The 144,179-nt window shown below is 38.4% G+C and overlaps 1 protein-coding gene across 4 annotated transcripts; it reads left to right on the forward strand.

Moving 5' to 3' along the window:
* Positions 1–6,186: 6,186 nt before the first annotated feature.
* Positions 6,187–75,956, forward strand: LOC149221276 (uncharacterized). 4 transcript variants are annotated; one of them, XR_016249361.1, is made up of 7 exons: positions 6,187–6,466; positions 6,579–7,062; positions 7,671–7,806; positions 7,913–8,749; positions 34,999–35,180; positions 35,419–35,582; positions 35,758–35,905. XR_016249361.1 is itself a non-coding variant. In XM_089385060.1 (6 exons), the coding sequence occupies exons 2-6, from the start codon at positions 6,986–6,988 to the stop codon at positions 75,502–75,504; spliced, it is 1,281 nt and encodes a 426-aa protein (XP_089241186.1). In that variant the 5' UTR covers positions 6,191–6,466; positions 6,579–6,985; the 3' UTR covers positions 75,505–75,956. The 4 variants fall into 4 exon arrangements, 1 of the variants encoding a protein (XP_089241186.1); XR_016249360.1 differs by lacking the exons at positions 34,999–35,180; positions 35,419–35,582 and adding exons at positions 37,029–37,188; positions 75,479–75,956 and having other exon boundaries at positions 6,188–6,466; positions 35,758–35,962; XR_016249362.1 differs by lacking the exon at positions 35,419–35,582 and having other exon boundaries at positions 34,999–35,096.
* Positions 75,957–144,179: the final 68,223 nt, after the last annotated feature.

The following is a 144,179-nucleotide window of genomic DNA, read 5'->3' on the forward strand; positions in this document are numbered from 1 at the left end:
ATGTCACTCAAGCAAGCTAAGAAGGATAATGAATTATTACCAAAGTATTATGGTCCATACAAGGTGTTGCAAAAGATTGGTACTATGGCATACAAATTGGAGCTTCCTGCAGCTTCTCGATTGCACCCAGTTTTCCATGTTTCATGTTTAAAGAAGGTTATAGGCGACAAGCTCCCAATTCAAACAATATTTCCAGAACTTGACGAGGAAGGAAAAATTATATTGGAACCGGAAGCAGTGACGGAAACAAGAACTCGACAGCTACGAAATCGATCAATTTCAGAGTATCTTATCAAGTGGAAGAACTTATCTGCTGAAGATTCCACATGGGAGAATGAGAATTTTATACAAAAGCATCCGGAACTACTCAAGCATTGAGGACAACACTTTTTTGAAGGAGATGGGCATGTTGGGTCCCTATAATACTAGTGATTACCCCATTACTATTGTAGTTGCATCCCTTATTAATATTGTTGTGCCCCTATTATCCCCATATTGTTATTACTGTGCCCCATAGAATCCCTCTATTGTTATTTTTGTGGCTTTATATTATTATTGTTAGGTTGGCTGGGTTATATTGTGACTCCTTAGACTCTTATATATAGAAAGGAGGTTTTGTCATTTGAATCATCCAAGAATTGTTCATTTATGTAATGTAAAGGAGGTTGCCCCCTCGAAGAGGCTGAATTTTAAGGCATTGATCTATCTTTTCTATCTTTTCTTGAGCTGGTTTCATAACAATTGATGACTACACCAGAATGTGTTGGGTTTATTTATTGAAGAACAAATCTAATGCTTTTCAAACATTCAAGAATTTTCATAAATGGATTGAAAATGATGCACAATCTCATATTGGGTCTATTCGCACTGATAATGGAAAAGAATACACATCAAATGAATTTGAAAACTATCTTCGCCAACATGGGATCAAACATCAAACAACTGTGCCTTATAATCCACAACAGAATGGTGTAGCTGAAAAAATGAATAGGACAATCTTAAATATGGTACGACCCATGCTCTTCTTCAAAAATGTAAAGATAATGTTTTGGGCTGATGCTGTTTTATGTGCTGCATATATAAAGAATAGGTGTCCATCTAATGCTATAAGAAACAAGACTCCATATGAAATGTGGTATGGACATGTTCCTTTGGTAAAGCATCTCAGGGTCTTTGGTTCCACCTGTTATGCCTTGATACCAAAGGTACATAGAAACAAACTTGGTGCTAGAAGTCATAAGTGTATCTTTCTGGGGTATTCAAACACCTCCAAAGCATACCGTCTCTATGATGAAGTAAATAAAAAGTTTGTTGTATCTAGAGATGTTATTTTTCTTGAATCATCCAATACTGTCAATATTATTGAGCAGCAACTTGATCGCTTGGATAGATTCACAAAAGCAAAATCATTTCAAGAATTTGATAATCAGATTGCACATCTTGAAGGGGGAATCCCTATACTAGATCAACATGTGGAATCTTCTTCTGAAGAACACTCTCCCCTACATGAAACTCCAACAACAGATGATGCTTTAAGTGATGTGATTGATAGAATTGGGAGACTCAATCTTGATTCAGTCCCAACTCAATCAACGGAGCAGCCTGGACCATCTGAGAAAGGTCCCCCAAAGTGGCTGACAAAGACACTTGAAAGTGTTCATCCCGATGAAGTTGGAAAGATAAGAACTAGAAATTCAAACCGACAAAATGGAGGTGATGTAGATGACTCTAATTCACCTGTTGATATGGATATTTCTTATGATTGTGAATTGAACTTGTCTACAGATTTTGAACTAACTTCCTGCAAAGAAGTTGCTTCCCATGATGAATGGAAAGAAGCGATGCAAAATGAGTATGATGCCCTCATAAAGAACGACACTTGGAAGTTGGTTGATCCTCCATTAGGAACCAAACCAATTAGCTATAAGTGGGTCTACAAGAACAAGTATAAAGCTGATGGCTCACTTGACAAGCACAAAGCTAGGCTTGTGGCAAAAGGTTTTGCACAGAAGGAAGGGGTCAATCATGAGGAGACTGTTGCCGCCACAGCAAAATGGGCTACCATCCGGACACTCTTTGCCCTAGCAACTCATAATGGTTGGAAAGTCCATCAAATGGATGTAAAAACTGCTTTCTTGAATGGAGATCTAAAAGAGAATGTTTTTATGTCCCAGCCTGAAGGATTAGCTATGAAAGGACATGAACATAAAGTATGCAAACTGGTGAAGTCCTTGTATGGCCTCAAACAAGCACTGCGAGCCTGGTATGAAAAACTAACTAAGCATCTTCTGAAACTCAATTCCAAACATTATGATCTTGATGATGCAACTTTATTTGTCAAGAAAGTTGGCAAAACAGTTGTATATCTTGTGGTATATGTAGATGATCTTTTGATGACAGGGAACAATGAAAGCTACATTTCATCCATAAAGAAGGAATTGGGGAAAAGTTTTGAAATGACTGATTTGGGCTATGTTCATTACTATCTTGGCATTGAAGTAACCCAACATCCGAAGTCCATATTTCTTTCTCAAAAGAAATACATTGGAGATCTGTTGAATAGGTTTGGCATGACAGAATGCAATCCTCTTACTACTCCAATGGAACAAAACTTAAAGCTCACATCTATTGAAGGAAAAGAATTTGAGAATGCAACAAAGTATAGACAGCTTGTAGAGAGTCTCAACTACCTAACTACTACCAGACCAGACATTTCGTTTGCTGTTGGAATCCTCTCCAGGTTTATGCAAAAGCCTTGTGAGGGACATTGGTCTGTTGCGAAAAGAGTTCTAAGGTACTTGAAGGGAACTCAAGACTTTGGAATCAAGTATACACAGGTGGACGAATTCAGCTTGATTGGATACTCTGATTCAGACTTCGATGGAGACAAAGAAACTAGGGTATCTACTTCAGGATATGCTATGAGTCTTGGATCAGAAGCTGTCTCCTGGAGATCACACAAACAATCAGTTCCAACAGATTCCACAACAGAAGCATAATACGTGGCAGCAACTGAAGCAACAAAAGAAATTGTGTGGCTTAGGAAAATTCTTGAAGAATTGCAGGTTAAACAAGTACAATCAACTCCACTCATGATTGACAATGCCTCTGCAATAAAATTGGCCAAGAACCCAAAGTTCCATGATCGAACGAAGCACATCAATACTAAATATCATCTGATTCAACATCATGTTGAGGCCAAAACAATCCATCTCCATCATTGTTCCACAAATGAGCAAATTGCAGACATCTTCACCAAAGCGCTTGGAAGAGAAAAGCTTGAACGATTTAGAATGATGCTTGGACTCACCAACATCCCTTCAGATTAAGGGGGGGGGGAATGTTGACACCTAATCCTTATGATTGGGTGAATATAATGTAAATAGATAAATAAGTAATATGAACAATCATCAGGAGATGAACTGAACAATCTCTCCCTCATGTATTTAATGAAGACCTACCTAAAGAAATAAACATGAATCAATTTTTGATTGAGAAATTATTGCTTGATCTGACATATCCAACCTTTAATAAAACAATAACTTTATAAAAAATATTTAAAATTAATAACATATAAATTATAAAACAATAATAGTAAGCTGAAGTTTAAAAATAAGAATATAATTATACAATTATGATTTCCTCATATATATATATATATAATGTGTCATTATTATAATAAACTAACCAAACTAGAGAATTAGACACTCATTGTGTGATGGTTTAGAATTTACAACTAACTCCAACATTATTATAATAAATTACCCAAACTAGAAAATTAGACAATCATTGTTTGATGGTTTACAATTTACAACTAACTCCAACCAACTCTCTAGCGAATATTGGTTAATGAGAGTCAAATTCAAAAACATAAATGAGGAACGCACGAGAACGAAATCATAAACTTACAGATTTTTTAAAAATATCATATAGATAAAATAAAATTTAACTTATAATTAAATTAAATAATTTTAAAGGTAAATGTTATACGGTGGGGATTATTATTCGTTGAGCTTTTGGGCATTATCATGTTATAGGATGGGATTATAATTATTATTTCTTGAGATTTTTGTAAAAGAGTGGGGATGGAAATTAATATTAGCAAAATTAAAGTAGCAGATTTTTTCTAAAAAAGAAAACTTAACCAACACAAGTTTTATTTTGAAGGTAATATTATAGAAAAAGTTGAGGATTATAAATATCTTAAAATTGACTTCAACAAAAATCTACAGTGGGATGGTTATAGAAAGAAAAGAATTTTGGGGGTTGGAAAACATTTTATGCTTTTCAAAATAGGTGTAGAGAAGCAAAGTTATGGGACTCAAAAATCACTCAAACTCTTTTTGGGCTTTTAGTGATTCTCTATAGTTGTGAACTATGGGCCAACAATACATTCGACATGCAGTGGAAACAAATTGAGAAAATTCAGAAGTGTTTGATTACAAACAAATTCAAAATTAAAAGTGCAATTCCTTATGCTATCTTGTAAGTGAAATGGGGGTTGCTCCTATTGAAGCAATTGCTATAGTGTGAGTCATAAGGTATTTAGAAAAAATTGAGCGAATGGAAGAGGGCAGATGACCTAAGGTTGTCTTTAATGACATATTGTGCAAAAGAAAGAAGACTTGGATGCAACAAAATAACAAATGGTTTAATAAATTTGGTAGTTGCTTGAACACATTTCCCATAAACAACATCGAGATAAGAGCTTTTGTTATGGATAAGTTCCACAAACGTATTTGGGATAAGGAGTTAGGGAGAAAGAAAAAATACTATATTGAAATGTTTAATCCCACTCATAATCATCCTAATCATCAACAAAAAAACGTACATAGAGGCCAATATTTCTTGGAGAGAACATTCTTACTGCTAAGTTAAGAACTAATTCTCATCAACTCCGTTGCGAAGGCGCTGGAAAAGGCCAAAAAAAGTGTGGGAGGAAAGAGTATGTATTTATTTATTTTTTGTTGCGGAAAAGTGGAAACTGAAAAACATTTAATTTTAGAATGTGAGGCCTTCAAAGACAACACGGAAAGTTATGGAGACATTGGGATAATCTATTTAGCGAGGGGTTTGTCGAGAAGTTGGAAGTTGGGAACATTTACTGTGAGGCTTCATAGGAAAAAGATCGAATACATCAACCGATGAATAAGCAATTTGTCCCATAAACTATCTTTAACTTCGTAGAGGTTAAACTAATTTTCTTTCGTTCTTTCCTACTATATAATTAACTATTAATTATAATAAAATAATTATTATTAAAAATAAAAAATTTTAATATATTTATTTTTTAAATATTATAATATAAATAATAATAAAAAATTATAATTTAATAAAATATAAAATCAATTTTGTTTAATTAATTATTATTATTATGTTTATGTAATATGATTATAGTATGATATCATTATATAGAAACATTACATTATAAACTCACTAAAGTATTTTATTTCTCAATTGAAATGATACATTAATTAAACTTATGAATTTATATATTATTTAGTTGGTTTGTATAAATAATTGGAATATATACCAGTGGGTTTGTATAAATAATGGGAAAAGAAGTAGCGCAGATTCCCCACTCATCTATTTAAAATTTTTGATAAAACTTTATCTACTCGTAATACCCAACTCATGGTTTCTAATAATATTAAATTAAAAAACAAATTAAATGATCTCTCACCAACCGTACAAGTATTACCTACTCACGCTAGAGGTACCTTGTTCATATCGAGAGTCGCATCTTTTATATTCTTTTTGAGGGATGTAGTACACGAGCCAGGGGGTCCACGTTGCAAACCTAACTTGGCATAGGTAACCAAAGACGCCACGTATGCCTCATGAGGTCGTCTGTCCTAATCATGTCCAAATTGAAAATGAAAACTAATTATTAGTTATTATTATTAAAAAGGATCATAAAACATTTATCAGCAATTTAATATTAAAAATAGTTTAAATCATTATATCAACATAATTGAAAAAATAGCTTAAACTATATGTGAGGGTAACATCGCACCCGATATTACTTCCCGCACCAAACCATGGTTAGACTCGTCGATGTTATATCCCCACCCTCTGTAGTAAATAGTGCGCAGTTACGGTCGAATCCAACGAACGAGATCACACTCACCATGGAAATATGGACTGGTTTTAGACGCCCATTAATCCGTGGATCTACCCACGCTTTATTCCCGGTTCTTTTTCGTATTGTGTCTCGGGTACCTGTCCTTTCTTTTTTCGGCCTCCGCCATTTCTGCTCCGAAACCCTCGCACGTCATTAATAGCGAGGAGCAGGAGGAGAATGCGCAGCAGCAGCGGAACCTCTCTCCAGAGTTTGCATAAGAAAATCGTGGAGCTCGCTCTACGATTCTCGCCGCATTCAGCATGAGCTTATGAACGCGCAATCTGGCGAAAATTAACGTTTTTCGTGCCAAATGCGAAGTGGCACGGCCTCAATTTCGCTCTGGTAAGTGTGTCGAAAGATGCCCTAGTAATTTAAGCGTTTTATTTATATTGTCTTGAGTTTCATAGATTTTCTCGTAACTATCCTTTTTTTATTTGTTTTTGCGGGGATATAGGATTTCATACAGAAAGATGATCCCCAGTTTCTGAGGCCGTGCTTTAAACTTTTTTCACCGTGTTTCAATATGAGCACAACGGGCTATTTGATGCTGAACTTCTTGACTTCTTATGATACTGGTTCGATGTTATTCAGTTCTTAGTTTTCTGTTTTTACGGAATGGAAGACTCGGGGAAAATTACAGTTTTGGCAAATTTTCCGGCAAAGAAAGTTTCCTGTCGGTTTCGAGAATGATTTATCTCAAGATACTGAGCAGAAGCAATTGAGTTCTTTTCTGGAAATTGTCAATTCGTGGGTCTATATTATACTCTGCTGATTGTGATATTGCACGGAAATTTCATAGTATTGCCCATTGCAATTTTTTTGGAGTGCCTCTTTGGAGCTTGTTTATATCTGGAAATTGGGATGGCTTCCGATTTATGTCGATGGGAGGTTGATCCCTTCTTTGCAGCCGCGGAAGATGTGCAGGACTCAGCTGACAGGTTGGTTACTCTCAAAAGCCTGCGTTAATTATGGTTTATACTTTTCACTTTTCCCCCAGCCAACCGATCAGTCAGAGTTTGGTTGGTTGTTAGCAAGTGGAACTTGCTGGACGGTCGATCAGTACTAGCTCAATCCATCAATCACGCGGGGTAGTCTCATGGATGCACAATGCAGGTCCCGTGCTTTTTGAATAGTTCAACTTGCAAATCGATAATTCACGATGGATTACTGAGACCGCCCAAGACTCACGAGTTTTGCTTATTCCATCCTGAAACGAGTATTCGGTGAAAATTCAGCTTGAAACTCGTTTATAAACTGAAACTCGTCTAAAACTCTGCAAAATTCTTATTGTCTCTGGGACAAAACTTCCTTTATTTTGAGTGTTTTCTATGACCAAGTTTTACCGAGTCACCCAGTTTTCCTGAGTCCCAAGCTGGTTTTGCGGATTCTGAGTCCCACAACCTTGGATTAAATTATTGCCAAAGCTTGGCCTACCATAATTCCCAATTATTTGGATTATCTCTTCTTGTCAATAATTTCCAGGATATCCGAGTTTACATATGTTAGTTCGAGGATTCAAAATTGAGTTACTCTTTATGTATTGCAGAATGGAATCTGCTTATAGAACGTGGCTGCACGATCAAAGTCTTCGCGAATCTAATCCTACTGACGCGGAATTGGTCAGTTTGATTGAGATACGAAAGAGAGAGCTCATCACTGCTCTTGGTACGGCAAAATGGCAGGTAACTTCCAAGAGAACCAACCAACCTATCATATGAAGTAGATTTTTGCTTTAGATGGTAATTGCACTGTTAACTGCTACTTGGTCGTAATTCTTCTTCTAAACAGCTAGAGGACTTTGAAAGGGCCATCAGAGTAACTGCTTCAACTAACAAGGCATATTCAAAAGAAGATGCCCCTACAAGGCATATGCAATTTATTGGAGCGATTCGGAATCAAATTGCCAGCATCGAGAAGGAATTGCAAGATTCGATCAAAAAGGATGGCAATCGAAGTCTGCAGTGGGTGGATTTGGATGATAGAGAGAGAGATGATCTAGCTATGTTTCTTTCAGGAGGTGGATCTCTTAAAAATACTATAGAACAGGGTACGTGCAGAAATATTACTGAACAACAATCAAAAAGAAGTATTGCCACTTCTGCCAATTTGCTGGGTACCAAAGATGTGGTTGAGTTGAGGCTTGATGATACACAACTCTTGCATCCAGCAACTGGGCAGTCTAAGTTGCAGTGTATACGGCACTCTCGCACCAATGCTGCTTGTGCATTGGATACACATCATAATGGCTTTACAGACTCTGAAGCGAGCAACAAGGATTCTGAATTTGTTGTGGACATGGCTCGCAAGCTGTCGGGAACAAGAGATGATCGTCACAGTGGAGATTCTCTAGAAAGAGCAACTGGGCATAAAAGAAGTGCAAGTGCAGGTGCTGAGTTTGGAGCTTGGAAAATTGTGATTGCTGACAATGACATTGGTAAAAGATCTTACAATAGCAGGTGTGAAAATTTTGATAATGGATTGAACTTTTGGGGCTTTATAAGCAACCTGAAGTTCATGCCCAGGCTCAATTTTTCCAAGAGTGGCATGAAGAGATGGAAAGATGGTGAGGGGAGTTCCACTAATCACTGCAACCATGAGCAGATGGTCGTACCTTCTTCTAATGGGGTATGTCAAATGTACTTGCTTAGTTAATCAATTCCAATTTCCTTGTATTCTCTGTACTTGTGTTTTGGTCTAATTTTAGTTCTTGGTTTAGATATTGAGAGTAATATTCTATTTTGCCTAAGACTATTTTACCCAAAAAAGTTACATATTAAGGTATTTCATTAGCAAGAAGGGAAGCCCTTGTACGACCATGATACAAACACAGTCTTGCTTTAACTATGCTTATGTGCATTTCCAGGGGATGGCAAAGTTTTGAGGCCTGATCTTCATGATACACCACAAACCTGAAATTTTTGGTTGTTTAAGAAAGCAAACATGAATAATATATATAAATGAAGTATCTAAATACTCGAGCAACTCTGCTAAATACATCAGATGGGAGACACTATGAAATAAAGGTTCATCCCATAGTAACTGAAAGCTAGGTACAAAGTGCTGTAGGAAACTGTGGCAATTAATTGCCTTGATAATTTTGCATGAAACAATGCACACATTACTTGGAATGGTTGAGTTATATATTCCAAAAAGGAGCCTAAATAATTCTGCAAGGTGAATTTATCTACAATATTCATCATAATCTATTTAGAACTTTGTTAATATCATTCTAGATATTGTAATTATATTTTTATGTTACTTAACTTTTCTATTATTGCCCTTTGCTGTTGAATTATTATTATATTATGATATTTTTGTTACCGTAACACTACTTAAAGTCTGAATATTTCATCTCTTTCTAAGATGTTTATTTCTGTTGTGGTTCAAATGACAAAGTGAGCCATAAGGCCATGTTAGAAGGCAGCTGCCACTGAAAATAGAAATGAATGCCAAGAGGTGAATGGTGAATTGGTACAAAGCTTAAGGTTGAGTATTTTTATTGAATTCACACCCTTTGGTGAAGAGTTGTGATTAATGGTTATAACTCTTAACAAATACTTACTATTAATCAATTAATAATCGAAAATATGGTAATGACAATTTCTAAATTGTTTATTTGCCAATTGGATCATGGATGTTGTTGTTTAATTGTGTAGATGTGCAATTAATTATGCATTAAAAAGTCTATAATTTTTATATTTAGAATTTTATGTTTTTATATATTGGATATTTGGGTTCCCTATGTTAGGGACCCCAATGCCCCTTGTGATGTCTCTTGAAATTTTGGCTGGTCTCTCAACATTTCCCCACATCAATACCCCATCAAAACTTAGTTGAGCATTGTTTTGGAGGTGATGTTGAAGTAGGTACATGGTTGAGCAGGATCAAGCTATCTTTTTGAGTTTGGGGCATACATAACCAGCATGATATGCTAAATACTGACCTTCAACACCTGGAAGGGACAACTCATACATGCGGGGAGAGATGGATCACCAAAGACCTTGGAGGGGATTCCAATGAGTTGGTGTATGCAATAATCTAAACAGCTGATCGAAATTGGATGAACCTTAAAATGCCCAATTTATGCACCTATTCTAGAAGGAGATCTTAGTGAAAGAATACTTAAAGTTTTCAGGTTTAAGGGCCATGTTTACCACCCATAAAATCTTTATAGGGTTGAAGATCTATTACACTAACCGAATCTAATCACGAGGTGATAATCCTTTGGCACAATCTGATAATGAATCTAAGCTACAAGACAAGCAACCACACCCTCACCCCCCCAAACCATTAGAAATAAGAGAATCTTGTCTAATTCTTATAGAGAGAGCTAATTTTTTCTTATTTCTACTGGTGGAGGGTTCAATTGATTGTTACGCTTATTTAATATTTTCTTGTAAATGGAGGGTTCCCTAGATCATCATTTAGGTAGAGTTCAGTTCCCATCCCTTGTAGTTGCGCCTTGAGACTATTTTCAGATTAGTCTCCTTCTTCCATGGGATTTAGAACTGCCATAGTCCAGGGAAGTTTTCCATGGGAAAGGGCCAAGGTGGGGGGATGGGTGCGTCATTCCTTCCTAACTCTTTGTTTGATGGAGTAAGTTGATCCATAGGCAACTCCATTGAATTAGGTGGTGCTAGTTCATGGCAATGTTACAGGGTTCATGGAACTTGAATTTTGAGGTTCGAAGTTTGACAAACCTCATCAAAATGTGTAGATTTGGCTTAGGCTTAGTTCAAGTTCACTTTCCTTTGTTTAGTTTGAAAGGGTTGCTAATGTTAACCTACCTACCCATGCCTTAGGGTTGTTCTTAGGCACTACCAATGAGAAATTCATCAATGCAATGTCTGATCCAACCACCTTTCTCCATTGATTTGAGGAGAATGCCTATTGTTTTGACTCGACCATAGGCTGAGGTTGGTCTACATTAATTAGAGAATAGGGTCATGGTCGTTTTGCATCAACTAGAGAATGGCAATGTAAGGAAGCTCTCATGTGTTGGAATCCATACTATTGCCATTTGCGCCTAGTCGTTCCGCGAGAAGAAATAGGTAGTATAACTCAACCTTGACCTATCAATAGAGCTCGACTGTGGGTGCTCGAGCCTCGACCTATCGGGTTTTGCTCTCGACCACAAGGAGCAGTATACACAATGACTCAACTTGTATGATAGGCTTGTCCATCCCAACATGGGTTTCTTTGTGTAGTGTCCCTATTGGAGAGATTACCCTTAGGGTGCAATTTTGAGTTAGGGTTTCAAATAAACATAAGACAAAATTGTGTCTCATAACAATGTTCTAGCACTCATTAGTCTATTAAACAATGATGATCTTTATTGAATGCACAATAGTATAATAAAATACTCAAATGATAGTTGTTTCCTCAAGCATCCACTGTAAATTAGGGCCAAACTGACCAAACACTAGCAATCTTACTATACAACACAAGATCCACAGTTCCCCAATAGGGATAACAACACAAACTTAGTTATAGTTTTAAAGACTGAATCTGTCCACTGTTATTCAACATATTTGCACACTAATTGTTCTGACCTTAGCCACATAGATCTGTTGATTTGCTAGATTATAGTCCTTCCACGTTTTGCTTGGACCTCGCTCCACTTGTAATCTCCTTTGCTGTCTTAGCTTCCAGCCAACCGCACCCCTTTTTAAACCCAACTGGTGGCCCTTTGCTGTCCTGAACTCGGCTTGCAATTTGAATCCAGCCTTTCGTTGCCTTAGATAATCAAATCTCACCCTTTGTTGACTTAGGGAGATATTTACAACCTTGTGTTTCCCCAGTGAGGTGGATTTAGCCCTTCGATACCTCAGGAAGGTGGACTCCTGCCCTTCGCTGCCTTAGAAAATGGTTTTCTACCCTTCGATACCTCAAAAAGGTTGATACTAGCCATTCGTTGCCTAAAAGAGATAGTCTCTAGCCCTACGCTGTCACATAAAGATATTCTCCAGTCCTATGTTGCCACAAAAAGTTTCCATCCAAAATTTGGTCCTATAGTAAAGAAAGATAGGAGGATTAGCTAGGGTGGAATCTTCACCATAAAACCAATAAGAGAAAAGGGACCAAATTGGCTAGTCCTTCCACATGCTGCTTAGACCTGACTCCACCTATATTCTCCTGTGCTGTCTTAGCTTCCAGCCAACAACACCCCCTTTAAACCCAAATGGTGGCTCTTTGCTGTCTTGAACTCAGCTTGATATTAGAATCCAATCTTTCGCTGCCTTAGATAATTAGATTTCACCCTTTGCTGCCCTAGGAAGATATTTACAGCCTTGCTTGCGTTACCACAACGAGGCGGATTTAGCCCTTCGTTGTTCTAGAAGGTGGACTCTTGCCCTTCGCTGCCTCAAAAAATGGTCTTCTGCCCTTCTATAACTCAAAAAGGTTGATACTAGCCCTTCATTGCCTCAAAAGAGATAACCTCCAACACTACAATGCCACATAAAGATAGTCTCTTTTAGGTGTCACTACGACCACTTTGAGTTTTTGGGCTGACCAACGCACCTGCTACTTTCCAGTCTTGCATGAACCATGTGTTCTGCAAGTAGTGGTGCCAGTTCATGTTGGTGTTCTTTGACGACATATTGATTTACAACAGGACATGGGAGGAGCACCTACAACATATAGAGGAGGTGCTTTGTATTTTGGAGGGGCAGTAGTTTTATGCAAAGTTGTCCAAGTGTGAGTTTGGGTTGACTGAGATGCTCTACTTGGGGCATATTATTGGAGAGGATGGAGTGCGGGTGCATGAGGAGAAGATTAGAGCCATCCAGGACTGGCCAGTTCCCTGGAATGTGACTGAGCTGAGGGGATTTGTGGGCATTTGCACATATTACAGGAAGTTCATAAAGGGCTTCTCACAGCTAGTGGCACCCCTCACAGATTTGACTAAGAAGGGGGCATTTGCATGGACGGACAGGGCACAAGCAACATTTGAGCACCTCAAGAAGGTGATGAGCAGTTGTTCGGTGTTGGCTTTGCCTGATTTTACATAGCCATTCACCTTGGAGTGTGATGCATCAGGTGAGGGCATTGGTGCAATATTGTCACAGGGAGGCCACTCGATAACTTTTGAGAGTCAGAAACTCCTTAGTCATGAGAGGTTGTACTCTATCTATGACAAGGAGATGTTGGCCATTATGCATGCATTGGCCAAATTCTGACAGTACTTAGTGGGCAATAGGTTCAGAGTGAAGATTGATCATAATAATCTTTGCCACTTTTTGTAGCAAAAAGGCCTCAATGAGAGGCAACGAAAGTGGGTCAGCAGGATTCATGCCTACGATTTTGACATAGAGTATATCAAGGGCAAGCAAAACATAGTGGCAGATGCCTTATCCAGGAGACCTGTGACACTTTCACTCATGAGCATTTGCGATGATTGGAAGGCGTAGCTTTTGGTGGAGTACTCCAGGGATCGACTTGCATGTGAGATCTTGGATGGTAGTAGTACCATGGAAAATTTTAAGGATAGAAATTTATCTTAAAGTTTAGAAACCTTGGCGAATCTCACTAGTTGATGATATGCAATTTGTAAAATATTTGGTGATATTTTTGTAAAATTATTCAAATTTCTAATAGTTTTATATAATATGTATGTAATATTTTGACGATTTTTAAGGTAAATTAATTCTATACTATAATGTTTGGGCGAAATATTTTTAGAAAAAATGGAAATTAACGAATCTTTTTTTGGACAAAGCATGGAAAATTAGGCCAACAACGAATATTAGCCCCTAAAATTTTCCTTGGATGGTACTCATGGGGATGAGTGCTACGATGATATCATTTACTACAAGGGGCGCATATATCTGGTACCTGGTTCATAGTTGAGGGGGAAGATTCTCCATGCAACACATGATTCACCACTATCAGGACATCAGGGGTTCTTGAAGACTTACAGGATAGTTAGGGAGCGCTTCACTTGGAGGGGCCTCTGGAGGGATGTGTTGAGGCATGTGCAAGAATGTGAGGTCTGCCAGAGGAACAGGGGGAATTGACTTATCTTGTTGGGTTACTGCAGCCGCTTCCCATTCTTGAGGGGAAGTGGGAGAGCATTTTGATGGACTTCATCACAGGACTTCCTATGGTGCAGGGTCGTGATTATATATATGTAGTGGTGGACTAGTTGACGAAGTATGCCCACTTCTTTGTTATCCCCACCAGGTACATTGCTTCGCAAGTTGCAGAGCTATTCTTCAGAGAGATTTTCAGGTTGCATGGTCTCCCCAAGACCATAGTCAGTGACAGGGACAGTCGCTTCATGGGGGCATTTTGGCAAGAGCTCTTCAGGTTGGTGGGCACAGAGCTCACTCCTAGTACCAGCTACCACCCTCAGACAGATGGGCAGACCGAGATAGTTAATAAGTGGCTGGAGGGATACTTGCGGAACTATGTGACAGGGCAACAACGAGCCTGGATGAGATGGTTGCACCTGGAGGAGTATTGCTACAATACTACCTACCATATGTCTATTGGTATGTCACCTTTCTGTGCTTTATATGGATATGGTGCTTTATCTTTTGCTGACCTTGTTTTTGGAGAGCGTAGGGCCCCAAGGGCTAAAGATTGGATACAAGAGAGCCAAGTTATTCTTAAGGCTTTAAAAGACAATTTGTAGATCACCCAAAATCAACAAAAAATGATTGCAGACATAGGGTTGAGAGACATTTTGAGGTGGGAGACTTGGTTTTCTTCTGTCTCTAACCATACAAACAGTCCACGCTGAAGCAGAAGGGGCCGAGAAGTTACAATCACGTTTTTATGGGCCCTACAGGGTGATCCTGAGGATTGGTGAGGTGGAATATGAGTTGGAGCTTCCAACTAGAAGCAAGGTACACAATGTCTTTCATGTCTCATGCCTCAAGAAGGTATTGGGACAACATGTGACAACAACTATTGAGCTACCCCCGTTGGGTGATGAGGGGTATTTGGTCTTGGAGTGTGAGGCTATTTTGGATACCAGGGAGAGGGGATTGAGGAGCAGAGTTATCAAGAAGTTTTTGATCAGGTGGAAAACCCTGATGAAGATGCCACTTGGGAAGGTGAATAGATACTTCAACACCCATCCCTATAGTTGCTTGAGGGCAAGCAACATTTTAGCAGGGAGCACTGTGATATTCTCACTTAGCAAATATTGCTAAGTGAAAATATCATTTTTGCTCAATTTTGACATTTTTGGCTCTACACTTAGGAAAAGTGGGTTAGGAGGACCCCACTTTGATTTTTGGAGGAAATGGCTTCCCAACATTAGGAAAGGGGAAAATTTAGAGAGAAGTGGAAGGTGGGGACCACTCCCAAAAGGGGGAATTCGTACCCCCTTGAGCAATTTGACTTGGTGAAGAGGGAGAAGAGGGAATTCGACTTGGGGGACCCACTTGGATGAGAGATGGGGCAACAAGTTAAATTGGGAGGAGATTCATTTTGGGTCTTTTTTCTAATTTGAGAATCGAACCCCCATGTACGCTTGAACTGTCGAGCAAGTCTACATTGTGCTGTTGAACACACGAGATTTCCAAGCGGGAATCTCAACTCCATCTTTAGTGGACTTCGAGTGCCACTCTAGAGGAGACACCTTCACCTTTTAGATCTATTCTGGGACCAACTTGCAGGTACAACAGTCACTACTTGGAGCAGACCGGGTGCAAAACAAGAGCGCGTATTTCTTGGGAGAGCCATCTTGTTGCCGGGCTGATTTCAGGATTTTGAGGGCTAGTTTCTTGGTGTATTTGTTGGAGATTTTAGGTGGATTGCACAACTAATTTGGTGGCTATTTACTGAGTCGAGTTTCCAACTGCAACTGTAGAGGAAGTGCTTGCAACTGGAGGACTTGGGGCTGGGCTTGGTACTAGTGGATCTGCATTTAACTGAACATTATGTTCAACTAATGTCTCCATCTGTAAATCCAAATCAAGATCAATTTCCTCATCAGAATCAAACTCTGCTAGATGACTCTCCACTACCCAATCTGATGTTGGATCAATATCTTCCAACACAATGGGATCTGTATTAGGTCTTTTGTTCAGCAATTGGTTGCGTCTTAGCTGGAGGTTGTATTGGACATAGACTAGATCATTTAACCGTTTTTGTTCCAAACTGTGTCTCTTCTTCGTGTGAATCCTCTCAAAGACAGACTAATTGCGCTCACCTAGAAGCACTACAAGTTTGACTCAAAATAGTTTTGGGAGAGGTTAGATGGACTTGCAAAAAACCTAAAACCAAAAAAAACTTAATTTGGAGTCCACTTTCCCTCCCTTTTCCACTGTGGATCGGGTTTGACTGGCTTGGCTGAGTTATGTCAAACTGTTTCCAAACCGGATGGGTCTGTGACCGACTCAACCGGCTCAGTAACAGACTGTCCTTTGTCCCGGTTTTTGTACTAAGTCGGCCTAGGCAGGGGTTTGGCTCGATCGGCTACGGTATATCCAAGGGGTCTTGTAGCTACGATATATCTCCACTGGTGAACAGGTAGTTGACATCTTAACAAAATCTCTTCCTAATAAGAAGCTTGTGTATTTGAGATACAAGCTTGGACTGGTTGACATATCCTCCCTGGTTGAGAGGGAGAGATAGACACATCATTCTTGTCTTCACTCTGTGAAGAAAGAATGGAGGATTGGGTAAGAATATGGCATTCGATACTCTTTGAGGATGAGGTAGGGCATCCAAGATAAGAGTAGTCGTAGAGGAAATTCATTGAAGATGTGGTATTCCAAGATAGGAATTGTCTTGGAAGGACATACCCTGCCTGTGAACACTCAGTTGGAGTATGTGCCTTAAGAGAAAATAATGATGGTATCTATCAGTCATTAGTCTCGCCAGCATTGTGCTCTGATCTTGTGGAGAGATAGAGCTGTTAGTCAAGGCCTTGCTATGTGACAATGCTGGTTGGAATGATCCAAAGAGATGGCTTACCAATCCGACTCTTCTTATGAGATCTCTTTAGTTTGAGAATGTACATGTACTATTTATGAATACTTCCCTAGTTAAGAGGGAGGGTTGAAAAATGTGTAACTAGGTTTGGTCTTCATAAATATGAATTGTACTTTTGATTCTTGTATATTGTAAAATAAAAGAAGAATTATTGTTGTTATTTTTGAAGCATGTGTTTCATGCTCAAGGTATTTTCTTTTAGAGGTGAAGCACCCATTGAGTGCTTCTAGGGTTGGTCCTAAGGTCTTGACCTCCTATGGACATCATTCATCCTCTCATCATCCAAGCGAAGAAGAAGAAGAAAAAGGTAAGTGAAGAAGGAAGAAGGACAAAGGACAAGTGTTTGGGTCACTTCTCTCTCTCTTTTCACACATGTGAACGAAGGAGGCTAGGGTTTTGCTGCTACAAGGTCGAACTTAGAGAAATTGTACAAAGAAGGTTGAAGGAAGGTTTATTAGGTCATCCTCAAGCCCTAGAAGAAGAAGAAACTCAAGCAAAGGTCAAAGGAAACCTTGGAAGCCCTAAATTTGCTCACACGTGTGGAGGCAACAATAGTTGCAGGGGCCGGAAATTTTAGGCCTGCAGTAGAGGCCGAAATTCTATAACTGGGGGTTGAAGTTGTGCAGCTAGAAGAGATTTGATTGGGTTTGACTTGGGCGAAGGAAGCACATCAGGAAGGCCGGACCTGGTCCTGGTCTAGAGGTCTTGGAATTCGTCATTTGAAGAATCTATGAGAAGAGAAAAGATTTGTGGGTTTTCCTCTCAAGTGGAGAGGTTTTGATCTTCTTGTTTTGGCAGCTATTAGATGATAATAATAACATAATAATAAGAGAAGAAGCTAATAAGTAAGAAAAAGTAAAAAGACATCACAAGCAGTTATCAAGTATAAGAGAAATCATCCTAACTATAGCCCTATAGTTTTCTCAACAAAATGTAGGCACTTAGCCAGGGCAAAACCCTTATGAAGGGGAAAAGCTAGTCAAACTCTTCCTCTAGTAGATTCAAATCAAGATGAGACAATCCAAGACCCTTTTGACCTAGACAAGGACCTCCTCCAGTCACCAAGCCAACCCTTCCTTCAAGTAGACAAACTCTGCCAAATCCTCCAAGTGTTAGCTCCTCAAATACTGCTTCAAACCAGAATTTTGGCCCCCCAACAACAAAAGTTTGGACTTGCAGTTACTACAGAAATTTTGGCCCCTGCAACTTGCCCAAAAACCCTAGAAAACTCGCACGTGTGAGAGAGAGAGAGATGCTCCAAACTTTGATTTTGCTTCTTCCTTGAATTAGGTCTTCTTTCCTGCAATTTGCTCTTCTTTTTCGTCCTCTTTCTCTTGTAGATCGAACTTGTTGAGTGTGTGCTCCAAATGAGTTGAACTATCTCTATTTATACTGCTTCCACAAGGTTGAATTCCTTCTAATTGGGCGGACTTCTCCAAGATAGGGTTGACTTGGTGAGGAGGGGTAAAATGATTGTTTGATTCAAAATTAAATTTCTTTACTTGATACAAAAGCCTAAAAAGGGTCTAATAAATGTGACAAAGACTCTTTTGACATAAGACAAAACCTAGAAGCCTTCAATGGAGGCTATGAACTAGAAAATAAATAAAAGAACATGAAACCCATGCTTCAAAAATATTTTTCTTTTACAATATTTTTTCTTTTTTCTTTTGACAATTACATTATGACTCAAATACAATTATGAAGATCGACACTAGTTACATTCTTCAACATACCCCATCATGTTTGAGCACCAGGTGAGTGGTTCAACGTCCCCTGTGGGGTTTTCGCTATATGAACAGAGTGAGTGGTTCACCTTCCCCTGTGGAGACCCCAACATACATCCTACCCTTGCAGTCTGGGACTCTTGGGAAGTACCTCCCATTTGGCCAATGAGTTGGGAAAAGTGTTTAGGGTTAATTAGTTGTTAATTTTACATAACAATGGTATGTTCTATGCTTTTAACACAATTTGCTTCAATGTTCCTTTAGCAACCCAATGACAATTTCCAATTATTTGCAGTAGCAATCACATTAACTTAATCACATTGACAGTAAATGCAGATAGAACATAACAACATATGCAGAAGACAAGCCAATTCAAGAGGACACCAGATTGGCAAATGCCAGGGAAAAAACTGTAATGTGGGGAAAACCCTTTGATCAAATCTTCTTATTATTATTCAATAGTTCAGCAGAGAGAGAGTACAAAGATCAAATTCACTTGCCCAATACACAGTCAAATCAACCCTGTAAAATTCTGCAGTCAAACTTGCCCTAACTAGAAAGTCATTGCTGGTCAAAATAATAGCAAAACTTCACCAATGCAGCTCGGTCTTCCTTGGTCAAACTCAACTTGATGAGGAGGTCAAACATGGCTCAAAACGATTTGGTCAAACCTAGTCAAAGGAGAGAGAAAATTTGTTGTGATTTTATGTGGTCAAAACAAAAGTCAACTTGAAGTCAACGTTGGTCAAACAATCCCAAACACCTCGATTTTTGTGCCAATAAATGTGGCCTCAAGAGCAAAATTCTGCCCTAGAAAATGCAATCAAATTTGGTCAAAACAACAGTGGTCACCGGTCTTGAAATTTTCGTCCTCTTTCAGCCCAGAAAACTGTCTTCCTAGCCGCATGTGAGAGAGAGAGAGAAGATTCCCAAGCTGTACTAACCAATCTGTTTTGGAGAGAGAAGAATGATGAAGTGTGTGATGTCCAAATAAGGAGAGAGGCCACTCCTATTTATACAATTCGTTGAGGGTGAAAGGATACATCTATTGTGCTTCTTGAGCCTAAATTAAGTTGAGGCCGACCTTAACAATTTGTCCATGAGAGAGAATAAATTCAAAATTCCACTTCTTCTTGTCTGAATGAGATGATCTTTATATCAAACTTGGACCTCTCGAAAAGAGGAACCCAATGCAATAATCATCTCCATCATATGAGTTGTCCCAAGGTGGAATTTGGCCCTAGTTGCCATTTTAACACTCCCTCCCAACTAGGGAGAACTCAACTTGTCAATCTGTCTGTCATCATCATGTACCGTCTCTGTCATCACTGCTTTGCGGAACCATGAAGTAATAATGAAGAAGTGATCGAGAGTTAATCACAAGACCTTACAACTCTCCACTGACAAAAGTCAGTCCTTGATCCCAGATCAAGTTGTTGAACACCATGCGTCCTAGTCATCCTAGTCAGAGGGAGTACAACAGTACATGATGCGTCCATCGGTAGTGCTATGGTCCTTGACCACTTTTCCCAACTCATTGGCAAGATGAGAGGTACTTCCCATGGGTCCTAGACTCCATGGGTAGGATGTGTGTTGGGGCATCGACAGGAGAAGGTGAACCACTCATCCTGCTCATATGCCATAGGAGAAGGTGAACCACTCATCCTATGCATATGTCAATCGTAGGGGAAGGTGAACCACTCACCCTACATACATGTGTCTGTAATCGCAGGGGAATGTGAACCACTCACCCTACACACATGTCAACCATCATAAGGTATCACAGGGGAAGGTGAACCACTCACCTTGTACATAGCTCACCACTGGGGGATGGTGAACCACTCACCCTATGGTCGCTCATAGCTCCAAGAAGTACCCCAAGCCCCTAGGAGCTCCTAGAGCTCAATGTCCAACTCATGCGAGACCCTCATAGGAGGGTCTTTCCATGACTCCAAGTCTCTCTTGAAAGGTTAAGAATTTGAACTTCCTTAAAGGCTTCGTGAGAATGTTTGCGACCTACTTATCCGTCCTGATGTGCTAGAGCCTTATTGCTTCTTGTTGTACCATATCTTGGATAAAGTGTTACCTGATATCAATGTGCTTGGAGCGGTCGTGGAACATAGGATTCTTTGAAAGGCGAATCCCACTCTGGTTGTCGCAGAAGATCACGGTGGTATCTACCACGTGCTCAAATAGCTCACTGTAGAGCAAGGAAAATTTTAAGGATGGAAAATTTTCTTGAAGTTTAAAACATTGGCGAATCTCACTAATCCCTAATATGAAAATTATAAATGTTTATTGATATATTTGTAAAATTAATCAAATTTATAGTTATTTTATATATAGTCTCTCTATAATGTTGGCGATTTTTAAGGTAAAATAATTTTATATTCTAAAATTTGGGCGAATCGTCTTTTATAAAATTGGAAATTGGCGAATCTTTTTTGTGGAAAAATCATGGAAAATTAGCCCACTGGGCGAACATTAGCCCCTAAAATTTTCCATGCTGTAGAGCTTCCTTAACTAAACAACTTCACAACAGGCCATACTCGCGATAATGTATTCGGCCTTGGCGGTGCGTAAAGCAACTGATTTCTGCTTCCTGCTCATCCAAGATATAGAAGCAGACCCCAAAGAGAAGCAACACCCAGACGTGCTTTTACGATCCACCACATTGCTAGCCCAGTCAGCATCTGTATATCCATGTAGCCTCAAATTCTTGGCAGTGTATCTTAGTCCATAGTGGATTGTGCCTCGGAGATATCTCAAGAGATTCTTAGCAGAAATCCAATGAATGTGATGAGGCTCGACCATAAATTGACTCAACGTGTTCACAACAAAGCATATGTTAGGATGGGAGTTTACCAAGAACATCAGGGCCCCCACAAGTTGACAATACTCGGAAGGGTTCGCTAATCTGGGCCCAACAACACTTCCACATAGCTTCTTGAAGTTGAGTTCCATCGGAGTAGATACAAACTTGCAATCCACCATCCCACATCTCTCAAGTAGCTTCACAATGTATTTTCCTTTAGAAAGGAAAATCTCACCTGGCTTTTGCCAGACCTCCAGTCCTAGGAAGTAGTGCATCAGTCCTAGGTCCTTCATCTCGAATTCGGAAGCAAACTCCCTCTTACATTGATGAATGAGAGGGTCATCACTTGTTAGAAAGAGATCATCCACATAAAGGACTAGAATGAGAGGCCTGTCTTTTTCAACCTTGAAGTATAGGTTCGGGTCGACTTCACTCCTTGTAAAACCCAGCGTCATAAGATAGCTATCAATCCTCTCATACCAAGCCCTAGGGGCTTGCTTCACCCATAGAGGGCTTTCTTCAATCCGCACACATGTGTCTTACAATCTTGAACATCGAACCCCTCCAGTTGTTCTACATAGACATTCTCTTTAAGTGAGCCATGCAAGAAAGCAGTTCGACATCCATTTGGTGTATGCTCCATCCTTGCGAGGCAGCAATTGCTATGATCTAACGAATGGTGGTATATCGGGCAATTGGTGCAAATATCTCATCACAGTCTACGCCTTCCTTTTAAGAGAAGCCTCGAGCAACGAACATGTCCTTGAACTTTTCAACACTCCCATAAGCTCCATGTTTGATTTTGTAAAGCCATTTTGAAGTGACTACTGACTTGTCCTTGGGTTTGGGAACCACATCCTAGACATCATTCTTCATGATCGATTCATATTCCTCGTTCATCGCATCCTTCCATACTTGGTGTTTCATGACTTCTTCGAATGTACATGGCTCAGATTGTATAATGGTACTCATGGCAGCTAAGTACCCTTGGTACCTGTTCGGGTTCTTGCTTTCACAAAATGTCCCCCTTGGTGCAATATGTCTCTCAGAATCTTTAAGAGTATCTTTGAGCCACAAAGGTCTTTTTCTTGAAGTAGAGGGCTCTCTAGGAGTTGGATCAATGGGATCCATCAGACCTTCAACATCGGGCATCAAATCATTAGTCGGAGGTTCATCTTGCTTTCCTGCATCATCATCATTGTCCTTCCTAGGGATAGGAAGATCTCGAACTTTCCCAAGGGCAAAATCTTCATAGAAAGTGATACCATGACTTATTTCCACTTCTCTTTGACCAAGCACATAGATTGTATATGCCTTCGAAGTTTCCCTATAGCCCACAAATGTTCCTTTCTTCCCAGATGCATCTAGTTTGTTTCTTTTCTCTTTCGGCACATGAAAATATACGGGACAACCAAAAATTCTAAAAATGAGAAACATCAGGTTTCTTATCGGTGAAAACTTCTTCGGGTGCCATGAGGTCCAATGCTTGATGCAAGCATCTATTTTGAACATACACAACGGTGTTGGCAACTTCTCCCCATAAGAACTTTGGTAGGCCTTGGTCATGAAGCCATAGCATGGGTGGCTTTTATGATTGTTCGATTCTTCCTTTCGGCAACTCCATTTTGCTCAAGAGTATATATAGTAGTGGTCTCCCTCTTAATGCCAACTTTTCTACAATAGTCATTGAATTCATTTGATTCATATTTGGTTCCATTATCGGTTCTCAATATTTTGATCTTCTTCCCTGTTTGATTCTCGACCAAGGCTTTGAAAGATCGGAACCATTAGAACACTTTGTCTTTCTTCTTCAAGAATTAGATCCATGTTTTGCCAGAGAAGTTGTCCACAAAAATTGCAAAGTACAATATATCCACCAAAAGATGTTATGGGCAACATACCCGATAGATCAGAATGGACCAATTGAAGAATATCGGTAGTTTGACTTTGACTTGAGGGGAATGTTCCCCTTTTATGTTTTCCAGCTGCACAACTCTGGCACATACCTTCATGATCTAAGTTGAATTCGGGCATACCTTTGACCATCTTCCTTACATCAGGGAAGGCTTTATAATGAAGGTGAGCAAATCGTCGGTGCCATAATTCGGATTGAAGAGAAGTATACAAGTCATAGCTCCCAACGGATTTACTCCAACCTAATAGAGACCATCAACCCTAAATCTAAGTGTAAATGCATCTTTCGGGTTCCTTTGCCAAACACGAACCTTCCCATCAACGAATGTCACCTTGAAACCTTTATATTCCATTGCAGAAATAGAGACCAAGTTATTTTTCAGATTAGGTACATACAACACTTCTTGTGAATGAAGGGTTTGACCTTGATTTAAGTGAAGAATAATAGTCCTAATTCCTTTTACGGGATAAGTGGTATTATCCCTAAGTATAACCTCCATATTAGTCTTCTTTTCAATCAAGTTTGAGAGGGCCTCCTTGTACCTATGGAAGTGCCTTGAGGCATCACTATCAATCAACCAATGGTCCAATGTATCCAGAGGAGAGGCGGTGGTGAGGGAAGAAATAAGATAAAGTCTTTTTGCTTTTATACAACATTACCTTCTTCATACCTGGAGTTTCTCGACTTCTTGGGAGGACGACCATTTCCATATCGAGAAACAAGAGCATTCCTCTTTCCTTTGTTGTTGAACCTGTTGTTCCTTTGATTTCCATTGCCTTTGTAGTTGTTGTTATTGTTGTCATCATCTCTAGGAGTATCCTTCTTGTGACGACACTCTCTAGCAAAGTGGCCAAACTTGTTGCAATTGAAGTATCTTCCTTTTCTTCCTTCTTTGAATCCTGACTTGAACCCTTGACCTTGTCTTCTTCGACCAACATTGTTCTTCCTTTTTGTATGAGTGGAGAAGGATTGTTTCCATTTGAGGGCTTGTCTCTTTCCATCATCCTAATTTCTTCTTGAGCACATCTAGCCAATAATTCATCAAATCCCGAAATCTTATCATTGTTGAGGATGGTAGTATTGAACACATCCCATTCTCATGTAAGGCCTCCAAGTGCAATAAGAGTGGGCTCCCTGTCACTAATAACTTCTCCAATAGAAAGGAGATCATTCTTGATATCGGTAATCCTCATGAAGTAGGATTGAATGGATTCTCCTCAATCCATCTTGATGTCTTTCAACTTGTTCTTGAGAAAGAGAACTTGATTTGCATTATTTACTTTGAACATCCCAATCAGCTTGTCATACATGTCCTTATATGTTTCCATATAAAAGATAAAGGCAACCAAAGGCTTGTGAATAGAATCAACAATAATTCTCTTAGCTTTAACCTCACCTTTCTTGTACTTTGTTTTTGCAGCAGCGGGTGCACTTGAAGGAGGCTCCTCCACTCTTCCTTTGACACAGTCCTTAACATCATTTTCTTCCAAAGTCAAATCTAGAGACATCTTCCATGCATGATAGTTGGATTTGTCCTTAATCTTGTCCTCGGATTTGAAGTAAGATGTAGTCGTCATTGAGAATAGTTCCAAGTTTTGTCCAACAACTTCCCTTAGTGATTGCTTTTCCTCACTTTTGCTTGGGCTTTGTTTTCACTTGAGCTCCCAAACCATGTTAATTTTAGATAACAATGGTATGTTCTATGCTTAGCACAATTTACTTCAATGTTCTTTTAGCAACCCAATGACAATCTCCAATTATTTTTAGTAGCAATCACATTAACTTGATCACATTGACAGTAAATGTAGATAGAACATAACAACACAAAAGACAAGCCAAGACAAGAGGACACCAGATTGGCGGGATGCGAGGGCAAAAACCCCAATGCGGGGAAAACCCTTTGATCGAATCTTCTTATTATTATTCAATAGTTCAATAGAGAGAGAGAATACAAAGATCAAATTCTCTTGCCCAATACACAGTCAAATCAGCCTTGTAAAATTCTGCAGTCAACTGCAGTCAAACTTGTCCTAACCAAAAAGTCAATGCTGGTCAAGACAACAACGAAACTTCACCAATGCAGCTCGGACTTCCTTGGTTAAACTCGGCTTGAAGAGGAGGTCAAACGCTGCCCAAAACAGTTTGGTCAAACCTAGTCAAAGGAGAGAGAAAATCTGCTGTGATTTTTTGTGGTCAAAACATAAGTCAACTTGAAGTCAACGCTGGTCAAACAATCCCAAACACCTTGATTTATGTGCCAATAAATGCGGCCTCAAGAGAGCGAAATTTTGCCCCAGAAAGCGCAGTCAAATTTGGTCAAAACAATAGTGGTTAACGCTGGCCAATGGTCCTACAATTTTTGTCTTGTTTCAGCCCAAAAAACTATCCTCCTAGCCACACGTGAGAGAGAGAGAGAGAGAAGATTCCCACGTTGTATGAACCAATCTGTTTTGGAGAGAGAAGAATGATGAAGTGTGTGATGTCCAAATGAGGAGAGAGGTCACTCCTATTTATACAATTTGTTGAGGGTGAAAGGACACATCTATTGGGCTTCTTGAGCCTACATTAAGTTGACGCCGACCTTAACAATTTGTGCATGAGAGATAATAAATTCAAAATTCCACTTCTGCTTGTTCGAATGAGATGATCTTTATATCAAACTTGGGCTTGTCGAAAAGAGGAATCCAATGCAATAATCATCTCCATCATATGAGCTGTCCCAAGGTGGAATTTGGCCCTAGTTGCCAATTTTAACATTAGTACTACTGATGGACGCGTTAAGTACTATTGTATTCCCTATGACTAGGATGCATGATGTTCAACAACTTGATCACTAAGGATCAAGCCTGGTAGGGGTTCTACCCCCTGGACATGAGGACTTGCCTTTGTCATTTTGGCGAGGGTGGCAGGGTCTTGTGACCCACCCTCTTTCGATCCTTTCTTATTGGTCTATGATATCAATCTTCAACAAAGATGAGACAAGTTGCAAAGATGGTACATGATGGACATGATGGCATAATAGTGGATGGATGTTGATAGGTGGAATTCCTCCCTAGTTGAGAGGGAGTGTTAAAGAGTGCAACTAGGGGCTAATTACCCCTCTTGGAATCCCTCCTTTGATGGCTCATTACTCCCATACATCACTCGTGATGGCATCTTCCTTCACCTTAAAAATCAGAATTTTTGCACACTTACAAATGGCACTTTTTCAAGTCGGCCTCATCTTCAAGTCGGTCCCATCTTCAAGTCGGCTCCCTTGGTCAAGAGACATGACCCTTGACCGCCACGTTGATCGATATATATATATAAGATAAGATCACCTCATTTTGGCATCTCATCATCACATAAAAAACATCTCTTTTGATTGGTTCGTACAACATCTGAGGTAGCTTCTTCTCCACACGTGCGAAGGGTTTTTCCGCGCTGTTTTATCTTTTGTGTTGACTTTATGTTTCAGCTAACTTTGACCAACATTGACTGAGGACTTTCTGGGACTGTTTGACTGCGTTTTGACTTGGAAAGATTCTATTTGGGCAAACCGCATTCATTGGCACACATATCGAGATTTTCTGAGCATGTTGACCAACATTGACCGCAGGCAGGATTGTTGACTTTGGCCGCAAAACGTTGACTGAGTTTGACTGGTTTTTCTTCATTGTTTTGGGTTGTCTTTGACTAGCTCTTGAGGCCAAGTTTCTGACTGCTTTGATCAAGCTCTTTGGAGGCAATTTGAGTAGACTTTGACCAAGGTTGACTTGATTGGTTAGGGCACGTTGACTGCTGTTGACAGGTTCAGAATTGCAGACTTTGACAAGGTCAGATTGGGCTTCTTGTTTAGGCATTGGATATTGGTTGGTCATCTTTCTTTGAATAGTCAAAGTCTTGACTTTGATTTTATCATCATTGTACTAAATTGGATCTTCTTTCTCTGCTCAACATTTGATATTGATCTAAGAAGGATTGGTTGGGTTTCCCCCTTGTGGGGTTTTATCTTGCCATTAGCCTAAATCTCTGTGTTCATTTTCTTGGTTTGTCTTTTTGTGCATTCTTGAAGATGTTCTATCTAGTAAATGCTAAGTGATTGCTATTGCATTTTATTTTGATTGTTATTGGAATCTGAAGTGGAATTGTTATTGGGCTAATAAGACATTGAATTAGTTGTTGCACGCATAGAACATACCATAAAATTAACACTGCCTATGCACATATGAGGAAATGTGGGCAGGTTTTCTCATCCTGCGCGAACATGTGTGAGTTTGTATGCGTTTGTAAAACCTCCTGCTTATGCATGTGTGGTCTATATTGCATCTTTCCTGCAAGTGCAGACCTGCCCGTACTATTTCCTGCACCTGATCATGCTGTATGCTTTCCTAGGATCGATATACAAATACCACTTGGTCTTCTCTTGTCGCAAAATCTTCTTGTTAAGGTTTTTCTCTCTTGTTGCCCCTTGGTTTCTTCCGCTAGCTGCTAAACACTTGGATGAATGTCCTTCTTCACCCAATCACTGAGATCTCACTGTCTCACTGTGTCTTGTGCCTACAAAAAATGTGTCTTCTCCCTTCACCTAGCATTCCTTTTACAAGTTTGAGTGATGACTAAATCCACAACTCTAATTTCCAAAGTGATTGATGGTTGAGATTAAATCTCAACTTCACTTGAGATCAATGGTTAGGATTTATTTAATTCACTAATGCAAACAACCTTTGCATCTCATTAGATTAAACTCACTTTCCTCAGAAAAAGAAATTACTTTAATATTGAAGTAATTGCAAAGGTTAATATTCAATTAGACAACTTCCACATGTTTATACACTTTCGATCCATGTGGAAGCACTTGTCTCAGTTACAAACATCAATAAATCTCATTTGAACCTTATCAAAAAATTCAATTCAAATTGAACCTAATCATTGCTGAATTCTAACTCGAACTTGAACGTGAACCATGTGACATAGGTTCTTGGAGAGCGTTCTATTTCTTCAATGTGTTGGCATCTTTATTGATTGACTCTCTCCTTCCGAATGCTCCTTGGATGCCCTTGATCACTTTTTGCACTCCCAGCGAGAACTAAACAAGAGGGTTAGATATGATATTTATATAAATACATTCGGGTCACTTGGATTGCCTCATAATGGCCTGGTTCTAAGATGACTTTCTACTTTGAGTATTTCATGTAGCTGAGGGATGGTCTTATCATCAAGCTTGAGTATACTTAAAGACATTGGGTGCATAGCCTTGAGATTCCTCTAGGCTAATCAGGGCTTGTTTTCACTAGCTTTGATTTCAGATAGATCATCACATTGTGGTTGAAGAGTTCTTGGCTGTGTCATCTATAGGAAGTTGGTGGGAAGGGCACCTCATCTTTTGATGCCCCAATTATTATGAGCTCAGAGGGAGGTTCCATTGCCTCTATTAGGGCTTGGGAGATTCCTGACTATCTTCTTTCATAATCTTGACCAGAGATTCCCATCTTGTTTTATATAGGAAGCATTGGGATACAAGAGATAGATCTTATGGGGACCTCCTTGGTCAAGCTTTATTGGGTTGATCACTTCCTTTTGCCCCTCTCTGTAAAGTTTAGATCGTTGATAGTGTTAACACCATATTACCTATATGAATCTCAGGGTCAGGTCCCAACACATGTTCATGGATGTTATGGATGTTATTTGAGGTGAGCTTGACATTATGAAGTTCACTGTTCAACATTTGATGGTTTGTGAACATTATACAAGATGGACGCAACATTATAAAGTTCACCATTTGGCATTCGATGTTTTGTGAACATTATACAAGGTGGACTAATATTGTAGAGTTCACCCTTCTAGATTGACTATTCGTGAGGTACCCTAGCCATATGGGTACTGGATTGTAGAGCATTCTTATAGAGCAACCTTGTTTCAAAGATGCAGTGTATGAGTTTTGGGGATCATTTGTAGACTAAGTCACTGTGTTCGGCAAACAAAATTGATTAAATTTGAAGTTCACCGAATTTCATTACTAGGTGAATTTATTTGATGAGGCTTGCAAATCTCAAGCAGAACACGAACAAGCCAAACACGAACATGAATAATTTCATGAAATTCTATTGAAATTCATTCAGGTACGTTATGAATCCACATGAAATTCAAAGAGGTTTGCAAAAAAAAAAGGCTAGAACCTACTCGCTTAATTTTTTTTTCCAGGTTGCTTGCACTAATAGGTTGTTGTCTTTGAATGTCAAACTTGACAACAAGGGAGAGACCAATGAAAGTTAAGTTAGCTTTGGGATGATGTTGAGAGTCATGTTATAAATTTACATAGAACACGACTTTTTTTTAATAATATTTCTCATTTCTATTTGTTTATCTTTATTTTCATAATTTTGATATGTTAATTTTTTATTTATATCATACACACTTAAATTATATAAATTTATATTTATAAACAATTATAATAAAAGTGTAATATTTCAATAAAATATAAAAGTTAAATATATAAAAGAAACATATGTATATTAAAAAAAGTTTAATCTGTAAATTTTGTTGTCATTTATCATTTTCAAATGTGTACGTGTGTTAATTTTTTTATTTATACCACACTTAAATTATATAAATTGATATATTTATAAACAGCTATAATAGAAGTGTAATATTTCAATAAAATATAAAAGTTAAATATATAAAAGAAACATATATAAATTAAAAAATATTTTAATCTTTAAATTTTGTTGTCACCTAATACATTTTTAATATATGTGTCTATTTTTTATTTATATCATACACATTAAATTATATGGATTTATATATTTATAAACAGTTATAGTTATAACTTATAATAGAAATGTAATATTTCAATAAAATATAAAAGTTAGATGTATAAAGAATATATATATATATATATATATATATATTAATTAAAAAATATTTCAATGTATAATTTTTGTTGTCATTTATTATATATATGTGTGTGTCTATTAATTTTTTATTTATAGCATACACATTTAAATTATATAAATGTATATATTTCTAAACAACTACAATAGAAGTATTATTTTTCAATAATATATAAAAGAAACATATGTATATTAAAAAATATTTTAATCTTTAAATTTTGTTGTTGTTATATATATATATATATATAAGAACACATTTATATTTTCATGTTATACATAAAAAATAAATACAACAATTCTTAGCATTATATATAAAAAAGTTACAACAATTTTTACATATATATATGAAAATTTTCAATATTTTTAGTATGTCGAACTTAATATTGAATTTTATTTTCAAATTTTTAATTGAGTTATTGTCGAACTCAAACACTGACACGAACCAGGTGACTTCGTTTGTAGATTGATATTCTAGGGGGAAAAGATGCGTTGTGTGCCATTTCAAGCAGGTTTCCAATTCACGGTTCTGAGGATCTATTTGTTGGGAGGGAGGTGAATCAGCATTTCACTTCAATCAGTTAATTTTAACTTCATAGAGCATTGATTATCATTAGCATTAGATTAAAACATAAGTTAGCATCGCATCAGATGAATAGATAACAACACCATTCAACAATGCACAATATCAAGAACAGTACACCTGACATTTTAGGTGGAAACCCTTCTGGGAGAAAAACCGCCGAACGCTTCTTAATATAGGTCTTCAAAAAACTACATCAGTGGGAAGCTCCAACTTCCAATATTTTCAGCTCTTATTGGGAGGTTCCAATCCCCTGGTTTACAAGCTCCAACCTAAAAGACTCTCCAACGCCTGATTTACCAGCTCCAACTGGAAGGATGCTCCAACGCCTGATTTACCAGCTCCAACTGGAAGGATGCCCCAACGCCTTTGTTTTATCAGCTTCGACTGAAAGGATACTCAAATACCCTGCACAGGCTCCAACTTGCCCTAGCACCACCCTGCCACTGGAAATGTTCTCAAGCTCCAACCTGAAGGAGACTCCACTCTCCTGTCTTGCACCACCCAACCATCTTGAAAATATAAAGATGAAGAATGAATTGTGGGCTCCTGTACCAGGGACAATGACCCACTTACAAAGATATTCATGAAGCTTCTTTGTCACTGATATATGTTCAGATGTGCAATGATAATCCAACTTCAAAAATACTCAAACATAACAATCCAATCCCAAACTGCTGATGTATTCCACTGATGTACAATCTACAGAACTGTCAAGATAATCAATTCAAACCTCAAGAGTGCTGAAGCAATAATTATCACTGTTGTACCTGAACATGCCCTTTGAACAATTTCAATTTTGCTGATGTCAAATATACTACTGATTGCTGGATGCCCTTGTACTGACTGAAGAAGCTCTCAGTGTTGCAGATGTCAATGCCCTTAAGTAGACTGCCCAGATTATGAATTTTAGACTTCTAATGTGAAGTTCAAGGTTTCTTCTGTTCAATGTTACACTTGGGTCACAAAGGAGACCTCAATTCATCCAGCATAAGCATTAGTCCTTGCCTCATACAATAACTGACCTTTGAAAATTTTACAGACTTCTGAATTAGGGCTTGATCAAAAGGAAATCATCGTACCTTAGTCACTACTCAATTATTTGATCCAATGATTTGGTATTTGTATTAAGCCCTGGAGCAGACCTCAAAGGACTAGCATTAGACACAGTAAACACTATTGTAGGTCAGAGCATAGAACTCTTAATTACTTCCAAAATGAATGTTATAATCCACTGTTACAGACTTCACAACATACACAGAGATCCAAGCTGAGATGACCAATGAAACAATTTCAAAGGCTACCGAACTGATAAAGTATGTTTATAGTGCTGATCTGAATTAGGCTTAACAACGAACACCAAAACCCCCAAAAGAATCCTTCAGAATAATCCCAATTGCTTACAGCCTTCTTTCAGGCCTCATACAGTGCCGAGTTAGGGCACTTACCAGAATTTTAAGACTGGATTTACCCCTAAAAATGAATTCGGATGGCTACAGATTAGGGTCAGAATTGTCACATTGAAGAGCATTAGTATGCCTCATCTTTTAGGCCTCAAAACAACCTCTACTAACCATAGATTAGTCTTTAATTAGTTTTCACGGATGCCATAGGTGTAAGGTCAAAGTTCTGGCACAAAAGAGACTTTCAAATTAATTACAGAGATAGCAACTAGGGCCTGATCAGAAGGCTGAAAAACATATCAGATTGCTTAGAAGGATGACTGATTAGGTCAAAATTTGTCCTCCTTAGAACCTCAGGAACAAATTGTCTCACAACAAGGTCTCAGAGATGAGCTTCATCAACATATGTGTACCCACGTCTTAGATATGAACCTTACTGATTTACTTCAGCAATATGTCAGCAAGAAAACCCTCAAACTGATGCGAATTTCTCCTTGGATTAGTCTTCAAGTAGTGAAAATAAAGTAGGCCGGTTAGACCTCAATGCTCAGCCATAGTGGGTTTAAAACTTCCGCAACAGAGGATCAATTAACCCACAAGAAATTCTTCAATCCCTCGTCACAAATGCTTCAGGAGACATCTCGGATTAGGGCACAGATTTGTTTCTGATCTGTTCCACAGGGCCAAAAATAGAGCTACAGGACTGATGCAAGGACTTGCACAAAGATGCCACTAATTAGTCCTCAGATAAGTGCGATTAGTGCCTCAGATTGGTTCAGGAGAGTGGCTGAGTAGTCCTCCAACAGGGCCTAAGATTTCTCTGCAATATTCTTCTGCTTCAATCTGCCCACAAAAATCACCTCTGATTTGCCTCAGAGGAGGCTGAATAATCCCAAAACTGTCCCAACGAATAACTGAAACTAAAATGGAAAGATAAGAGCCTAAACCCAAAACAGAACTTCGACCTCCTTCTTAGATTTTCAAAACTACTTCAGGCCGAAACTCAGAGAGAAATTTCAGAGAATATGCAAGTTTATTCGTTGCCTTTGTGGAGAGTCGATCCTCAATTTATAAATGTGGAGGAGGGGTTCTTTCAAGGGGGGAAAATTAAATTTAATTTTGAATTTTCAAACTTTTAATTTGGAGCCAAAAACCCCAAACGATTTTAGGACCAACTTTAATATATATTTTTTAAATACTTTTGTCCTTAATAAATTTTTCTTTTGACTTCAATAATTAATTAAATCCTTCAATAAAAAGTCCGTCTTGGCCACATGATCTGAGCAGTTTTCTGGCCAATGATGAGCTGCTACATCATCTCATTTTGGGGACTTTGACCACGAGAAAGGGGGCTTCAATCTTTGATTGAGCATATCTCCTAAACCAAGATGAATCACGAGGCATGCCATATACCGTTGGAATTGGAATGATGAGGAGAAACAAATGATGATGGTTTTGCGATCAATATCACTGTCCTCTTCATCTATTTTCCTCAACAAGTATGGGGCTTCTAGAGCTTCCCAGGGCTTCTTGTCATTTAGAGTTTCCAATAAATGCAAACTAGACGAATATTAAGAGCGTTCAAGGACCGATGTTGGCATCAATGACAACACCATTCAACACTATTTTAGCAGTTTTCCCTCATACATTTGATTGACAATAGATTTTGAGAGATGCACTGGGGACAAGGACAGTCCGATATCTAGGGAAAGCATGTTTCTTTATCAACTTAATCATTAGATTATAGCGTCCAGGGTGGTGGTAACTTAAAATAAAAGAAGCCCAAGTTTGAAGTAAGATGTTGTGGAATTAAATTGAACTCGAAGGTAACAGTATATTAGGGGAGTTCGCTTCAGCAGGTTTTAAAGTGTTCATATCATGCTTTCCAGTAGACAACAATCAACAATTAGTTATAGAACTTTTATTCAAAAGGCAAGCTTGCTTTGTAATCTTGGCTTTGAAAGTATCATGGAGCTGTAGCTGCGAAATCTAATAGTCTATTTGTTGCAAGTATTCTCTGCCAGGTGTCTGCCATGTGACATCCTTTCACCTGGATTGCTCGTGTATTCACATGTGTCTTTCAGATTGGCTAATACCTCCTATGACTGATTTGCATGGCTGGTGCCACACTATGTTACCATAAATGGCACAGTGGGCTACAATTTTTCCATGAAATGGTCAACAAACAGAAACGATCTGGAAAGTTGTTTCTTGAGCTTTTCTCACTTAATAGCTGTATTTGAAAACATTAGCAATAATTTATTAATTTGTTGAAACAAAAGAAAACACAATGTTTTGGTGTGAATGTAATTTGATTAAAACATTGATAAATTAAAAATAGTGGATCATTTTTGAGTTTTGAATGGATTTGGATTCACTAAATTACGTCTTATCTGCATGATATGTCTAGTGCAGGGGAGAATGTTTCTTATCCTGAATTCTTCTAACCCCCATTTCCTGTTTCATTGCCGTTTCTTGTTTTGTTTTCCGTTTCTTGTTTTTGGTAACTTAAAGACAGGCATATTGAAGGATTACCTTAGCCAACTTTCTATGTACTCGACCCATTTTATTCCTTCTACAGATTTTATTCACTATTTTTTCCTCTCCTGTAGCTTTCAATGCTGAAAATGACAATGCTTAAAGAGTCCTGAGCAGAAGGGCAAAGTATTACAATCTTCTGAGGAATGAGCAGGATTCATGAGCTGACAGGGTAATAGGGGCAGGGTTTTCTCAGTTATCCCTCTTTTGATTTTAACATCTAGGAAAAAACTGATGCTGCTTAAACTTCAGCATGGTAAAAATATTTTCTTTTCGTCTGTGTAATATTTAGGGTTGCTATCTAACTTGGGTTTAAACTCCTGATATTGTTGAAATGCGATTAAATTGCATTCTTCTGATTCTTCGAATTAATTAATTTCCACTGTATTTAGGTGACTGATGGAGCCTTTGTTTTGTTATTCCTCTCTAATGCCTACTACTTGTTTGCAATCTGCTTTTGACTCCAAAAATATAAACAATATCATTTTAAGCAGCTCATGGAGTGGATTATGTACCTGGTTCCAGATGCATATCCAATGGTCCCTAGCTTTCTCAAGCTGCTGGAGGGAATGCATTATGTTAGATGAGCATTTAATGCAGGCTGGATAATTTCTTCTGTAGTTTGTTGACATAATTTACGGATATGGCAGTCCTGCTAGTATGTCTTGTATGCATTTTGTTTTCACTGTTATTCAACATCATGTCATGTATTTTTTTTTAACCTTTTCAGACTTTTAGATTTTTCTTGAACAGGTATTGTTTTTCTGTGAGACTGCTCATGGAATACATTTGAAAATGGAAATCTGATAACATGATACTAACAAATGAAACAGGTTTCAAATACTTGGTCGGGAGGTGATAATACAATTTCTAATGGCTACCATTTACACACTGATGGCATTTCTGATGCTAAACAACTTCATGGCTGGACTGGGGGAGTCCAGAGGAGGTCTCAACGGTCCCAGTGCTTAATTGAATATAGCCGTCTATATCCTGCACGAATAACATCAGCAGTTCTTGTCATGCTGGGGTTATTAGGTATGTCTAGGTTTCATAAAATGCTTTCTGATAATCTGCAAATGTCATTTCCCTGATTTTTTAATGCTTTAAAAGTGTGTTTTTCAATTTTCAGCATAATCATCTCTAGTTTGCTGTTTCTAGCCACTGCAATTTCCAGTTTTCTACAAACTTTAAGCTGCTGGACAATGAGGTGTCCTTGATGGTAATTTGTAGGTTTACAGATTGACAGACATTTATAGGGAAAGGAAACTGTCATACTAGGTGACTTGTATCTTTTAAACTCCCAAAAATTAGATGAATAGAATACAGCACATTATATTATTTTTGACAAGTGACATCCTTATGGATTTACATCGTGCTTTAAGTGGTTTTGAACATAACATCGTAAATAACTGTATGTCTGGGATGCATGCAAACATGCACTTATCTACTGAATTATGGAGAAAAGAACCATCACAGGGAAATATTCAGAGACAGGTTGGGCAATATTGTTCATTATATTCCAGAAGGGTCTTCATGGCTATTATCCTAAGACACCATCAACTGCAACTCCTATATATCTCTAATGAAAGTCAGGTGGCTGCCAACAAGATAACTACTGACTATTGACTTGCAGCCCACCCTTGCATTATTTCTATATTTGTATTAAACAGGTCACACCATCCAGGCCATACCCCCCTCATCTATTATCTTATATGCTTTCTACTGTACTCCATCAATTGTTAAAATGAACTTTGTTTTCCTGCCTCTTATGCAGTTAAAACGAATTACTGAACCTTGATTGTAATGATTGCCCATCCTGCATTCCAATTGGGTCCTACAGTTTGATTGCTCGGCAATCTGTATACATTACAGACCATATTGTGTAGACATGGCTATAACTTAGCTTCGGTTTTTAACTTCTGTTTTCCTCCCCCTTGCTGCAAAATGCTGTCTTATTTGGAGTAAAACTTTGAAAGCAAAAAGAGCTGGGTCTTTTACAAAGAGCTCGCTAAACAAGTTCCATACAGTACATTTACCATATGTGCAGAAAATTCACTGAGTATAATCATGCACATCTTTGATTTAACATCTTTGGCTGAAGGAACAAGCGTGGTGCTGGAAGTTAACCAAATGCCTAATGGAGCGAGAGTGAAACTTTTTCATGTTGGTCTGGCCTTATGCTTGTTCATTCTTGGAAGTTGGCTTTGAGAAGAGATGCCTTGTTTGTCTGACTTCTTCTTTTAGCATCGAAGATAAGCAACGTAAGTGATTCTTGTAACATGATGCCTATTATGTACTTCTAAGTTTTTTTTTTTTTTTTTTCATATGTGGTTCACGGTCCCTGGGGTTCGGTGACTGCTACGTCCATGGAATATTTGTACTAGGCAGATCTACCTGAAAGGATCACTTCCTGCCGGCTCAATCATGGAGCCTAACCCTGAGAGTGTTGAGAGAATTGAACACATGACCTCTCTGTAGCAGAAGTGCTTTAACGACGGGGACTTGACCAACTGAGCTAACACAATTTATTTATTTTTATTTTTAAATTATTATATTAATTTTTTTATTTGTGGTTCATGGACCCCGGAGATCGGTGGCGATTACATCCATGGAATATTTGTACTAGGCAGATCCACCAAAAGGGTTCACTTCTTGCCGGCCCAACCACAAAGCCTAACCCCAAGAGTGTCGAGAGAATTGAACTCGTGACCTCTCAATAGCAAAGGTGCTTCAATGACGGGGACTCAATCAATTGAGCTAACCCTCGGGGCTATGTACTTCTAAGTTTTGCAGATTGCTTTCTGATAATTTCACAATTTTCTTCATCTTCAAAAGTTTTTTTTCATTCAATCTTGACTCTAGACATTGTTTGTTTGCTTCTAGCCATTGCGAACACCGATTTCTTCTAAACTTAGATTTGGACAATGAGGTGTCCTTGTTGGTTATTATAGGTTTACAAAGTTTGCAAAAGCTTACAGGGCAGAAAAGTCTAATATGAGGTGACTTGTATCTTTTCAACTCTTCGACGTTAGATGCACAGAATGCAGCATGTTTTGTTATGCATAGAAACTGACATCTTTATGGATATAATCAATGCTTTAAGGGGTCATGTGCAAAATGTGTAATAACGCGCTATCGACATGGGTCACACATAGACATTCTCTTTATCTACTTATTCTAGAGAAAAATCATCATAGGAAGGATATAGGGATGGGTAGGCAAATATTTTTTCATTTCACACCATCACTCATGTTGAAAGTTCTATTGGCTTTGCTCCAAGTACCATTATGTGTTCCTCCTATTCATCTTTCATGAGACTGGCACCTGCCAAATTTCAACCAAATAACTATTGGGAGTATGGGTAAGCTTCACTTAAGCCCACGTGTTGATGAACTAGTTGGTGTAATGAGTGCTTTAATTAGCCTACATGTGGGTAAGTTAACCATTCTATCATTTACAAGGATTACTTGGCAGTGGGATTTTCTGGATCATCCATTTAGTTTAAGGTTCTAAACCTTCCTTATATTTCTTTCTTAGGTCCATGTAGGGGATTTCTTAACCCTAATGACCTTGAAATGGTTCTTTGGCCCAATCAATGGGGGTTTTTTTCTATAAGCAAATTATGTCATATGGAGAACCTTATCTCCAAGTCTGGCATTGGTTATCTTTAAAGATTGACGGACTTGCAAGATAACAGTTTATGACATAAATCTTCTAGATGATGTTGCTAACACAATTTTCAGTCTCAGGTCTGCAGGATCTATCCCACTTTACTCCTTGGATGACTCTATCGAGGATTTTCAGCGTGTTTTGTGGGTCTTATTTTTCTTCACTATGATATTTACCCTTGTGGGACATTTGCTAAGCAACATACTTTAGTGGTTCCTGTTTTTGAATCTCTGCAAGAGACCCCCTTTGTCTGTACTATGATGTTTGTAAGGTTCTATCTTCAAATAGCAAGGGGAAAGGTCCGATATATTGCTTTTTCTTCCTAGGCTCTTGCCCATCTTTAGGGAGTGTTAGAACAAAATCGAGCACCTTGGATGATGTATAGTCCCAAGCATCAAGGGGCTAGTTTGAGCAACTTAGGAAGGCTACCCACTGTCACGGTGTCACCTCAGTAGCTCTTCCTATATCTTTAGGTTGGCTCTCCAATTCATGGGGTGCTTCTCTAAAAGGTAGTATTTCTATGCTATAGAATGGGGCCACAAGGTGATTTAATGAAGAGTTAGCCTAAGCAAAATGGGTGGTAGTTGTTGTATGTGAAATAGGATGACAATGTAAACAGGATAAGGACAAAGTAGGAAAATAAAGGATTAGTCATGGGTTAATGGTGTCATAAGGCATTGGATAAATGAGAGAACAAGTGTGTCACAAACAACTACTTTGAAGCAGGTCATATGGTAGAAGAGGCTTGTTTACCATCTTCCACCAATTAGTAGATGAAAAAGCTATTTATTGCATTCATATTTAAGGTGTGCACTTAAAGTAGCAAGGGCCTAAATTGATACATTTGAACCTTAATTGTTTACAGGAAATGTTGTAGAAAACTAATTTTTGAGGGCTAATTTTGTCGCTCATCAATCAAATGGTTAAAATGTGCTTCCAAATCTGCAACTTAATTGATAGAAGAAAGGAGAACAAGTGCAGAAATAAAACAACAAATAAAGTAAAAGGGAGAACTTCCTCAAATTGCTTTACTCCTAGATGAATAAATTCATTACTAAGCCTTTATAAAAGAATGACAACAAGAAGAATCTACAACAACATGAACAACAAATTGAAGAGCATAAATAAACCATACATCAAAGTGGATCAATACCTCAATATTTTTGTTAATTTTCAATAGTGTAGTACAGAGGAGATCATCAAGTTTCAATTCCTAAGCTTGATATTTTATCACTTCTCTAACTCCTATATCTCCAATTGACAATACAAATGAAATGCAGAGAAACTCCTCTTTATACAGAGTGAGTTAAGTCTTTCTTACAAATAAAATATATTGTCTTTCTAACTAACTCCATGACAAGTCAACAAATAGACAAATATTGTAGTTAGATCCATGGGTGACGATATCAAGGCATGTGGATGCTAGTCTCTTAAAGAAAGCCTAATTGAGATCCAACTATTAAACAAAATGCACCATACAGGCTGTCCCATTGGTCATGTTGGTCTGTTCACTTCCATGACATCCTGTCCATCTTACATGCTTTCAAGTAGACTGTGTCAAATTTTAATGAACTACTTCATCCTTATATTGTGAAAACCAATCACTTGTCCTTGTTTGTAATGATTGTATTCCTCAGATGTTACTGAGCCCCACAATATGATTGGTTTATCTTGAATCTATATGTAGTATAAACACAAGTTAAACACTTGGGTTCTTAAAACTAAGAGCAAATATTCTGTGATTGCAAATAATTTTGTAAGTTTTCCCTTTGTAAGTACACATGCTCCAATTGTGATGTGTTTTGACGAAATAAACCAGTTACCACCTTTCTGCCACACATTTCAATTCAATCGCTACTCATGAGCTATACTTGGGATATGGATGTTGAAATCAGAAAGTTAGAAACCCCAAGTACCAATACCAAAAGCAAATAGAGAAAGAAGAAGCATATACATCAACCTACCAACTTCTTATTTTGACTAAAAGTGAGGTTGAATCCTCCACGGACTGTGTCTTAATATGAAGATCTTAATAGACTAAATGGCGCAAAAACCAATTTTCAGGCAATCCATAAGCACAGTGTACCATCAATGTGCCAAGCAAGTCCCTGATAGATATTACTCAGGAGATGATGCCTCAAGAAAAATCTCGTGATATAATAGCTCTTGAGCAGGCAAATTCTAATAAAGGTATCATTTATTGTCCACAATAACTAAGGAGATAAAATAGGCAATTATTTTACAAAATTCGAAGACTGATTTTTTTTAATTGCATATTCATCTATCCTATCCATGAAAGAATCTTCCATCTAGAGAATCCAACTGAGAAATGTAAGCCTTGTGGGTGTCCTCCATATTGAATGTAATCAAAGTCACAGGAATTGTAGTATAACTTGCTTGCTCGCAAGTTTGAATCAGATTGGCACCTTGAAGCTTTTTCCTGAATCAGGCCAGTCAAATTTGTGGTTGAACAAGTTTGATTCAGTCAATATGAGTTTGATGCATGGTTCTTGAGTTTGACACGGACATGTCCAAGAAACTTATAAAGGCCCTTTAAACAATATTTTTTTTCTCATTTTTCTTATCTTTTTAAATGAATTTCCTCTCAGCTGGTTGATAAGTGACAAGCAGAGCTAAAGGAGAGCAAATTAACCTATCTAGGGCACGCACCAACACTTCTTGGGCATGCACCGAATCCCGATGCTGATGGGCATAAAAAAACAGTGTGTTTTATTAAGATTTTAGTTGGCAAGCAGTTTTTACAGGTCTCTAACAACTTCTTCTTCACCCTTGGTGGTACCTCTCGAGTCTACATGCTGTTTGTTTCATTTAGTTGTCATTTGTTATTTAGGGTTTATAGCAACTTCTTTTAGGATAGGATTCAAGTATGTAGATTTTCATCGTTTGTCATAGTTCAAGAAAAGATTCTGAATTTTAAATGTGTAAAAGTTTAGAAACGTTCCCAACATTTTGAGTGGACACTCCACTCACTATTAGGCTATGTTACCAGGATACGGAAACAGATTCGGATATGGATCTGCCAAAATTTTGAAAAGTCAGGATCCGGATACGGCAAGGATATGTCAAGTACAAAAATATATAATAATATTTTTAAAATTTAAAAAAAGTTAAAAACATATTCGAAGTTCAAAATCAAAAACCATTCATGAATAACAACATTAGCACTGAAATGAAATCATTAGATAATTTATAAATCTAAACACATGATTGTGACCAATAAAATAAAATGATAAAAGTAATATAGAACAACATTCTTGAAGACTAAACATAAAAAATAATATAGAAAAACAAACAATGACTTAAAATAATTTAATTTAGGTATAATGGTTAAAAATAGTTTATATTATAACTTAAATTAGTTTATAATTTATACTTTTGAAACTACACAATTTAAACTATTTTATAATTTAGTTTATAGTTTAATTTAGTATTATTATTATTTATGGTTAAAACTTAATAGTTTATAATATAATCATCTTTAAATGTCTTATATCATATTTAATTGTATATTAAATATTATAGAGATTGGCCACTTCTTATTAAAATTATAGAGATTTTATATGTATTTTTAGGGTTATGGCAATAAAAATTTACTAATAAATTTTTAACCAAAGAGAAGAAGCGGCCACTTGAGTGGTGATGTAAATTGTAAAATAAATGTAAAGGGTGGGAAGTATTTTTAATTACCATGGGCAGGTTGCGACGACACGTTGGGGCATAGCCGCATCACACCCGACCAATAATCATTATAATTTTTATTGTTTTTTTTTTTTCATTTATATTATAATTAAATAATTAAACTTTATAATCCTTTCTTAAATTTTAATTGCTATGTCAAAATTTATAAAATTAATATTATTTTTATAATACTATGAGGATGGCGGTTATGTTAAAATCTATATTATTATTATTCGCCTACATTTATATTATAATTAAATAACATATTAAATATTATAGTTTATGGTTTAAATTATTTTATTTTAAATTTAATGGGCGATGAGGATTATAATTATTTTACAGTCACCATGCCGCGAGTGTTACTATAATGGGCGATGAGGAAATGAGGATTTCGTTTTAGAAGATGGCAAAACGGAGCTGTAAAATTTTCTAAAACAAATGCCAAAATGCAAAGAATGGAACAGTGAATTAGCGATGCACGTTACAGAGTTTGTTGTTGCCAAATATGCTTCCGAAACCACGGGATCTGCGACCGAGATGGATGAAACGGCTCCTGTATGCAGGATTAGTTTCCCAGAATATTTAGAATTGTTTCTTGGCGGATCTCACATGTATCCAGACGGATCCGTATCCGAATCCGTTTCAGATCCGGGATCTGCATTTTCAGAACCTGCCCCCCGCGGATCCGGTAACATAGCTATTAGGGGCAGTGTTTTAAAATTCGGCCGAATCGAATCCGAAACGGCCGAGTTGATCCGAGTCGTTGAAAATTTTTGTGACCCGGCAGAAAAAACGGAACGGGAGGCCGAGTCATGACTGACTCGGCCGAGTTATTGCATGACTCGACCGAGTCAGTCATGACTTGGTCAACCCGGCTGGCTCCTCAATAACTCGGCCGAGTCAATGAATGCGGCTTGTAACCCCAAAAAAATGCATTTTTTCATATTTAATTTTTTTTTTTTTTAACTGTTAGCTGGTTGGTGGGGACTCCAAGGTGCTTTATAAATTAGTTAAATGCTATTTGGGGTCCATTCCCATCTCCTAGTATTGATATGCTATTCAAATTTCATGGTAATGTTAAATTTTTAAAGTAAAAGTGACATTCTCCTTAATCTTCATTTTCATCCTTTTACTTCAATTTTTAACATTACCATGAAATGACTCAGGATGTTTGAGAGTGGTTCCGGCCTCATTGGATTTCATATGGAGAAAGTAGAATTTTAGATTTCATTCAAAATCCAGTAGACTTATCAATTTTTCAGGATTTCAGGATTGGAGGATTGCAATGTTTCCATTGAATTTTGTCATGTATTAGGGTATGGAACTCGTATTTTAATCAAGAGCACCAATCCCTCTATTTACCTTGATGTTAGTGACATTGGTTGTTGAACTCCTCCGGGATTCGCTCCCAAACCAGGAGCTTCTGAAAATGTCGCTTCCGCTCCTGTTTTCGCTCTCGCTCCCCACTTACGCTCCCGCTCCCAAGTAACACTAAGCCAGATGATGTTGGCAACTCTAGCAGTAGCCAGTAGTACTAGTCATAGACTTTTGTTGTAGAGGCCATTTATAGCCTCCTTGGTTATGTGTTTTTGTTTTGATCTCTATATCATCATCGTGTATGTATTGGACAGTGCACTAGGTGCCATTTTGATATAATGGATATATTCATGAGCCAACTTTGATCATATGTTATCTTCTATCTATATTCTAATGCTGTGTGTTTGGAAACATGAATGAAAATCTTTAAAATTATGTGTTTTTATAAAAAATAAATATTTAATGTATTTTTTACAATGACCGAGTCATTGAAATCAAGTTGGCCGAGTCGATACCGAGTCGGAGTCGACCCTTGGCCGAGTCGGAGTCGGAGTTTTAAAACATTGATTAGGGGATCTAATTGAAGCTTTTGAGAGATAGAGAAGAGTGAGACACCAGATTGAATAAATAAGTTTGAAAGGAGGTAGTTGCCAGAAAAGAGATTCTAATAACAATAATAATGCAAAAATATTACTATATAGGAAACATTGTCAAGTGAATATATATATATATATATATAGATAGATAGCGAGAGAGAGCGAGAGAGAGAGCATCTTCAGAATATTTGATGCAGACATGGCTTGATTTTAAATTATCTATATATGGGAAGTATATTTAGATATGTTAGAATTGACCCATGTCGTCATCAAAGACTCTGAAGATGACATGGCTATAAAACAATGTATACTCAGGACTGTTCATAAGACACTTCATGGCGGTGGAATTCCATGTGAAAAATCAGATCCCCTTAAGACCAGAATTTTCACGAGGTGGACAATTAGAGACAAAGTGATAAAAGAGGGAGTACCTCAAAGAAGGAATGGATCGGGGCCAAGCAGATGTATCCTGTGCAAAAGGGAAGAAGAAAATATAGGTCACTTCATAATTTCTCCCCAATTCAGTGGAAATCTGAAGATTCTGAACTGACATGGGCTCTGATAGGGATGAAGGACAGCTGGTAAGGAGACTCAGTGGTAGGATGGCTTAGGAAGTGGCAGCAAAAACCAGAACTCAAAGAGTTCAAAAGCCTTCATTAAAAGTCTCATGGGGGCATATTGCTAGGCAAGAATGCTGGAGTCTTCAAGGATAGGTACAATCCTTTTTTCCAATGTGCATTCCAAGCAAAACTAATTTTTTCAAGTTTTAAATCCATCCCAACATCCATTACTTAGATACAGCTGACACATGCTCCTGTTGACAAATCTGGAGCACGGGGTTATTTGGATGGAGCTAATCAAGGTACCCCCAAAAAAGTGGAGCAGGATAAGTTATATTTTAAATGGTTTTCGCTGCATCAAATTTAAAGCTTGATTAGGGGAGGGATCAAACGATTTTCCAGAGCTTGTCACCCTAAAACTTTTAAAACTGGTAGCTCAAAATGATGGCTCAAAAATTCAATTTTTTGGATTCAATGATTGTGATCAACCAATGAATGACAAGCAGAATGACAAATCTGATACCTAGTCCATTGTCTGATGAAACCAAATCATCTTTAACTGTTTTAATGTGGTGCACTTTATCCTTGTATACAGAGAATTTAATGGAGAAGTTGATGCCCTGTCAAAGGAAGGTTTACAGCTAGCTGATGGTTCAGAGGTATGGAGGGAAATCAAGGAAGACATACTCCTGTGGGATCACCCATTCTCTATCGTTGAATGAGGATTCTCTTGACAGTCTGACTTTCGAAGTCGACCAGTACAATTCCAGTGATGAACTCTGACCTTTCAGAGAAGATTCAGGACCTCATAATCCAGATATTTAGTTTTTGCTTTAACGATGAATGTATATGCGGTTTTATTTTTTTAAATATGTGAATGGTTGTATGAGTATATATTTCTTGAAGACTGATTTAAAGAGTTTAATGGAGAAGCAGATGCCCTGTCAAAGGAAGGTTTACAGCTAGCTGATTGTTCAGGGATATTGAGGGAAATCAAGGATGTTATATTTCTATAAGAAGTTAGAACACCCATTCTCCATCATCGAATGAGGATTTTCTTGACAGATTGACTTCTGAAGACGACCAGTGATTCCAGTGATAAACTGTGAGCTTTTAGAGAAGATTCAGGACGCCATAATCCAGAATATTTCCTTTTTTTTTGCTTTTATGATGAGTCTGTATTTTATTTTCTTTTTAAAAATATCCGGATGGTTATATGAGTACATATCCTTTGAAAACCTATTTTTGTAAAAACAAAATGCTGATGACATTCTGTGCATAGTTTTAAAACTAGGCTGGTCTGACTCAGAATCGGCCTGGTTGACGAAGCCATACCCCTGCCCGGACTGATTAGGTCAATTATCCAGTTCAGCGGCCGGTCCGTTACCGAACCGACCGAGTTGGTCAATGATTCGGCCGGTTCGGTAATGGACCAGCTAGACTGACCGAGCCCGACTTAAACCCGTTGGTCTCGATGGAGGGAAAAAAGGTGAGCTGGGCGGACTTGAAATCAATTTCTTTTTGTTTAAACTATTTCCTAGCCCTTATACCCTTCTCCCACGCCTATAAAGGGGACCCAACCCCCTCATATTTCCTCACAACTATCTCATTGCATTAATGTGAGCATTTGTGAGGAGTTTCCGAGTTTGTGAGCAGTTAGAGTTGGTTTTCAGAGCCTCAATGCCATTTTGATATAATAGATATATTCATGAGCATACTTTGATTAAGTGTTGTCTTCTCTCTATTATTCTAATGCTTTGAGTTTGGAAACATGAATGCAAATATTTAAAAATATGATTTTTCGTTAAAATTAAATATTTAATGTACTTTTTACAAAGACCGAGTCATTGGAATCAACTAGGCCGAGTCGATACCGAGTCGGAGTTGACCCTCGGCCGGTTCCGAGTTTTAAAACTATGATTCTATGACAGTATACAGGCTTAGGCTTGATCTCATTTTTAAATAATTTCGATGATCTCTCTTCCACAACACTTCAAGCATCTACGGAATGTATTTTTCCTTCAACTCAAATGAAATATACGATTTTGTTTCCTGGGAAAAAGTAATAGATCAAAATAAAGCTAAAAATATTACTGTAAAGGAGACTCGATCAAAATATTAAATAATATATTATAATAAAGCTAAAAATAGGATAGATTAATAAACTAATAGATGGGTGAAAACTATGAATTAAAGTGATAAGAAATGATTAATATTAAATTGAATTAAGGAGTTAGCAAGAGTTATGAGATATAATATAATGAACGGGATGAATAATTAATAAACTAACTAAGAAGTTAATAAAATGTATGAAATGTAATGTGATGAATAAAGTGAAATATTAAAAAAGAGTTAAGGGGGGTAAGGGATTGGAAGGGAAATTATTTTTATATAAAATTAAGGCAATAACATAAGAGAAGATAGGAAATAGGTTTAATGAAAAAGATGGTAGGAAACGGGCTTCTATCAGTGGCTGAATTTATAAATATCTTTCCGACTGAAGTTTTTAGGTGGGTTTTCAATTTCTATGACTTTTCTAATGATGTGAGATGAGTAATGGGGCATGAATGCTAAGACTTTGGTGAGATCAAAACAAATAAGGTGCTTGACGTTATGAAAATGTTTGCAATAGCAGATTTTGTAAAGCGATTATGAAAGGTTTCGGCAATATGTTCTTTGAGACTAGCTTGGATAGAACTAGTTTGGTTGATGTAGGATTTACCACAAGTACAGGAAAATTGAGGGATTTTTTGAAATATTTATTTTTTATTTATTTTGCTGCTGTTTTTTAGGTGTTTAAAGGCTCCCTGTTACTGATAGCCTTCACTGGAGAAAATGACAGCCTTGGTCCTTGACATGTAGGTTGTTACCTTGCTGTCCATTGCCTTATTTCATAACAGCAATTAACTGGTGAATATAACAGTGATCAGCATTACAGTAAACCCTAAACAGCAGCAAAATATTAAATTAAAACAATGCTTGGGCTTACTGAAAATTTTCTAGGATCAGCTAGAAGATTTTATGAAAATTTTGCTGAACTCCTTGTAGTGTTTGGCATTTTTAAATTCAAATACCACGTTGCGCATATGCCTGGCCATGACATTGGTCCTTTGTTTAAATGTTGACCAAGATGTTAAACATCAAGCCAACTTGGCCACTGATACTCTCAATGAGATTAAAGCCATGAAAGCAAGAAGAAACACAGAAATGGCCAATCTTGGAGGTGGCCAATCTTATTCTAATACCCCCTTGGTGCTTCCTTCTATTGAATCCTCAATGATGGGCAGAAGTTTTCCATGCTTGTCTTAGAGTCAAAGTCAAAATGAAAGCCAAATGCTGCTGCTTTCTCCTCCTATTCCTACAAGTTTGAGCAATGGAGGTGTAAATTTACACATTATTTTGCTCTCTGCACCCAATCCAATTACCAACCTACCTTGGATGGCATGGGTGGGAAAAAGAATGTCCATAGTCAAGCAATGAAGGCCATTACTAATTTTTGGCACTATTCCAACATTCCATTCACTTGTGCCACATGCCCACACTGACAATCAATGATTGATTGAGTGAGTGTTGCAGATATGAGGTTCAAAGCCCCTACATCTAAGAACCTTAGGATCAGTGTTTTGAAACTAAGATTCGGCCTTGGAATTGATTGAAGGTGAACTCAGACTTGGAATCAGTCAAGGGTTGGCATGGACTTAGCCATGACTTGGACTGGTTTGAATTTAATGACTCTGTTTACTAAAATATACATAAAATATTTAAAATTTAATGACAATATATTTTAAAGAATTCAAACCATGATTGCAAACCATCAAAGACAAAACATGCAAAGTTTTCTCATATATATATATACATGTAAGTGTGAGTATATTGAAATGACACCTAGTGCAATACATATCAATAATAAAGACACAAAAAATGAAGCTCTAAATGACCTCTAATGTCCAAAAACCATGCCACAAGCTACTAGGTTACTACAAATCGCTGATCAACATGATCAATCATCAAACTAATCACCATTGCTAGAATGGATTCTTAGCAAGAACTACACGATCATCCTTTGGCTCAAAGTCTTCAGGCTCCTGAGAGGCATTTTCCTATAGTAGTATTAATAGTAGAAGCATGAGTTGCACGGTTTGTGTTTGCACACCTACTCCTACTAGTGAATTCAACTCCAAACCAATCCATCCCAAGTCATCAATATCATAATCAAAGATCAAACTCTATTGGGCGAGACTACCAATTTTGAGGTTGGATTACTATCATTCAACACAATGGGAACTTTATTAGTTCTTTTGTTCAGCAACTAGTTGTGCCTTAACCAGAGGTTGTATTGCGCAAAAACAAGATCATTTAATTGTTTTTGTTCAAAACAATTTCTCTTCCTCATGTGAATCCATTCAAAGATAGACCAATTGCAATTTGCATTTACACCCAGAAGCATTGCAAGTTTGACTCAAGATGTGAATTACAAACTTCTGGAATTGAGGACATTGGCTGCCAAATGACTCCCACCAATGTGTAGTGAAGTGCCTTCAAAATCAACTCTAGGATTTGCTAGGGATCAAAAAGCCCTCATTGTGGCAAGATGCTTCTTTTTCCCTATTTCAACATTTATCTCTTTTTGCCTAGCCTTGTCTTCTTGAAAATTGTCAATCTGATTTTGCAATTCAAATCTAGTATGCCCCCATCACCCTTGTGTGTTTCTTGCAATATTTGCAATACATCTCCTCGTCAACAAGATTAGCATGGATCCATGTAGGGTTTTTGACTCTTGGGGTCATGTTAAAATATAAATGGAAACAAATCTGTAAATTCAAATATGCATACACTATCTTATTATGCAAAGTTCAAAGTTCAAACTAGTACAAGGCTGAAACAACAAAAATTAAAAGACAGATTTCAGATCTGCAATTTCATGAGAGAAAAAACAAGGGCAGATTTACTTGTTAACATGCTTTGGAACTCCTCCAAGCTTGAAGATGGGTTGTGGCCTCCTCGCTTTATGCCAAATCAACCACAAACAGCCCAAGATGATTGCCAAACAAGATCCAATCTCTAAATCACAACTCTTCAATGCTGCTCCAAAATTCCAAATGCTCAATAACGGAGGCGTGAGGAAAATAGAGGTGGGGGTTTCCTCTATATAGTTTGTTTTTATGGTTTAGGTAGAACTTAAAAAAAAATAACTTTTCCTTTAAAAATGCATCATGGTGAGGTTGAGAACTAATTCAACTAACTAGTGTTTGGTATCAAACTAGCCCTTGAACCAAGCAAAAGGGTCAGGTTGACTTGATTTGTGGTCAAGCCACTCAGCTCGATTGAGTTTAAAAACTTGGTATTGGATAGATTTGCTATTAGAAACCATTGATGATATCAACCTTATACTTGTTGAGCATTATTCATCATGGGTAGAATCGGGGTGCACAATCATGAGTGATGGATGCACAGACATGAGGAACAAAATCTTAATAAATTTCCTTGTATCTCTTGTAGTTTGTTGCCCAAAAGGAGCAATGCTTCTCAAATCAGTGGGTACCTAAGACAAAGTTAAGAGTTCCCAATTGATTTGTGAAATGATGATATGTTCAAGAGGTGGGCGAACAAAATGTTGTACCAAATTGTTATAAAAAACACAACTAATTATATGGCTTTTAGTAGACTTTTTGAGCTTAGACAATCCTCCATATTTGGATCTCTCATGCTACACACAATGCATACATTTAATGTTTGAGGACATTGGTAAAATTGTTTGGAAATGAAAATTTGTGGATATAGTAAAATCCATAACCAAATACATTTACATTCACACAAATGCCGTTAGCACCATGATAATATACATTGAAGGTGAGGAACTTGTTCATCTTGCAGTGATTTGCAACAAACTTGATTTGCTTGTACGCTGTGCTTGACCAAAAGAACAACGTCAAGAGGATGCCATCTATGGATGGAAAAATCCTTAAAGGCATTAAAATCACTGCTCTTGTGTTTCATGATGGTTTTTGGAAAGACATTGAAGAGTTTATTGTTGTGACGAAGTCACTTGGTAAAGTGCTCAGATACTTGAATTTTTTCAAGTGTTCATTTCATTTTAAAAAATCATTTATTTAAGATTTGGAATGTTTGAGTCTTGACAATTGACTTTGAACTTTCAAAATGGTTTGATAGTGACAAACCTATCGTGGCTTACGTTTACGAGGTAATGGATCTCACCAAGGTGGCCATCAAAAGACACTAAGCATGAGGAGGCCAAAAATATGCCTCTTTGGGATATTATTGATGTGTTGGGATAAGTAGTGGCATCCCCCCTTGATGTGGCGGGGTATTTTTTAAACCCAACATATTTTAATTTTTCTATGATAGAGGGCTTATGGTGTGCATTAAAGAATACTTCTCTAAACAATAAAAAACAAAGCCATGCCATTGTCAAATTATAGGGTTATAGGGCTCTCAGAAATATTTGCACATGCCAATGTGTGCGAAAAGAAGAGTGTGTTGCGAGGAACCCTCGAAAGCTTGATCAGTTTATTAAATTTACTCTTGTGTTTGTTTTATTCAATTGTATTTTCTTTTTATCATCTTTGGTCATGACCCTTGAAGCCTTGCTCCTAGGTCTTTGGTAGAAAACTTTGGCAGTGATTCACTAGATCTTAAGAATTGCCATTCAATATTAAATCAAATGTGTAGTGTTTTAGGTTATGAGTGCAATTAGATCATGTTTAGGAGAGTATATTCCAAAAAGTGCTTAAATGATCTTGTATTCGACCTTATAATCTTCGACTTTGAAATAGGCAAATACAATGTGAGAAACATGAGACTTGGCTTAAATTAGTAAGGTTTAACCATTTGAATTTGAAGGTTTCATTTAAATTTAATGTTTAAATAGTAGATTTACTTTTAATATTTCATGATGATGACAAGTTTGGATTATTTAATAATTCATCTGGAAGAGCTAGATCATGCATTAGATTGGCTTTTATCAGAGGATAGGGCCTTGATTGAAGCAGTGGAGACAAATCATGCGATTATGAGAATTGTGAGGATGTGGAAATCATGGAGGTGGGTGGTAAAGTTATTTGGAGGCAAGATAATCAAATGGCTTAGATCTTTTGATGCCTTTATTGCAACAACTTCCTATGTCTTTCTACTTGGCATATGGTTTGAACTTCATGGGTCTTTATGCGTTTATCTAGTTTAGCTTCTTTGTCTTCATGGTTGGGTTAAGGCTCAAGGAGGAGAAGAAATTCCTTGGTATTATTGGCTTTGATAGTTTGCACATTTAGGTATCTCATTTGCCCATTCATCCATCTCAACAATTTCGCTTTATTTTATTTTTATTTTTACTTCTAAGTTCTGTCTAGTATTTGTTTCCCTTGAAAGGAAAGGAGATGGGTTGAGTTTCTTGTTCCAATTACATGTTATATGAAGGATGGTCCATGTAATGTCCCCAAGAGATTAATTGCCCCGAGAGACAAAATAACCTATCAATCCCCGTAGGCTATTGTCTTGGATAAAGGGGAAAACCCCAAAATTCCCAATGTTTGGGCAATAAGGGGGAAGTTTTGGGACGACTGGAACAAAAAGCCCAAAGTTGGGGGTTATCATGAACCCCACTTAATTAATTGAGGAGAAAAATCCCCCTCAAGGAAATATATAAATACAAGAGGGTTAGAATCATTTGAGGTATAATTGAATTTGATTGATTTGTCTCTATTTTTCTTTGACCCTGAGGATTTGAAGACCCCTTTCTTCTTCGAGTAGTTTAGGTGGAGGTGATCCCACCCTACCTAGTCACCCTTCTTGTTCTAGCACATGTCATTGGAGAAAACTGGTTTGGTTTAAGAATTAAAAATTCTATTCTGTTCGGGAACAACGTATCCTCTTGGGTGCTATTCGGTCCAGTCTGAAAATCAAGCAAATCATTTCTCTGTGGTTACTTTCTTATTCGGTCTTTGGAGCAGCGAAGGTTTTCAATAGATGTCTGGCCCCTGAATTTCAGTCTAAGTAGCAACAAGCTACTCTAAGTATAGGGCACCAAAACCCTTGGACTGTTTTACCAATGTCTCTTTTGTGGAATGACAATGGCCAGTGCATATGACTCATGCTGTAATGTCCCCAATCGCTTAGGAGATCCGAGACACAAGATGGGGTTCGGCTAACCTAATAAAGTTCTGTAGGCTAAGGCGAGCAAAATTTTAATAAGGGAATATGATTTAGCTAGGAAAAACATTATAACTGCTTAAGGGGTGAAAAGGGGAACATATCCTAGGCTAATGAAAAACCATTTTCATTTTATAAAATAAAAAGTTCCTAAAGTTCCTAAAGTGACTTTATAAAATTAAAAAGGTAAAACGGCAACTAAAGTGACCACTAAATTATAAAGGGGGAAAAGTGAGGAGTCTCTCCTCATTCTATCATTTGCCATTTGAGAAAAATGGATTTTTGGGGAGTTTTTGGAGAAGACCTTAGGGTTCGAGAAATCTTAGTCGCCATTGCTAGCTTTAGTGTTGAAACTATACATCTTAGTTGGTTTATAGAGCGGAATCACTCGGATTTCGCCATTGTGCTACGAGGAAGAAGAAGATTTGCAGAAGATAATAAAGGTAAAATGTGTTATTAGTTGATTTTATTTTCTAATATTGAGTTTCATATATCTTTGAAAAGCTGAGACTACCCATGAAGATTCCAAGGTACCAAGCCCAAATCTGAGCCATAAGAAGGAAAAGTGCACTGTTAAAGAGGTTGTGGATCATTGTTGAGGTGGCTAAGTTTATCTCTGCTACGAGGTCGAGTTCCTTTCTATCGGGAGTGGTCGAATCAGTTTCCCAAAGGACCAACTTCCCTTCAGACTTATTGCTAGCCTAGTTTCTCTTTTTCTGGGTCGAAGTTTCTAGAGAAAAAGGGTCGAGTTCCTTTTAATGAAGCTGCTGGTCGAGTGTCTCTTTGTGGGTTGAGCTCTACTAATTTCTGGAGGCCGAGTTTCCTTCCTTCTTGGCTGGATGTGTGCTCATCAAGTGACAAAATCTGTTGTTGGAGGGATATCGGTGTGTGGACCTGAGTTATTGGCAAAAAAAGGAGGACGCGAACTCCATTGCATCTAGCTAGGAGAGTGGTATCAAAGGCAATGTATAGACTTCACACTGGGACGAGTTTCTCTTACTAGACAAGACCACGAGTTTCCCTTAATGCTGTGTGAGTGGACTGTGTAACGTTTGTGGTATCTCCTTGCTGGTGTTTATGTAATTTGGAGGCTGAATAGTCATAGCTTAGTTGGAAATATTGAGAGGGGGGTGAATCAGTGTTTCTAATCAATTAGTATTTTTAATTTTTCAGAGCATTAATTATCTTTAACATTTCATCAACATAAACAATAAACAACACCATTCAACAATGCACAATGATAAAGGCAGTAGACAAAGATTTTTAGGTGGAAAACCTTCTCTGGGTCAAAAACCACCAAATGCTTCTTAATATTTGTCTTTCAAAAATAATTACATCAAGTTTTGAGCTCCAACTGAAGGAGGCTCCAACCCCTAGATTTACAGGCTCCAACCTGTAGGACGTTCCTACACCCTATTTACCAATGGCAAATTGAAGGACACTCCAACACCCTGGAGTCAGGCTCCAACCCGACGAATTCTCCAACACGTTGTTTACCAACTGCTACTGGACGAACGCTCCAATGCCCTGTATAGGCTCCAACTTGCGTTAGCACCACCTTGCCGCCTTGAAGTGTTCTCAGGCTTCAACATGAAGGTGAATCCAATCGCTTGCCTTGCACCACCCTGCCACCCTAATCAGTCGACAAATCACGTTTCACAATTTTCAGACTGGATCCACTTGTGCTCTTAATCGATACAAAGAAACTGTTATGAAAGTTTTGCTGCTCTAATCGATATGTATGTCAATGTCAAACCTTGGTAGGCTCACTCTCAACATTGCTTAATTTGCTCATCAAACCCTAGATGTCAATACTGTACTTCGACTTCTGTTGCTAAAGCCCTAGCTTCACAATTGTGACTAACACTACTCGTTGTACATATATATTTGTTAGCAACTCAAGTAGTAGTACGTCCAATCCATTGACCAAATGAATTGCACTTTCTTTGCTCTGTGATCACAATACTCTAATGCTGCAACTGCTATCACTACTGACTTTTTCCCACAAGCATAACCCTAAATGCCACCAATCTGACCTATTCCCAATTGCAAGTTGTCTCAACTTCTGTCTTGATGAGTTTAGGATCATAAGATGCCAGAGCCATATGCTGCAGCAAAACCATAACTGCTCATGCAAATGCTTGTGATCTCGATGCTTTTCCTAGTTCTTAATTTAGATCAATAGTGCTCCATAAATCATGCTAAATCACATAGTAAACTATTAATTCTAAAAATGGCTCTTAGGAAGGTTTGTCTATGCCTTGATCACAATGCTTCCTTCTGTTTCCAATCCCAATTTAGTATTTGAAATCATATAACTACTAATAGACTAACTTTTATACAAAATGCCCCTTCTCGGGCGCATTCGACAAACTGGGAAATTTCGACACTAGTTAATAGTACAATAGAATGCAAATAATATCAAATATAACCAAACTTAGACTTACATCAAATTGGTGAGAGATTAATGTTAATAAGGCATGGGACCCACCGGACTTGAACCAATTAGCAACAACCCTTCATACCAAAGCGGTGCCAAAGCATTGAGGAGCCAGGAGCCACAAATGACATATATTTGACTTGTTGCATATCTATGTCGAACCAACGACAACTATGAATTCTGCGCTATTTTATATTACTCAAATATGTTATATGCGTCTTGTAACAATGGAGTCCAATGAGTCTTTAGGTGTATATAATTATATTGTATGCGTCCACAGTCCTCAAGATACTTTCCAAAGGTTGACACAAAAGTGTAAGCGGCTCTGCAATACAAGAATATGGAAATACTGCTTCAACGTAACAATAATTATCAAGTGTTGGTGGTTTGTTACAGAGGATAGGTAATATTGCAGAATATAGGTGAATCACTGCTTCAGAGACTTGCCTATAAATGCTTTAGAAATGCCAACAAGCTAAGCAAAAGATTCCTTTTAAAGTCTAGTAGACCAGGCTTCAAAAATTTTAATACTTGTACAAAAAATCTCAGTTAATATCATGGAATAGCTAAGAAAATCATCACAGAATTCTAACGAATCACAAATATGGCCGTAGCAAGGCTAGGTCCGAGTTAAAACAAGGTTGTATTAGGGCCAAAAACCATTTGCTTCTTTCTCCTTAGGTCATATTGAACCTTGGTCTTGTAGCTTATGGAGAATTACAAGTGTGAAACCCAACCAAACTCCTTCAAGGTTTATCTCCTTGCAAAATGTAGGACTGTACTAGGCCATGAATCAATCATAAAGGTATCCTAGATTTGTTGTTAAAACAAAATTCCTTGAGGTGACTCAACCAACTTGCAAGCCCCAACAGTGTAGGCCTCAAACATGGGATAGAATGGTGTCGCTTTGTGATGAGTATGCTCTGACCTGTGCCAAACTAGAGAATCCAAACAAGAGAAATGTACCAAAAATCTTGTAACTTCGGCCCACCCAAAAGATGAAACGTCAAGTCTTCAAACTTCAATAGTTCGACCTTTTCTCTGGATCTGTGATATTACCTTTGGTTGAAACTTTTAGAGAATGTGTGAATTCATTCATATATCATTTAGAGAGGTTAATCTTCTATTTATAGATATGAGGGATGAGCTATTTCATGGAGCCAACTAAGTCAAAGGAGAATATTTTGAATTTTAATGTAGGACTAATGGTCAACGAATTTTTGATTTTGCCACATGATTTTGAACCAAGAAAAAAACTCTTTGGACTAAGGGTTAATGAAATTTAATCTGCCCTCCATGATTTGGACCAAGGAAACAAGTTTAATTTGCCTTTCAAGATTGGACTTTTGGGTTATAAAAATCAAATTTTACTCCTTTCATAATTTGACCAATAGAATGCTGCCACATCACAACACCCTTTGGGGTTTTTACCCACAGGCTATGGGTCTTCAACTTCAAACATGAATATTTCTTAAACCGTGAGGCCTCTCATGGCGTGCTATATACCATCGGAAACAACGTGACAAGGAGAATCCAATGATGAGGATCTCCAAGGCAAACTCAATGATCTGCTGCTTCAAAAGCCCTCAACAAGTGCGGGGTATGTCCTTAGTCCAGGGAACCTAAACCCTAGAGCTAGGGTTTCTAGCCATCTTTCAGTGGATTTTCCAACTTGATGTAATTGAGACAAAATTTAAGAGAATTAATTAACTGACATTGACATCAATCACAACACCATTCAACAAGTTCATGTTGAAGGTCATTTCACCTTGCTTGTGACTTTCTGGTACTATACATTTATCTACAACCATTCTATCCCTTATTATGCTTTGGTATTTCGAACCTCAGATCTCACACTATTGTTGGACTGTATATTTTTAGTGGTGTGTATGCTTTTTAAATTTAATGCAAGGTGTATATCAATGGCTCTCAAATGTCTCTTTCATGTATGCTTAGTATTGTGCCTGTTATTTTTAATTACAATTTGAAAAGAGAACACCTATAGCATACTGTCTACCAACTGTTTGACGTAATGCCACAGTGAACCAAACAAATAAACTTTGATTTTCTTGTGGAAAATTTCTAAGATATTATAAGTGGGTATCTTACACATGCAATGCTAATACAACGAGGTCTTTCTTGAAATGGAAATGTGGGTCATGGAAATATTCTAAGGCATTCAATTGGTCTATTTGCAGAGAAATCGAGAAAGGGGTTCTTCAACGAATTACTCTGCAACAACACAACAAAGGTTAACAATGAGAGCACACACTTATAGACTATGATAACAATTGAGTTATTCGGCAAGCGGATCCGTAAGAAACCAAATCGCTCACGGTGACTCATTAGCGCGTGGATTTTAAGGCAATTGGTCGACAATACCTCTATTGTGGTTGCGACAGTCAACGATGGTAGCAACGAAGTTCTGGGATGTTGCAACCTACCGACGAAGGTTGAGTGAGGTGATTGTCTACGACGGAGACAATAAAAGACAAATTTAGAAGTGGCGTTGAGAAAACGAGTTCAAGGGATGCACTCTAGCTTCGTGCCAAGCTTGGGTTCAGTGGAATATGTAGCATAAGTCATTAATGTCTCCGTTAGCCCGGTTAGGGCGTCATTGGGTTAACGTAATTTATAGTGATCCATAATTAAATTGACTCACAGATCTGTAAGTTATTCAATTGGGTTCAAATTCTTGAGTAGGATATTAACTCTGTGGTAATCATTCATATGGTGCTACTGTTTGCGTTGAAACATTGTCACTATTAAAAATCAGAATTGCTGGGGTAATAACTGGGAGTAGTCGTTAAATTGAAGTTGTTGACTGATTATTGAATTCACTGTTTAATACATTGATTGGGTATTCTATATTATATCTATTTGAAGTTGAAAAGGGTATCGTGAAGAACAACATAATTTATCCTATGATTTTAAAACCTTGAGGCCCAAAAATTACCTAGGGCTATTACAGTGGGGTCAAAGCGAAAGCATCTTTCCAACTTGTGAGTGCATGAGCCTTGCATGCTTCTAGAAGATACATGCAACATCATTGTAAGAAGAAATGAGATAGACCATTAGCCAACTATGGGAGATAGAACAAGGCAAGGGGAATAGGATCCTGGTGCCTTATTAAATGCAATACTCCAACAATAGCAACAAATGATCAACGTGCTAATGGAAGGACAACAATAGATGGCTCAAGCTATTGTCCAAGTGATAAATAGTTTTGGTAACAGTGGATTGAATGTAGGTAATGGGGCGGGTTTTGAAGGAAGCGACAATGATAACCCTGGCACCTCCAATGCTGTTACTCAAACACACAACAGGACAACTAGTGGAAGGTGTCATAGACCCTTCATCAATTTGTAAACAATTAGACAACAACGACCCAAGGAGCAACAGAGCCAAATGGAATTTTTGATGATTACTTTCGTGAGTATGCAACACTAGAAGAGAATGCTCGACAACCCTAACTTTTCGAGAATATAGCAACATTAAATACCATAATAGACCCAAGGAAAAATGAAATCCAGATTTTATGCGCAAGGTGGGAACACTGTCCATCCCCTCTTTTGATGGGTCACCAAAATGCTCAACGAGGGCTTGGGTATAAAAGTTGGACACTTATTTCCGACTTAATCCCATGCGGGAAACAAATGCTATTCAATTTGCCACTTTGCATTTGGAAAGCGAAGCGCATGATTGGTGGTACCATGGTCTAGTCACCTTGGGACACTCTAGCATAACATCTTATATGGACTTTAGCTAACAATTGATAGAGCGTTTTGATCGAAGGGATCCTGATATACATTTTAGAGGGTTTGCACAAATCAAACAGATAGGGATACCAAATGAGTACATTGCAGAATTCAAGTGGACAACTGTCATGGTAACAAGCCTCTCGGAGCAAAGACGGGTCATGCTTTTTGTAGAAGGTCTAGCTAAACCACTACACTTGTGGGTCAAAGCATTCAATCCTACCACATTACAAGAGGTCATCATCAAGACTCAGGATATGGGAGGTGCAACACCGAAGGTGAAGACTCCACCCATGCCACGAGTCCCTCCAAAAGACAAGGGCAAGAAATCTATGGACAACGAAACTAAGACGGATCGGTTGGATGAAGAGATTCGAAACAAGCTTGGAAGAAAGAAGTTTTTTTTTAACTTTCAAAGAGCCATGGGAACCTTGTCATTGATGTTTGGGAGAGGGAAAGATTCACTACATTAATGTACTGCCTGGTAGTGACAATGAGGGTGATACAACATAGCCACCAAGCAAGGAGCTTAGCCCTTCTAAAAAAGCACCACCCCTAAAAGCAGCAAGGAGGCCACGCCCGAGAATTAAATGAGGTACTATCGCCACTCTCTTAGGAGTCCCTAAATGTCACACATTCAAAATCAAGGGGGCTATACAAGGACAAAGAATCATAGCATTGATGGATGGTGGAGCAACATACAATTTTATTGATGCAACAGTGGTGGTAAGGAGAGGCATCTCTACCCAAGAATTTTAGGGCTTCGAAGTAAGAGCCGCTGATGGATATCATATGACATGCACAAAGGTCGTTACACGTTTGAGTACCACATTAGGTAAGTATACACTCGCTGATGATTTTTTTTGAATAGAATTGGCAGATACTAATGTGGTGTTGGGAGTACAATGGTTGTACTCGTTGGGAAGATTCGTAATGAACTACCAAGCGATGGAAATGGAATTTCGAGATCCAAATGGAGGTAAGGTAGTGCTAAGAAGCATGACCAATGGGGGTCCCCGAATTGGCACAACCCAACAAATGGAGGTCATACCCAAACAAGGCAAAGTCACTTGTATGTCAGGTTGTAGAATGACAAGTAACATCTTACAATCTAATGAGGTCGGTTATTGTTAAATTTGGCAACTAGGGCCAACTTCCATCTTAGGATAGCCCATATGATGGAGATGATTATTACATTGGATTCCTCTTTCAGAGAGGTACACTTTTGATATAAAGATCATCTCATTCGGTCAAGCAAAAATAGAAATATGAATTTATTTGTCGTATGGACAAATTGTCAAGGTCGGCCATAGTCAAATGTAGGCTCATGAAGTCCAATAGATGGGTTTCCTCACCCTCAATGAATTGTATAAATAGAGGTGACCTTTTCCTCATTTGGACATCATCTCATTCCATCATCTTCTCTCTCTTGATTGGTTCGTACAACTTGGAGGTCTCTCTCTCTTCTTCGCACATGTGGCAGGAGGCCAAGTTTTTTTGGGTAAAATAAGTCAAAGTTTTTAGGGTGTTGACCAATGTTGACTTAGGGTGATTTGACCAGTGTTGACCTCGGTTTTTGGGCCATAAGTTTGATTTCTCTAGGCCACATTTATTGGCACAGAAATCGAGAAGTTTGGGATAGGTTGACCAACATTGACTTAAAATTTGATTGCTGAAAATTACAGCAGTGTTTCTCTCTCCTTTGACTGGGTTTGACTGACTTGTTTTGGGCTGATTTTGACTCTCTTGGAAGGCCGAATTGGATTGCTGTTGACCGAGCTGATTGGAGGACATTTTGGGGCAACTTTGACCACCATTGACTTTCTAGTTAGGGCTGCATTGACTGCTGGTTTGTCTGCTGATTTGGCAGATCTGTTTTGGCCTTACTTTTATGATATTTGTACTCTCTCTGCTAAATTATTGAAGAATAATAAGAAGATTTGATCAAAGGGTTTCCCCACATTGGGGTTTGTCCTTGGCATCCGCCACATCTTGTGTCCTCTTGTCTTGGCATGTTTTTTGCATATGATTTAATGTTCTATCTGCATTTATTGTCAATGTTTACAAGTTAATGTGATTACTACTGGACATAATTGGATTTGTTTTTTGGCCGCTAAAGGAACATTGAAGTAAATTGTCTTAAGCATAGAACATACCATCGTTATCTAAAATTAACATGGTACCAGAACTGGGGCGAAGACAAAGCCCAAGCAAGAGTGAATCAAAGCAATCACTAAAGGAAGCTGTTGGACAAGGACTTGGAAGTTGGAACTAGTCCCAATGATGACTACATCTTTCTTCAAATCTGAGGACAAGCTTAAGGACAAGTCCGACTATCATGCATGGAAGATGACTTTGGATTTGACTTTGGAAGAGAATGATGCCATGGACTATGTCAAAGGAAGAATAACAAAGCTCATTCAAATGAATCCGCTACTGCTCAAACCAAGTACAAGAAAGGAGAGGTAAAAGCTAAGAAGATTAATGTTGATTCTTTCTATTCATAAGCTTATGGTTGCATATCTTTTTGATTTGGAAACATCTAAGGAGATGTATGAAACGCTGGTTGGGATGTTCAAAGTGAACAATGCAAATCAAATTCTCTTTCTCAAGAACAAGTTGAAAGACATCAAGATGGATAGAGGAAAATCCATCCAATCCTACTTCATGAGGATCACCGAGATCAAGAATGATCTCCTATCTATTGGAGAAGTCATTGGTGATAGGGAGCTCACTCTTATTGCACTTGGAGGCCTTACAAGAGAATGGGATGTGTTCAACACTACCATCCTCAATAATGACAAGATTCCGGGATTTGAGGAACTATTGGCCAGATGCACTCAAGAAGAAATAAGGATGATGGAAAGAGACAAGCCCTCAAATGGAAACAATCCTATTTCCTTCTCCGCTCATTCTAAAAGAAGGAACAATGTTGGTCCAAGGAATCAAGGACAAGGGTTCAAGCCGAGATTCAAAGAAGGAAGAAAAGGAAGGTGCTTCAATTGTAACAGGTTTGGCCACTTCGCTAGAGAGTGTCCTCACAAGAAGGATACTCCAAGAGATGATGACAACAATAACAACAACAACTTCAAGGGCAATGACAATTGAAGGAACAACAGGTTCAATAACAAAGGAAAGAGGAATGCTCCTGCTGCTCGAAATGGAGGTGGTCGTTCTCCCAAGAAATCGAGAAACTCTAGGTATGATGAAGTTAATGTTGTAAACAAAAATAATTTTATCTTATTTCTACCCTCTCTACCGCCTCTCCTCCGGATACAATGGACCATTGGTTGATTTATAGTGGTGCCTCAAAGCACTTCACTAGGTACAAAGAAGCTCTCTCAAACTTGGTTGAAAAGAAGACAAATATGGAAATTATACGTGGGGATAATGCCACTTATCCCGTGAAAGGAATTGGGACCATTACTCTTCACTTAAATCAAGTTCAAACCCTCCACCTACAAGAAGTGCTATATGTACCTGACTTGAAAAAGAACTTGGTTTCTATTTCTGTGATGGAAGACAAAGGTTTTAAGGTGTCATTCATTGATGGGAAGGTTCGTCTTTGGCAAAGGAATCCAAGAGATGCATTCACTCTAGGATTCAGGGTTGAAGGTCTCTATCAGGTTGGAGGAAGTCCGTTGGGAGCAATGATTTGTGACACCTCTCTTCAATCCGAATTATGGCATCGAAGATTTGCTCACCTTCATTTCAAAGCCTTACTCATTATAAGGAAGATGGTCACAGGGATGCCTGAATTCAACTTAAATCATGAAGGTGTTTGTCAGGGATGTGAAGCTGGAAAACATACAAGGGGACCATTCCCCTCAAGTGAGACTCAAACCATTGATATTCTTCAATTGGTCCATTATGATCTATCAGGTATGTTGCCTGTGACATCTTTGGGTGGATATTTGTATTATGCTATATTTGTGGATGACTTCTGTTGCAAGACATGGATCTACTTCTTATAGAAGAAGAACAAAGTATTCAAATGGTTCCTCTCCTTCAAAGCCTTGGTCAAGAATCAAACAAGGAAGAAGATCAAAATTCTGAGGACCGATAATGGGACCGAATACGAGTCTAATGAATTCAAAGACTATTGTAGAGAAGCTGACATTAAGAGGGAGACTACCACCACATATACTCCTAAACAAAATGGTGTTGTCGAAAGGAAGAATCGTACTATCATTGAAGCCACTTGGGCTATGCTTCATGATCAAGGTCTTCCAAAGTTCTTATGGGGAGAAGCTGCCAACATCGCTATGTATGTCCAAAACCGATGCCCACATCAAGACACCAGAAGAAGTATTCATCGGTAAGAACCCTGATGTTTCTCATTTTAGAATTTTTGGTTGTCCATATACTTTCATGTGCCGAAACAAAAAGGAAACAAATTAGATGCATCTAGGAAGAAAGGAACATTTGTGGGCTACAGTGAAACTTTGAAGGCATATATAATCTATGTGCCTGGTCAAAGGGAAGTGGAATTAAGTCATGATGTCACTTTCGATGAAGATTCTGCAGTTCGAAAGATTCAAGATCTTCCTATTCCTAGGAAGGCCAATGATGACGCTGATGCAGAAAATCAAGATGAATCTCCGTCCGATGAACCGATGCTCGATGTTGAAGTTTCAATGGATCCCATTGATCCACCTCCTAGTGAGCCCTCTACTACAAGAAAGAGGCCTTTGTGGCTTAAAGATACTCTTGAAGATGCCGAGAAACACATTGTACCGAGGGGGACATTTCATGAAAGCAAGAAGCTGAATAGATACCAAGGGTACTTAGCTGCCATCAGTGCCATTGTACAATCTGACCCTTGTACATTCAAAGAAGTCGTGAAGCAACATGTTTGGAAGGATGCGATGAACGAAGAGTATGAATCGATCATGAAGAATGATGTTTGATATGTGGTTCCTAGACCTAAGGATAAGTCTGTGGTCACTTCGAAATGGCTCTACAAGATCAAACATGGAGTTGATGGGAGTGTTGAGAAATTCAAGGCCAGATTTGTAGCTCGAGGCTTCTCTCAAAAGGAAGGAGTAAACTATGATGAGATATTTGCACCAATTGCCTGATATACCACCATCTGTTCGATCATAGCCCTTGTTGCCTCGCAAGGATGGAATCTTCATTAGATGGATGTCAAAACTGCCTTCTTGCATGGTTCGCTTAAGGAGGAAGTATACGTGGAACAACCCGAGGGGTTTGAGGTTCAAGATCGTGAGACACCTGTATGCAGGTTGAAGAAAGCCCTCTATGGGTTGAAGCAAGACCCTAGGGCTTGGTATGAGAGGATCGATAACTATCTTATGGAGCTGGGATTTACGAGAAGTGATGCTGACTCGAACCTTTACTTTAAGGTTGAAAAGGACAAACCTCTCATTCTGGTCCTTTATGTGGATGATCTCTTTCTGACAGGTGATGATCCTCTCATTCATCAATGTAAGAGGGAGTTGGCTTCCGAGTTCGAGATGAAGGACCTAGGACTGATGCATTATTTCCTAGGGTTGGAGGTCTAGCAAAAGCTAGGTGAGATTTTCCTTTCTCAGGGAAAATATATTGTGAAGCTACTTGAGAGATGTGGGATGGTGGATTGCAAGTCCGTGACTACTCTGATGGAACTTAACTTCAAGAAGCTATGTGGAAGTGTTGCTGGGCCCAGATTGGCTAACCCTACCGAGTATCGTTAACTTGTGTGGGCATTGATGTTCTTGGTCAACTCCCGTCCTGACATATGCTTCGCTATGAACACGTTGAGTCAATATATGGTTGAGCCTCATCACATTTATTGGATTGCTGCCAAGAATCTCTTGAGATATCTTCGGGGCACAATCCACTATGGACTGAGATACACTGCTGGGGATTTGAGACTACATGGATATACAGATGCTGACTGGGCTGGCGGTGTGGTGGATTGTAAGAGCATGTTTGGATGTTGCTTCTCTTTGGGGTCTGCTTCTATATCTTGGATGAGCAGAAAGCAGAAATCAATTGTACTACGCACCGCTGAGGCCGAATACATTGCTGCTAGTATGGCCTGCTGTGAAGCAGTTTAGTTGAGGAAGCTCTACAGTGAGCTATTTGAGAACGTGCTAGATACCACCGTGATCTTCTGCAACAACCAGAGTGGGATTCATCTATTAGAGAATCCCATGTTCTACGACCTCTCCAAGCAAATTGATATTAGGTACCACTTTATCTGGGATATGGTACAATGGGGAGCAGTTAGGCTCCAACACATTAGGACAGATGAGCAGGATGTAGACATTCTCACGAAGCCTCTCGGGAAACCTTCTGAGAGAGACTTGGAGTCGTGGAACGACCCTCTTATGAGGGTCTCGTATGAGTTGGACACAAAGCTCTGGGAGCTCCTGGGGGCATGGAGTATTTCTTGGAGCTAGCTGTGAGCGGCCATAGGGTGAGTGGTTCACCTTCCCCTAGTGGTACATTGAATATAGGGTGAGTGGTTCACCTTCCCTTAGTGGTACACTGGATACAGGGTGAGTGGTTCACCTTCCCCTGTGATACCCCATTATGGTTGACATGTGTGTAGGGTGAGTGGTTCATCTTCCCCTACACAGACACATGCACGTAAGGTGAGTGGTTCACCCTCCCCTACGATTGACATATGCATAGGATGAGTGGTTCACCTTCTCCTATGGCATATGAGCAGGATGAGCCGTTCACCTTCTCTTATGGCATATGAACAGGATGAGTGGTTCACCTTCTCCTGTTGATGCCCCGACACACATCCTACCCATAGAGTCTGGGACTTATGGGAAGTACCTCTCATTAGGCCAATGAGTTGGTAAAAGCTGGTTAGGGACCATAGCACTACCGATGGACGCATTGTGTATCGCTGTACTCCCTATGACTAGGATGCATGGTGTTCAACAACTTGATCTGGGATGAAGGATTGACTTTAGTCAGTGGAGAGTGGTATGATACACTCTCGATCACTTCTTCATTATTACTTCATGGTTTAGCAGAGTAGGGCAGTGATGGCAGGGATGGTTCAGGATGACAGGTTGGCATGATGATGGATTGGTAGGTGGAATTCTCCCTAGCTGAGAGGGAGTGTTAAAATTGGAAACTAGGGCCAACTTCCACCTCAGGACAACCCATATGATTATTGCATTGGATTCCTCTTTCGAAGAGGTACAATTTTGATATAAAGATCATCTCATTCTGTCAAGCAAAAATAGAATTATGAATTTATTTCTCTTATGGACAAATTGTTAAGGTCGGCCATAGTCAAATATAGGCTCATGAAGCCCAATGGATGGGTTTCCTCACCCTCAACGAATTGTATAAATAGAGGTGACCTTTTCCTCATTTGGACATCATCTCATCACATCATCTTCTCTCTTGATTGGTTTGTACAACTTGGAGGTCTCTCTCTCTTCTTCGCACGTGTGGCAGCAGGCCGAGTTTTTCTGGGTAAAATAGGTTGAAGTTTTTAGGGCGTTGACCAACGTTGACTTAGGGCGATTTGACTAGCATTGACCTCAGTTTTTGGGTCAAAAGTTCGATTTCTCTAGGCCGCATTTATTGGCACAGAAATTGAGAAGTTTGGGACAAGTTGACCAGCGTTGACTTCAAATTTGATTGCTGAAAATTACAGAAGTGTTTCTCTCTCCTTTGACTGGGTTTGACTGACTTGTTTTGGGCTGATTTTGACTCTCTTGGAAGTCCGAATTGGACTGTTGTTGACCGAGCTGATTGGAGGACATTTTGGGGAAAGTTTGACCACCATTGACTTTCTGGTTAGGGCTGGTTTGTATGCTGATTTGGCAGATCTGTTTTGGGCTTACTTTTATGATATTTGTAGTCTCTCTCTTTGTTGAACTATTGAAGAATAATAAGAAGATTTGATCAAAGGGTTTCCCCACATTGGGGTTTGTCCTTGGCATTCACCACATCTTGTGTCCTCTTGTCTTGGCTTGTGTTCTGCATATGATTTTATGTTCTATGTACATTTACTATCAATGTTTATAAGTTAATGTGATTGCTACTGGATATAATTGGATTTGTCTTTGGGATGCTAAAGGAATATTGAAGTAAATTGTCTTAAGCATAGAACATACCATTGCTATCTAAAATTAACATGACATATTCTTGAGACTGTGGAACATGACATATTCTCGAGAGATTGGAGAGACCATCTCTTAGTGGAGTACTCCAAGAATAAATTTTCTTGCAAAGTATTGGACGAACTCATTCATGATGGCAAGTGCAAGGTGGAAATCAAAATCTTCTATAAAGGCAAGATATATTTTGTCCCCAAATCTTTAGTCAAGGAGAAGCTCGTTAGAGCTACACATAAAAAACCGACTGATGTCACAATAGAATCTCGCCCTAAAGACAAGGATGGCATAGACAATTAGAATTTAATTGCAACAACAAGGGAAGAAAGGAACACAAGGCAAACTGACTATAAAAAGCATTAAAGGGCATGCAGGCACAATGTGCAACTAATACCAACATTTCTTATGTTGACTGGCCTATTGTTGAACAAGTAAGGCCAACCAAAATTGAAGCATCTTTACCAAGGAAACCCATTATCTGTGGGGCCTATCTTTGTGTGAAGCATAGTTTTTATGCTGGTAGACTTTAGTGTACAATACAAAATATGGTGAGTTCACTATTGACAAGTTTCTCTCCTATGTGTTACTCCAATATTGTGTGTAATAAAGGGCGCAAAGTAACCTCACCTACAAATAGGTCTTTGCATCAGATTCCAGATAGATCACTCCTTGACGTCATGAGGAACATATATTATCTCCTCATATCTTGTACTGTCCAAATGCATGAGGTCGAAGATGATGGTTGCTATCTACATTCTGAACCACTTTTCCTTGTTTTTCTGCATCTTGAACCACTTTGGGAAGTGGTTAGGCAGAAACTTGATGGAGATTCTGTTGGAGGATTTTCTTGGAAAGTTGTGGAGCAAGATGGAAGTCTAAGCCAAGGAGAAGTAAATTTTCAGTATGAATAGAAATGTGAAAAATGCAGCTTGCACATTGTTGAAATCTCTAATAGAGGAATTGATTGGATTGTATATTGGCGACGTAAAGTTCATAGATTGGAACCGGTGAAGTTTGTACCTCTTGGAAGTGCAAATTTTGAAGCATACAAGGATCACGATCTTCGAGTGACTAATGAAGATAGGGGCAAAGGCATTTAAATGCAACCTCTAAAATGCAGCTTGCACATTGTTGAAATCTCTAATAGAGGAATTGATTGGATTGTATATTGGCGACGTAAAGTTCGTAGATTGGAACCGGTGAAGTTTGTACCTCTTGGAAGTGCAAATTTTGAAGCATACAAGGATCACCATCTTCGAGTGACTAATGAAGATAGGGGAAAAGGCATTTAAATGCAACCTCTAATGGACGAAATGGCATCTCGCAGTGCTAGTATGTTTGGAATGGTAGCTGTGAAGTTTGAAGGCAATTTTTCATTTCTAGAGGTTTAGGGGAAAGTTTTGCAGCACCCAGATTTGTCAAGTAACGTCGAGAATTTGGGGTTGTAATGTCCCCCAGAGATTAATTGCCCCGAGAGATGAAGTAGTCTATCAATCCCTGTAGGCTATAGTCTTGGATAAAGGGGAAACCCCCAAAATTCCCAATATTTGAGCAACAGGGGGCAAGTTTTGGGGTAGCTGGGGAAAAAAGCCCAAAGTTGGGGGTTACCATGAACCCCACTTAATTAATTGAGGAGAAAAATCCCTCTCAAGGAAATACAAGAGGGTTAGAATCATTTGAGGCATCATTGAATTGGATTGATTTGTCCCTATTTTCCTTTGAGCCTAAGGCTTTGAGGGTTTTAGGGTCCCTTTCTTCTTCGACTAGTTTCGGTGGAGGTGATCCCACCCTACCTAGTCACGCTTCTTGTTCTAGCACATGTCATTGGAGCAAACTAGTTTGGTCTAAGAATTAAAAATTATATTCTGTTCGGGGACAACGTATCCTCTTGGGAGCTATTTGGTCCTGTCTGAAAATCAAGCAAATCATTTCTCTGCGGTTACTTTCTTATTCGGTATTTGGAGTAGCGAAGGTTTCTTGTAGATGTTTGGCCCCTGAATTTCATTCTAAATAGCAACGATCTACTTTAAGGATAGGGCATCGAAACCTTAGACTGTTTTACCAGTGTCTCTTCGATGGAACGACAATGTCTGGGGCATACGACTCATGTAATGCTGATAAAACGAGGTCTTCCCTGAAATGGAAATGTGGATCATTGAAATTTCCAAGTCATCTGATTGGTCTATTCGTAGAGAAATTGTGAAAAGGGTTCTTTGGCGAATTACTCTGTCGCAGCACAACAAAGGTTAACACAAAGAGCGCATGTTTATAGACTACGATAACGAGTTATTCGACAAGCGAATTCGTAAGAAACCAAATTGTTGATAACGACTCTTTAGCATGTGGATTTGAAAGCAATTGGTCGATAGGACCTCTGTTGTGGCCATGAAGGTTATGAAAGTCAACTGTGGCAGCAATGAAGTCCTGGGAAGCCGCAACCTACTGATGGAGGTCGAGTGAGGTGATTGTCGACGACAGAGACAATAAAAGGATTTAGAAGCGACATTGAGGAAACGGGTTGAAGGGTTCCGATCTAGCTTTTGGACAAGCTTGGGTTTACTGGAATACGTAGCAAAAGTCATTAGCATCTCCGTAACCCTGTTAGGGCATCATGGGGTTAACATAATTTACAGTGATCCATAATTAAATTGACTCACATATTTGTAAATTATTCAATTGGGTTCGAATTCTTGATTAGGATATTAACTCTGTGGTAATAATTCATATTGTGCTATTGTTTACGTTGAAAGTCTGTCACTGTTAAAATTTAGTACTGCTGGTGTAATAACCAGGAGCAGTCGTTAAATTGACGTTGTTGAATGTTTATGAAATTCGTTGTTTACTACATTGATTGGTTATTATATATTATATCTATTTGAAGTTGAAAAGAGTATTGTGAAGAGCAACACAATTTATCTTGTGATTTTAAAACCCTAAGGTCCAAAAATTACCTAGGGCTATTATAGTCCAAAAGCAAGCTGTTGAAATTAAAGAGATTAAAGGTCAAATTCAAATGATTAGAATCCAAGTGATCAACCTACCCCCTCGAACAATACAAAAAACACTGCTATTCTACCTACTTGTAATGATGATTAACATGTTGAAGTAGAGGTTGAGAGTTTCTTTTTGAGTTTAAGTAATATTATTGATAGTATGCTAGTTCATGCACGTTATTCATATAATAGTTATCTATGTCATAATTTATAGTAAAAGCAAGAAAGTAATAACTATCCTACCATTTAGATTTTTGGCTTGGCTCTCATTTGATGAAGATGATATATTGTTAACTGTGACTTTTTTGTTTGTTTCTAAAAAGTGCTTTCTTTGAATATTAATAGGTGCAAGATATTTACATGCATGCCATTTTTACAAAAGAAGGGCCATTGGGTGACCACCGTGTTACCTCCTAAATTGTACTTGATGATAAAAGCCCTAATCCTTAAGGCTTGACCCAAGAGGGAACTACGAGGACAGTTACCACTATCACCTAATTAACCTATCCTCTTAAGTATAGGCTGGTTCTCTTATGGCTCAAGTGGGGTTTCGCTAGTAGGATTACTAAAGCTAAGCAATGAGGCACCGTGTTGAGAAATCAATGCATGTAGGTATTAGGGTTTGATTCCTCTTTTCTTGATAATTACTTGTGATTTGTGTTGGCTTCTTTTACTTATTTATTATGTTGTTTTTCATCACGAAATTACCAAATTAAATGTATATTAAGATCACAAGAACAAGAGACACAAGATGTAGGCACTCAACCAGGGAAAAACCCAGGTTAACTTTTCCACTAGTAGATTTAAATCAAGATGAGACAATCCAAGACCCTTTAGACCTAGACAAAGACCTCCTCCAATCACCAAGTCAACCCTTCCTTCCAGTAGATGATCCCTGCCAAAGTCTCCAAGTGTTAGCTTCTCAAATGCAGCTTCAATCCAGAATTTCGGCCCCCAGCTTCAAAATTTCGGACCTGCAATTGATTCAGAAATTTCAGCCCCAACTTCAGTCCAGTAACTTTTCACGTGTGAGAGAGAGATGCCCAAAAACTCGGTTCTTGTCTTCCCCAAATTCTTCCTTCTTTCTCCTCAACTTGCTCTTCTTTTTTGCCTCTTTCTCTTGTAGATCAAACTTGTTGAGTGTGTGTTCCAAATGAGTGGAGCTACCTTTCTATATATACTGCTTGTACTGGGTTGAATAGCCCTAATCCAGGCCGACTTGGTGTGGAGGTGACAAATGACACTTTTTGACTAAAAAAGAATTCTTTTACTTGATACAAAAACCCAAGAAGGGTCTAATAAAAATGACAATGACTCTATTGACTCGAGACAAAACGTAGAAGCCTTCAACGGAGGCTTTGACCTAGAAAATAAATAAAAGAGCATGAAACCCATGCTTCAAAATAATTATTTCTTTTCAAATACAATTATGAAGACCGACACTAGTTACATTCTTCAACAACATGGTGAAGTGGGAATAGCTTTAGTAAACCAATGTTTTTGGTATTTTAGGATATAAAAGAGGTGATGGGAGGAAATAGAGATTAGTACCAAACCCAACAAGGGCAATGATGTCAAGGGGAATCCAAGGTCAAGAAGAAAAGCTTCTTCAAAATGACCTATTTTCCCTATGGATTAGAGTGAGAAGAGTACGGAGATAGACTCAATAGTCTTCTATCTAATCTAGATAAAAAAATGAAGACCAAGGCCCTACAATGAAAGGGTCCTAGGAGGAACACCTTCACTAGCAAAGTCAACTGTAGATTGATACCTGTAACTATTACCCTTGCTATGGTTCCTAAAATATAGAAAAAGCAAGGAATTAAAATACCTACCAAATTAATAAAGGAAATAGGAGAGGAGTTATTCCAAAATGATTTCCTTCCAATTGATAGAATTTAACCTTCAATGCATCGACTTTTCTACCTTTGCAAAAAATTCACAATCAATCTTTAAACACCAAAATAACAATTAGGGGAGAAGAGCATGAAAAATTGACACCAAATAGTTATGCATCCCACAAAGAAAGAGCCCCCTATACATTGCATATGCTCAAGAAAGATATCTCAATTAAGCTCCAAGGAGGGTAAGCCCCAAAAATCCAACCATGACTACAAATGAGGAAGGGATATTCCTATATAGAGTCCAAATCAACTTCCCTTACAATAAAATAATAGTTTCGCATGGGAAAAACCTAGATTTAGTCTAGGGAGAAGTAAAGAATTATATTTTCCCATGACATATTTTAAAAGCATCTTCACTATGTCAATTTTTGCTAGTATTTCTATTTTGACCACATCTTGGAAATCTTGTAGCCATTTTGCATCCACTGGTGTTGATTTGGTAGAATTTTGGGCACTCTACCAAAAGATAATTGCTCCTAAAGCTAGGTCGTCCTCAAAATGTGTAATGTAACCCTAGATCTAGGGCTTGGAACATCCTAGATCTTCTCTAATGTGGGAGATCTTCAACTAAGAATGCAAGCCATCCTTTTTCAAGATGGATGTCTCCCAAAGAGAGGGCATGAAACCACGAAGAATATCCTTAAGTTACTTGTGGCATCTCTCGAAGTGAGATGTCCCATCAAGCATGATAAAATGTGCAAAGTAACCTACAAAGTGGATGTCATCCTTAAATCAAGTAAGTGGATCCATGATACAAGGCCTCAACACGTGGACTGTGAATAACCTTCAACCTAATCCAACAATATGCCTCAACATGTGTGTGCAATAATCCTCAAAATGGCACATGTGGACCAATAAACCACGAGGACTAGTGGATCCAAGTAATATTAAGTCAAAATATTTCATGAGATGATATGCCAAGTCATCAAGAGCCTCACCAACTTCTGAAGGACGACCTCATCAAAACATGCATGAAATGAAGATAAGTGTGAAAGTGCCTCCGAAAGTGGCCTAGGAAGTGGAGTGCCCAAGGTGATGTCATGCTTCGTAATACAAGTAATCCATCCACATGTAAATATCATCCATAAGAGCTAGGGAATTTGTTATGAACCAAATACATAAAAACCGGAAGTACACACGATGTATGTTGATGTGAATGTGGAGCACAATTCCAAGATAGATAAGAGAGAGAAATTATATAATAACACCTTAAAAGAATAGGAGAAACTCTTCCAAATAACCCAATACATTCATACATCCAAATCATTGTGCTCAATAATGACTACATGATCTCTATATATACCTATTCACAAGTTGCACATGTGGCCCCTTCATTACTAGGTCAACCCTATTACATAAACATTTGCACATTGCATGTACATTTAACCCCATTAATCTCCCTCTTGGGGTAACACCATATACATTTAACCCAATATATGCACCCCCTTGGCGGCATAACAACATTGGAGAAAAGGAGCCCTAACCATTTCCATGTTAATCCATCCAAGTAACAATGCATGTCTAAACAAGTGAGTGTATGCTAAGAGCTCTATGCCGTGATGAAGCCAACTAAATGATCAAGCCAATGCAATGTCCACTTAGCCTCAAAGTGCTAAGGCATTTCACCAAGGGATCCATATATCCTCATATCCAATCATTTAGCAAGGAATGGAGACTAGATCATTACATGATCAAGTGTAATGCTATCCCTTTATGATAATGAAGTATACCAAGCAAAACACCATCAAATCCTCTAGTACATGATCATCCATGTCATCAACAAGCTAAGGAACTAAGTGAACACCCTAAACATCCAAGACTCTTTCTGATGAAAATCACAAGGGTAGTGAAAAAATTCACTATTATAGGCCTCATGCAAAACAAAGGGTAACAAACTACAAGCAAAAGTATAATTGTCTTAAAAGCCATAAATGCTCACAAAATTTTCCTAGATGATCCATCATAAATATCATGTCTCTTGGCCATTCAACATAAATGCCTAGTGAGCCCAAAAAGGTTGCCATCAAGGAACAAAAGGGCATATCAACAAAAATTAACAAAATAAAACTAAGTTGCTGCTAGATCAAACTTGCATTAGTTGGAGGATCATCCTTGTCAGATTTGGAGGTTACCTAGCCCTCGTTTGTCATCTTTGCGTCAACTACAACATTCCAAGGTTCATTTGTAGGTTGCTTCTCTTTTTAAGAAATGAAGAGATCTCAAGAGTTGGGAATTTGTCAAGGTTTGAAACTTTGAGTGGCTAACTGTTGAAACACTATTGCTTCTCCTTTATGACCTGTCCAACTTTGTGGCTAGGCCTCTTGTCACTACGCTAAGGGTTTGAGGAGGCAACAAAAGGCTTTTTTTGCTTGGTGGAAGGTGCCCCTCCACAATATTCCAGGACTTGGTGCAATTGTGCCATATCCAATTGTGTCGTTTGAGCTTGTGTTGTAATTTGCAATGACAAATTAACATAAAAACAACATGTTGTTAGCCAATGAAAATGTCTTTTCCACTGCGGTTTGAGTACATATAGTGTTCCTTTGTTTCTAGATTAAAAACATAATTCACGTTTGAGAAGTTTCACAGGTAGCATGAAACTCAATGACCAAGGTAATTTGTCACATGATAGGGCATCTTTCCATGAGAGGCCAACAAGGAGAAGTTGGCCCCATAATTTTGTGGTCCACTCTTAGGGAAAATTTCCAAAGGAACAAAACCAAAAGAAATGTTAGAGGATTTCAAGTTACCCACAAAAATGACAGGAAGGATGGACAAGTTCAAGATGGATAAATATATGGCTCGTGGCAAGCCCATCAAAGATAAGGGACCTAGCAAAGAAGGCCTTTTTTTGGCTCCTCAAAGGGTTTCCCATAGCTGTAAGGCAAAAGAGCCAAATGGAATGTTTTGACATAAGCCTCTAGTGTTAATTGAATTGGCTTGAAACTGTGGTAATTTGCAAGAATCTTGCCTTTGTGCATGAGGATTGGCGATGACCAAATTGAATGTTCATTGAAAGAAAGGCCAATTTTGAATTCATGGCCCTTCCAATTCATTAAGGGCTTAATGTAGTTCATTTGTTGTTGGCAAATCCTTAATTTTGGTAGATGAAATTGAACATTAGTTACTAATCATGTGGTGAATAGAACCCATTATATCGATCATTTGTTAAAAGAACAAGAAAAACTTCTATTCTATTTCTAGCTGTATAATGATCAAGAATTGATGATGGTAGGTTTTTTGCGCAGAATAGGATAAGGACTTGGAATAGTAAAACCATTAAGATATTCTTAATAAGTAGGTGGGCTTTTCCTCTATGAAATCTATGCAGTGACTTATTGTTGATTTCATGATTGCAGGTCTTTTCACATTTCATGCGACTTGAAACATCCAAAATCAAGAGTTGATTCCTTTGAAACGAGATTCAATTGTTGCAAGAGTGTTTCTTCATAAAGTCGACGGTATTGTGTTGTGTACAATGCTTTTTTGGAGAATGAGCGTTATTGATGGCCCCTGAATCAAGTACACTGGGATATTTTAATCATTGGTTGGACAGGCTCTCCAAATTTCACGCTGACAGATTTTGTCATAATATAATTTTTATCATTGTTCTCTCGAGCCAGTGCAGTTTAGTGGGTGGCATGAGGGTTTTGGCTGCTGTTACAACAGGGGAATCAAATTCCATGGATCCTGCATATTGGAATATTTTTGTATGTACTTCACCAAGGTTATGAAATTCTCAGGGTGTTGATCTTAGTGAGCTCCTTTTTCTTGTAATTTCTCCTGTTAATTTGATGAATCATTATATTCAATAATCTTTGTACTTTATTAAGTTTATTTTGGCAATATGTTTATTCCAATTGTTCATTATCTCACCAACAACCTGTATGAATTTTATGATTTTCTTACATAGTACTTCAGTAGTTTGATTCAAAATCCATGCTGCTGTCTTCCACAAAGTGAAGTTTTCATGCTCGTGGCTTACTAGTCAGGATATATGAAAACTTAAAATCATGTAATGAGTTCAGAGTTTTCATATGTGGAAACCTCTCATGGTGTACTGGATACACTTGCTTGTATCACTCACAATTATGCAAGTTCTTGTAGCGAATGCCTCTTAATGTCTTTTTAGATGCATCTCCGGACTTGTATTCAATGCATTGTAACTCTTTAAACCTTGATGAATGCTTTGTAGTGGACCCACCCCCTCAAAGCTGTATTACATTATTTATGGCAGCTCCCTATCTCAAATACACTTGCAATGTGAACATGATAGTTTTCAAATTTTGGATGCCTTACTTTGGCAATATGTTTTATTTCAAATTTTCAGTCTCGCTGACAATTTGGATAATTTTATAACTTGCATTTTCAAACTAAGAAGCTGAGTAGTCTATCAAAACCCATAGTGTAAACTTTGACCTAGTGCAAGGTCCTTCAAGATCTCCTTCACGTGCAAAAATTAAAATTGTCTACCGAGTAGAGAGTGTTTCAAATATGTATAACTCCCATGTAACTACGCTCTCCCAAAATTGTGTACTGGATCCACTTTCTAGTATCCCTTGCAATAATGTTGTTCATTGTATCAAATACGTCTTAATACCCCTTTTTTATGCTTCTATATACTCATTAAATGCATTGTAGTAAATCTCTTTTAAAGCCGGGATCAAATGTTTTGCACTGGATTTACCCCTTCAAAGCTTTATTACTGCAGTTATGGCAGCCCCCCATCTCAGATAGATTTGCAGCGTGAAAATGTTGAATGCCTTGTCATTGACTCAAACTAGTAGCAAACAACTGCAATTTTTATTTATATTCCGACCCCTTGAAAACTCATCTCCACTTTTGATTATCATTGGCTAGGGTTCGTGGGTGCAGGTGCAGAGATGCCGCTTCTGAAATCAGGGTATCAGGGGAGGTGCATCACACACACACACTTATAAAATATATAATAAATTAAAAACTAAAAAGTAGAAATAAAATTTATGAAGTGCGAAAGAATGAACACTTGAAACATACAATCATGTAATATAAACTGTAAAACCAAACTTATACCATTGAACAACACACTCAATTTATATGGATCTACCAGGAAGGGCACACGATTCTGGGAAGTACAAATCAAGGAGATCTAGGAGGTGTACAATATATATTTTGGAACTAGAAACACTCATTGGATCTCTGTAATATGTTGCCAGGGAATAGAAAATACAAATTTGGCCTTTGTACAATCACTATAAAATGCAAAGATTAAACCTCTATATCGGTTATAGCTGAGTATGAAATATGTAGACGAGATTCCTAGAATAACTTATGGAACAGATCACAGGGTGTGGATAATGCAAATTAGATCGTAAATAAGAATGATGGACATGGAGGGCATGGATCAGACCCTAAAAATGAGAACACCAATCGTGGGATTATATTGTATAAATCAGAAATTTGGATTGTTTCCAGGGGGCATCGCTTGAGTTTCAGTAAGGTTGCTGATCTGCCTCAGCACACGGAGACATGAAAATGTGTCTCGTAGCACCAGGGACATGCCCCCTAGCAACACAGTGTTGATTCTATCTTTGTTGATTTTTGTGTAAAGTTGATATGTTTTATTTCCCGTTTTCAACCCCAAATCTTTAGGATTTAAATTTGCCTTGAACATTTCATAAATGCTATTTTTACAGTTTCTTGGAAATCCTTTACACATAATGTTCTCTCAGTTTTTATTGCTTTCACTCTGCACACTTTACCCTTCAATTCGTTTCCAAACTTCATTGACGCATCACTGATGGAGCAAGGACCGTTAGGCACTAGATTGAGCATTCTAGGCATCAAATTTGAATGGGTTCTATTGTCGCATATAATATCTAGGCACTATGACAACTTAGATCAAGATGATAATCTCTTTGTTTACGCTGTCTCTCTATAGCAGGGTAAGGGGGGTAGACCCAATGGAAAAAGAATGAAGGAGAACTAGCTGGGAACCAACCAGTGCAGAAGCCATAGTGAAGCGACCAAGTACTTGATTAAGACTTAGCAAGACTTATAAGATTTGATTAGATTCAAACAATTGAACCAATGTCTTATGGAGTCAACAATCTTGCTAGGAAATTTAGGAACAAGTAATTGATTTGCAACTGCTGCTTGGATGAGAGACTATCTTATATGAAGTGCAGATCCTAAAACTAATGTGAGATGCATGAAAATCGGTAAATTTTAGTTAAATCCCTAAGTTTAAACCCTTCAATCTTTTTTATATTGAGCTTGATTTCGTAGTAATTGACAAAGAGAAGATAAGGTGAAGCACACTAAAGTGTGACTAATGATATCTCTCATGAAAATCTAATTACGTACTCGGTGTCTCCGGTGTTGCAGAGAACTGTGGCTTTGACCACTGCAAAGTCACTGTTTTAGGTACTATTAAAAAACAAGTTTCTCAAGCAAATATGGATGCGTACCTATCTCTTTATCGACCAAGCTTATGTTTGGAAGTAAATTTTAATTATGCAGAACTAATTTAATATGCAAATGCACGAGATGATTAGAAGATAAGATGAAATTAGATTCAAGGATGAAAAATGCTTATGCCACGATCTATCAAAGCTCTTAATCACCAAAATGAAAAGTTCACTTCACTAGACAAAGATTGAATGATAAACTCCTAGCAATATCACAATTAAACCACATGTTTATTTCAAATATCTTTAATACAATTATAGTTCAAAGACAATGAAAGCTTTTTCACAATTTAATATCAGATGCTCAAAAAAAAACTGAACTTAAGAAACAAAAGATATGCAATTTATTACAATTCCATGACGGAGTACTTTAATAATTACTCGAAAATATTCGCAAAATATTTAACATGTAATAAACATCAAATAATTCAAACATTTAACATCACATTTAAAGTTATTTAACGACGAACAATTTCAATAAATGTCAAGCATAAAATGATGCTCTAAACTTTAGCATGCAAAATATTTTAGCAATTAAATTTTGAAAATTTAAATACCTTGAAGAACCATGAAATTTCATATGCTAAGCAATCCAAATAATTTCAGAAAATTGATTTTTCTTAACTGACTCCAATCCAAAAAAATAATGTTTTCTTATAGTAAATCTTTAGAGATGATTTAAAAATTATTTAGATGTGTTTGACTATAGAGAAATTAAAAATTTTAATACTATAAAATTTTCACTTTAAATTTTAATGTTCCAAAACCCTTAACACAAAAATACCCAAGAAGGAACTTTAAATTAAAAATGTAATTATTCTTTAAGCAAATTTTAATGTGCTAAGTTTTATGAAACAAATTTAATGTGACAAATGATTAATTGAAGCTTCTTAATATGACCCATGTAGTGAAATCAAAAGATTTAAAGAATTAAATTTTTAATGGGTGGAACGCCACATAAAAATTTAAAATTTTAATGTGAAAACACAAAATTATCTTCTGATTTAACATTTTAGAAACATTAAAATCACATTTAAAAAAAGGAAAATGATTTGATTTTTTTTTTCAAACAAAATCATAACGCCATTAAAAAATCAAGACCAAAAGGAAAATCAAAATAAAATGAATGAAATTCGATTTCTTAAAAAAATCAGTCGTAATATTTTTTTTTTGATTTAAATAAAAAAAATCAAAACAAAAAAAGGATGAGAAGTCAAAACAAGAATTAAAATGAAAAAACAACAAAACGAAAAATTGAAATTATTAAAGAAAAACCTAACCCAAATTAAAACATAAGAAAAAAGGAGGAGATTGTGAAGGGTTTGGTTGTGTGCAGGTCGAAGAGGAAAAGCGGTGGGCAAAGGAGCGAGGAGTAGCAAGAAGGAAGGGATGCAAAGGAAGGGTGAGGAGAATGGCAACGCGTGGGTTTGTAGGTTTGAAGTATAGGGAGCTACTCAGAGGAGGCAATGAGGAATGATGAAGGAAAAACGTGTGAAGAGGAAAAGCCGCGAAAGTATAGGGATGTGGGCTAGGAGAGGAGGTGGGTTGAGGGGCTCGCAACAATGGAGCCGCAGGCTAAGCGGAAGCCAAAGGAGAGGGAGCTGCAAGCTGGTAAATTTTCTAGAAAGGAGAAAAAACGCAACAACAGAGGAAGGCAACAATTTTTTTTGAATTTTTCTAGAGAGAAGAAAAACACAATAGAAAAGAGAGGTTCACTAAGGCACTAGACAAGGGAAGAAAAACAATAGCCCAAGAACCCCAAAATAACCTAGAAATTTATATTTTTTTAACAATATATTCCTGCTTCAAATCCTCTAAGGAAAACTCATGAAATCCCTAGATCTATATTTTGAAACCCTCAGATTGTAAAAAAAAAAACTTTGATAATGTCCCCGCAAAATGGTATTGAGGCCAGATCTTACCCTCCAGGGTCTAGATATGATTTCAAATAAAAATCTCTTTCAGATCTGCACCTGCAAAAAACGAAAACAAAACACCCAGAACCTTTGTATACAAAAAAAAAAAACCAAAACCCAAGTTAAAAAACTTCAGATTTAATTTTTTTTACAGATCTATGCATAAAGGTATTAGATCTGAGTATGAGTCCAACTCTGCTCCCAGATCCGATAATCTAAGACTCTTATTCGCTGGATTTATCAATTTTCTACAAATATTTTTTTTTGTTAAGCCTGGTAGATCCTTTTTTTTCATTATAATATATGCAAGCAGGTTACAACCACTTAGTTTGGTTAGGTTATCTCAACCTGCCTGTTGGAAAATCAAATCTGTTGACCACCTAATCGCATTATATGCCATCTAGTAGCGAAAAATAGTTAGTTTATCTATCCAAGCTATATAAAGTTGATTATCATGTGCACAACCATACACTGTCTTTCTATATATATAAACTACTCCAAATTGGAAAGTAAATGCTATTCACATATAAAATTAAGCAAAAACACTGTGACTTTATCCTTCTAGTTCTCTTGATCGGTCGAGATTGAGGTACTCGGGGCCGAGTCTTTCGCATTGGATCCGGGCAACTCGGTCGGCAAGAACATGCTTGAGAAGTTTTTCTCGATTTGGCCTAGGCGGCCATCCTGTTTCTGTAGCTGGGATTGGTTCTTTTGAAAGTCCTGCTTGTAGTCTGGAAAGTCCTTAACGACGATCATCCAGATTTGTTCCATTGCCTTCCCTAGGAGGCATTTCAGCAACTAATACAGGTGTAGAGTCTGTTTATATTGTGTTTCTCTGCCTCGAGTGTCTCCCGGATCAGGGATCAGGACCTTCCACTCTTCCACGTCCACTACCCCCGCGTTCACATATCTGTTGATGTCCTCCTCCCAATTTTCCACATATTTTTAAAAAATAAATTTTGAAAATTTTGGAAAGGTACTAGCCTAAAAACACCATGCAGAAAAAATTAAATCTTAAGATAAGTCCCAGAGCTTATGTGAAGTAGGCTCTTTAGAAAATATACGCTGAGAGTTCGCTGGTCCAACAGAGAACTATCCCCAAACACTCAACGAAAACTTGAAAGATCTCCTGCAAACACTAGATCAACCATCAAACCAAGTAGAGAAATAGAACAACAATGAAATTATGAAGAAATAGAGATACCTGCTACTTCGATCAAAATTAAGAATGTTACCCTAGATCTAACAAACTGAATAAGATACATGTATTCAAATTATTCTAAAAGAGCTATTGATTAATATTTTTCACATAACATTAAACAGAAATTAAAATAATGTTACCATAAATTCATGAAGAGGAACACCACAACATATTGAAACCCCAAAGACTTTTGCACTTATTTCAAAAAATATACAAGAGAGCTTGAGAGCTTAGTACACGCTTTAAAGATTGGATGAAAAAACAGACTAACATTGACCTCTAATTTATAGGTAAAATCTTCAACGGTCAGTTGGCTTGATCCCTGTCAAATTAATCTCGACCGTTCATAAATATTTAATTAATCTTTAATCATTACCGTCAAAATTATTTAAATTTTGAGGAAAAATCGAATTGATCATTTAATTGATTTTTAATTAACACAAAATTAATTATTTTGAGTTAATTTCTTAAAAAAATTGACTTTGATTTAACCACCAAAGCTCAAGGGTCCAAAATTTCTTGATTTCCTCAATATTCCCTTGGTAAGGAACTTCCAAAAATTAACTTCTTTAAAACCCACGAATTTCACCTTCGGAAAAATTAGTTTTACCTAAGGCACAATAATTAAATTTCTGGTTTATGATTCATTTTAATTTTGCTAGAAAATTTAATTAATTGACTTATGAGGGGATTAATAATTTTTCCAACCTTCTAATATTTAGCCATGGTGTCTAACTATGAGGGACCATGCACTAAATATTTTTTACATCAAGATTTTACAATTTAATACATGCAAGGGGAACATCCGTTTGTTATAGACCCTCAACATTTTCCCATTTCTGCGACACAAAATATGATCCAATAGTCCAAGTAATCCATAATAAAATAATCGAGCCAATTGGCTAGGATTATTCCCAAATTACAATTACAAACACTCGATAAAAAACACTAGGACTCACTCAATATCTTGACGACAAAATCCACCATAACTTTGGAGTGAGGTTGGAGGGAAAAAATTTGTCGATCATTTGTGTTTAGAGACACAGATGAATCAGTGAGACATAAAACCTCCTAAGGTAGAAATCGTCATCAAAATATTATGTTTAACTAGGTTGTTAAGCTTAAATATTATGCTATACATGATGGTCTTACTAAGATCATTTACATTATAATCATGCAGAATGGGTTCACATCTTTAACAAAATCGTCGACTGATGATGAAACATTAAAGACGCGAACATTCGAACATGATAGATCCCTTTTGCGAAAAAAGGGGTGTACTGCTATGGGGTCGTTGACACAGAATGGTCAACATCCGGATCTACTTGGGAACACTTTGCTTTATCGAAGGAATGTGAGAATCTAGAATCTGCATCCAAGCAACACACAAAATTACATAAGTTGCGTCCATCCAAATATCATCATATAACATTAGGCACATGAAATAAAAGCTCATCAATAATTTTATTAACATGAAAAGTAAATATAATCCTAAAACATAAATGAAATGCTGAAATGACAAGGTGTAGAGTTAGAAATACAGTACAAAGGATGCCATGTGGCATCAAATGTGTTCAATATAGTGCATACTGAGCATTTTCCTGCTTTTTGGCAGATCTATAAGTTGTTTGTCAGATGTGCCATGTGAAATCTTAATCATTTTAGGACTCTGACTTATCCACATGTTATGATGTACAAGGACATCATATTTATTCAACTTCTTTCTTTTTCTATTCGGCTTCATACTTGTCTTTGTGGCGGGTTGTGCTGCTGATGATGTGGAACATTTTGCTTGATCTTGAAAATTATATTTATTCGGCTTCTTTCTTTTTCTATTCCGCTTCATACTTTTCTGTGTGGTGGGTTGTGCTGCTGATGATGTGGAACATTTTGCTTGATCTTGAAAAATTTCAGATGAAGATATTGAGGTATCCAAGATATTCGTGACATGCCTTTCTTCATTTTGCATTTGTTCTATGATAAATGATGGATTCGTTTCACAAGAGTTATGTTATAACTTGATCCTTTCCAATTTCTTCTCTGATCATGTCATCCTTAGCTAAATCTTCGTTAATGGGGTCAACCACTTTCTCAGGATATTCACAACAAGACGAGACCCACTTTAATGGATGGGAAAGTTATGATCTGTTGAAAGCTCCTTGATTTTCTGACATATATCATCTTGATCAGATTGAAACTTCTGTACCTGTGATTTCCTTTTTTCCAATCTCTTATGTATGGAACTCATTTATCTGGCATGCCTTACTATCAATTTCGCTTGATTGAGCTCAATTTTCACGAATCTATCTTGTAGAGTGATATGATTGGCCTCCATAGTTTTCATTTCTTGAGTGTGCTTTGCTTCCATTGGAATCATATGATTCTAAATAATGGACATCTGATTATAATGATTAACTTCCATTATCATTAATCTGTTTTGAAGAGATATTTGACTAACTTCCATGTCCTTTATAATTTTATCATTTTTCGCTTTTATACCCATGAAACAATTTTGCATATAGTTTATCTCTTTCTCATGATGATTTTGCATATCGGTCCTCATAGCTTCCATCTTCTAAATACACTTTTCTACCACGATGGCTGTGTGATTGGATTGATTAATTTCCATGATCTTCATCTCTTTAATGTGTTTTTATTCTATAGCCAACAACTTATTTTGCATAGAAATCATTTCCCTGGAGTGATCTTCTGTTAATCTAGCTTGGTGTTTAGGCGCCGCGACAACGGTTCAAATCAGGGGTTGTCACCCTGATCCCGAATCTGAGCTGTTGTCGCGATGCCTAGAGATTCTGTGCGACGACAAGTTCTATTGTTTTAGTGCAATGCACATATTCGTGGTGCCATTATATATGAATGCTGCAATTTTGTACAATTTGCTTGCCCAGGATTTGTATGGGGCTATGTATTGTGATTGCTTTTTCTTATGCTAATCCTATTGTATGGGGTGCCCATTAACGTGCATTAGAGTGTAGCTTTAGTGTTGAAAACTTGTTTCTGCCAAAAATACTTATTCATATATAGTTTAAGTTGCATGATTGTTGTTCAAGGGTGTAGAAAAGTCAGTGATATAATGTAGTGTTAAGCTACTCGTGAAAGTTATCATACAAAACCTAGTGGGTCTAGTTAAAAGAAGAAAGGTTGTGTTCTTGTTTTTCTTTATGCTTGTGTGTTATTTACTGGGTGCTACTAATGCGCATCAGAGGAGTGTAGCTTTAGTTTGGAAAACTAATCAATGCCCATTAAAACTTTTCATACCCACCACATTAATATCAAATTTTGTATGAAAAATGGAATAATCTGAAAGGTTTTACAATGCATAAGGGGTTATAGCTTTAAGTTTTGTCAAAAATAATTATTCATATGTAGTTTAAGTTGCATGATTGTTTCTTATGGGCTGTAGAATAGTCATTCATAAAGTTACTGTTAAGGTACTCGTGTGAAAGTTATTGGTACAAAACCTAGTGGGTCTAGTTAAAACAAGAAGTTGTGTGATTGTTTTTCTTTATTCTTGTGCGTTATTCACTGGGTGCTACTAACATGCATTAGAGGAGTGTGGCTAGGTTTAGTTTGGAAAACTGATTTATGCCCATTAAAATCTTTCATATCCACCATGTTAAGATCGAATTTTGTATGAAAAATGGAATAATATGAAAGGTTTCACAATGGATTATAGGCTACCCACTCGTGTATCTTATCAAATGGGGAACCCTGGGCATCGTCGAAATGATCCCGACCCCCCTTCATTTACTTGTTTGACTCGTCTAGATTATTGGTGGGATTGTTCATTATATTTGACACAGTTAGACTGTTGATAGGGTTGTTTATCACAATATTAATGTAACGATGATGGACGCAAAAAAATTGATGTCTCTTGTTCAATCATATTATAGAAAGAGGAGTGCCAATCACATTATAATATTTTTATAAGAAGTGTTAACCTTGTTGGCAAATGGCCCAAAAATGGATCCAAATATGCTTTTTAAAGTCTCCATAAGCCAAAAAAATCATGCCAATGGATCCAAATATACTCTTGAAGTCTTCAAAAGCTTCTTAAGATCATCCAAAGATCGAAACTATCACATGCCGAGAGCCCTTGGAAGGGCGGAAAAACACTATCGGGAGGCTAAAACACTCACAAACAGTGAAAAAATGGAGTATTGTGGGCATGAACATAGCAATGCACAGCAGTCGTTAGATCTGGCCGATCAACGGCCCAAAACTAAGCGCAAATCGCAATCGGCGCTATAGATAGGATGACTTAAGGATGGGCTCAAGACACCCCCGGATCAGCGATCTCCGATGATCGGAACGACAGGTTGCAATCGGTGGAGGTAGGCTGGTGGAATAAGCAGGGACCGAGTGAACTGGCGATTGCGATTAGTGATGCAATGTGGACTGTCGATCAAGCGACGTAGATAGATGGCCCACATCGCGTCGCAAGGCCGCTATCGGGAATTACAAAGGAGCGCTAGCCATGGGCCCGTGGCACGAGCGATATGCGATTGTGATCAGATCGCATCGCCGTATCGCAGTGGAACAACACCAAGGGGCGAGGTCTATGCACAGGTATATGTGCGACCCGATAATCGGACCCGACGGTTATATACATAATATTTGAGGTCCATGGGTAAGCCTTTTTCAATGCATTTTTGTGTATTTTCGTTATATAACGAAATACAAAGGGAAGCTTGGGTTTGCGATATGCGATAAGATCTGGACCCAAAAGGGTCCAGGAAGGGAAATATATAACATTTGAAGTTCGGAGGGAGCCATTTTTCATGTATTTTTAGTGTTTTTCAACACATTTCAGAATACAAAGGGAACACAGGAGCAGGCCGTCTGTGACATGCGATAGTGACCCTAAGGGCGGACCCGATAGATAAATATGCCATGTTTAAGGACTTTTGAAGTCCGAAATGTTGAGAGCTTGGCGGGATTTTTACAGTGTTGCTGTGTTTTTTTGTGTTTAACAAAAAAAAATCATTCTAAATATTTAAAGGGAAACAGAGACCGGAAAGGGAATAACAAGGGCCACAACACGCACAGCTCATCCCAAACCGACAAAGCAGTCATGGAGCAGCACAGTGCAACACAACACGATGCAGCCCAAAACAAACAATCATGGAGCAGACAACGCTCAGCCAAAACCAACAGAATCGATTGTGGAGCATCTCTGGCACGAGAAATCTCCCTGCCAGCGCAACAAACTACCCCAATACGGTTACTCTTCTGTCAAAAGAAGAAACCTCCGAGCCCACTCTTTCCTAGTCAGGGCATCAGCTAGTTAACAAGATAGAGAGGATAGATTAAGACTTCGAGCCTTTGAGAGCTCAGGGGCATTGTAAAAGGCCTAGAAAAGGCTGAAAACTAAATGTAACAAGGGTTCAACTTTTGGAGACTGTGGTGACTCTACTCCTTTAGCTTCTCATCTTCATTCCAACAATATAAGCTTCTTTTGCTGTTACATGTTCAATTCTCATTTTCTTTGCTGCTCTATGCTTTCACTTGAATAGGTTATTCATGTTCCTATTGTGTCTAATGCCATATAACTGTCATCTTATCTCTGCATTGATAAATTATATTTGCAAGTTCCATTTACTTCCTGTAGCTGGCCATTCATATATGTTGATGTATGCATCTGCTGGTACAGTCAGTATTCCTCATCTATCCATTGAATCTATAAACTATTGAGCATTAGTGGTCTAAAGCCTTGTATTGTTGAGGGTGTTCATGCATGTCTTGAGTGAGAATAGAGCTGAAATAGTTATCTGACTTGATCGAAACCATCATCCATTCCAATAGTTCAGAGAAAAATATTGAAGATTATATGTTACTAGGAATCTCCGAGCTGCAACCTACGAGAGTTCCCTGGAGTGATAATATAATTGGCGCTTTTGCCGGGGAGAGGAAATTGAAGTTCAACTTCCCTAGGAGACGACACAGATCTAGCTTTGATGATAGACAAAGTCTGGGCACTTGTTTGGTTGTAATCATCTATCTGGCGACTCTACTGAAGGACGAACCTCTTGGCGACTCCACTTCATAGTTTTGGCTCACTTTGTGAGGCATACTGGAAGAAATCCTCAGAAGCTACAAACTGATCCAGTACCTAATCTTAAAAAAATTATCAGAGAAAGAAAGGTATTGCAGAAAGGAGCATCAGGTTCAGGTAAACCTAAAAAATCTTCCATATCTTTGCAAGAAAATCCTGCAATAGAACAAATACATGTTGAGAGTATAGCATCTAATACTAGCAGTGAAGAAAAACTCTTAGAGATTCATAAAGCTCCTTATTCTTTAGGTTCTCCTTTTGTTGTAAGCCCAAAGGAAACCTCACCTCCTATCCATCATACTCCTTTAGTCTTGTCAGTCACTCCTCATCCCTCTATCATTCAGACTGCCAGTACTCTTATAGCCACCACAGTTATGGCAGGACCACAAGCACCCACCAAAATGGAAAGAATCATAGCTGCTAGGTATGGACCTCTAATACTGCCCACTCCTTTGAATTCCATGCCTACTGAAGAATATTAGAAATATAGGCCTAAGTCCATTGGGACTGACGGTGTTACAGTTGAAGAACATCTTGAGTCATTCTGTAGCTATGATGATAACCTGGACGTTAGTGAAGATGATGTGTGGATGAGAGTCTTTGTCCAAAGCCTAGATGGAGAGGCTAGAAAATGGTTCAGAAAACTAACCCCAAGATCTATAGCAGATATTGAGGCTTTATATGATGCATTCCTAAAGCATGGGGTGACAAGAAGGATCTCCTCTACTACCACACTAAGTTTGGGAACTTAATGAGGGAAAATGGTGAGTTGCTGTCTGATTTTAATAAGAGGTTTAACTGTATGTACAACAAGATACCAACTGAAGTAAAACCCACTACTACCTCTGCTAAACTCACCTATGCCAACGCTTTTGATTTTGACTCCTTCCTACTGTTGAGGGAGAGGCGATGCACTACTTCGGCTGACATGCAAGATGCAACCTTGGAAGTGGAATCAAACATTATGGCTGCAGAGAAGCTCAAGGGAAATGTTGATAGAAGAATACAGAGGGGCGAGTCTTCATCATCTTCAGATCCCGAGATAGATAAAATGACCAAAATGATAGAGTCATTAGCCTCTGAAATCTCCAAATTAAAGGTTGAGTAGCACCCTAGGAAAGGGAGGGTTCCTAATATCTTTTCTCCTAGAAATCCAAATCCAAATCCATATAGAAGAACAAATGAACAGTTGTAGATTTTGCAAAGAAGCAAAGATGTCAATGAAGACCAAAGGGTGAAGACTCCTTTCTAGAATGTAGTCATGGAAGAAGAGCAGTTTGAAGAAGATGATGATATCCATTGTCTGGAAGACAAAGGCAATGCCTCTTTTTTGACCTCAGCTGCCTATGAAAAGTCATTATTTAATGACCAGATTAACCAAGAATGGGATGGTGAAGCTATTCTACAAATTGAAGATCAACAAAGATATAATCTGAGGTCGAAGATGAATAATGCCAAGGAAACCCCTGTTCAAAGAGCTGCTGTCCCTGCAATACAACAAGCTAATAAGCAAAAGCGACCAGCAATTGATCCTATCATCCTCAAAGCTCCAGTTCATGAGGTAAGAGGTCTTGACAAGTCTCCTTCTCCTTTCAATTTTCAATCAGAAATTCAAAAGCTAAGAATACCTATGCCTCTGATTGAACTAGTGAAGAATGAGTCCTTCAAAAGATCCATCCTCGAGGCCCTTGAGCCTAAAGCCATCCAAGCCTCCACTGACTATGTAAATCTACAAGATGACAAGCCAGCTATTATTCTCAGCCTAATGATTGAAAATCGTGAAGACAGTTCCCCATCATTCTATGTCTATCTGACTATTCATGAAAAAATCCTTCACAACTGCCTTCTAGACACTTGATCCAACCATAATCTAATGCCCAAAGCTATCATGGATGAGTTGGGTCTTGACATTACCAAGCCTTATCATGACCTGTTTTCTTTTGACTCTAGAAAAGTGAAATGTCTAGGATTAATCAAGGACCTAGCCATCACTTTGTCTCAGCTGCCCATGAAAAGCATGATGATGGATATTGTGGTAGCAAATGTACCCCCCAAGTTTGGCATGTTACTTTCCAGAGGTTGGATAAAGAGATTAGGTGGATCATTACAAAATGATTTTCCCTATGCTACTGTCCTAGTTTTCGGAGGTGAGAGTAGGAGATTATACAGAGAAGTTCAGTTGGCTTATATCATCAGCGATGAAAGGAATCCCACTAATCATCCCATCTGTGTTGTTGACACTGATCTTGGAGCTTGTATTCTTCATATTGAAGAATCTCAGTTGGCCTCCACGCAACTTAAAAAACTAGTTTTCCAGATCGCTGAGGAAGAAGGCCCACAAATTTGGGACATGTTCTTTGATGGGGATTTCTCTAAGGAAGCTGTAGGGGTAGGTGTAGTCCTTGTGTCCCCCACACAGGAATACATTCATTTATCTTTCAAATTAACCTTTCAGGTCACAAATAACATACCAGAGGACGAAGCTTTGATTTTAGGCTTAAGCGCTACTAAAGAAATGGGCATCAAAGGCCTGAAAGTGTTTGGAGACGCAGAACTCATCATCCAGCAGGTCAATAAAACTTTCCAAGCAAAGCATCCAAGGCTGAAAGCATACAAAGATGAACTATGGAGGCTCAAGGATTCGTTTAATAATTTCAACATTTTTTACATTCCGAGAATGAAGAACCAGCTTGCCGACCCCCTTGCTGTGTCTGCTAGCACGTTTATTCCTCCTTTGCTTCCTAAATTGACGTATGAAGTTTAGGTGAAATATAGACCGTCTCTGCCTGACAACATCAAATACTTGAAAGTTTTTGAAGACGATGATGAAATTAACAAGTTTTTGCAAGTCGTTGAGGAATTTTCTGAAACGCACATCGACTAGGAAAATGAAACCATGGAAGAATGCCACTAGTCCAAGCTAAAGGATGAGATCGGACGAGGAAGCATTGTCCAGCTGCCTAGTAATCATATACCCAAGGGATTGGTGCCTCTAGAGACGCTGTTCGATCATAATGATGTGCCTTATAACCTTGCCAAAAAAGAAAATGAGTCTGCTATTTGTAAACATAATATAGGGAGCCCAGCCCATCCAAGATACATAAATCTGTCCACTCATCGTTATTCTGCCCAGAATTCTGAGTATTGCACCATCATGAAGCATTTCACTAATATTTTTGCCTGGTAATACAATGATCTCAAAACCTATGACACAAACATCATTCAGCATAAGATTCCACTGGAAAAGAACACCATCCCTTTTAAGCAGAAATTAAGACCTATCAGCCCTCTCTTATTGCCTTTGATTAGAAAGAAATAAAGAAGTTGTTGGATGCCAAAATCATAGTTCTCCTAAGGTATTCAAAGTGGATAGCTAACCTTGTGGTAGTAAGAAAGAAAAATGGAGAAATCAGGCTTTGTGTTGACTTCAGAAATCTAAAAAAGTGCTCTAAAAAACATAACTACCCCCTACCTAAGATGGAACACTTGCTACAAAGAGTTTCAGGGGCTAGAGTCATGTCTTTCTTAGATGGATTTTTAGGTTACAATCAGGTTGCTGTATATCCAGAAGATCAGAAAAAGACCGCCTTCACTACTCCTTGGGGTACTTTCATGTACTCTAAGATGCCTTTTGGACTGATGAATGTTGGGGATACTTTTCAAAGGGCCATGGACATAGCCTTTGTGGCAGAGAAGGACAAGTTTGTCCTTATTTATCTTGATGACATAACAGTCTTCTTCAGCAGTCACAAGGACCATTTGCAACATTTGAAGAAGGTCTTCCTAAAGTGCGGACAATTTGGAATTTCGGTGAACCCAAAGAAGTCATAGTGTTCTCTAGAAGAAGGAAAACTTCTGGGACATATTGTTTCTGATGAAGGTGTGAATATTGATCCAGCAAGGGTTCAAGCCATTCAAACATTGTCCATCCCAAGGTCAAAAAGGGACATTAATTCCTTCCTGGGTAAGATTAACTTTGTAAGGAGGTTTATTCCAAACTTTGCAGAGCTAGTAAAGCACATCACTTCCATGCTGAAGAAAGGATCAGAAATAAAATGGACAGATGCTTCAAGAAGCTCTTTTGAAGCCATCAAGCAATCTATCATGGAAGCTCCCACTCTAATCAGCCCAGATTACACTAAGGAGTTTTATATCTTCTCTTTTGCCTCTTATGATACACTTGCAATAGTTCTGTTGCAGAAAAATGATGAAGGCATAAAACACCCTGTGGCCTTTTTCAGCAAAACTCTAAGGGATGCTGAACTAAGGTATGACCTTATTGAACAAGCTTATGCTCTCATAAAATCTTTAAAGGCATTCAAAATTTATATTCTGCATTCCAAAGTGGTTGCATATGTACCTTCAGCCTCAGTAAAAGATGTCTTAACTCAGCCATATATTGATGGAAAGAGAGCTAAATGGATTGCAAAACTCATAGAGTTTAACATAGAGGTGAAGCCCACTAATCTTGTCAAAGGTCAAGGCTTGGCTAAACTTATGGCTGAAGAAAATTGCAGCTTGTTAGACATAAATTGCATGGGTCCAAATTCAGATGATGAGCAGACAGAGGAAGCAGCAGAATCCGTCTCTGGCTGAAAATCTAGCCACTTGTGAATGGTATTCCAACATAGTTCATTTTTTGCAGAAGCTAGAAGTCCCTCCAGGGCTTAGCTGAAGTCAAGCTCGGGCCATTAAACTTAGATCAACCAAATTCTACATTAATAAAAATTTGCTTTATTTGAAAGACCCATCAGGAATCCTCTTGAGATGTCTAGATAAAGGAAAATCTGTGGAAGTCATGCACCAGTTCAATTCTAGCATCTGTGGAGGGCATCATTATTGGAAAACCACAGCCCACAAAATCTCGAGGGCCGAGTATTATTGGCCTACTCTATTCTCTGATGTGTTTCTTTTGTGAAATCTTGTGACAAATTTCAGAGGTTTGCAAGAAGACGACAACTAAAATATGTGCCCTTGAATCCAGTACATGTCAATGTTCCCTTCCAGCAGTGGGGCTTGGAATTTATACGTGAAAGCAACTCACATTCCAGTGGCCAACACAAATGGATCTTGGTAGCCACTGATTATTTCACTAAGTAGATTGAGGCTATACCCACTAAGAATGCCAATCATCAAGTTGTCATAAAGTTCTTGAATGAAAATATTTTCACTAGATTTGGTTGCCCAACCAAACTAGTCACTAATAATGCAACAACTTTCAAGGCAAAAGAATTGGTGGACATGACTGAATCCATGGGCATTCAAGTGGTGCATTCTACCTCATATTATCCTCAAGGCAATGCCCTGGCGGAATCATCTAACAAGAGTCTGATAAGAGTAATCAAAAAACTGTTAGAGGACAACAAAAAGAGTTGGGATTCCAAGTTGAAGTTTGCGCTATGGGCTGACAGAGTTACCATCAAAAAGTCCATAGGGAATTCTTCATTTACGCTGGTTTATGGCGTTGATGTTATTTTCCCTATCCAGCTGATTCTTCCTGTGGCTAAATTCTTGCAAGAAGAACAAGATAAAGAGAATGACATGGTAAGAAGAATGAATAACCTGGTTGAACTACAACAGATCAGAGAGTAGCTGGTTGAGAAGTCAAAAGCTCATCAGAAGAAAATTAAAGAAACCTTTGATAGGAAGGTAAAAGTGGACAATTTCCAAGTTGGTGATTGGGTTCTTAAATGGGATGCATTTAAGGAAAAGAAAGGTAATCATGGTAAGTTTGACTCTTTATGGACAGGTCCGTTTGTCATTACTCAAATTCAGCAGAACGATACCTTTATTTTGCACAGTCTGGAAGGAGCAGATGTTTTTGGTAGCCCAGTAAATGGGCGGTTCTTGAAACTTTATTTCATTTAAGGCTTGAAAGCCTTGGTATTATAAATATACTTTTTTCCAATTTTTATTTTCATTGAAAAATACACTCCATGCCCAATGAAATACTAGGAGGAAGATTTAATTTTGTTGTTACAGGAAAGGCATCGGTATGAGATTCTTGAAACCTCACAGGGAGGATTTCATCCCGAGAAGGAGCCAGTGTTAACCTTTTTGGCAAATTGCCCAAAAATGGATCCAAATATGCTCTTTAAAGTCTCCATAAGCCAAAAAAATCATGCCAATGGATCCAAATATGCTCTTGAAGTCTTCAAAAGCTTCTTAAGATCATCCAAAGATTGAAACCATCACATGCCGAGAGCCCTTGGAAGGGTGGAAAAACACAATCGGGAGGCTAAAACACTCACAAACAGTGAAAAAAGAGAGTATTGCAGGCATGAACATAGCAACACACAACAACCGTTAGATCTGGCCGATCAACGGCCCAGAACTAAGCGGAAAATCGCAATCGGTGTTGCAAGGAGGATGACTTAAGGATGGGCTCAGGACACCCCCGATCAGCGATCTCCAATGATCGGATCGACAGGTCGCAATCGACGGAGGTAGGCTGTAATATCCCTTCCCTTAATAATACATAATAAATAATAATATAATAATATAATAATAAATAATAAATAATAAATAATAAAAAATACAAATAAATAATAATAATAAATAATAAATCACTTAATAATAAATAATAAAAATAATAAATCATAAATAATAAATGAATTTAAAAATATACAAGAAAATAAATAAAAATAATAAAAATAAAAATAGTAATAACTATACTAAAACTCTAAATAAGAATAAATAGAAATAAAACAAGAAAACTATCAAAAAGAAAGAAATAAAACAAGAAAGCTAAAAATCAAAAGAAAAGTAAAGAAATAAAACAAGAAAGCTAAAAATCAAAAGAAAGTTGCATGTAGACACATGGAGTGTGTGCATGTGGTTCCCCTTCCAATGTTGTTCTATTTAATAGATGGTGAGGAAGATGGGAGGATTCCTGCATTCTATCATTCCGAGATTCTATCTTTCATTCTCTTGGGAGAATGGTATACTAAGACTTAGGAGCACTGGCAGTAGTACGTTGATTGAGGGCTCGGGGGTGGCCAGTTGTAGCAAGACGTTGCACAATTGAGCCTATGGTTGGATAGAGAGTCGTCCCCAAAACCTTGTTGCAGATAGCAGACTTCAACCGAAATCACAGATAAGTGCTCTAATCATAATTTTGAACTTGAAGTTAATTAGTTGAATTGCATGTTGAATATAAATTACTTGAATAATTACATGTTTATTTTGAGCTGTTACATGTGGTATCAGAGCTTAAGTTTAACCCTTAGGGCCTATGGGCATCTGAAAAATTTATTTTGTTGGAATTTTTAACTATTTTAAAGTTACAGGTTGATTACTTCGGGAGGCCGCACTATGCATGTAAATTTTCCTTATTCAATGCATACTTACTGCATCGTTATATTTTGATTGGTTTTGGTTTCTTTATGACTTAGAATACAAATGGAATACTATAACATTCTTTTTACAGGGATTACAATATAGATTATCCTAATAGATACACAACTAACTTACTAGTTCTTTCTGTCACTGCTCAACGTGCCTTCACACCTCACCATTGCGCAAGTCTATTATTTGACAAAAAAAAAATCCCTGAAATTGTTTATAAAGTGTATTTTTACAACAATTTTGGAGTACAAAAGACCATATAACCTTTTAACTTGTGAGAAAAAGCCAAAGGAAATTTCTGACATTGCTCTTATTTCATAGTTGTTCCAAGCTATTTTACATGCATAAATCATATTTCTGGTCTTTGATTGTATAACCATGCACTTCGTGATTGATTAGATTATTTCATTAAATCTTAAACTACACATTAAAGGCTTATGTGAACCAACTGTGCAATTCCATGTCTACTTTTTTTTCAAGTCACGGAGCTTTTTTTTCCTTTATTTATTGCGCATATCCTTCACTGTGGTACCTTACTATTGAATGGTAACATGATCTACCTTGTTTATATTACAAAGTGCAATGCGCAAAGTCGCTAAGAATGGTGAATTCGCTCCCAAAAATTGATAAGTTATGTCCCTGTGATCCTAATTTTACTCCAGACTTTATCAAAAGAAAATAGAATAGAAAGAGAGAATAACTTTTACATATCATTTACAAATTTTTAGTTGTAAACTAAATTGTTTCGATTCATCATAGGCAACCTTCTCCTGAAAGTCATCATAGGCATTCACCAGCTCCCGGGGCAATTGTTCACGGATTGCACTATTAGAGAGAAACTCACTGGAAGAAAAGTGTCTATGCCAAAACCGATGCTCTTCAGATGACTGTAGAAACCCATTGATTACTTCTCGTGCCCAAATTCTGAAGTTGCTCCTAATTTGTGGAGCTATTGGAATGTCAGGATTACGAAGGCCTGAGCGCTTAAACTTATTTAGAACATGACCCAATATTTTCATACCTGTTTTTTTTTAAGCATGGTCTCCCTAAAGTTTCTTTTTTTCTAAAGCCCGGGCCTGACGGCGTATTATGAGCTTCTTCCATGCTCGAATTGCTTTGTCAGACATTGGAGGCCTTAATTTAGAAGGGGTAACAGCCTGGATTTCCATTCCCAGAAACTCTACCGTCTCTGAAACTGAACTGTGTAGCGCTGTCATTGATTTGTTCACTTTCAGTTTCAGCTCACATTCTCTTCAGGTATGGTGTTCAGGTTGGCTCTCGGTAAGAGTGCGCCCGGAATGCCTTTGAAGTGGGAGGGTGGAGGAAGCACGCCAATTGTTTGATGAAATGCCTGAACGAGACGTTATCTCATGGAATGCTATGATTGCAGAGTGAATTGCACTTGCCCCCACAGTTTTGACGGTTAAATCAAATCCGATGAACAATTTTTGAATATTTGTTAAAAGAAGGAAAATCGATTATCGAAAGCCTTTTTGCAAACTATATATATAACTGAACTGTGTGCTTACTATACCTTTTGAAAACTGATAACAGAGACTATGAAGAAATACCATATATTCGGCTCATTTTGGTAAGGCTATGCATATTTCTTGGTATAGAACCAATCAGGAGAGACACGTGAATGTTAAAGAAATTGCATTGATTTTTGTATCATACGAAGCCATTTGGCTCTTGGAACCCAAGCTTCCATTCGGATTTTGCCATGATTGATTCATACAGAGCATGAAAGTCTTAAAACAGTTTGTCAGGAAATCATATTAAATCCCTCTAGACTTGTTCTTCGCTATATAAGTGGCGCCAACTACTTTAACATATAGACTGTAAGCTCTGGTGGACAGCTTACAAACTCACAAAAATATTTTCTGTTGGCTGTAATTTGATTTTTGAGATTTCCATTTCTTTACTGTGCAAAGTTTGTTGGATAGGTCTTCCAAAATGTATATTTTCTTGTTCACCAAATTTTGTTTTCCAAACTTCATCGTCAAACCATACCACGAGTCAAGAGTCGTCCCCAAAACCTTGTTGCAGATAGCAGACTTCAACCGAAATCACAGATAAGTGCTCTAATCATAATTTTGAACTTGAAGTTAATTAGTTGAATTGCATGTTGAATATAAATTACTTGAATAATTAAATGTTTATTTTGAGCTGTTACATAGGCTGGTGGAATAAGTAGGGACTGAGTGAACTAGTGATTGCGATTAGCGATGCAATGTGGATCGTCGATCAAGCGAGGCAAATCGACGGCCCACATCACGTCGCAAGACCGCTATCGGAAATTACAAAGGAGCGCTAGCCATGGGCCCAGGGCACGAGCGATATGCGATTGTGATCAGATCGCATTGCCGTATCGCAACAAAACAACACTAAGGGGCAGGGTCTATGCATAGGTAGATGTGCGACCCGATAACCAGATCCGATGGTTATATACATAATATTTCATAATATTTGAGGCTCACGGGTAAACCTTTTTCAATGCATTTTTGTGTATTTTCGTTATATAATGAAATACAAAGGGAAGCTTGGGTTTGCGATATGCGATAAGACCCGGACCCGAAAGGGTACGGGAAGGAGGGAGCCAATTTTCGTGTATTTTTAGTGTTTTTCAACACATTTCAAAATACAAAGGGAAAATAGGAGCACTCTGTCTGCGACATGCGATAGTGACCTTAAGGGCGGACCCGATAGATAAATATGCCATGTTTAAGGACTTTTGAAGTCTGAAATGTTGAGAGATTGGCGAAATTTTTATAGTGTTGCTATGTTTCTCTGTGTTTAACAGAAAAAGAATCATTCTAAATATTTAAAGGGAAACAGAGGCCGAAAAGGGAATAACAAGGGCCACAGCACGTGCAGCTCATCCCAAACCGGCAAAGCAGTCATGGAGCAGCACAACGCAACACAACACTATGCAACCCAAAACAAAAAACCATGGAGCAGACAACGCTCAACCAAAACCAACAGAATCGATTGTGGAGCATTTCTGGCATGAGAAATCTGCCTGCTAGTGCAGCAAACTACCCCAATACGGTTACTCTTCTGTCAGAAGAAGAAACCTCCGAGCCCACTCTTGCCTAGTCAGGGCATCAGTCAGTTAACAAGACAGGGAGGATAGATTAAGACTCCGAGCCTTTGAGAGCTCAGGAGCATTGTAAAAGGCCTATAAAAGGCTGAAAACTAAATGTAACAAGGGTTCAACTTTTGGAGACCGTGGAGACTCTACTCCTCTAGCTTCTCATCTTCATTCCAAAAATATAAGCTTCTTTTGTTGTTACATGTTCAATTCTCATTTTCTCTGCTGTTCTATGCTTGCACTTGAATAGGTTATTCATGTTTCTGCTGTGTCTAATGCCAGATAACTGTCATCTTATCTTTGCATTGATAAATTGTATTTGCAAGTTCCATTTACTTCCTGTAACTGGCCATTCATTTATGTTTATGTATGCATCTGCTGGTACAATCAATATTCTCCATCTATCCATTGAATCTATAAAATATTGAGCATTAGTGGTCTAAAGCCTTGTATTGTTGAGGGTGTTCATGCATGTCTTGAGTGAGAATATAGCTGAAATGGTTATCTGACTTGATCCAAACCATCATCCATTCCAATAGTTCAGAGAACAATATTGAAGATTATATGTTACTAGGCATCTCCTAGCTGCAACCTAAGAGAGTTTGCTAGAGTGATAACAAGAAACATCAAAGAAGAGCGCAAACGTTTAAACATTGGGTGTGATGTTCACTACTGAAGTGGTCGAATCCACAATGGAAATGTAAAAGTAAGATGATTTTAACTACTTGTTTAACAAGTATTTAACTAGTTGTATAGATTTATTTACACGCATTTCCTTTGCACATTAAAATAAACTTTCACATTCTGAGAAATTTCTCTTCATTTTTGGATTGGTTCTATATCAATGTCTAGTGATTTATTTTTTCTATTATACATATTCTTTGTTCATCTTTTTTCTATTATATATTCTTTGTTCATTTTTGTTTATTTTCCTTATCATTGCCTCATTACATCATCTATATTTTATCTATTTTGTGTTTTAACCATAGTTTTAAAACCAAGCTGATCTGAATTAGATTCGGCTTGGTAGATCGAGCCAGACCCATGCGTGGGTCAACTCAGTCAAAAAACAGGTTGACACGAACTCGAGCTGTTCGGTAACGGACTAGCCAGCTTGGCCGAGCCCATCTTAAATTAGTTGGGTTGATCCACGGGAAAAAATGGCGGCAAGGCGGACTTGAAACTGATTTTTTTTGTTTTTTGTTTTTTGTTTTCTTCTAATGCCTCTACACCTCTCCCAAGCCTATAAAGGTGACCCAACCCCCTCACATTTCATCATAATGATCTCATTGCATTTGTGTGAATTTGTGAAGAGTTGGAGATGGTTTTTGGAGCAACAGTGAGGAGATTCTTGGGCAATCATTAGAGCAACATTTTGGAGTATAATTGAGGAGTTGGTTTTTGGAGCAGTGTTGAGGAGGCTAGATGTATTTTTTTTTCACTTCTCAAATCTGCTCTTGTTTTGTTTTTTTTCAAATATGGAAATTGAAGAGTAATTTTCTAGAAGAAATGAACATTGAAGAGTTGTTGTTGTTTTTTTTTTCAAACTTTTGTCCTTTCATTTTCAATTCCAAATATCAGAAAATGGCTCCTAGAATGAAAGATGATGTTTAGGCATATGTTGAGATAATTGATAATCTAATATATTACAAATTTTGTCATAAAAGAATTAAGGGAAGTGGAGGGGGCATTCACAGACTGAAACAACACTTGGATGTTATTAGAGGCCAAATTGTCTAATGTGTAGCACCAACAAAACATATTAAGGAAATTAGGAAGGAGTTGTGAGAAAAATTTGGGAAGTTTGTGGAAGAAAAGTTTAGGCAAAAAGAAATAGAGGCTGAAATGGGGAAGAAGAGGAGTCTAAAACACATGATGGATACCAACCTCAATTTTGATTACGAGGGCTCTTCATCTATCCCTTGCACTGATGCATCCAAACCCTTTTTCTATGTTCCTCTCTCTTTGGAGTTTATTCAAGAAAAGGGTAAGGGAAAAATTAAAAAGAAGGGTGATATCAAAAGTTATTTCACACCCTCCTCTCCCTTTGATAGTGCACATGGTCCTAAAGCTAATAAAGACGATATCCAACCTATTTGTGATTACATAGCTAGATGGTGGTATGATGTTGATATCCCCTTTAATGCGACACGTTCACCATATTATGAACCTATGTTTGATGACATATTTGCTGCTGGAAAGGGCTTCAAAGGCCCTATTATGCATGACTTATGGGGATCTCTTTTGAAAAAATAGGTTATGTCCATTGAGGAATATTTTAAAGATTTTAAAATCTCATGGGTGAAAACGGGATGTACCATCATGTCAGATGGATGCACTGATCAAAGGAACCATACAAGCATAAATTTTCTTATATTTAGCCCACAAGGAACCATGTTTCTAAAATTAGTTGATGCATCTGATAAGGTGAAAGTTGCACACTTGTTGTTTCATCTTTTGGATGAGGTTGCTGAACAAGTTGGAGTGGATAATGTTGTTCAGATCATCATAGGTAATGCCTCTAACTATGTTCTTGTTGGTAAAATGTTAGAGGAAAAACACAAAACCATCTTTTGGACCCCATGTGTTGCACATTACATAAACCTCATGCTTGAGGATATTGGTAAAATAGATTGGATCAAGAACACTATAGAGCATGCCAAAAGCATAACAAAGTATATCTACAATCACTCATGGATTTTGAACCTGATGAGGAAAAACATAGGGGGCAAGGATCTTGTTAGGCCTGCTATCACTAGATTTGCAACTCATTTTTTGACATTACATTCTATGCTTTCCCAACATAGAAACTTGCAGATGATGTTTTCCGGTGATGAATGGAATGGATGTCAATGGGCTCGCAAATATGATGGAAAAAATGTAAGAAAGAAAGTTAATTAAGACATATTTTGGAAAAATGCAACAAATATTGTGAAGGTTGTTGAGCCACTAGTTAAGGTGTTGCAGTTGGTGGATGGGGAAAGATTGGCTATGGGTTTCATTTATGAGGATATGGATCAGGCAAACAAGAAAATAAATACAACATACAAGGATAGAGTGGCTAAGTATGGGCCCATTTTGGAAATCATTTATCAAAGATGGAACAATCAATTCCATCGCCCTATACATACAACTATTTTTTTTTGTTTTTTTGAAGCCTAGGTATCATTATAAAGCTCTGGAGGGAGAAACCTTGACTGGGAAGGTTAGAGATGGATTGATTGAGTGCCTTGAGCGCATGGTTCCTAATGAGAGTGAGCAACTAGAGATGCACCTACAAATATTTTTTTTTTAGTAGAGCCATAGGTACCTTTGGAAAAAACCTAGCAAGGATTGCGAGGGAAGTAGATGAGCCAATTAAACAATTTCAATTTTCAAATTCTCATTTTGTTAAATTGTTTATATTTTGAAAGTTGGATATAATTTGTTAAGCTAACTCATTACACAACTATGTTTTTTGTAGCACAATTGAGGGAGGCATTTGGTAGCCGTTGTCCTCAATTGCAAAAGTTTGCAATGTGTATTTTGAGTCAAACTTGTAGTGCTTCTGGGTGTGAGCGCAATTGGTATGTCTTTGAGAGGATTTACACGAAGAAGATAATTCGTTTAGAATAAAAACGATTAAATGATCTAGTCTATGTCCAATACAGCCTTCGGCTAATACACAACCAATTGCTAAACAAAAGACCTGATATAGATCCCATTGTGTTGGAAGATAGTGATCCATCCTCACATTGGGTAGTGGAGAGTCAACCAACAGAGTTTGACCCTGATGAGGATATTGGTGTTGATTTTGATTTAGAGATGGATGCAATACAAACTGTTTAGTCAAATGCATGTCCACTAGTACCAACCCTAAGTCCTCCAACTGCAGATACTTCCTTTACTTAGCCACGACGCAGGTGCATAGCTCATCTATCTCAGTGTGCAACTACTACTAGTGCTACTACTTCTACAGTTGCAGTTGAAGATCTTGATGAAGAGGAGTAGCCATGGGTTTCCCTATCTAACTCCGATTCAAAGTTTGAGCCAAATGATGTTGACATGTTTAGCAGTAGTACTAGTGACTAGTGATGTTTTGTTGTAGAGGCCATTTAGAGCCTCCTTGGTTATGTTTTTTTTCTTAGCTTGTTTCTTGATTTTTTATATTTCTTATTTAATTTTCTGATCTCTATATACTACATGTATTGGACAATGCATTGGGTGCCATTTTGATATAATAGATATATTCATGAGCATATTTTGATCATATGTTGTCTTCTCTATATTCTAACGCTTTGAGTTTGAAAACACGAATGAAAATATTTAAAAATATGTTTTTTCATAAAATAATAAATATTTAATGTATTTTTTACAAAAGCCAAATTATTGAAATCAACTATACTAAGTTGATACCAAGTTGGAACTAACCCTCTGCCGATTTTGAATCCGAATCCGAATTTTAAAACTATAGCTTTAACATGCTTTTCAATTACATTTCCATTCCTCATAATGTTACTTGCACAATTGTCCATTTGAACTTTTGCCACTTTCCATTTTGCACGTTCTTATGCATGCATTTTCTATGAGCTATCTTCGTGCTCCCTCTTTTTAGTTCATTTCTCAATATTCACACGCTATACATTTACACATATTCCACGTGGTTTTACTCCCTACATCATATTATTTTTTTCCCAATTTTCATGCCATTCACTCTCGTATTATTTGTATGATTTTTTTAATCATATGTACCAAAATGATGGTTGTAATCCAAAGATCGTGATTATCATTAGGGTTCGAATTTAGCAACCACCATTAATTTGAAAAGCACTATAATATCTCAAAATCGTGAAGCTTGGCAAGAGATTGAAACACAAAAAAGGTATATTGCAAAAAAACAAATGTTCTAAATTTAGATTTTTACATTTTCAAATATTGCATTCATTTATGGGAAAAATACTTCTCACATCATTGTAAATTGTGAATAAAATAAAGTTTTTAGAAAAAAAAAGTTATCCACAAAATTGGTCGAAAGAAGCATGAAAACATCAATGAAAAAATGGATCGAATATGAATGTAACGTCTTCATAAAGAAAGATGATAAATAAGAAGGAAAAAAACATTAGAATTAAGAAGTTTAATAAATTATTGTTTAAAAAATTCAGATAGTTTATATATATAGGAAAACTTTAAGGCACTTCTCATTCATAAGATAGTTAAGGTAAACTCTAAGTTTTTCAAAGCACAAAGCTAAGTCAACGATAAGCTTAAAACTATTAGAACAATATATTTGTTAAAAATTCAACATGTCACCATTAGAACAATGTACTTGTTAAAAATTCAATATGTCACTTGTAGGATTTGAATTTGATGATGTCCTCTTAACTACCTAGGCTAGATCTAATTGAGATTGTGTGTGTATCCAAAGGTAAGGGTTATTTGGTTTAGAATATTAAAAACTAATATATCCAAAAACGACGACCAATAGATGGATAATACATAAATAGTACTTTTGGAGGAAAAACTACACATTTTCTTTAGTGACCCAAGTGAGCATTTGATGTTGTAATTTATTTATCATTTTGCATTATTAGTTTAGTGATAAAAAAGATGGATTTAAGTATATGGGTAGATCCAAGGTACGAGATTTGAAATATATATGGCATAGCATCCACTATCACCCATCTACCAACTTGGGGCAAATAAAATTGGAAGTTAGGCATGTGTTCTCTTATTCCACACTTCTATTTGACTCTGTTGTCATGTATAACATTAGTGCAAGTCCTATTGTTGTGCAATTCAAGAAGAGAGTCCACCAACTTTGTAATGTTTTCTATACAATGGTAAACAAATTCTACATTGTGAAAGAATTACTACATGAAACTAAACTATCCAAACTAAAAGATCTCTACAAACAATTATCTATTATAAATGTTTGAATCTGGTAAAATGCTTTCACTTTTTTTTCATGAATTCTGAACATGAAAGTTTGCTATAGGAAAATAATACTCTACTAATTGCTAAAATGAAAAATTCTATTCCAAATCCATACTTGTGTCTTTCATTTATAGAGATGAAGAGATGAAGAAATGCGTAAGAGGGTTTTAAAAATTAGATTTAGTCTATGGGTTTGCATGAGGATGAAGCTGTGCTCCAAGGAAATAGTTTAGATTACCTTGGGATTTGTGTCCTACCTTAAAGTCAAATCCCAAAATAGAAAAATGGCTAAAAATATAATTGAACTAAATTCAACCTGTTATTTACTTTAACTAAAGATTAATAATAAGGATAATTATATTTATCGTTATTCTATGTAACATAATGCATGGTCTATCAATTGGGTTTAGCTCAAGTGGTCAAGAAGAATGATGGCTATATTCCCCACTCGGATTCAATTCTCACAAATGACATGTTGAGCTCTTATTGGGTGTGTTGTTGTAATGGCTTGTAACCTTTTTGTTGATTGACCTTGTGCTTTGAAGATTCTAGGGTTTACCTTGGGTACCATCCTCGAAATGACAAGAAGTGTTTGAGCATTTTCCCTGGATCTGTAATTTACAAAAAAACACCGTGCATGGATGCATGCATGTGCTCCCATTGCTAGAAGCCAAATTTAGTGTTGCACCCTCTGGTCTTTGTAATGTTGCACGCTCATTTACAAATCATATTTACAACGAATGTCCATATTTCTTGTATATGCTCTAACAATAGAAGGCTATGTGAGTTACACATTATAACACTCCCTCTTACAAAGTAAAGTGTTTTCCACCAGACCAAGATAGTCTTCAAACATCTTGAACTTCACTTTTGCAAGGGGCTTAGTCAAAATATCAACAACTTGTTGATTGGTTGGAATGCACTACAAAACTACAACACACTTCTAAAACATGTCTTTGTTGAAGTGGTATTTGATCTCAATATGCTTGGATTGATCATAAAATACTATATTTTTAAAGAGTTTGATACAACTTTGATTGTCACAATGAATCACACTAGTGTCCAAATATTGATGTATTAGTTCTACTAATAACTTGCTAAGGAAGATGGCTTCATAACTAGCAATATTAACTACAAGATAATGTTCCTATGTTGTGTTGAATGCCATAGGAGTCTACTTTTTGTTGAATCAATAAATCACATTTGAACCTATATTGAAGTAATTCCCTAGAGTGCTCCTCTTATCACTAGCATGACCAACCCATTCGAATCATGAAAAACTATGCAACACCAACTCTCTTTCACCAACATACCTTACTCCAAATTGCACTATGCCGTTCAAGTACTTGAGGATGTGTTTTGTAGTGACCTGTTGGCTTAGTGGATCCTGACCCAGGTTCAGAGTTAGTTGCACCAAACAAATCCCTACACTAATGGCCCTTTTGGCATCAATCCATGTTGCACGGACTGAAGTCTCACCCGAAGTAGTATGGGGGGATGCTGGAACCAAGTTTCCGCATCTAGAGATCAGTGTGATGTCTTTTTATGACCTAGATCTACCTTCATGCAGATCTCTAAGCCCTTAAGGATTAGCGCTATAACTTCTCTTAATCGGGCTCTAGACCTCCACAAAGGTCTACGACTGGCTTTCGCATACCCTGAACAGGAAAATTAGCTACTTACGCGCACCATAGATTACCCTTAGATCAATATTTACTCAGATCTACCTAAGTGTTCGATAACTTTAATAGAGAGTGTTATGATCTTCGCACACTCACTTAACATTAATTGCATTCAGATAATAAGACGAACCAAGTAAATCGTGCATCAATACATCATTATTTTATAAAGACATCATTTTATCACAACACATATCACAATCGTACATAATAGAAGTAAAGAGATGAAACACAAGAATTTCTGCAACAGTCTTCTTTATTAATCTTTAGTATAGGTTTACAGAATCAATACTTCCCTACGCACTCAGCTGCAGGGGTTCACGCACTTAGCTGCATACACTACTCTAGGCCTCTGTGCACTCAGTTGCAGAGACTTTTTCCCCTCTAAGACTTAGTTCTCTGTGCTAGAATTCTTCGTTCGTACCCATAGACAACATAGATCTGCCTTAGACTCTCTAAGATACACCTATTTATATAATCCCATGGTTCGCAGACCATGGGTAAATCTCAAAAACCGACTCAAGTTTACATGAACAAGGGTAAAAACCCTTTTTGACTCCTAACTAACTGCGCGCTCCGCATCAAAAATTTGCAAAGACTTTACATCTTTTTACATCAAAATTTGGGCTTTTGCCCCAAAATTAACCTAGGGGACCCCATCCCAACATGCCCCCAACACAAAGGTCATGACTCGCCCTCGAGTCACTCAGCTGGCGCGACCATCTTGCTGCGAAGATCCCCCAACTCCACTTGTATAACTGCTACTTCAGTCGCACTCTGTGTGGGTGCCTGCTTTACTTGTTCGACTAGTTTCTTTGTAGCTGGTCCTTCGCTGGCTCACTTGATATTCTATTGTGTGAGCTGCAAGTTCATTAGCTTTTCCGGGATGGTGGTTGAGACTTGGTAGGTTTCGGCCTAGGCGACCTTGGCGCCGTAGGCATATGAGCTAGAGCCTCGATGCTCACAACTTCTGGAGCCACTCCTTCGGAGGAAACAATTCTTCCGTGCTTGTAGTCTCACTTGGTCCTGACATAGTGCTGTAAATTAATTGTTGGGTTTCCTTGGGTATATTATCAAACATGGAGCTCATTACCAAATCTTCAAAAAGATTACGATTCATAAACGACAGAAAACACAACTCAAAAACTCTCAGGGTGAAAAGCGTTCTCTGCTAGACCAACACGTGTAATTTTATGGGAATTTGAATTCAAATCTGACAGTTCCCCCCAAAATCTATCCATTAATGTTGATTTAGCAGTAGATCTCCAAAGATTTCAGCGTTAAATGTCGCCCACCCGCTTCTCTTAATCGTCTCCTAGCTGTCAAATCATGAACTGTGACTCTAATGGTCATTTTCTGGCTGTGCTACACGATATCTCCCTCCATGGTGCAGTTCCCTTCACGTAGCTTCTGGTATTGTGACATCACCCTGTTTCGCGCAGCCCCCCTATCATGCAGTGCCCAAAACCGAGCAATGTAGTTTAGAGTCCTACGCTCCCTTACAACTGCCTAGAGCACTAATACTGTTCGACCGCCATATAGTCATTGAGCCAAATCTCCTGCATATGGCTTCAAACGGCTCCCATTCACCCTTCCCGGGAAAGGTTCTCTGTTCAGTTTTGCGAGTTGAACTGCACCCTCATCTGTGATTTCTTTGATGACATATGGCCCCAACCAGTGCATCTGAAACTTTCCTGGAAAATTATCAAACTTACTATCATATAATAATACCAAATCATTTACCTTGAATCTTCATAGCTTGATGTGTCGATCGTGCCATGTTTTTTCATGTTCCTTTTGTACTTGCTGATGAAATCCAGCCAAGAATCTGTCCACTTCGAGCTCCATCAATTGCACGAGCCACTCTTCCAAGGCTCTGTGGTTCGCCATCCCTGTGAAAGCTGCTATGCGTAGACTAGGCACGATATATTCCATAGGCATCACAAATTCTATGCCATAGAGCAACCAGAAACGTGTCTGGACTATTAGCTTTTTGCAATTAGTCTTCTATGCCCATAATACTTCCGGTACGTGCACGTCCCAATCATTTCGTTGCGCATTATAAATATTTGTCAACATATTCTCAAATATCTTATTGAAGGCCTCCAATGTTAGATTAGCCTAAGGATGATATGGTGTACCCTTCTGATGATACACCTGAAACTCTTCTGTCAACGTGCCAGTCGTTTCGTTGAGAAAGTGTGTACCATGATCACTCATCAACACTTTTGGGCAGCCAAACCTGGTTAACATGTATTCAAATAAGAATTTAGATGCTGTGGCTCCTATACAATACTTCACAGGTTGTGCCTCCACCCATCAGTTCAGGTATTCTGTCACGATAATGATATAACGCGCACCAGTTTTCATGCCTGGGGGTTGAATTGGTCCTACAAAGTCAATAGCCCATTTCTCAAATGGTTGTAACGACACCTGAGGATTCATAGGCAGCTCATCCCTTCGTGATGGCTTGCCCGTTCTTTGACATGCATCACATTCCCTACAATATGCTTTGGTATCCTTATGTAATGTAGGCCACCACAACCCAATGTGTAAAATCTTCTGCGCTGTTGCCTTTCCTGCATAAAGCCCTCTTGCAACCCCTCCATGAGCTTATGCAAGGATGCTGTTTCTTTCGAAATCGAGCACATACCGTCGAAGTATCTCATCTAAACCCATCTTGTATAGATGTCCCGCAATTACGGAGAAATCAACTGTGCGTACTACCAACTCTTTCTTCTGCTGAATGGTGTATCCCTCTGGGGCCATCCCTATGGTAAAAAAGTGGATAATATCGGCAAAGTAGTTATCCGCTACGCCCACCACGAAGAGCTGCACGTCGGGCAACCCTTCCTCCAAATTTGTAGGCTCCTCCCCTGTTTCAATTCGCGACAAATGGTCAGGCCTTGCAATTAACCGTCCTAGCTTCACAATTACGTCAAAGTCATATTATTGAAACAATAACATCCATCTGCATATCTTCCCCCCCAACATAGGCTTATTGACTAGGTACTTCAAGGAGGAGTGGTCTTTGTACATCTTGAAATGTTCGCCCAACAGATAGTGTCTGAATTTTTGGAGCGCACATACCATAGCTAATCCCTTGTGCTTTATTGTTGAGTAGTTCTTCTCAGCCTTTGATAATTTCATGCTCGCAAAAGCTATAGGATGATCCATCTCTCCTTCACAAGCATGCGCTGACATTCTTCATCCCAACAGAATGTAGCGTCCTTCTTTAGTAGCTTCTCTATAAGTGCGACAATCTGGGCATAAGCCTTAATGAACTTTCGATAATACCCAGTATGGCCCAGTGTTGCATGCATTTGTTTAACACTCCTTCGGGCCTAAAAATTGATTATTACCATGATCTTGGCAGGATCCACCATTATTCCTTTCTTTCACACCACATGACCCAACAAAATTCCGAAGGGGACACAAAATAAACATTTCTTCACGTTCAACGTGATTTGATATCTTCGACACGTATCCAACATTAAGCGTAGACTGGCTACATGGCCCTTTACTAACACAAACACTGTCCAGTCATCAAAATATACCTCCAAGAATTTGTGAATGAACTCTTTGAATGCCGCGATGACCACGCGAGAGAATATCGTCGGTGCATTCTTGAGTTCAAAGGGAATCACGATGTATTGGAAATACCCCCATTCCATCGCGAAGGTTGTTTTACTCCTATCTTCTGGCATGATCTTAATCTGATGGTATCCAGAGAATCCATCAGTAAATTAATAGGCCTCCTGTCCTCCAACATTGTCCAGTACCTCATCAGTAAACAGTGTTGGGAAAGGATCATGGACGCAGGCATTGTTAAGCTTTCTTAGATCTACGCAAATCCTTATCTCTCCCTTCTGCTTCTTTTCCTACACTACCGTTGGGCTCACCCAATCAAATTCAACCACTGGTTCAATAATACCCGCCTCAAGCATCTTTTCCAATTCCAAGCGGACCTTTTCCTTGTATTTGGGATTAAGGTGATATGGCCTCTACTTAACGAGCTTCGCGTTTGGTTTCAAAGTTATTTTCATCACACCCAAATCAACTATGATGTATTTCAATTTCGAAAATTTTGTAGCAAAAATATCTTGGTACTCGTGGGGTAACTCATCAACTTTATCCATTGTGGCATCATCCTAGTAATCTTCAATATTAGCAAATTTTGGCTCTGCTTCAATACCAATGTTTACTTGCCTAGTCTTCAATGACATGGTGATATCCGGGTTCTCTATCTGCGGACCTTCGACCTCACAGTGACCTTCCATTTCTGGGATATTGATATTCCTTAGATCCTCATCCTCCCCTTCAACAGTCACATTATATCATTTGAGCGCATGGCGTGGCTGGGTGCTCCAATTCGGTTGAACCAATTCCAAAGGATCCTGTGGAATTATGAAGATCATTGCCTTAACCTCTTGTATCACCTCATCAATGCTTTTGAATCCAGTCTTCAAAACTAAAGGTCATAAAAAATCCTTCCCTTAAGATATCCCACTCCGCGGTGCCTTGGCAGAGCTTTGTTTCCAGGTACCAATTCATAGGGATTATATCCACAGTGTGACAGAATAAGTGCATCCACTCTAGCTGTGGATATCTTCCGTAGAATTTAGTTCACTTTGCTAAATGATCCTGCCGATCATTCCTCCCATCATATTTCTCAGTTAACTGCACTTTAGGACGACCAAATTGTGTCCTCATCATCCTCCTGTAATCACGCCATTCATCAAAGCTGTCCTTGTGCGTACCCCACCATCGAGCGGGTGTAGCACACAATGCCAAATCCAGAGCCTGAAACTGATGATCCTCTGGGACTTCTCTTTCAAAAGCATCCAAAAAATTATCTACATCGGTTAAACCATCGTAATAAGGTAAATTTATTACCTCTGATGACACACAACGCAGTGATTTAGTCATCATATTGCAGCGCAACGTAGATACTTCATGCAACATATTTTGCCAATGCTCCAATTATTCATCTGAGTCTGAGGTATAGGAGCTTTCACAGTCCCATGCAATCCATCCATCAGCTGTTGGATTAACCCAATCTTGGTCTCGCGCTGTAATTTTGTAGATTTGATCCAAATCGTCATCACTTTCCTCATAGTCACGGACCGGTTCAGTATAGCGCGGTCCTTCTACAGGGTCCAATGGTACTACAACGCGGAGTGATTTCCTTTCGAATGAAATTGTCTGCTTCTTCAAATTTATTACCCCATTCAAATCAATAGCCCAATCAATTCCAAGGAGTGCGGGGTATGGAATCCTGTCATCAACAATTTCTATCACTTCAAAATCAGCCTGCGTATTCGCACCTTCTATATCTACGGTAACTTCGTGTAGATGTCCCATAGGGATAATATTTTGCTAGTTCTCCATCCTCAACTGAATCGGAGACCACTGCAACACTGGTCTCCCATTCTCTCCCATGTCTGTTTAGGCAAAACGTTTGCATCAGATCCCAAATCCAAAATAACCTGGTCCATCTCATAGTCTCCTATTTGCGCGGTGAGCCTCATCTCGCGCCTTGTCCTTGTCTTATGTTTGCCAATATTTTTGACTATGCGGTGTCCTTTAGGAGAATTTTCCTTCCTAGCACACTTATTTATCAATTCTTGTAGCCCTTTCACAGCCTTTCTATCGCGCAATAGTTTCATACAAGTCTCCAAGAAGGTGGTAAGCACAGAGGGGTCAACCTCTATAGGCGCATTGATTGCTGGTAGTTTGTCCTGACTTCCTGAGGTAGAGGCCTCAGCGAAGCTTTTCTTCACCTCCATAAACGTTTCCTTCATGCACTCTAGATCAAACCCAACCTCCTTTTCTGGGGCCTTGCGGACCCACCCACTTTCTTCAGGTTGTTTTCCTTTATCATCACCAGTTGTTATTTCGCTTCACAGCATGATATTCACATTTGGATCTTCCTCTCGGGGCTTGGCCCTCATAATAATTTAGTTCTGGGTAGGAGGCTGAGGCTGCGCCTTCTTCTCCTACATCTTAGCTATCAACACATGGCATTCTTCTATTGTGTGGTCAAACTGAGTGCAGTATTGACATGATGGGCGTGTCTGACTCGTACACTCCCGTGCATAGTGCTTTGGTGTCATGCAATTATAGAAGATGGCCTGCCCCCGACCTCTACTAGGTCCTCCTCCTCCTCGATCTCGTCCATGCCCCTGATATCCTCCATGCGCTCCCCTAATTCTTTGATCCAGAAACCGATTTTCTCCTTGCATTCGATATGTAGGCATTCTGTACAAACTTTTGCAGCAAATGAAAATTATCTATGACATGTTTTCCGGCCACCTGACAAATAGCGCACCATAGTGTGGGCCTGATACTTGGTCCTGCTGGGGCTTCCTGCCTTAGGGGCATTGGCCCCCCTCCCCGTGATACAATTCGTGAAGACAGGGCAATGATCCTTATCATTCCCTTGGCTCTTACACTTGAGGCACCAAACTTCTTCGCGCACCTCTGTCTTAGCCTCCTTTTCTTTTTTCAAGCTTTGTAATTCCAATAGAGGTTCTGCAACTGCGAGTGAATTTGTTGGACTCCCAGAGACGCATCCCGAATAAGTGTTTCATGCAATCTCATCACGATTTCCAGAGCTTCCACTCGAGTTCCTATCTTTTGCTGCAATAAAGCAATCCTTAGGTGGGGCAGGAGTGCGGCTATAAACCAGTCGCGGTGCTAACTATCTATGAGATTCATATCAGATTCGTGGATCCCGCACTTCAGTATTTGATCTAGTTCCCAGGGCATTTCATCGGGCCTTATCATGATTTCCTTAAATCGAATTACCAATTGCGAGGCAGACTTAGGCTTACCAAATTCCTTTTTCAAACCGGTCTGAGTATCTACTAATGATGCCAATGGATTGTTAGTGCAATACTTAACGTACCATATCAACGCGTGATCCTGCAGAGCGATAACCAATTGCGCCTTCTTTATATTATCATGTGTGATATGTTGTGATGTCCACACAACCTTCGCAACAAACCAAAACTGATTCAGATCCTCACTTCCTAAGCCCTTGAAAATAGGCAACTTCATGGTATACGACATGTTGAATGATGGTGGAGGTGGTGGCAGTGTGGGTGAAGTTGTATGTTGTGGAGGTGAAGGTGGAGGTGGCGTGGATGGTATCCATGGAAAACCCTGTCTTATCAACTGTACAACACTCTGCGGTGAAGCATGTGCTACTCCCTCGTCGTCACTCATGGGAGGTCCAATCAATGGGCTATATTAAGGGCCTATTCTTCCCCTATCTCTGAAGAGTTTCCCACTTCGTGTAGCTCCAAACATCAAGACAGTGGCATAAACCTGTTCTCACACAACAACATCTTAATCTAAGTATTCAAATATCTTAGATACTTACCTTGCGGTCCCTTTAAGAAGTGTCACTCTGCTTCGCTGTAACTGACTGAGGTGTCGACCGCGAACTTTGTAACAAATCCTCCTATAACCCAATCAAGCCAATGGTCAACAACACGTGCGATCTTATCTTCAAAAGCTTCCAACCTCCACACTAATTCTGGAGTCCAGACTATTGGTCCATCAAGGCTCTACCTTCCTTGGCCGTCTACCAATTTAGCTATCCACTCATATAGCTCAATCGGGAAGGTGCAAAAGAAAATTTTGTGTATTTTTGTGTACAAATATTTGTCCAACCACGGTTCTTTTTTCAGGCGCAAATTCATGTTTTCATGCGCCGTTAATTCATGGATCTTTCTATCCAATCAATTCTCAATTTCCTTCTTGTTCGTATTCTAGTGATGCAACATCACACATCTCTTTATGCAGATCCTGGTCCTGGCAACAGATCCATTTGTTGGCTTAGTGGCTCCTGACCCAGGTTCAGAGTTAGTTGCGCCAAACAAATCCCTACACTACTAGCCCTTTCGACATCAATCCGTGTAGGACGGACTAAAGTCTCACTCGAAGCAGTATGGGGGGATGCTGGAACCAAGTTTCTGCATCTAGAGATCAATGTGATGTCTTTCTATGTCCTAGATATGCCTTCACGTAGATCTCTAAGCCCTTAAGGCTTAGCACTGTAACTTCCCTCAATCGGCCTCTAGACCTCCGCGAAGGTCTATGACTGGCTTTCGTGGACCTTGAACAAAAAATTATCTACTGACATGCACCACATATTACCCTTAGATTAGTATTTACTAAGATCTACCTAATTGTTCGATAACTTTAACAGAAAGCATTATGATCTTCGTGTACTCACTTAACATTAATTGCATTAAGATAATAAGACAGATCAAGTAAATTTGCGCTTCAATACATCATTATTTTATAAAGACATCATTTTATCACAGCGCATATCACAATCATACATAACAAAAGTAAAGAGATGAAACATAGGAATTTCTACAACAGTCTTATTTATTGATATTCAGTATAGGTTTACAGACTCAATACTTCCTTGTGCACTCAACTGCAGAAATCTGCGCACTTAGCTGCGGACATTACTCTAGGCCTCTGTGCACTCAGCTACAGAGCCTTTTCCCCCTCTAAGACTTACCTCTCTGCGCTAGACTTCTTCATTCATACCCAAATAAAACATAGATCTGCCTTAAACTCTCTAAGAAACACCTATTTATACAATCCCATGGTCCGTGGACCATGGGTATATCTCAAAAACCGACTCAACATTACATGAACAAGGGTAAAAGCCCTTTTTGACTCCTAACTAACTACGCACTTTGCATCAAAAATTTTCAGAGACTTTACATCTTTTTACATCAAAATTTGGGCTTTTGCCCAAAAACTGACCTAGGGAACCCCATCCCAACATGACCCAGTGAACTTAGCTAGGATGCACCATGTACTGACCTTATACATGAGGGAACTTATGAATTGTTTGTACTTGGATGGATCAATAAAAATTGAATTAGAATCAACAGGGAGCATCATGTTTTTTACTGTAGGAGTAGCTGTGGGCTTGCAATCTATCATTTAAAATCTCTTAAATTAGAATCTTGTTTATATATGTACCATGTCCAAGGAAAACTTTGCTTGGACTCTGTAAAACCTTTAAACACAGAAAGTAACACATCACATTGATGTTGATGTCAAATTCTCTCACCAACTCTACCTTGCACATTTCTATAAGTTCCTTGAACTTTTTGAAAGTATTAGATCATTTAAAATACATGACCAAAACAAACATATTGAGATCGTCTACATACAAGACTAAAAAAAGCATATTAGAATAATTAACCAAACAACATAGATTGGAATTTATATCTATATTAGTGAAACAAAAACTTGAAAAATACTCAACGATCCTAAAATATATTGCATGTGGTCCCTGTTTCAAATCGTAAAAATCCTTCATCAACCTAAAACATGGGTTTCACATCCATGCAATGCAAAGCATATTGGCTGATTTATGTGCACCTCAACCAAACCATTAAGAAAAATTGTCTTCACATTCATTTAATATAAACACCAACCAAATACCACTACTACCAATACAATGAATCTAATAGAGGTATACCTAAGAACATTAACAAAAGTATTCTTGGTCGATTCCGTCTTTCTAGGAAAACCCTCTAACCACAAACCAAGTTTTGATTTTTTTTACATTGCCATCTACAATATGCTTGACTTTACACAACTACCTAGAGTCAATCATTGAATTCCCCTTTAATATAGGCACTATCTTGTATACATCATTCTTCAAGATGGAGTTGTACTCTTCTTTCATGGCACAATGGCAAATCTACTAACTTGCCTTCTCACAACTAGAATGCGCTACATTAATGATATAAGATATTAGTGACACATAGTTCAAAAATTTATTGAGAGGATGACGTACTCAAAACCAAGTCATAGGAACTCCAACTTGTTCATTCACCTCTTGTAGTTTTTGGATGAAACATCTAGGCTTATTAGTTGCACTAGCTGGTAAAAAGGCACCCCTTGCATCTTTGGAAGCTTGTTGATCTAAACTAGTTTTTTGTTTGTTTGTTTTGTTTTGTTTTTGTTTATTTGTTTTGTTTTGTTTTTTTTTTTGTTTGTTTTGTTTTTTTTTTGTTTTTGTTCTATATATTAGCGTTTGGGGAAGCAATATTTTCTACCTCCTTAATCATCGTGAGAGGTCCATAAGACTTGGAGGACTATGCATCCCCATCAAAATTAACATATTTGCTCACAACTAACTCTTGTTGAGATGGAATGTAAACTTTGCAATCTTTCAAGGTCTCATTGTATCCCACATAGATAGCCTTCAAAATAGACGCTTCTAACTTGGTCATTTTTTCATCAAGCATACGAATGTAAATAGGAAAACCAAAAGCACAAATATATGCTACTTGAGGCTTCTCACCTATGGATACCTTCTCTAATGTCTTTTCATTCAACCCTTTGTAAGGACACCTATTAAGAATATAGGAAATTGTGAAACATGCTTCTGCCTAAAGACACAATGGTAGATCTAAATCATGGATCATGGATTTCACTATCTCTATGATGGTCTTGTTCCTTCTTTGTGAAACCCATTCCATTGAGGTTTGTAAGACATTATTAGATCATTCTTAGTTCATATTTCCTTGCAAAAAGTGTCAAACTTCTTGGACATATATTCCCCTCCATTGTCAGGCCTTAGTATTTTAGTCTTCTATTTTGTTTAATATTCTACAAGAGCTTTAAACCCTTGAAACTTTTCAAATACATTATTCTTGGTCATAATGAAATAAATTTAGGATCATCCATGATGAATCATCAATAGAACATACATAGTAACTATTACTTGATAAGGACATTGAAGACATCGATCCACATACAATTGAGTGGATTAGATCAAGAATCTCTTTTAACCTATGCTCATTGCCAAGAAAAGCAACTTTGACAGGCTTTTCAAGTGCACAGTGCTTGCACACTCCTTTCTTCCCAACCTTGAAGTTTGATAATACCTAAACCAAGTCCTTCAATATTGATAATGGTCCATAATGCAAGTGAGATAGTCTCTTGTACCAAAACTCACATAAGTTATCATCATTATGCACTAGGGCTTTCGCAAGATTCCCTTGCGACCTATATAGGCCACTTTATCGAACTCCTTTTGGCTAACACTTGACCATGATTTAATCATCTCTTTTGGATGATGACTTGTTGATCATCAAAATTAACAATATATGTGAGATATGTCACCACTAAAATTAAAAGGAGATTTTTTAGTTAAGAAAAGTACATAGAAAATAGTAGTAAGCTCAAGGATACCACTTGATAACATCTTATATTAGATGGATCCCATGTGTTGATGATATGAATGGGAGCATTATATTGTTTTTCATCCATCTAGATGCTTTCATAGTGGAAAACGTGGAGGAATAAACTCATAGGACCATTTTTACCAGTGAGACTTAGTTTAGCAAATTGGAGCCTAAAACCTTCCAAGAGCATTTTGAGGCATCAAACAATGTTTTTGTGTTGAGAAATCTAGGGCATTAGCATTAGGTGATTTCTCTTTGATTAGTGACTGCTTGTGAATGAATTCTTTTTTTAGATTAGGATATTCTTCTTCTTAGATTATTAGTGTTCTTCTTCATCAAACCATAACCAATGCATGAACATAAATAGACCAGAGACACAGAATGTAGGCTATGAGCCAGGTCTAAAACCTCTCACTCTTTGAGAGGGAAACCCGCAAAAATTCTTCTGATAGAGATTCCAATTGACAAATACCAAGACCAAGACCCTTGACCTATTTTCCACTCCAAGACCAAGATACATGTTCTCTGGACATTCAACTTTCTTCTTGACTCTTCTTCGATTTCGACCTTCTTGGCATCACCATCAAGATCTTCTTACTGTCTTCATATCAAGATTTCATGTATAGTTAGACCTCCTTGTTGTCATATTATCTGGACCTTACTTCTATGATGACATCGAGCCGTTTCTCTTGACATAACATTGATATTTTTCCTTTTAATATAACACCGAAACTTATAGTGAGACCCCACAAAATCACTGTGATATGCAATTCCTTCATAGAACTAAACAATGGTCTTTGTTATGGCACCAAATTGTGACTTCATCTTGAAACCGTAAGTTATATATTCTTTCTGAAATCATGACACCGAACTGTATGTATCACTGTAGTCACCACAAGGATCCAAACTTATCATTGTGCTTTGATAACCGAATTCTAGAGGGATCCATATTCCCTTGACTGCAATAGTATCTGAGCTAGTCACTCTAGATGTCCACCTGAAGTCATGGAGATGTTCGAACTTCTGTCTGTCACCTTATCTGAACTACAAAGGGATGTCCGAATACTTCTATGTTCTACCCATCTGAAAAAATCTGAGAGGTAGGCAAAAATATGTCTTGTGGAATAAGCCGAGGTTAGTATATATAGTGGTTTCTTCGTCATATTAAGTCGACATGAAATTTCGAATAGATGTGTCTCCTTATAATGTGAGTCGACATGAGTTTCTTATGTATCTAAAGTCCGACATGAAGAGTAGAACTAGTTCTTGTCGTTGGAGGGTTTCTAGACACCTTTATTGAATCATATACATTTGACACATGCTCAAGAAGAGATCTTCATACATGATATTGACTCTTTGACACAACGATAAATCATAAGGCTGTCAATGGGAGCCACTAACAAATAAAATCTCTTGCTCATGAAACCCATGAAGAAAGGCATTACAAAAATAATTTTATTCTCTTCATTTCATCATTTACAAAAATCATAATTACATGTCATTATGAAGATCGAACCTAGTTACACTTTTCAACACTCCCTCTTAACTAGGGAGGTATTCATAATGGTAATTGGTCATTCTCAATCTGAAGAATGTCTCATAATAAGATTCAATTGGTAACCCATTTGAATAGCATCATATCAACCAACATTTTCACATATCAAGGCCTTAATTAACAACTCTATCCACATGATCAAAGCACAATGCTGGCGAGACCAATGATTCATAGACACCATAATCATTGTCTCTCAAGGTACATATTCCACTCGGGTGTTCATAGGGTATGAAATACTTTGGAATATTCTTATCTTAGGTATCTATTCCTCAAAGAATATCGGTCCAATACGACTACTCTTATCTTGGATGCCCTATCTCTTCCTTAAAGAGCATCAAATGCCAGATGTTTACCCAATCCTCCATTTTGTCTTCTCAAGTGGAGACCAAAATGATGTGTCTATCTCTCCCTCTCAATTAGGGAGGACATATCAATTCCAATAAATGAATGTACTCATTCCTATAGAAGGAATGTACCTAAGCTCCCTCTTGGCTCAGGAATTTCAGGCTCCCTCTTAATTAAGGACCTACAACAGTTCCTCAACCAGTTGCTTGAAGGGATCCTTCCTTCGATGTCATGAATTTATTTGTGAAGGAGTCTTCATCTTTTATGGCTTCTACATAGGGCATAGACCATCCATCACTTTCATCCATGGGTCAGTCATGTCATTATTCCTTTCATCAGAAAGTGATCCATTAGTCTTCATCTACACTTGCTTCATGTCATGCTGCTTCCCTTGGCAGATCTACATAAACCCATCCAAATATTTGTTCAAAAATAAGAAATGAACACTTAAATCAAAATTACCTTAGTGATGGTATTTCATTGTGACATATTCCAGTGTGAATTAACATCCTGCATACATGTTGGCATATCTCCCAAAGATATCCATTGTTAAGGGTCTCCATCTTTTTCAGACTTCCATTAGAGTCTTCATATCTTTTCAGGAAATTTCCTAATCAAATCCTCTTGGTCTTTTAGATGTTGATTTTCTTTACCATGGTTGAATATATCATGATCCCTTACTTCCTTTCTTCACACATTTTATTTCCAGGAGCTTCCATTCAAAGTTTCTCAATTGTAGTCAACTACCTTATACTTCATATGAGGACATATTATGTTGATTTCATATAGTGTGACCCATGCCTTCTGGAAACCTTTCATAGGAGGAGATTACTTTCCTTTGATCATGATTATCAAATTGAGTAGTGATCCATGTTACCTGCAACCATACAACATGACTTTATAATATTGAATACAAGCATACATACCTCATTTACCTTTAGGCCATCTAGGCTTCTTTCAACAGCTTGGCTTCTTTCAGTAGTTTGCTTGATTGAAAAGAGCTTCAATCCCTTCATTTTCTTCATATGTCATCATACCATCATCACATGAATTCCACATGTTGGAGTTCCTGATGAAAAACTTTCTTCTACTCTATATTGGTGAATCCTCTGATGAGGATTCCATGAGAGGATCTTGAGGATCTTGCATATCCCTATCCAACAAATGTTTCCTTTTGACTTTATGTATGATGAGACTTTTCTTGGATGAATTCTTCCCCTTTATTAAGTTTCCAATGAGGTTCTCAAGAGTTATGTCCTTCATAGTTGACTATCAGACATATTTCATGTTTCATATGGTGATGTCATGAGCTCTTACTTCTAATGATTTTCCTCTTCACTAGACTTCCTTCTTTCAACTTCCTCCACTTATTTGATGAAATGGAATTCTTCTATATCTTCCATGTCATTTCCCTTATTAAGTTTAGGACAATAGTTTCCTGTATAGCATTTATTCTTAGCTATGTTCTTCTTTCCTTGCGGAAAATGTCTAAATACTTTTTTCCCTCAACCTGTCTTCTTCTATCTTGCATAGAACCCACAAGTTGTTGTATGAGATTGACTACTTATCCTCATAGACATTTGTTACCTTGTTCATCAGTTAGTGCATTTATAACAATGAGGATTATCTCTCCCATATATTGCATTGAGATCTTATGAAGATAACCCTTTATCCTTTGATACCTTCAATTTTTGTAAGTGGTGTGACCTTCTTTATCGCATCTTTAGAGAATATTTTCCCCAGTTTATCATATATCTCTTAGATATATCCAATCCTGCTATATAGGGATGAGGGATATTTGACTGATTTCATAAGAATATCTTGAGCCCTTTGATCCCTTTCCATATATTCAGAGGAGACCTTTCCATTGATATGTTCAATGGATTCACTTTATTAGAGGACTATGCCTATCCTCCTTTTTCCATGCAAGGAATTTCAATAACCCAACTAGCTTATAGATCTCCTTGCAAAACGAAGTCATTTTACCAAATTTGATTATTGAATGAAAGATACTTAGTTGACAAGTGAAGATGAAGTCTTTAACTTGATTACTTTGATGATAGTTGAAGAAGATGTATTAAGGCTCCTTTTGGATGATATTATTTCAAATGAAAATCCCTTCTTCAATAAAGGAGATTGCTTTTTTTATGATGTCAACGCCTTTAGACCTAGCTTCCTTTGTTGATGGTAATTGATGAGAATGTTTTGATGCTTCCTTGGATGATCTTATTAAAGGAAAAGGAGGGGATCCTTGTTGCAATGATAGGAAGGTTTCCTTATTTCTTTTAAAGATGATAATAATTCCTTCTTGCTTTCAAGATACTTCGACTTCTTTGGTAGTGAATGAGTGCAGATCATAAATGATTGTAGAGTTTAGAATTTCTTCAAGATGATGTGATCTTCATCCTTAAAGTAATTTGAGATGTCTTGCTTTGTATATAACTTGATGAGGGCCTTTGTGGTATTTTGATGATGACTATAGGATCCAACACTTTTGCTGCTATAGACTTCTAGTTGCATTGATTTGTAGATCTATTCGCCTTGGGTAGAAATAATGTTTTGGCCTCGAATATTTGATGATCCCAAGACTTACTTTGAAGTAGACTTCCTCCTTTGATCTAGGGTTTGATTCTTCAATGTATATCCTTGACTTTGATTTGATTCCTTCCTCGAAACTCGATCCTTGAGTGTCTCTTTGATTAGATGCCCTTCCTTGACTTTGACACCTTAGCTCTAATACCATGTTGAGAAATCTTGGGCATCAACATTAGGTGATTTCTCTATGATTAGTGACTACTTATGAATTCCCTTTTTTTAAGATTAGGATCTTCCTCTTCTTAGATTATTAGTGTTCTTCTTCATCAAACAGTAACCAATGCATGAACATAAATAGAAAAGAGACAGAGAATGTAGGCTATGAGCCAGGGCCAAAGCCTCTCACTCTTTGAGAGGAAAACCCGCACAAATTCTTCTTATAGAGATTCCAATTAACGAATACCCAGAACAAGACCCTTGACCTATTTTCCACTCCAAGACCAAGACACATGTTCTTCGGACAATCAACTTTCTTCTTGAATCTTCTTTGATTTTAGCCTTCTTGGCCTCACCATCAAGATCTTCTTACAATCTTCATATCAAGATATCCTTTATAGTGAGACCTCCTTTCTATATTATTTGGACCTTACTTCTATGATGACATTGAACCATTTATCTTGACATAGCACTGATATTTTTCCTTTTAACGTAACACCAAAACTTATATTGAGATTCCACAGAATCACGGTGATATGCAATTCCTTCATAGCACTGAACAATGGTATTTGTTATGGCACCAAATTGTGACTTCTTCTTCAAACTGTAGCTTCTATATTCTTTCCAAAATCGTGAGACCGAACTATACATATCACTATAGTCACCATAGGGATCCGAACTTATCACTGTGCTTTGATACCCAAATTCTAGAGGGATCCATATTCCCTTGACTGCAATAGTATTCGAACTATTCACTCTATATGTCCACCCAAAGTTATGGAGATGTCTAAACTTCTATCTGTCACCTTATCCGAACTATAGAGAGATGTTCGAATACTTCTCTATTCTACCCATACGAAAAAATCAGAGAGGTATGCGAAAATCTCTATCTTGTGGAATAGGCCGAGGTTGCTATATATAGTGGTTTGTACATCATATTAAGCCGACATGAAATTTTGAATAGATGTGTCACCTTATAATGTGAGACGAAATGATTTTCTTATGCATCTTAAGGCCAACATGAAAGTATAACTAGTGCTTGTCGTTGTCAGGCTTCTAGACACCTTGACTCATATACATTTGACACATGCTTAAGAATAACTCTTCACACATGACATTGACTCTTTGACTCAATGATAAATCCTAAGGCTCTCAATGGGAGCCACTAACAAATGAAATCTCTTTCCATTAACAAATAAAATCTCTTTCTCATGAAACCCATGAAGCAAGGCATTACAAAAATAATTGTATTCTCTTCATTTCATCATTTACAAAAATCATAATTACATGTCATTATGAAGAACAAACCTAGTTACACTTTTCAAAATTTTAGGGGGTAAAATTTTTCTGATTTAGCACCACAGCATTTATTCATATTATCTACACAAATAATTTTCCAACACAAGAATCTCTTCAATCAGAGTTGTTATGCAAAAATTATGCCATTCGGAAGTTGACCTTCCTATTTTGATTACCATAATTTGAGAGGATGCCACGTCAGTCCCCATTACTCAAGGAAAATGTAGTAACCACATGATCATGATGAAGAATAATATAGAAGAGTCCATATTGTAACTCTAGTTAAGCGCTGATGGAGTCAAACCTAACCACTAGTAGGCTAAACAATGTAAACTATGAAACGGGAACTATAAACTCAAAACGGGAACTCTGGCAAAAAAACCCCAAAAAAACATCAAAAACAGTGCTCAAAACGAAAAGTGTGTATACTGGAACGATGTTTTTATTTTTTAGGCGTCAATTTTGAACATGTTTTAAAATTGGCAGTGACTACAAAATTTACTATGAAATTTTCGTGCAAAATATAGCTTCAAAATGAAACTGATGACACTGGAACAATGATTTTTTTTTTAGGGTCAATTTTCAGTATTTAAAAAAAATGCTAATAAAACCAAATTTCTATGTGTCAAACAAAGTTGTTTATGCGGGAAAAAACACACTAATGTTTTTGGTAGAATATCATTTTTCTTTCCTAAGTATAAATTTAACATGTTTTCAACCATAACATGCTAGATACAAAAAAAATTGAAAAATTTTCAACTATAAAATAAAAAAAAACCATGACATTATGAACAAATTACATCACTAAATGCATTCAAAAGTCATTATTTGTATATTGAATAAAACATATTTTATATCTCTAATTTAATATTGCATTGTAGATATTTTAAACAATAAAATTTATCATAACTAAGACATATAATCCAACAACATAAAAATGCCTCATAACTTCTCATTTAACACCATATGGAAAACATTAATTTTATTTGAAGATACGATGCATACATCAGTTATATAAACTGTCTTAAACAACTATTCAAAATCACTCATGTTTTCTGGCACACCATCAGAATTCACATCTTCAGATGAGTGACTGGATGCTGACGAAGATGTTCCATATTCTTCTCTTTCATCAACTAGTGCCCCATCTGAGTCCACATGCATGCCCAACATTTCAGGTCTCAAAATTCTTCTAGATCTACGACTGGTTTCAGGTGACTCCCATGTCAACACTGTTCCTTCTGGTAACAACCTTTTCAGAATCTCTATCGTCTTGAAGCGAAGAGTTCCTCTCTTTGTTAAATTGAAGTCATAAACAAGTATGTCTACATCCTCCAATTTTAATATGTCTGTGCGGCGGCGATTTACATTTGTACCCTTTCTTTTTCTTTTTCCGCCATTTTTTTTGTCAACTACCATCTCTGGCTTATACACACCATTGAATGGGTGTGTATTTGTGGCATACCAATGTACTTCAACACTTGTAACATCCTCATTTTCTGTAAAGACCTTTATAACTTTAGCAACCCAAAATGGATAGCCATTGGGATCTCCATCTGCTAGCACTGCAATCATGCAACCCTCCTTAATATCCTGTACTGAACCCCTATAAAGGTCTTCCATGGCTTCACGTTGTGCACGAGATCTTCTAGAACCAATATACATCTCTCTTTCCTCTGCCTGTGAAGAATTAATAATACCTTGAGATTGTTGCTGTTCAACAATGTTTACTTCCTCATGTTCATTCGACACATTATGTGGCCAAATAAATGGATTTTTCAAAGGTATATCTTCATTTATTGTTGTCGAAATGATATCACTTTGATTATTGAAAACGACTCCCACCAAACAGAATCAGCAATGTCAAAGTACTCATATGTATATCTAATACATTTTTTAATTTCTTCCAGGCAATCAGAATAATTTATAGCCCTGTTCTGTCTACGTGCATTCTGAACTTCACCAACTGATTGTAATAACAATATTTTTGATGCAAATATTGGATGATCTGGAATGAGCTTCAAAAATTTCAATCCTGATGACGGTGCCCATTCTGTAGTAGTTGAATACTTCTTGCCCCATATTAGTGTGTTCCCATCAATTTTTTTGATACGAAATTGATGTTGGAAGCTAATGTCATTAAGTTGTTCAATGCATCTCCCCTCACCATATGATCCCAGAATAAACCTTCGCATGTCAATAGTTTCTTCCAACACATCAAAAGTAGGCTCTGGCATGTATGATTTCTTAATACATTCAATTAGTGATGGAAAGCTACCAACTTCCTTCCTCCTCAATGTGACTGAAAAACGGCTGAACATCTGATCAATATGGTCATGAGTGTGCCCAACAAGAAGGAAACCAACCTTTACCTTCTGAAAAATTCCCAATTCAACAAGCATGTTTAGATATCCAAAAACAACCTGATTTTTGTTTTCACGGCAAGTGTTGTCCAATTGTAGATACAAAACTTCAGGAAGATTACCAGACCAATGAGAAATCACATCATGAATTATAGTTATGGTCAGATTTGCATCATTGTGAATATTTGGAGCTGTGAAGTACACCCTTGGCAACATTTTCCCATTGAAGACCATACAACCGACCAAGTGAAATTGAATAAAGTTTTCCTCCTGTAAATTTTTGGGTGTGCGAACAAAATGTGGTAAAAGTGTTTTCTTCTGGTCCATACCATCAATTATCAAACCCAAATATTTATTCGGATTATCATAGCACTTTTTTCGATGCTTGTACAACTTCTTCCTTTCGTTTGTTTGTTGTTCGCGATGCTCCTGAAGTTGTTTGACAATTAAATCTACACAACATAAAAGAGATTCATTAAGAAATATGTTTTCATAGTTGATGACTATACAATTTTAAAAGTTAAAGTTATAAACGCTTACCTCTTTCTGAGCCTTCACTTTTGTCCCTTTTTGATTTAAGAGAAGCACATGTACTGCAAATCCCCATCCTTGTCTTCTTAGGAATACGGACATTGTTGAATTCTTTCTTCCATACCTTCACAAAATATTGATATGTAATAAACTGGCCATGTCCCTCAGCACCTTCTGCATATTCTTTGTATAAGTTGTAGATTTCTCGTCTTGAAAAATTATCTGGAATATGTATTGTCTCTCCATTTGGCATACACTCTCCATGCTTTGAAAAGAAATCTTTCATCCATGACATTGCAATATTTGATAATGGACCAAAGTGTTTTTTATGACGTACTTCTGAATAAAATGTGGGATCCTTTTCCAAATTTTCTTGAATTCTCGAGAGACGAAAATTCCCAATCGAATGAAACATTTTGAAACCTTTTCTACAGATAAAAAAAGTCCCAATATGATAATCATAACCTGACAATGTAGATTGCATGCACCCAACTAAATATGAATTTTGCATGCTTTTATTCATTGACAAATATCTCTTCCTGCTTTCTAATGCAAATTTGAAATCCATATGTTTCAAGCAATCTTTTTGGCAACATTCACTTGAAATGAGAGCACTGATAGAACTTCTTCTCGTCAGATATTCTGCTCTACCCCTTGTATAACTAGAACAACTTGCATTGATACGAAAAGGCCTGCTCCTACTCCTTGATACAATGTTTCTTGGCAACATCTCCATCATTTGATCATCATTTGTATAAGGCTTTTCATCATCATTAAGAGGAATGTTATCCACACTATGATCAGCTCTGCTTTTCAAATATTGACTTGGAGGATATTCTTCATCTTCTGCTTCTTCAGTGCTACTGTCGTAGTCCTTAGAATTCGGACTGAATGGAAAATCTGACTCGATGTTTAATGGATATTCTTCCTCATATGCATTTCCAGTGCTACTCTCATAGTCCATAGAATTAGGACTACGTTGAAAATGTGACTTACTTATTGAAGATGCTACATCCCGTCCTTTGTCACTGCTACCTTTATACTCATTAGAATTAGGACTAAGTGCATCATCCTATCCTTCATCACTGCTGCTCTCATAGTCCGCAGAATTAGGACTAAGAGGACACAGTGACACTCTATTATTTTGAAATTCATCATCACGCTCTTCATAACTATTGCTCTCATAGTCCGCAGAATTAGGACTAAGTGGACACTGTGGTACTCCAATATTTTGAATTTCATCATCCCACTCTTCATCACTGCTGCTCTCATAGTCCTTAGAATTTGGACTAACTGGACACCGTGACACTCCATGCTTTTGAAAATCAACATCATGCTTTTCATCACTACTGCTCTCATAGTCCTTAGAATTAGGACTCAGTGGACACTTTGACACTCCATACTTTTGAAAATCAACATCATGCTTTTCATCACTACTGCTCTCATAGTCCTCAGAATTAGGACTAAGTGGACACCGTGACACTCCCTTCTTTTGAACTTCACCATTATGCTTTTCAAAACTGCTGCTCTCATAGTCCTCGGAATTAGGACTAAGTGGACACCGTGACACTCCCTTCTTTTGAACTTCACCATTATGCTCTTCAAAACTGCTGCTCTCATAGTCCTCGGAATTAGGACTAAGTGGACACCGTGACACTCCCTTCTTTTGAACTTCACCATTATGCTCTTCAAAACTGCTGCTCTCATAGTCCTCAGAATTAGGACTAAGTGGACACCGTGACGCTCCCTTCTTTTGAACTTCACCATTATGCTCTTCAAAACTGCTGCTCTCATAGTCCTCGGAATTAGGACTAAGTGGACACCGTGACCCTCCATTCTTTTGAACTTCACCATCATGCTCTTCAAAACTGCTGCTCTCATAGTCCTCAGAATTAGGACTAAGTGGACATCGTGACACTCTGTTCTTTTGAAGTTCACCATCATGCTCTTCATCACTACGGCTTTCATAGTCCTTAGAAGTAGGACTAAGTGGAATATGTGACTCTTTATTTATTTGAAATTCTCCATCTCCTCTTTCATCAGTGCTGCTCTCATAGTCCTTAGAATCAGGACTAAGTGGAAGAAGTGACTTTCTATTCATAGTGGAAGAATTCCCGCTATGTTCATCAATATGAATAGAGTTGTTACGCGATGCAGAAGTTGATGGTGTATAAATCGAAACTTCACTATCAGAACAATCCATCCCTTTCAAATAGAAGATGTTGAATGATACAAATGGAGAGTCTCCTAAAGATATTATATAGCTTAAAGAATGGAATTTTCCCTCCAAAAAATTTCGCGAAAATATTTCCCTCCAAAAAGTTTCGCGAAAATATTTCCCTCCAAAAAATTTGTTAAATTTATTTACCTTTATTACTTTGTTCTACAATTTATTGGAAAATGTAAACTAAATTTTTTTATGAAATCATAATTAAAATTGTACACTACAACTTCTACAATTATTATAATAGTTAAACCATATAATATTCGCTTTCCAATACTACAATATTCACTTTAAAATATTTTAAAACAAATTATCCCACATTCAACCTGTTGTAAAACAAATCAATAATATTCACTTTATAATATTGTAAAACAAATTATCCCATATTAATTGTACAGTAAAACATCCTTGTAACTTCACTTACATATTAAAATCTCATTATCACTACTACTAACATCACATCCAGATTTTCTGAAAATCGTTGAAAGAGGTCGTGAATTTGTGGAGCAGCTAAATCGCTATCAACAACATAATCAACGAAGAATTCTCGTAATTAAAAGGTAAGTTAAATTTTTTTCTTGAAAACTTTCATATTAAATTAGTTTCATGAAAAATCGTGAGCACGGTGGGCCCGGCCCCTCCAGGCACTTTAACAGCGCCCCCCCTCACCCGCCTGCCCGGCCCCTCCGGGCGCCCTGACAGCCCCCCCTCACCCGCCTGCCCGGCTCGGCCCGGGCGCCCTAACCCCCCAGCCCCACCCCTCCGGTCGAACCACCCACACCCCCCTCACCCGCTCGCCCGGCCTGGGTGCCCTCACCCGCCCGCCCAACCCCTCCCGGCGCCCTCACCCGGCACCTCACCCCTTTGGATGGGCCACCCACCCCCGGGCGCCCTCACCCGCACGCCCCACCCACCCCCGGGTGACCTGACCCGCCCGCCCGCATGGCACGGGCGCCCTGACCCGCCCTCCACAAACCCCCGCGGGCGCCCTGACCCACCCGCCCTCGCCCGCCCCGACCCGCCCGCCCGTTCGTCCCACCCGCCCACGGGCAACACCCGCCCGCCCGCCACACCCGACCGGCCCACCCGCGGGCGCCCCACCCGCTCGCCCGCCCGCCCGCCCCACCCGCCCGCCCGCCCCACCCAACCGCGGGCGCCCTCACCCGCCCGCTCGACCCACACCCGGGCGCCCTTAACCGCCCGCCCGACCCACCCACGGGCGCCCTCACCCGCCCACCGCCCGCCTCACCCGCCCGACGCCTGCCCGCCTCACCCACCCTCCGCCCTCGGCCTCACCTGCCCTCGGCCCGCCCGCCTCACCCGCCCTCCGCCCTCGGCCTCACCCGCCCTCCGCCCGCCCGCCCCTCGTGCAGGCGCCACCCGGGCCGCCCGCGCCCTCGCCCGGCAGGCAGGGTCGCCCTGCCTGCCGGGCGAGGGCACGGGCGGCCCGGGTGGCGCCTGCACGAGGTTGGGCGCCCTCGTGCAGGCGCCACCCGGACCGCCCGCGCCCTCGCCCGGCAGGCAGGGTCGCCCTGCCTGCCGGGCGAGGGCGCGGGCGGCCCGGGTGGCGCCTGCATGAGGGCCCGGAATCGCCCTGCCTGCCGGGCGAAGGCGCGGTCGGCCCGAGTGGCGCCTGCACGAGGGCGCCCCGCCTCGTGCAGGCGCCACCCGGGCCACCCCCGCCCTCGCCCGGCAGGCAGGGCGATTCCGGGAATCGCCCTGCCTGCCGGGCGAGGGCGCGGGCGGCCCGGGTGGCGCCTGCACGAGGTTGGGCGCCCTCGTGCAGGCGCCACCCGGGCCGCCCGCGCCCTTGCCCGGCAGGCAGGGCGATTCCGGGAATTGCCCTGCCTGCCGGACGAGGGCGCGGGCGGCCCGGGTGGCGCCTGCGCGAGGGTTGGGCGCCCTCGTGCAGGCGCCACCCGGGCCGCCCGCGCCCTCGCCCGACAGGCAGGGTGATTCCCGGAATCGCCCTGCCTGCCGGGCAAGGGCGCGGCCGGCCCGGGTGGCGCCTGCACGAGGTTGGGCGCCCTAGTGGAGGCGCCACCCGGGCCGCCCGTGCCCTCGCCCGGCAGGCAGGGTCGCCCTGCCTGCCGGGCGAGGGCGCGGGCGGCCCGGGTGGCGCCTGCACGAGGGTTGGGCGCCCTCGTGCAGGCGCCACCAGGGCCGCCCGCGCCCTCGCCCGGCAGGCAGGGCGACGCTGCCTGCCGGGCGAGGGCGCGAGCGGCCCGGGTGGCGCCTGCACGAGGTTGGGCGCCCTCGTGCAGGCGCCACCCGGGCCGCCCGCGCCCTCGCCCGGCAAGCAGGGCGACCCTGCCTGCCGGGCGAGGGCGCGGGCGGCCCGGGTGGCGCCTGCACGAGGGGGGGCGCCCTCGTGTAGCGGCCCGGGTGGCGCCTGCACGAGGTTGGGCGCCCTCGTGCAGGCGCCACCCGGGCCGCCCGCGCCCTCGCCCGGGCCGCCCGCGCCCTCGCTCGGCAGGCAGGGCGATTCCCGGAATTGCCCTGCCTGCCGGGCGAGGGCGCGGGCGGCCCGGGTGGCGCCTGCACGAGGTTGGGCGCCCTCGTGCAGGCGCCACCCGGGCCGCCCGTGCCCTCGCCCGGCATGCAGGGTCGCCCTGCCTTCCGGGCGAGGGCGCGGGCAGCCCGGGTGGCGCCTGCACGAGGGTTGGGCGCCCTCGTGCAGGCGCCACCCGGGCCGCCCGCTCCCTCGCCCGGCAGGCAGGGCGACCCTGCCTGCCGGGCGAGGGCGCGGGCGGCCCGGGTGGTGCCTGCACGAGGTTGGGCGCCCTCGTGCAGGCGCCACCCGGGCCGGCCGCCTGCCTGCCGGGCGAGGGCGCGGGCGGCCCGGGTGGCGCCTGCACGAGGGCGCCCTCCCTCGTGCAGGCGCCACCCGGGCCGCCCGCGCCCTCGCCCGGCAGGCAGGGTCGCCCTGCCTGCCGGGCGAGGGCGCGGGCGGCCCGGGTAGCGCCTGCACGAGGGCGCCCTCCCTCGTGCAGGCGCCACCCGGGCCGCCCGCGCCCTCGCCTGGCAGGCAGGGCGACCCTGCCTGCCGGGCGAGGGTGCGGGCGGCTCGGGTGGCGCCTGCACTGGGGTTGGGCGCCCAACGCCTGCACGAGGTTGGGCGCCGTCGTGCAGGCGCCACCCGGGCCGCCCGCGCCCTCGCCCGGCAGGCAGGGCGACCCTGCCTGCCGGGCGAGGGCCAGGGCGGCCCGGGTGGCGCCTGCACGGGGGTTGGGCGCCCTCGTGCAGGCGCCGCCCGGGCCGCCCGCGCCCTCGCCCGGCATGCAGGGCAGGGCGCCCGGCAGGCAGGAGCGGGCGGGTGAGGGGGTGCGGGGTGTGCGGGTGAAGGGGTGAGGGGTGAGGGGGTGCGGTAGGGAGCCCGGGCGGAGGGGGGTTCGGGTGAGGCAGGCGGGTGGGTGAGGGCGCCGGGCGGGGGGGTGGGTGAGGGCGCTGGGCGGGGTTGAGAAATTGGGTGAGGGGTGCATGATGGGTTGCGGGGTGGGCGGGTTGGGTGAGAGGTAGGGAGCCCGGGCGGAGGGGGGTTCGGTTGAGGCGGGTGGTTGGGTGAGGGCGTCGGGCGGACGGGCGGGCGAGGGCACCCGAAGGGGTGAGGGCGCCAGGAGGTTTGGAGTGGGTGGGTGAGGTGGTGCGGGGTGGGCGGGTGTGGGAAGAGGTAGGGAGCCCGGGCGGAGGGGGGTTCGGGTGAGGCGGGCGGGTGGGTGAGGTTGCCGGGCGGGGGGCGATTGTTGATTAAAATTTATGATAAGTTTTCGTTGTTACTTTAAGTCAATATGTTTTTATTATTTACTGATTTATGTGTTTCTATTTTTCAGGAAAATGGCATCAAATAGAATTTTAGTGAATCTTTCTGGACCGAAGACTAATAAAGGTGCATCTAAAAGAAACATTGGTGAACGAACTCCACCTCAGCTCATGACTACAAATCTATCAAGTGCCTCAAGTGATAAGAAGATGATTTCAGACTGGAAGAATTCGAAAGAGGTGAAATTTCCATCAAGCATGTGGTATGTGAAAGAAAGAGAAAGCACAAATGTGAATATATATCTATATATCGATATACCGAATGATAGTGGAATTTTTGAGGTGATGGGAAGAGTCGTAGATATGTGTTCGGTAACGAACACTGAAGTTGTTTACGTACTTACAAAAGCTCCCAAGTCACATGAAAGGGTTAAATACCAACTATCATATTCATTGTATGACACGAGCGAGGTATCTACAAAGTTGTGTAGTCAAATCGTAAATGAGATGACAGATAACATCGTAAGTATTATTATTTATATTTGTATTTTGCGTTTTTTAAAGTGTCTCACTATATTTTTTAACTTTGTTTTTTATTGACATATGATATTTTGTTTGGCAGAATTTCGTTGAAAGTTTTTCAATAAGGTTGGGAGGCATTCATTTCATTGAGACTGATATCATGAAAGTTGTCAGCAGTTTTTACTCAGTGTCAGAAGAAAATATGGAAAAGAGGCAAAATGAAGTAATTGATAATGCTACAAAACTACATCCAAAGAATCAGAAAAAAAGGTCTCTGGTGGATAAATCTAGCAAGGGTAAACAAGTTACTTTTGAGAACGATGAAGTTGAAATTGACGATGAAACATATGTTGTCATTACTGAAGATGACATTGGAACTGAGAAGAGCCATAAAAATCCAAAAGTAACAATGCCCAAGAATAACTCTGGTGGGAATGTTATGACCAAGAAAAGTAGAGTTGATGATTTTGAAGCAGTCATTACCAGCAGTCAAGAACCTAGTGAAACTTCAAAAGAAAGCAGAGAAATCATTACACCAGGAGCTGATTTAGAAGATGGCATTATCAAAACAAAACAAAATGTCATTCGAGAGAATTTGACAAAGAGAAACTTAATTGATGGTGGTCGCACATTTCAGCTTAATGTCAGGCAAACCTATAAAGCAAGTGAAGGACAATGTCAATATCAAGTTAGAAAGCCACATCATCTACATGTTCACAACTTGAAGACATTGATGAGGTACAATCCATATGCTCATGTGGTTAGTTATGTGCTTCTTGTTGATCCACTTCAAGTTCCCAACAAAGAAGCATTTGATAAGTCAAAATGTTTTGAATACAATTATTATGTGCTTGGGGGGAACCATTCTGTAGAAGCTCAAAGACAATTGATGGAGGAATATCCTAATAACCCACGTTTTGAAACAATGAAATGTATCATTTACGCTGGTTTATCTGATACAGAAGCAAAGTTAGTGGCATGGGATCATAATTCAAATAATGAATATAGGATGTCTATGACTTTCATCCAAAGGGTTAGATTTATTCATAGTGAATTTGAAGAAAAATGTGGTGGGGATAGGACAAAAGTTACTGCAGAGTTCCGAAAGGAATGTTGTATGGAAATAGGATATCAAATTGAAGAGAAAACCAATTCAAAAGGTGGAAAGGGCAACAAACATAGTGATTTATTCAGAGGTGTTGATAACATTTTCCAGTTGGCATTTAGAACTGGAGATGTTTGGAGGTTGATTGATGAGATTTTTGGCATGTGGGAAGACATTGCCATTAAAAATCAGAAGGTCAAAAAGTCTAAGCCAATCATATGTGGTAACAATAAATTAGCTCCTGAAATGAAGCATCTTCCAGACGATATGACTATCACACCTTGGAGGGCGATGCAAGGAGTGAAAGATGAGAAAATTGTCAAAACAATATTATCTCGTGTGAGGTCAGGGGAATTATCAATGGAGGAAATGTCTGAAGAATTTCAAAAGTAAGTTTCTTGAAATATTCTTATTTATTTCTAGATTATAATTATATTTTAAATAAAACATGCTGTTCTTGGTAGTATTTGTTATACATATCATTATATTAACTTTTTGTTACTTTATCTATGCAGTCACAAAGTTTACATGAAAATTCAAAAACAAATGGTTAGATTGTTGAATGAAGATAGTTGGGATGATGTCGTACGCAACTATCCAGATGCAAGTTCTACATCAACATTAAAATCTTTTTATCTTGCATTTAAAAAGGTATCTTGATTTATACATTCATTTTTATTCACCTGTGTACTATTTTTAATTTATAACTTACACATATATTTGTTTATTTTATAAAAGATGAGGAAGGATGATAATGGAGTGCCAGATAGTTTCAAAACCTTTATCGAAAAGATAAAGATCGAAAGACTGAGGAAGCAACGTATTAAGGATATTCAACTTGATCCAACTCTTAATCATTTCATTTGGAATGGGCTAGACACTATTCAATATCAAGTAATACAAGGCGACTGTGAAGACATTGCTAAACTCATACCTAAAAGGGATTATGCCCTAGTCATTGCAGATATTCCCCATGGTTTCAATATTCCAAACATTGACTATGATAGTGACCCTTATACTTATCAAGCTTTTAGTAAAGTGGTTGCGGGATTTGTAGAAGTCACGTCATCACCATTATGGAGATTTGTGACATTTCATTCAGACAAACAATTGGCAATGATATTGTCAAGCTTCAAGGGGAAAACAAATTCAAGGATGCAGCTTACATGGTAAGACGTTTAAAATGTATATTTGATTAATGTTGAAAAATTTATTTATGTACAAGTTAATTTAACTTTTACTATTTCGTGTTACAGGGAAAAGCCAAATCTTCTTCACAATGAAGATCAACAATTTATAAATGATTGTGAGTTCATTCATATTGATAGTTGGGCAAAAGATGATAGCCATATGTCTATGATTTTTAATCGGGTAGACATAAAGAGTCATAGCCAAATACTGAGTTATGATGCTGTTGTGAGAAAACTAACATATGAAGACAAAGAAGCAAAAGGAGAGATAGTTAACATTTATCAAAAACCACAGTTATTGATTAACTATCTTATAGACATTTGTTCAAATGAAGGAGATTGGGTTTTGGATTTATTTTCTGGCTCAGGTAAGTTTTATTATATGGAATTGAATTTCAATATGTTATTTTTTTAATTAATATGTCATTGTACTAATTTAGTTCATTATTTCTTTTGTGCTTGATAATTAGGTACAACACTAGCATGTTGCCTTCAAAAAGGAAGAAATTGCATTGCAATTGAAAAAGATCTAGTACAGTGCAATTTCATTCAACAAAGAATTAATGCTCTTCAATTTCTTCCAGATGCAATGCAAGAAATTGGGTTGAAGAAAGGGGACTTTAGTGAATCACGTGTGGCAAAAAAGGCAAAGGAACCCCAACCACCATTACATGGAATGTTTGGAAAGACATACATTGGGAGTTTCGCAGACATCAAAGACCCATTAGAAGAGGAAAATGAGCAAAATGAAACAGAAAATATTGTGGAAGAGGACAATGATGAAACTCTAGAGGACGAAGAGTTTGGATTACGTGACATTGTTGATTAAATTTAAGTTATGCTTGTAAATCAAGCTTTGCAATGTTTTGACTTTGACATTTTATGAGAAGAATAAACACTCAATTATGGTTGCTATACGTTCAATATTGGTAATATGTGATTTTTGCATTGATTTTTAAGTTAATCATTATTTTTTGAAAAAAAAAGTGATTTTTATTATTTTTTTGACATGAAATTCATAGAAAAAACTATTATTTAACCATTTTTAGTTAAAATTATCGTATAAAAATTGTGATTTTGACATGTCAATTCTAACAAAAAATTATCAAAACGTGTAGTTTTTTAGTTATATTTATGTTAAAAATGGTTATTTTTATGTCCATTGTTAAAAAATATTGTTTTTTAGAAACAATTATTTCATGTCGATTGAAAAATTAATTAAGGATGTATAAATATGTAGAATATCGAAAAGTCTAAATATCGACCTTCTAATTTAAAAATGCAAAATAGTAAAAACCTCACGAATTTTTTTTTTTAAATTATAATAAAAAACAAGGAAATGTGAAGAAAACGACCACTTCAAAAATTATCAAATTTACTAAATAATTATTTACATTTTATACATTAAAAAATTTAAAGCCAAAAAACAGGGCTTTTATGAAAGGAGTGTGATGCAAAATGCTCACTTTTTAAAATCACCATGAAAATCACTACCATTCTAAAACGTGATGTACATAAAAAAAACTAAAGTGCCAAAAACTATGCTCTAGAAAAAACATGTGCGTTCTGCATCACCCATTTTCAAAATCAGGTCACTTTTTAGCTATCTCTACGAAACGGGTAACAGTATCAGTTCCCGTTTCATAGTTTACATTGTTGCTATCAGGATGTGTTATAATTGGGCCACTAGGAGGAAAAAGGGTTCCATTAGGTTCCTCAGATAAGGAGAGTAACTGAGAAGGTTAGGGAAAGAGTGCACATAGAGGATTTGTGAACTGTAGTAACCCAAAGGTAATATGACTTATTTTCTTTGTATTTGTAGCCATTTTCTATTCTGAGAAAGAGAGTAGAACAATCTCACCTTCTAGCTGGGTTTTCTTCTGAAATAGTTTCCATGTTATATCTTGTGTAAAATCATGGTTGCTGAGTTTTTATTTCATTCTCTATTTTATGCATACAATAATTTGCACGTATGAAATAAACAATAATTTATAGATCTAGAAATCTAAAGAGAAATTAACCCTCATAGCGTAGATTTTGGATTTTTAAGTATAATTTATCAGATCTGTTGTGACAAGTTATCCAGTGGAATATCCATGGTAGTTTACAGATGATATTGGTATCAAAGTTGGTTTCTTAGGTATATTATGTATATTTAGAGGGAATCTCGATCGACGAATCCAAAATTCATAAAACCGTAGTTATGGTTGACGAATATGTGAATAAACCTCATGATCCTGTAGAGGAGAGGCTTTCGCGGCTGGAAGCACAAGTTGTAGATATAAGATGTAATGTGAATCTCCTCATGTTAGCATTGAGTAATAAGCTTGATCTATTCAGAGAATATGGGGGCTTTAACATAGAGGATCAATCAGAGGGGAGACCAGGAGACCAGGAAGAAACAAAGAAAAAATTGAAGAAAGGACCCGAAAAATATCAACCCAGTTCGAGTGCTGTGAACCATTCACAATATTTCTTCAAAATGGAAGTGAAGGTCGATATCATATTTTACCAAGGTGAGATCGATGCTCTAAATCTAAGTCATTGGTTGCACCAATTAAATGTTTATTTCAATGTTTATCATATAGAGGAAGAACTAAAATTTCATTTGCATGACAAAAATTAGAGGGCCATCCCTAGATTTGGTGGGAAAGCCACACAAAGACCTTGAGGTTGGAGGGAGATCCTATAGTGACTAAGTGGGATGAATTTAAAACCCTCATAAAATAGTAATACTTCCATATTTGGTGTGTAGAGGACCAATGTGTCTGGTTGCACTACTTTAGGTAGAAGTAGGGCTTGAGTGTACATGAGTACAATGTATAGTACAAAAATATGGCCATAATGCTGGGTATCTCCCCAAAGAACCCAAATGTAATCAAACATGCCTATTTTATACTAATCACTAATTAATCATTGTTATGATTTTTATTATATATATATATAATTTTCATAACACTCAAGTATCTGGGAGGTCTACACAACCATCTGCAGAAGCAAGTGATGTTGTTTAAACCCATATTAGTGGATGAGGCTTGTGTACAAGCACAATATCCAGAGAAAATAGGCCAAAAGAAAGATAAATTGAGTGGATCGAAGAGAAGGAGCACCAAGACGCTTCTAATGAGGGGAAGAAGAAGTGGAAAGGGAGAAAAGATAACAGACGATAGCCACAACATTAATGAAAGGATCCCAACAACCATTACAACCGCTATAATATTGACGATCATGTAGAGGAGAAGTGCTAGAGGTTACATCCAAAGCTTAACCAAAAGGAAAAAAATAAATATAAGAATAAGAATCTCATGGTAACTAATTGAAGCAACCAAATTGAAAGCAACTCGGATGTGGATGAGAATATTGTATGTACATCACCGTAGAAGAAGGTGAATTTGAGTAGCCTTCAACAACAAGAAGAGAAATAAATGGATGAACTCTTCAACATAATGATATATTTCAAAAAGACAAAGACTGATGCTATGTTTGACTCAGGATCACATTAGATCTAGTCAACAAATTGGGTTTGGAATTTCATTATCATCTAAACCCATATTCACTGGGATGGATAAATAAGGAGGCAAAGTTAAAGGTAACAAAGTAGTGCAAAATAAGATTTGCTATTAGTTTTGATTTTATTGATAAAGTATAACTACATGTAGTTCCATTTGATGTATGTGGAGTGGTGTTTGGAAGTCATTACAGGTGTTATCACTCTGATAATTCTTTTGAAGTAATAAGAAGTAAAAACCAAAGGTAACCACTATCCACTTTTGGAGATCAGGACCTAGCCTTCCTGATGCTCAGAGAGGTCTCTCTTTTTAAAATTTAACTTTGTTTTAGTTAAGAAGTTTTAGGCTAGCTATGATTGTTCAAGGAGTTTTGATTTGTTTGAGATTGGTTGGTGGGATCTCCTAGACAGATGGATAAATTGATGTCTTTTAGACCATTGGGCTATGGAGTCAACTAATAAGGAAGTAAAACTGGATTAAATCACTAAAGGGGATTTTCCAAGGGCAAGATAGAATAGCGTATTTTAGATGTTTGAGACAGAGGGGTGAAATGGTTTCACTCGGGGTGAGAGAGAAGTTAAGGGTTCTCAGACCTGGATAATGAATGAGGAAGGAAGGGGTAATCGAAATCAAAGGGAAGTTAATAATCCTTTAACCTGGATTATGATTTGTTCCATATAAACCAAAGAGAAATTAATAATTCTTTAATTTAAATATCAGAAGAAAACATTCAAATGCTTAACTGTTAAGACATAGTGTAATTTAAACAAGTTCTGAAATATTATTCTAGTTATAGCATTTAGATTTAAACACACATAAGATTATGAATAACTTTGAGAAAAAATGACAATAACACATGAAAATAATTGTCTAAAATTCGCTCAACACATGAATCCTTGGAAAAGCCTGATCTTTTATTAATCAATCTAGCTTGCTGGCTCATCAACTAATACAATAACCTTCTAGGTCTTCTTGATAAAAAAGTCTATAGAAATGTCTAATAGAATCCACCCTACATACTTTGAATTGTGAAGTATTTATACAAAAGTTTATTACAAAATATCTCAAACTAATTTGAGATTTAATCTAGGAAATAAAAATATCTTTATGCAAGAAGATAGAGACAACTATTAAACCGTTTCATGCTGCCCCTTTTATTTTGGTACTGCTGGCTTTTATGCTTTTATTTTTAGCCCTTTATGATGCTTTATTGTTTGATCTTTCAAGCTGGAAGCTTCATTTACTTTAGGATTTCATCTGATACACTTTGACTCTGCTGATATGTCTTCATCCTTTTACCATGCTGTTTAATTTTAATGTACATTAACCTTTTTACTGCATATTTCTACAATAAATCAATTAATTTTTCCCATGATTCAGCATCAGGTAATTGGGTTTTTAGCATCCTCCTATATATTTCATCTGCCTCGGTGTATTTGGCAAAATTAGGCTTATTGGTAAACAAGTGTTTTACCTCATGCTGGAGGTAAAACAAGTTTTCAAATGTTTGGTAGAGTACTTTGCCTGTTGGTAATGCCTTCATTGATGATGTATTCACCTGATCCTTTGCTACCTCTCTGATTTTCCTGTTGTAATCCTCTTGAGTCATAAGCTTGTCATTTATTACTAAGGGATTGGGTAATCCCTTCTCTCTCAAAATTTGGAACTTAGCCATAAATCTGTCAATGGCTACCTGCATATTCTGACACTTGTCCTCCAAGTTTTGCATTAAGCTTCTCTTGGAGAGGACCTTTTTAACCTCCAAAATTGTCTCTGTTCTATCCTCTATTTCCAATTCCTGAATTTCATACTTATTCTTGCTGTTAAGGAACTGGATAATTCTGGTAGCTTCTTCTGCCATTTTTCCCAATTCTTCTTCTACTCTTTGGATAGCCTCTGTAGCCATATTTATCAACTCTACTTGCTCAAAAAACACCTGAATAGATGGCCAAATATCATTGACAGAGTCAATGATATTGGCCCATAGTAGTTCCTTAGCCTTCCCAAGGGGTTCCTTCAGTGTTAGGTCCTTTTCCATGGCTTTCAATATTTCACCCATCCTGACAGCCTTTTGTACTTCTTCCTTGTGCATGATTCTAGCAAGCTTGTAATCAATTTCCAAGCTTGTCACATTTTCTTTGAGATTATTCATCTCTGTTGTCTGTATGGACATATCTTCCATAGATTTAATCAATATTGTTGCTTCATCACCTGATGTACCTATTGTTGATATAGATGCTACAGAAACCAGTTGTGCTGTGTCCAGTGAAGCTATGGGAGCAAATGAGGTTGCCAATGTGGAAGGAACAACCATAGAAACCGTTGGGATGACATTCATTGAAGTAGTGCCAATATCAGTTTGCTTTAATTGGATTAGACTATCCAATTCCTTTTCTGTCTCCCTCAACTGATCATTTAGTTTAAGGACTAAGTCCATCAACTCTTCATGCCTTGTTTCATTTTTCAAGACTTCCTGTGTCTAGGGGTGCAGAAGCTGAGGTATCTTCAATTGCTTCTTGAGTGCTGCAATGTCATCATTCTTTTTCTTGATCAGTTGTTCTGTAGCTTTGATGTCGTTGGGATCATGTTCCAATTCAATTACCAAGTCTTCCATAGACTTGATTCTGGTGTCTTTGGCCTGTGAGGAGGCCTTGTCCAACTGATACTGGGCTGAAATGTTGTTCAATGAATTTTGCAACTGATGGGAAACTATGGCTTTTCCTGTAAGGGTGGAGTAAATCATTTCTCCAGCCTATTTGTGAAATTCAATTTGGTCAATGGGATGAATATCCCTTGCCAATAACTCAAAATCGATATTCTTGAAATCTGCTGATGTCCTTGGTTGTTGTATCGTTGGCTTTATGAAGGACATTTTCATCTTTCCTTCCTTGATGTCAAAAGATGACATCAACCTAGTTTGATTGGTGGGTGTGAGTTTGAGATACTGTGCATAAGATTGTGCCTTTAGTTTCTCATTTCTCATTTTGATTTCTTTGAACATGTCCTTAATGTCCTTATCTTTATAAGCAAGCCTACTAAATGAGGAGACTTCTACACTGAGTTGCCTTTCTAACATTTGAGTCTGTGATGCAGATGGCTCCTGTGTTTCTCCAGATGGATTGGTTCCCTTGCTCATGTCTAAGTCAATATTAGTTATTTCTACTGAGCCTTCTATGTCTTCCTATTCTGAAACAGGATTGAGCCTTGGCCTTTTGCTCTGGTTGGCTTCATACTGTACATTGGATGTGTCCATACCTGAGCTGGAGGCTCCCTCTCTGTTCCTTTTGGGATTCTTTTCCTCATTCTGAGGAGTCTACAAAATAGTAGGGGTACTCATGGTTCCTTTGTGCTCTGGTACCTATAGGAATGAGCTTTCATCAAGCTGTCTCTCTGAATCAAACAAGGTATTTTCAACATATACCTTTGTGCTATCCCTATCTATGAGAGTGTTTTCCAACCACTCAGATTGATTGGAATATCTTTCTATCTCTGGTATGGGGTGATGAATGTAAGGTCCCAATTTGACCTTTTGCCTTAATTTTGTAATAAACCCTTGGGGGTCATACCTCCACATGAAACTATTTTGGAACTTCATTTGTTGCAAAATTTGATCTGCCTCCTGCCCTGCTTCTCTGGAATTGCAAATGAAAGGGCCTAACTGATTTTTGACCTTGAACTGAGTTCTTTTCTTGGCTGAGACAAAGTTGACATCATCAGAGTTCATTATCTACCTATAATACTCTAGAGAAAATAACCTCATGGGGAGGTATTTGGGCAGTTTGTATGGGGCAAGCTAGCAACCATAGATTCTTATTTTGGTGTGATTTTGGTAAAGGTACCAATCTCCCACCTTACTTTGTTTGGACAATTGGAGCATTCTTTTGATCACTTGGCTTATTCTGGGTGGAGGACTTCCTGTCAGCATGGTCATGACTGGATGGAAAAAAGAGTCAATGAAGTCTGTGTAGGTGTATGGTGATGAATACCTGTGGAATAATGGTGTCCAAAATATGACAGACCTAGGTTGGCCTTTAGTATCCAACTTCTAGATGGTGAAGGGAAATCTGTCTGATTGATAATACAAAAACATGTGGTATAGTACAAATGAGTACTTGAATACTCTTTCATTGTGCATTCTGGTAAACTGTTCATGCATCCTTTCAGCTATGAATTGGGCATAATTGTACAAAGTAGTAGGAGGCTTTCTTGGGGTGAAAATGGACATGAAGGCCAGGATGAGCTCATCAACAAATTCATCTGTGGTACAACCCAAAATGCATGATATCATGGTTAAAATTTGCTTGCCCCTTTTAGAAAAAATGGTAGAAACATATGGAGGGGAATCTTTAGGGATGTGCTGCTCTTCTACAATGAAAGTTTGGAATATTTTGCCAATTTTGATGGACTCAATTTGGTGTATAGGTCTAAAAAATACCCAATGGAGAGTGGGGTCAGGTTTGGACCTGGTTGGACTTGCAACATCTCATTGATTGATTCAACTATGATAGTAAACAAGACCTTTTGGTCAGGGGACAGTATAGCTCTCTGGCTTGGAATATAACAGGGATGGCACATATGGACAATCTTAGGAAAATTATGTACTTGTGGAAACTAGTACTTGGGAAAATTAGAGTCCCAAAGGCAAATGTCATCAGAATGGTTTAGATATATGTCCTTACTCAAACATTGAATTTTGAGCAGGAGTTGATAGGCACTTGTGTATCTGATTTGAAAATCTCTGTCCACCAGGGGGAGGTGGTCAAGGTCCAAATGGGCAGTTGTGATAGGCTTGACATCCGTGGCGATGGGGGCAGCCATAATTCAGTTCTTGTGGATTTGAATTTGGCAGTACAGGTTTATTCAAAGGTTTTGAAGGAAACTCGGAAGCTTTCAGAAGGGTTTGGGTATGTGTTTTTTAAATTTAAAGTAATTTGAATTAATTTTACTTAATTAAAATACTTTAAAGACTAAACGTTTTCAAATTTGAAAGGGTGTCAGGTAATTTGTTTTCAAATACTTGGAATTTGGGTGAATTGACTTCAAATTCGGTGTTCTCGACAACTGCAGAAGTTTGAATGGTTCTGGTACGGACTGAGAGGTTGATTAGGGTCTTTGCAACTTCTTAGGGAGTGGAATTTAAGGTCAATTGGCGAATTCAACATTTGCAGGTGTCGCAATGGTTTGCATAGGATCACCAAGAAAATGAGTGAAAAAAGGCAAAATAGGCTTCTCGGCCTTTTTATTGAGCAACGACCACTTTTTGGTGGGTAAATTACAAATGAATAGTGGGCAGTTTTTTGGGTTGAGCGGGAAGGCGATTTACCAAGCCATCGTACCACTTTTATGGAGGAGGCTGTATTTTGGAGGGGTCACCCGATCTATGCTAGAACTTGACACGTAGCAGATGGGGGGCCGGGCAAAACCACTTTATCAGGTGGGTAAAGGCTAGTCATCAGGTGAACCCGATATGGCTGTTGAAAATAACAACAAGAAATTATAAAAATAGAAATGCTAAAAATAGCATTTCTATAGATAGTATTTCAGGATATATTCTAATTTTAATTTTTCCTTGAATTAAAATTTAGAGTTAAAATTCGAATTTAGTCGCACTAGCTATTTGAAAAATAATTAATTAATTCATCTTGAGTTAATTAGTTGGTAAAATTCAAACATGAAGTCTTTGTGAAGTCATGCAATAGTTATCCCTTTGATTGAGGAAGTGTTGATGCCTCTAAAATCGTAGCACCAACACTGGGGATAACCACCCGGTCCGGACCTTAATACAACTCTTTTTCTGTTTGGAGTGGTGGTTCCGACTGGATGTTATGGGACCAGTTTCCCAATAATGTACGGTTTAATGAATGAGAGTTTTTAAATATATAACAAAGATGAGAGGTGATTTAATCTATAACTCTGAAAATATACACATATATCTATATAACCCAGGTAATCTTATAATAATGCGATTTTTAATAATTCCTAGCAGACAAAAAAT

Source organism: Pinus tabuliformis, chromosome Q (genome assembly GCF_031772625.1).
Source record: "Pinus tabuliformis cultivar Carrire ecotype Pingquan chromosome Q, CPIR1, whole genome shotgun sequence".
Lineage (NCBI taxonomy): Eukaryota > Viridiplantae > Streptophyta > Pinopsida > Pinales > Pinaceae > Pinus > Pinus tabuliformis.

Coding starts and splice junctions, on each gene's coding strand:
- LOC149221276 (XM_089385060.1), top strand. CDS start 6,986: ATGGCTTCCGATTTATGTCGATGGGAGGTTGATCCCTTCTTTGCAGCC. Junction 7,063..7,670: donor GTGCAGGACTCAGCTGACAG/GTTGGTTACTCT, acceptor TATGTATTGCAG/AATGGAATCTGCTTATAGAA. Junction 7,807..7,912: donor TTGGTACGGCAAAATGGCAG/GTAACTTCCAAG, acceptor TCTTCTAAACAG/CTAGAGGACTTTGAAAGGGC.